General features: G+C 44.0%; 7 protein-coding genes across 10 annotated transcripts; 5 read left to right on the top strand and 2 right to left on the bottom strand.

Annotated features, from left to right (window-relative positions):
- The first annotated feature begins 1,886 nt into the window (after window positions 1–1,886).
- SURF4 (surfeit 4) lies at window positions 1,887–23,093 on the top strand. Its single transcript, XM_084649896.1, has 6 exons — window positions 1,887–2,076; window positions 14,833–15,019; window positions 16,598–16,674; window positions 17,623–17,666; window positions 18,432–18,618; window positions 19,862–23,093. Exons 1-6 carry the CDS (start codon window positions 2,029–2,031, stop codon window positions 20,126–20,128), a joined length of 810 nt encoding a protein of 269 aa, XP_084506022.1. The 5' UTR covers window positions 1,887–2,028; the 3' UTR covers window positions 20,129–23,093.
- Window positions 23,094–23,440: 347 nt separating this feature from the next.
- SURF2 (surfeit 2) lies at window positions 23,441–29,380 on the bottom strand. The gene is made up of 6 exons (XM_084649897.1): window positions 29,248–29,380; window positions 28,419–28,573; window positions 28,087–28,190; window positions 25,666–25,851; window positions 24,542–24,717; window positions 23,441–23,546 (listed from the first exon to the last, which is right to left on the bottom strand). Exons 1-6 carry the CDS (start codon window positions 29,323–29,325, stop codon window positions 23,463–23,465), a joined length of 783 nt encoding a protein of 260 aa, XP_084506023.1. The 5' UTR covers window positions 29,326–29,380; the 3' UTR covers window positions 23,441–23,462.
- Window positions 29,381–29,508: 128 nt separating this feature from the next.
- Window positions 29,509–36,602, top strand: SURF1 (SURF1 cytochrome c oxidase assembly factor). The gene is made up of 9 exons (XM_084649901.1): window positions 29,509–29,625; window positions 31,196–31,277; window positions 31,721–31,848; window positions 32,286–32,368; window positions 33,406–33,597; window positions 33,975–34,047; window positions 34,463–34,625; window positions 35,420–35,501; window positions 35,909–36,602. The coding sequence occupies exons 1-9, from the start codon at window positions 29,578–29,580 to the stop codon at window positions 35,973–35,975; spliced, it is 918 nt and encodes a 305-aa protein (XP_084506027.1). The 5' UTR covers window positions 29,509–29,577; the 3' UTR covers window positions 35,976–36,602.
- A 2,468-nt stretch (window positions 36,603–39,070) lies between these two features.
- On the bottom strand, window positions 39,071–44,793 carry RPL7A (ribosomal protein L7a). The gene is made up of 8 exons (XM_084649902.1): window positions 44,678–44,793; window positions 43,588–43,708; window positions 42,747–42,896; window positions 41,645–41,785; window positions 41,162–41,241; window positions 40,452–40,582; window positions 39,794–39,863; window positions 39,071–39,233 (listed from the first exon to the last, which is right to left on the bottom strand). The coding sequence occupies exons 1-8, from the start codon at window positions 44,678–44,680 to the stop codon at window positions 39,129–39,131; spliced, it is 801 nt and encodes a 266-aa protein (XP_084506028.1). The 5' UTR covers window positions 44,681–44,793; the 3' UTR covers window positions 39,071–39,128.
- A 966-nt stretch (window positions 44,794–45,759) lies between these two features.
- MED22 (mediator complex subunit 22) lies at window positions 45,760–55,411 on the top strand. 3 transcript variants are annotated; one of them, XM_084649900.1, is made up of 5 exons: window positions 45,760–45,945; window positions 46,472–46,614; window positions 48,271–48,351; window positions 48,984–49,192; window positions 54,128–55,411. In XM_084649900.1, exons 2-5 carry the CDS (start codon window positions 46,492–46,494, stop codon window positions 54,318–54,320), a joined length of 606 nt encoding a protein of 201 aa, XP_084506026.1. In that variant the 5' UTR covers window positions 45,760–45,945; window positions 46,472–46,491; the 3' UTR covers window positions 54,321–55,411. The 3 variants fall into 3 exon arrangements, with proteins under 3 accessions (XP_084506026.1, XP_084506024.1, XP_084506025.1); XM_084649898.1 differs by having other exon boundaries at window positions 45,764–45,945; window positions 54,122–55,411; XM_084649899.1 differs by lacking the exon at window positions 45,760–45,945 and adding an exon at window positions 45,956–46,103 and having other exon boundaries at window positions 54,122–55,411.
- Window positions 55,412–57,800: 2,389 nt separating this feature from the next.
- Window positions 57,801–63,607, top strand: SURF6 (surfeit 6). Its single transcript, XM_084649895.1, has 5 exons — window positions 57,801–57,930; window positions 58,435–58,706; window positions 59,460–59,714; window positions 62,026–62,111; window positions 62,826–63,607. Exons 2-5 carry the CDS (start codon window positions 58,613–58,615, stop codon window positions 63,501–63,503), a joined length of 1,113 nt encoding a protein of 370 aa, XP_084506021.1. The 5' UTR covers window positions 57,801–57,930; window positions 58,435–58,612; the 3' UTR covers window positions 63,504–63,607.
- A 9,625-nt stretch (window positions 63,608–73,232) lies between these two features.
- Window positions 73,233–113,798, top strand: CCDC180 (coiled-coil domain containing 180). 2 transcript variants are annotated; one of them, XM_084649891.1, is made up of 38 exons: window positions 73,233–73,326; window positions 75,094–75,215; window positions 75,868–76,061; window positions 78,128–78,207; window positions 79,192–79,301; window positions 79,385–79,513; window positions 79,682–79,792; window positions 82,207–82,302; window positions 83,261–83,424; window positions 83,683–83,802; window positions 84,730–84,809; window positions 85,324–85,412; window positions 87,354–87,476; window positions 88,782–88,955; window positions 90,393–90,508; window positions 91,081–91,207; window positions 91,683–91,707; window positions 91,800–92,170; window positions 93,646–93,863; window positions 94,560–94,735; window positions 96,100–96,280; window positions 97,666–97,812; window positions 98,113–98,257; window positions 98,494–98,610; window positions 99,139–99,237; window positions 101,352–101,438; window positions 102,194–102,384; window positions 103,322–103,392; window positions 104,997–105,174; window positions 106,239–106,313; window positions 106,851–106,917; window positions 107,704–107,845; window positions 108,385–108,545; window positions 109,499–109,636; window positions 110,360–110,471; window positions 111,401–111,506; window positions 111,999–112,137; window positions 113,588–113,798. In XM_084649891.1, exons 2-38 carry the CDS (start codon window positions 75,147–75,149, stop codon window positions 113,717–113,719), a joined length of 4,860 nt encoding a protein of 1,619 aa, XP_084506017.1. In that variant the 5' UTR covers window positions 73,233–73,326; window positions 75,094–75,146; the 3' UTR covers window positions 113,720–113,798. The 2 variants fall into 2 exon arrangements, with proteins under 2 accessions (XP_084506017.1, XP_084506016.1); XM_084649890.1 differs by having other exon boundaries at window positions 101,352–101,465.
- Window positions 113,799–119,432: the final 5,634 nt, after the last annotated feature.

Genomic DNA, 119,432 nt, shown 5'->3' with positions numbered 1-119,432 from the left:
GGACAAGAAAGAAGAATTTTTATGCCGCCGAGGCCCTGATGCTACACACGCTTTTGCACATGCTTCATTTTATGTGTGCCGCGAGTAGTCCAAGTTACTGCAGTTGGACTACTCACAATATGTATAGTCAAGCATGTGCATAAGCCTTTGCAGGATCAAGGTCCTTTTACTGGTCTCCGTCATACATTGCAACAGACTGTGATTCTACTGAAGGGAGAATTTTCATTTGAACAGAATAAGCTCTTGCAAAGAATATCAAAGGACTATAACTTTTCAAGGAGCAGGGTGCTCTGTCTCCTTATTCGCACGGCTCCCTTCACGTCGGTTTGAACTCGATTAAAGTGTGCACTTGTGCCACAGTCACTCCATAACCAAAAGAGATTATGACAATTTACTTTAGAGCACTCTTACTTTATTACACGTTCAGAGCATTATACGAGTTTCTGTGCTTGTGCTTATTGGTTGTGTGAACTTGACTCATCCTGTTTGCTCTGGAGACTTTTTTCCTCTCCAAATCTTTGTTTTGTACTTTGTATTCAATATGTGGTATTAAAAAAAAAACAAAACCCCAACTATTAATGCACCTACAAGATAGAGGAAAATATTTTGGTAAAGGGGAAAAAAGGTTTAGCAAGCCTCAGAAAAATGTTTATAAATAACATGGGAGGGGAGAGATTGTTTAAATGATGGAAATTATCTTCAGAATGCCCTTTTAAACAACATTATCTTCAGGGTAGATGTCAAAACAGTGAGATGAAAAGAATCACCTGGGGAAAGGGCAAGAGCCCCGGGCTCCAGCTGCTTTGGGTAGTTTTCTCATTGCCTTGTGGTTTTTGAGTCTTCAGGGTAATCTTAAGTCATGTTTTCAAGATTTTGTCTAATCCTGAGAGACTAGAAACTTGTTTTTTGTTTTTAATTAAAGCTGTGATTCTCACCTAATCGCATGCCTCCAGAAGCTGGGGATTTAAGAAAAAACACCAAATATTGTAAGGCATACAATAACATCTCAAGAGTTGGCAACATAGTGTTTCATAGTCTGCCATCCCACTTTGTAACTACTACCCCTCCATTTCAAGAGGAGATGGGCTCAAAACCAGTACCTTTTCCCAAAACCAAACAAAACCTCCCCTCTCCCTCCACCTTGAACACTGTAATTAGGCATCTTAGCACCTGAGGCAAGCAAGTATATTTGCGTCCCCTTCCATTTTTGGGCCATTTTTCCACGCTCACAGTTTTGTGCGCTGGTTGGCTGCCCCGCTCTTCCGGCCCTGGTTGCGGCAGTGCTGGGGGGTTGCATAAAAGGAAGAAGTGCTCAGACACCACAGGCGGGGGTGGTGCGCTGGGCAGGGCAGGGCAGGGCAGGGCAGGGCAGGGCAGGGCAGGGCAAGGCAAGGCAAGGCAAGGCAAGGCAAGGCAAGGCAAGGCAAGGCAAGAAGCAGTACGGAATAGCTACGAACCATCAAACAAAATGCAGACAGACTGGGCAGGGGCGGATTTTGCATATTGAAAATCTCCACCAGTTTTGCAGATCCACCCCCTCAGGCTTCGAACTTCGTGTGTTTCCTGGGTTCCCATAAAATGGGCCCTGGATCCAACCCCCCAGCTTTGGTTTGGCAAACAAGATTTCTCCAAAACTCAACCCCAAATCCACCGCGGCGTTGCCCACCTCTGATTGCAGGGGGACCCTGCTCCTCCTCCCTTCCCCGGGCCGCGGACACAGGGCTGCTGAGGGCCCTTTAAGAGCCAGGCACAGGCTGGAGCTAGGCGGGCCGGTATCTCCCGTCAGTCCCAGGCCGCCGACTCCCTCCCTCGCCGGGGAGCCTCCTGCGCCTGGCGCTGTCCCTTTAAGAGCTGGCCGACGTGGCAGAAGCAGGAGGGAGCAGCGGCTTTCGCGGCACTTCCTGTGCAGGCGCTGGCAGGAGAGGCAGGGCTGCGAGCGCCCAGGCAGCAGGCGGACGCCCAGCCGGCAGGAATCCCCCTCGGCAGCACCCACCCAGCCACCCTCCCGGCCGGCCGGCCGCCGAGACCATGGGCCAGAATGACCTAATGAGCACGGCTGAGGACTTTGCGGACCAGGTGGGTGTCTGTCCCTCCCTCTGATCCCTTCCCTAGGCTGGAGGCCTCCTCCACATGGAGGGTGTATCCCTCCCGGGGGCTGTGGGGTTCTCCCACCGACATAAAGGGGGAATCGGCCTGTGATCTGTACCTCTGGCGGGGTGTCCCCACTTCCCCCCCCCCAGAATAAATGGGAATCGGCTAATCTTGCGCATCCCTGAATGAGCCTGCTAGGGGGTCCTGCCCCTCCCAGGATAATGGGGTGGGGGATCAGTCGGTGGTGTGTGTCGCCGGCAGGCCAACACCCTAGAATATTGGGGGGTTAGGGAAACAGTCTGTGGTTTGTACACCGGAGAGACCATGGTGTTTGTCCCTGCCCCCTGAATAAAGGAGGGGATCGCTCAGTGGTGTGTACCCCTGAGGAGCTCTGGGGTCTGCCTCTCTCTGATCTGAGGATTTCATTAACTCAGCCAGAGTTTATGGGCCTCTTGGGTGGCTGAGGGTCTGTGGCCTGCAACATGCAGAAGGTCGGACTAGATGATCATGATGGTCCATTCTGGCTTTACAGTCTATGAGCCGTACCCCCCCCACCTCAAGGATAATGGGGAATCAGTCAGTGATGTATATCCTGGAAGGGACATGAGGCATCACCCTCCTTTATTCTCAGGGTGTGACAGTTGGTGGTAATCCTGCCCCCCACTAACTAAAGAGGTATTTGTCATTTTTGTTACCCATGAAGGAACGGATCTTGCTCCCACCCTGGAGCCTGCATCTTGAGCCTTGTTTGAATGAAACTGTCAGATCAGTGCTGTAACCCTCCTCTCCTGGGAGCCTGGCTTCTTCCTATCTGTTAATAAATGTAAAGAGCCCCATAAGGGGGTGAGGAAAGCCAAGCCATTCTTCCTATCTCTCTCCAAGAAGTGTCCAGGTGGCATGTGGCAATAGGGGATATGCGAAAACAAACGTGCAGTGAAATGATAATGGAAAATCCTAACCCCAGACTGCTCTTAGACCATGTCCAGAATCATTAAGTGGAACAGAGGAGGAGGAACCATCGGTCTCTGTCTAAGCTTTAGGTTCAGAATAAAAGTCAACCCGGATTGTTAAACATTCCTTATAAACTGTCCTTGTAGATGTTGACGCCAACCTAGACGGACCATCTTGTGCTGTTGCGTAATACAGATATCTATGATAAGTCAAAGCTTAGAATCGCTCATCTTGCTGTGAGTGAGCAGAATAGTATGAATGAAGCGTTCAGTCACTCTCTTTGTGACAGTGTCGTAAAGCAAGATCTTTGTTGGCTTGGTGACCAGTATATTTAAAATGAGGTAGTAACATCTGGCTGCCTAGAGCTAAGATCTGAAAAATCGGACTTGATCTGACTCTAGACTTCTAAAGCAGGATGAAGGTTGGATGATGCATATTACAAGATCTAAAATGGATATGTCACCCTTGAATCTCTGTAACTGACCAGCACTGGAAAAACCTGCCATTTGCTGTCTTTTCTAGACAGATGGCTTGTTTAGGGCCAGATTCTGCTGTCTTTATGTTGATTTCAGTGGGACTCCGTATGGTGTTTGGTAGTACTCAGCCTGAATAAGGGTGTCAAAATCAGGCCCAGTTTGTCTTGTTGACCCATCAGAAGTGGGAGGACAAGATAAACAGTTACTGTATTATAAGGACTCCTCATTGGTTTTGCTGATCCAGACTAACACGGCTACCACGCTGAAACCTGGCAGTTGCTGTATTGTGTTCATACCCTTTGCTAAATGTTATGACTCTGGAGTCCTAGCTGCTACTGAGGGTTTTATTGTTTTAATATCTGTGTGTTTATTCCCATGTGACTATTTCTGGGATCTTAAATATTTTGTAAGAACTCCTGAATGCCTTTTTGTCCAGCATGAAACCATGTCTGCCCCCTTCCTGGAATAACTTTCACTGACACAACTTTATTTCTCTTTGACCTCATTTTATTTTAAAGTGACTATTCTTAGCTACAGCCTATTCCTGATGTTTGTGGACACTCAGCCATCAGATTGCAAAACCACGCTTAGGTTTTGCAAGTAAGTAATTCATTTGCTAACTCTAGGTCCAAATAGTTGCCCCCTGCTTATTCTAACCACTACCTATGCTGCTAAAACACAGACCCATACGCATGTGGGAGTGAGTTTACAAAACAATAAGCACTGGGTATATTTTTGCATGGTGGGTATTTTGTATTAGGGAAGTTCTTAGCTCATTTGGAACAAAACATTTGAACTGGGATTAGACTGAAGATTTTTCAGATGGTTGGGGTGGGTACATCAGATTAATACCCTAGACATCCTTATTCCTTCCCATTCCTTGTTATAATAGTTGGGATTAGCTAATATGCTATTGCTTTCTCCCCAGGGGTGTAATGAGCAGGTTATTAGGGAAGCTCGAACCTGTGACCTTCAGCACCCAAAGCACAGGCATCTGCCCCTTGACCTTAAAGAGTAATGCTGCTAACTAGCAGCAGTAATAAGCTTTTAAGCCGTATGTGGACCAGCCACTAGAGGGGAATATGGCACACTTAAGTGTGTTACAAAGCTGACCGTGTTCTGAAGGAGAGATAGATTGGGGTTAGGATTGACCTTGGCTCTGGAAATGGTCTTTCTCTTACAACCAATGTTTGTCCACTTCATGGGTGTGCAATACAAGACACCTGTTCTTGTTTGGTGTTTTTCTTAACTGTGGGCTTTAAGTTGAGCGGGCTTTGCTGGTTGGCAGGTGTGGGTGGCTTAGGGGAAAACCAGCTTCTCTGATTTGATGGGATAGGGAATAATTATTTGTAGTGCCCAGTACAAACAGAAGATGCAGTCCCTTCTCCAAAGAGCTTACAGTCTAACTGTAGGTAATGTGGAATTGTTTCCTGGGTCTAGGCCCACATCTGCCATGAAATGGAAAAAAAATCTCCATAACTGGGAGCAAAACTTCTCAAGGATCAGTGCTGAGAGCTTCTAATTGAATACAAAATGTTCAAGACTGAGCCTTTAACTGTGTTTCTAAATACTGTCTGCATTATCAAAAGCTGAAATAGCTGTAACTAGGTCTTGCGTTGAGTTTGCACTCACTACCTAGATTTGCAGGAGCAGTTGCCTATCTCTGAGGGAGCAGACTTCTGGCTAGTCTTCCATTTGTGCTGATATCACTTGAGAAGGTGGTTGTTTGGCACTCTACTCCATGTAGAGAGGAGTGCGGGGAGACTATGCAACTACTGTAAATGAGTGAAGTGATTCTAGCTGGTGGAAGGAGTGAGTGTGATGCCCAAACCATGTTCCTGTGGCCAAAAATGCAGAGTTTTCTTTAATCTTCCATCCCAAGGGCCTGTGAGTGTGCAGCTGATCAGATCTTCCTTCTGACCTCTAGCTTTCTGAGATAGTTCATATAAAAACAATGGGGTGAAGAAACGTTTTGGTTTTAAACCTGGTCCTTTCATTTTCCAGTGAAGCTAACAGAGCATGGAAGGTCCTTATTTCAGCCTGGCATGTCCAAATAAGTGCACTGATCCTGTTTAGTAATAAGCCAAGCACCCTACTCCTGCCATAATATGGAAGTGTGACATTTGCTCCTATGGAGAGGATGGGCAGCCGAAGACTTGATGTGCCATGAGCCCACCTGGCAACTGGAGTGCTGTGAATTGCACTCAGGAGGCTTGTGTGAAAAAGGGAAAATGGAATGCTATGGGGAAACCTTAAAGCTCAGAACAACAAAGATGAAACCCTCTAAAGAATAAGATGTCCAGAAAGCTTCTGGCCTGCTCTTGTCCTTCCTCTGACCTCTTTTTAAAGTGACAGAGTGAGCCTATAGCAGCGTTTCTTAAATGCGGCCAACGTGGCTACATGCGGCCACCAGTGGCTTTTCTTGTGGCCACAGCGTCCTGGGCTGTGATTGGGAGAGGGGCTAAGCAGCGGCCCCTCCTCCCTGTTGCTCCTGGATGCCCCACCTTGGTGTTGGTTCCTGGCACCACATGCAGGAGTTGGGCCCTGCCCCCCTCTGAAGACATCTGGGGCATGGTGTTTGAGGAGTTCTGGCCCCCTTCCCCCCGCTGGCCCTTGCTGCCTTCCCCGACACCCCATCCAAGGCTTAATTTGTCCCATGTTTGCTGGGGCTGAGTAAATCTGCTGTGAAAAGTGATACTTGTATGCTTGTTGATATCACTTTTCACAACAGACTTACTAGCTAGCAATAAATAAATTGCAATGATTTGGACGCGTATATGCGCACATGTATTTGTTTTTCCGAAAACAAAGTATTTTAGGGAAAAGTGAGAGAGCGGCCACCAGCAAGACTTGGTGGCTGCACTCTGAGGCCACCAACTAATTTATCCTGAGAACCCTTGGCCTATAGTCCCTCTTTCTAAATACTGACTCCTCCTGGGAGGAGGGGAGGTGTCATTATCCCCACTTAATAGACGGGTTGAAACAGAGAGAGAAGAAATGATTCACCCCAGGCTAGAGTGTAGAGTTTGGTGCCAGGCGTGAAATGAGATCTTCAGCATTCCTTGCTCCCAGTCCTGTACTTGGGCCACTGGCTCATGCGTCTCTCCATATGGGAAACAGAGCGGCTCCACATCAGGGTTGCAGGGATGGGTCCTGTATCTTTATCAGAAACACAAGTCTGTAAACAGTATGTTGCAGTCCAAGTGTCTCTGTGCTGTTTGCTTGGCAGCTGCCTTTACCACTTTGATCCTAACGGTCACTAATTCAGGAATAAACAGAGGAGTCTCTTTCCTGGTGAACTTTGGAGCATTCTTCTTGTTCCTGTGTCCCCACCGGCATTGTGGAGATGAGAGCCCCAGGTGAAGCTTGGCGAAATCAGAGCTGCTTATAAAAGAGCAACTGCTTGCAGTGTGCGGTGGTCTTGATTAAAAAATATAATGCGGGGATGGGGAGTTCACTTAAGCACCTAGGTGAAATACAAAGCTAGGTTTGCCCAAGGTAACATGAGACATCTATGTATGTACGTCCCAACCAACCATCATAAGGTATTATCTCCCCCACCTTGTTTCTATAAGAAGTTTTATGTCAGAGCCAGGAATAGAATCCAGATCTTCTGGCTCCCAGTTCTGTGCATCAGTCTTAAACCCATCATATATCTACAGTCTCCCTAGCTGCTGCTTTCATTCTTGCTTATTACTTCGTAAGTGCCATAAATTAGCATTGTGCTTTAGAGGTGTGTATGTATAGAGACAGACCTTGCAACTTAGACCAAAGATGATGGGGTGATAACAAGGGATGGGGTTGGGAAGGAGGATGATTTGATCACTTAAGGAGACCAGGTGGGTGAGAGAATATCTTCTGGCTGGCCAGCTTCTGTTGCTGAAAGAGACAAGCTTTCAACAACAACACTGCAAATCACTTAAGGGAGTAAAGCAGGTGAGTCAAAGATTCGAGTTCTTTATTTGTTGGTTGGATTACGTAGCCTCCTTGAGGAAAGCCATTTGGAGAAGGGACTTGATCCAGAGAATGCTGGATCCTTGCGTGTGTTTATTCCTAAACTAAGAAGAGTATTTAAATCTGTCTGTGTCCTCCACAGGGCTTGGTTTACTGCCCTCATAACCTCATTAGAGGAGAAAATGCCAACACAAAGCCCTTCTGCAGTATGTATTAATGACATGGCTGGGAGTGAAGAACCAATTGTCCTCTCAAATAATATTGTTTAGTTTTTCCAGCTTTGACTGTGCTTGTGTGAGATGCAGTCTTCAGTGTGGTCCATGCAAGGCCCACAGAATAATAGGTCATTTGATATTCAGTGTATAGAAAACCCTAAACTACAGATGTGCCATGAGTTTAACGTAATCTCCTTCCCTCACTTGAATAATTTAGTTTTAGGTTAAGTGTATTGTGTCAGTGAAGCTCAGGTAATTACATTCTGTGTACCTCTAATTCCCGGGTAGTTTCAGATGGATAAGATTTTAACTTTGTCCTAATCTGTTACTATGAACTGTTAAACAGCTGTACCCCAGAGGTGGCTGCATTGCAACAGTGGTTGAAGTGATTCTTACTATAGCTATAGTTTGCATGGTGCTGTAGGGCATTGAAATGAGATTTATAAATCATGACTACTAGAGATGGGCCCAAGCTGTAACATGTGGATCAGCACTTCCATGAAGTTTGATGTCTGGATCTGGCATTCTGGTTTGGTCCTATTGATTCAATCCCACCAGTAGAAGTTGCCCATTCTAGATAAATTCCACTGTACCTAGTTAAATCACTGAGAGAGTTCAGTACATAGGTACTCTGAATCCTAAAATCACTAGACACTTCTGATACGTGTCCCGCGCTATCATAGTTAACTATTGCTTTCTCCTCTCCTCCTAGATCTCCTCCGTTAGTCTTACACTTTTTTGTTGCGCATTCTATTTCTGAATTTGCCTCATTTTCTCTACCTTTGCTATGAGCAGTGGCCTCAATGCTTACATGTGAGTTGCATAAACACAGCTGTATGCATGACTGATGTCAGAAGATGGCTTGCATAGCATTGGTTGCCTAGCATTGCTCCCACCTTCAGTCCATCCTACTTGTCTTCCACTGATTGGATCACAAGCACTCATGTTTACTAGGCAACAAAATTCTTTCCTGTGTGTGCTAAGAAGGGAGGAAGCCTGAGTGAGGGAACAATTTACACTTTCTATCATAGGCTGTTTGGCTTCAGGGAAGGTGACAATGAGACTCGTCCATGTGACTTATTACAACAAAAGATGGCAGGTTCCAAAGCTGATTCTGGGAAGTAGAGCTGCCCCTTGGCAGTTGTGCTTATTTTGCAACCTTTCCACAGTCATGTTCCTGCTGATCTTCAAGACAGCAACCTTCCATTACACTCTCTCACCTGCTTCCGTTCTCTGCAGAAGTTGCCAGGGCAGGCTTCTCTCCACCTTTCCATTTTCCTGCTCCTGCTTTATCAAATCATTTTAACCTCTGCTCTTCCCCTCGCTTTAGGCCTAAATTTAAAAACTCCCTCTTGTAGAACGTATAACTTCCTCCCTCATTGGCTTGTTAGTGTGACCGATTTGTTGTTTAACAGTTGAAAGTTCTCTATTGATCCCTACAATTGTATCTGTTCATCTAGATCAGGGGTAGGCAACCGTATGCCCGCGTGCCGGAGCTGATTTTCAGTGGCAGTCGCACTGCCTGGGTCCCGGCCAACCATCCGGGGGCCTCTGCATTTTAATTTAATTTTAAATGAAGCTTCTTAAACATTTTAAAAACCTTATTTACTTCACATACAACAATAGTTTCATTATATATTAAAGACTTCTAGAAACAGACCTTCTAAAAACGTTAAAATGTATGACTGGCGCACACAACCTTAAATTAGAGTGACTAAATGAAGACTCGGCACACCACTTCTGAAAGGTTGCTGACCCCAATCTAGATACTTTCCAGACAGCCCCCATCAAGGAAAGGAAAGGTTTAGGAAGACTTTTTTTTGTTTTTTTTGTTCTGTTTTTTAAACTGCCTCTCATTCCTCCTAACTCTATTCATAAAATCGCACTCTGAACCACCTTAAATAATTTGTGGCCCTGCCTGTCGCTTTTCAGACGTGTGGACACTTTTTCCTGGGCCTGGACTACACCTAAAAATTAGATTGACCTAGCTATATTGTTCAGGCCTGTGAAAAATGTCACGCCCTGTGCGATTTAGTTAGGTTGACCTATCCCCCATGATAGATGCAGCTCAGTCAGTGGAAGGATTTTTCCATAGACGTAGCTACCACTTCTCGGAGAGGAGGATTAACTGCACTGGCAGAAACCCCCTTCTGTCAACGTAGGAAGAGTCTATACTAGGATGCTGCAATGGCACAGGAGTGTAGACATACCCTTAGTTAAACATCTCTAAAGCTCTTCCCACAACACACAGTCAACCTGGGGAACTCTTTGCCAGAGGATGTTGTGAAGGCCAATACTATAACAGGGTTCAAAAAAGAACTAGATAAATTCATGGAGGTCCATCAATGGCAATTAGCGAGGATGGGCAGGGATGGTGTCCCTAGCCTCTGTTTGCCAGAAGTTGGGAATGAGCGACAGGGGATGGATCACTTGATGATGACCTGTTCTGTTCATTCCCTCTGGGGCACCTGGCATTGGCCATTGTTGGAAGACCAGATACTGGGCCAGATTGACTTTTAGGCTGACCCAGTATGGCCATTCTTATGTTCTCTCCAGCTTCTGATGTAGCTGAAGAACAGGGGAAAGCTGCTGTCAAGGTGGAGAATCCTTTCTCCCTTGTAAAGGCCGAAGTGTACAGAATGCCCAGGGAGAGGCCTCCCTGCTCTGAGAGAGGCCAGGTCAGACCCAGAATTACATGCTCCCATGTGGGGGAGCTGGATTGAGGTCTTTAAGTCAGTGTGCACACACTCTCCCTTCCTCTGAACCCTAGGAAGAGCCAGCTGATTTGGCTTTCTCTGGCAGGTTGGGTTTGCATACACTTTGGGTGGCGAGGAAAGAGACAGCTGTTTGAGAGTCTGTTTCTGACCCCCTCCAGGAATTCACTTGGCATTGGCACAATCTGTTCAAACGCTTGGGATGAAGAGTCTTCATTTCTGTCTTAAATGTAGTTAGTCTGTCACCTGGGAGAGTTTGTCTTAACATCGCAGTGTGGTATATTCTAACAGGACTCAGAGCTGCAAGCAGGGCAGGTGCCATTTGCTCGCTAGAAATCTTTTTTAGCAAGCTGTGGGTCAGTATAAACACAGAACTACTCTAATTCTAGGCCCAGGGTGGATATGGCACTTTGAATGCAAACATTTTTCACACCCCTGAGCGACACAGTTGTGCCGATATAGGTTTGTAGTGTAGACCAGACCTGAGTTAAGGATCTCTAATCAAAACTTGATCCTTGGAAGGTGGATCACAGCCTGCCTCTCTTGCCTTGTGCATTTGGGCCTTTTCTTCCAAATCAGCCACTGTTTTTAGCAGGTCTCTTACACACTTGCTGCATGCTCTGTACGCTCTCTACCTAGTTGATGGTATGAGCCAAATGTAGATCCCGTTCCTCTTGTTCTAGGAAGAAGACAAGGCTGCCCCCTATTTGTGACTTGCTGGTTGTGTATTCTTTTTGCATGGGGATTTCCAGTGCAGTGCACTGATGCTAAAACAGGTGCTTTCAACCCTCCTGATGCCCAGGTGTTGAGCTATTATGCTTTCCTGTCCAACGTGGCTGATTAGGGTGTTGCTGGGTGCTTTGAAAGCTTCTCCGTCGTTAGACTGATGTTGGAAAGTGCTGTTTCCTCCTGATTAAAATTCATCAGATGTCTAGCATGTTGCACAAGCAACACCTCAGATTATTTCCAAACTGAGGAGTAAGACTTGCTATAGAAACCCTCTAGTTCTTTTCTGTAGGCATTCTATACTTTCTATCCAGTACTTTTGGAGCATTTAGTTCTTTTTTCCCCATGTCTCTCTGTGGAAATCCTGCTGGAATTCTGTGCCACTGTACAATGCAGAATTTGCACAGAATTAACGTTCCCCATAGAATTTTAATTTTTCCTGATGAACCTGTGATCTCCCGTGCATGGCAGCCAGAGCCTCGCCATGCGCAGGGCTGACAGTGGGAGCCGCAGCTGGATGCAGAATTTTAAAATATTCACAGAACCTTTAATTTTTTGGTGCAGAATTCCCCCAGGAGTATCTGTTGTTTGTGATAGTTTCTGTCTCTGCTACAGAAAAGGACCCTTCTAAATCAGTCTTGGTATTATCACAAGGGCCATAGAAGCTTGATCTGTAATTCTTCTTTCCCTGTAATCTTATCCTCTTCCATGGAAGTCACATGGTTTGTTTGCTTGTGTTTGTTAGCAAAGTCAACATGATTGCCTAATTGTGAGAATAAGGTTTATTAACTTGTAGAGGCTGAGTCTGGGGCCCCATTTTAAAAAATGGGAACAAAATTACAACAGTTATAATTTAAAAAAATATATAAACAATACACTTACTGGCAGAGGATAACATTTAAAGCATGCCAAATTTTGGGCTTGAACTTTTGGATGAAAGGTATAACTTTGTTATGTACAATAATGATCTGTTTGTTTTGTTTCTCCACTTGGGGTGCATGTAGGAGTTTCTTAGGTAACTCAAATACAGTTTGAAGCTCTCTTAATCTGCTATTCTGGACGAAGAAAAGAGCTCATTTGCAATTTTTTTTTTTAACTTCACATTGGTTAATTTTAGGTCACATCTCCCTTGTATTAATGTGTATTTAATTGTTCGGTTTGTATCTCACTAAATGACAAAGATCATAAGAAATGTATCTCTCCAGATTCACTCATCTAGCTGTTTGAAAAACATTTATATTCAAAAATCCCAAAGTATAACATTCAATCTGTATGTGGTTGAGGTTTGTGTTCAAAGTATGTTTAACTGACTTGAATCTTGACCCTTTAGACTCTAGATGCACATGAGCAAGACTAGTGTAGTTTGCTCTTCTGATATTAACTATTTGGGCATGTCTGTTGTGTTAACATTTCTGCTCTGTTTTTATTCATGCTGACCTTGAATTAGGCAGCAAGGAAGATTTCTAACTTGCACAGAACTTGGAACATCCTTTATTAATTGGTTAATTGTGGTGGTGGGAATAAGCTTTTAGAAGTGCCTTTAATCTCCTGCTGCCCAGCTGTTGTGAAGCCAAATGTTGCCAGAGCTGCAAAATCATACTAACTAAAAGCAGAAAGTGAAACTGATTAGTCTAGTTTCATTGTCCAAACTGAGTAAAATGCAAGAAGTGAACGTCATAAACAATGAGAAGCTAACTTAATTTTTTTTGGTCAACATACATTTTTACTAGTTAGTTTGCTGACTCGATTAGCTAAATTCTCTGCTAGTATAAATTGGTGTACCTCCATTGACGTTAACTGAGTTGCATCAACAGAACATGGTCAGTGCTGGGTGTGACTCTGTACCTTTTTTAAGTTCCTGTTCCCTAATGGTACAAGAAACACTGGTGCAAGGGGACCAACACAAGATATATACACTGTTTTTTTCATTGTGAATTTCCTCTTTGTGGCGTTCCTGATACCTTTTTGAAGAACACCTCTTCAGGTGGGTGGGTTGGTTGGTATTGTGGGGTCCCCCCCGAACATAGTTTAGATTCTAACACTGAGTAAAACGACTTGAATCAAAGTCCCATAAATTGTTTTTAATACATACTGTGTATGAGTTGTAGGAGGTTATAACACATGGTTCCCCTACCGCTAAACCAGGAGTCTCTGCAAAACCTGGCATTTCTGCATCAGGAGTCAGGCTTTTGCATGCATCTGGCTGTGACATTGCTCAGCGGGAACTGCCAATAAAATCGGGAGATAGGCACCTTCTGCTTCTCTTCTTCTGCTGTTTAATTTAGAATTGACCATATCTATCTCACATACAACCTCTGACAGATGTCACTTGAATTACCATTACTTCACTTTGTCAAGGATGTAACTTGGCTGTTCTGCACCTGGTGTTGATGCCCTAAATATGTTTCTTAAATAAACAGTCACCTCACTTTCAGCCAGTAGGCGTTTTCTGTTACCAAATGTCTGCTGGTACTATTACATCACTGCTTTCTATACAAAAAGTGGAATGTGCTATTTGCAGGTTTGTTAAGAAATAAACAACTTTTATTAATACCTTTCTGTACCAAAGGGATGGTTGGTTGGGTCGGAGGAATAACACCGGACACTTTTTAATATTAACCAGGGATCAATGCAATGGTTCTAAATTTTCAATAATGGAGTGCAAGAATCCAACACCCACGTGTATGCCAGCTTGCTCTAAAGGTACATATAATCATGGCAACTGCCTGCACAAACACAATTGCTGATTAAGTCATATGTGTTCTAGGTGCCCGCATGTGGCTCCCTTTGCACACCAAAATTGTGGCCTTTTAGCCTGAGATTTGTGTCAGAGCATTAAATCTACAACCAGTTATTAATCCCCCTCAGGATATGCCTTGGTGCTCTATTACAGTTATTTAAATATGAATGAAGACTCAAACGATATACTAGCTGAGAACTGGAGAGTGAAGAGGTGATCAGATTTTTTTTTTAATATGCAAATATCTTGCATGTGTGTAATTTGCAAAAGAAGCTAGACTCCTCGGGGTGTATGTTTTGGTTCTGCTCAGCAGTAGTTGCTCCTATATAATCTATAATTCTCACAATGGCAGAGTGATCTAATGGTAAATTTTCAGCATTCTGTTCACAGGATCAGACACAACTTTCCTTTCCAAGAAGAGAAGCGGTGTGCTCACTTCCTCGTGCCTCTTGGTGATATTTTTTTTAAATACTAGGTTGCATTGAACTGTAGTTATATATAACTGCCTAGTTCATCTTCCTGAGTAGTGTGTTTTTTGTTATGTGGGTTGTGATTCTTAATGGGACTAGGGGCTGACCTCTGTCTCTGTATGTGTTTATCCTTGAAATCAACTAATATCCTATCCAGGATATCCAGTTTTTCATCTACAGTCAAACCCTTTTAGTATTGTATAGGAGAGTCTTAGGCCTGATGCCACAATGTGTTGATATTTGCAGAGGAAGAAGTCAGTGGAAATTTTGCCCATGAGAACAGGGGAAATGTAAAGGCATAGGTGTGTTAAACCAGCATGATATCGAGAGGGTTTGGCTTTATCTAATTCCCCAGCACATCTGCGTTCAGCGGGATCTTGTGGTGGAGGTGGGTGTATCCATGTGCACACGCCAGTGATATACCTGCAGTCTGCAGAGGGGCATGGCTCTTGGTTGCCTTGGACATTACTCCTCCTGCACTGTCTGCCCATGTAGTTCCTGCGAGTGACGAAGCAGTACCTTCCCCACGTGGCCCGTCTGTGCCTGATCAGCACCTTCCTGGAGGATGGCATCCGCATGTGGTTCCAGTGGAGCGAGCAGAGGGATTACATTGATGCCACGTGGAACTGTGGCTATTTCCTGGCCTCCATCTTTGTGTTCCTAAATCTCTTCGGACAGCTGAGTAAGTGGCTCTTAATGGCCTATTAGGGCAGATGCCAAATCGCCCTAGTGTTTCTGGCTCATGTTAGCATGGGAAGCCTAGTTTATTTTTCTTTACCCATCAAGCATTTTATATTTTGATGATGCTTCATAGGTTGAATAAAGACTTTTCATTGGCCTCCCCATGTTTTGCTCCTTGACTTTTGAGTCCCCATGGTACCTCTTGGTCAATGAAAACTCTCTGAGGAGTCCCTTAGTTGACAGTAGTATTATCTATTTAATTCTGTATGTGTACCCAGATGTTGATAGGTGCATTCTGTAAATAAAATACTTCCTGTATTTAAAGAAGAATTCATCCAATATATCAAGATGATTACAGTGCCATGTTTTTCTTGCCTCAGCCCAGTATTGGCTCTTGTAGAGGTTAATGTCAACTGGAAAAATTATTTTTTGTCTTGTTTTTATACGGGAAGCATTTCAATCCTGCCCTGTTCACAAAAGCAATAGCACTGTGTTAGTTCATGAGGACTAGGAAGTGGAAACAGACTTGACACTTCAAGTCTAGCTTCTGTGTTCATGCTGAGTGAACAGTATCACTGGTGGGAAAGGAACTAAATTCTCCCTGTTTTATATTGCGTGTCCCCCTTTTTAAAATTGTCTCACGCACTCCAATTGCCTAGTCTTTCAAAGTCCTGTGTCCAGGGTTGGTTGGTTGGTTTTTTTTTTTTTATTTTGTCCAGGCAAAAATTTAATTTTGCTAAATCTTTTCCCCTGTAGATTTTTTTTTTTTTTTTAGTCAAGTTCTCAACGTGGAAATCCGCCTGCTGGGAAATGCGATCAGTTTTCTTTTGAATGCAAGATTTACAGGAAAGCTTCTGTTTGTTTGTTTAATATTCTGTACTCTCGAAAGAACTATATCATCCTCCCACCACCACCTCAGGAAAGGCAATATCCAACATCTACATACTTGGCTGTTTTTTGTCTAACGTCTTGTGACCTTAAGCGTATGTCTACATTACCATAGAGCCGGGGTCAATTGACTCGGGTTCAGGCTGCAGGACTAAAAGTAGCAGTATAGACATTCAGGCTTGGGCTGGAGCCCAGGATCTGAGACCCACCCAGCCACCTTGCAGGGTTTGAAACGGCGGGCCCCAGCCTGAGCCCAAATGTCCATATTGAAATTTTATAACCCCCCACTCTGAGCTCCACAAGCTGGAGTCAGCTGACCTGGGCCAGCTATGGCTGTGCTGCAGGTCTTTTATTGCAGAGTAGATGTACCCTTGCATGGCACCTGCCAACTAGTACGATGTGCCAGGGACTAAACAAAGATTATGTTTGATCCCTTGCTCCATCACCTGGTGGAATAATGGAGAGATGTTCTTCAGGAGCCATACGACAATGTCTCACTGTGGAGAATGCAGACTTTAAAGCTGACCCCCCCCCCCCCAAACCAGCAGTGTTTTGATACCAGATATCTCCTAGCAGAGGCTCTCTGTGACTTGGCTACATGAAATCCTTAACCTGCTGAAATTCAAACCAAAACCAACAGTTTCCTGTGTGAGCTGGAGATGTGGTAACGCTGTTTATTTCCCTTCCTCAGGCGGCTGTATCCTGGTGCTGAGTAGGAATTTTGTGCAGTATGCCTGCTTCGGCTTGTTTGGAATTATAGCATTACAGGTAGGAAGCCTCAAGTCTTCCAAAGTACAGTCCCTATCTTTCAGGCCCTCCCCACCAACCCCAATGGGACTGATCTGTCTCAGTTAAAGAAGCAGGAAGGATTGCCCTGCTCAGCCCATTGAGCCCACTGCCCTCCTTCAATTGGCCATGATCTCTTATGGCAACATGGTTACAGCTGTTCTTCCTCCGACATGCACAGCGGCAAGGTATTCTCCTTGGATGCTGATGCAGATCGGATCAGCCAGCTGTTTTTTCCAAGCACTGACAAGTATCGAATCAATCCTGTCCCATATAGTAGGAGGAGGTCCCCTTTGCAACTCACATGAGCTTCAGCAGCCTACTGCATAAGAGACCTATAACTGATTTGGTCTTGACCCCACAGTGATTGCTACAAGAATATCCCAAAGTGGAAGGATCCCCATTGAATGCTGAAAAAACAAAAACAAAAAAAACTTATTTTGGACAGGAAAGGTTTTCGTTAACATTTTGTCTAAAGCAGAAGAGTAGGAGTTATAACTTCTGGGTTCTATTCCCAAATTCGCCACTGACTAGTTGTGTGATCTTGGGCATTTAGTTTAACCTTCCTGCCTCTCTATTTTTCCCCATCTGTACAATGGGATGGATACTTGACTGCCACAGGGGATTGTTGAGGGTTAATTAACTATCTGCAAAAAGCTCAGAGTCACAGATATGCGGGTGATATAAAAAGCACCTGGGCTAATGAGTGAGCCTGACCTTCTGCATCCAAAATAGATTCTCATAAAAGCTCCTTATTGTCATCATGCCAAACTACTTGCTAAACTAAGTAACTTTTTGTAAGATGTTATTGATTCTTACATCCTGCATTTAATCACACTGGCTTTGAACACTCTCTAAAAGCTCTCCCTTTTCAAGGAGGTGGAAATAGCTAAATATTTCAGTATTTCTTTTTTTCTTTTCCCCTCCCAGACCATTGCTTACAGCATTCTATGGGATCTGAAGTTCTTGATGAGGTAGGTCCTAGTTCATTTTACCTCCCTGTACTGTCCTTGCAGACTTGCTTCTGTGCATGTCACTCAGGGACAGGAATGAAGAGGTCTTTATAAAGGTCCCATTTAAGGCCATCTCTACCCGACAAACTTTGGTCAACGCAAATTACGTCGGCACAAAGCTGCTGCAATCAATAGATCGCTTGCGCAGGTGCATACTTGACTCCTTGCATCAACACTGCATATGCTTGCCAGGAGTGCTTCTGTCAATGTGTAGTGTACCATGGATAGATATCCCAGTGTGCAACCCACCACCATCCAGTGCACTGTCTTTTGGGGAAGTTTTGGCAATGCATGGCAGGGCAGAAATGAGTCGCGCGGAGTGATTGGGAGCAAGGAGTCTCCATCCCATAATGTCATCTATGTCCCATGTTGTTTGCACCTTTTTAAAAAAAAATCCCACAAATGCATGTAGTCTTTGATAGACGCTTGGGGCCTGCATAGCTCCACGCTATGGTCATAAGCGTTGCAAGCGCTGGATGCACGATCCTCTTGTATCTGCAGAGCCATAAGAACTACTGAATCAGTGGGGGAACATGATGCAATCTTGGAGGGCAGATTGCTGTGGGACATAATGAAAACCAATCCAAGGTTGTTGGCATTCTCACTCATTCAGGTAGAATGATCTTCATGACACATCCAACAAGCTCTATGATGTGGCTTTTATTTTTCTTGCACTGACCTGTAGATTTTTTTTCCTTCTCTATGCCCCCCTCTCTCTCTCCCCAGGAACCTTGCCCTTGGGGGAGGCTTGCTGCTGCTTTTGGCTGAGTCACGGTCAGAGGGGAAAAGCATGTTTGCCGGGGTCCCCACCATGCGGGAAAGCTCCCCCAAACAGTACATGCAGCTGGGTGGACGTGTGCTGCTGGTCCTCATGTTCATGACACTGCTACATTTTGATGTTAGCTTCTTTTCTGTAAGTATCTGGCACAGAACTGGGAGTCAAGGCATTGGGCTTCACTGCTCTGCTACAGCCTGGGTGGGATCCCAATCCAGCAATTCTTCTCCTTCGAGTCCTCATCTATTTCACTGGGTCTCCTTATATAAGAGTGCCAGATTTGGGTCCTGTCAACTAGAGATACCGTGTTCTGAGTTAATGTCTATAAAGCATGTGATCTGCTTAGCACAAAGTGCTAGAGCAGGATAAAGTATCAGTCTTTTAACTAATTAATAATTGAGCCTTTCTTTAAGCAGTAGGGTAAAAAATATTTCTTCAGGTCTGAGTGACAGCAGAGAAACCTCAATCCAAACTACTCACCTCTTCATAAACAAGATCTTAGCTTAGGAAGCGCCAACTTGAAACTAAATTCCAGGGAATGGTACCCCAAAATCTACACTCAGGGTCCCACACAAGCTGAGGGTTGACCCTTGCAGCCATCAGTCACGCAAGTCCTGCCACTGGATCATTGTAATGAGTGGGACAATTCACATGAATAGAGGTAGCTGGAAAGAGCCCTTTAGTTACTGAAGGAACTTAGAGATGTCAGATAATCTAGTGCTAACCTGCCCTAGCCCATCTGTATCACAGCCAGGATGGGTAAGGATGGTGTCCCTGGCCTCTGTTTGCCAGAAGCTGGGGATGGGCAACGGGGGATGGATCGTTTGACTATCTCTTCTGTCCATTCCCGCTGGGGAATCTGGCTACTGTCGGAAGACAGGATACTGGGCTCGATGGACCTTTGGTCTGATCCAGGAGGGCCATTCTTGTGTTCTTACAGCAGCCTGTTGAATGGCCTTTACCTGAGCAACGCTGCAGCGACTACGCCGCCTCCATGCATGTTTCTTTAAGGCTACGTCTGCACCTACAGGCACTACGTGTGTAGCTACACACCCCAGTGAAAGGCTCTGGCGGTGGGGAAAGACTCCTACAGCTGCCAGATGCTTTCACTGTGGCAAGGAAAGGCTCTGACAGGAGGAGGCAGCAGAACATGACACTGCTAAAATTAGCAGTGCAGACATGGGTGGCATGGCTTGAGTGTGCAGGGTCTATACCCTGAGGTGTGTAGGACACTCTGCCCACCCTAAGCTGTGGCTTGCTGTCTACACTGCTATTCATACCTGTGCAAGCTGGGTATGCAGTGCCTGTGCTCTATAGGATACCATAACATAGCTGTGTATAACCCTGACTCTCCTCTTTCCTCCCCACTCTGCTCCCGCAGATTCTCCAGAACATCGTGGGCACAGCCCTGATTATCTTAGTGGCGATTGGCTTTAAGACCAAGCTGGCTGCCTTGACTCTGGTCATCTGGCTGTTTGCCATCAACATCTACTTTAATGCCTTCTGGACCATCCCGGCCTACAAGCCCATGCATGACTTCCTCAAGTACGACTTCTTCCAGACCATGTCTGTCATTGGAGGGCTTCTTCTGGTGGTGGCGCTGGGTCCTGGTGGTGTCTCCATGGATGAGAAGAAAAAAGAGTGGTAATGGGAGCAATGTAGCTTCTCAGGACACGACAGCTTAGGTCCAGGACGGATTCTCTATGGATTCAACAAAACCTGCCAGCATTTTACATATACCTGCTCCTGCTGTACCTTCCCCTGTTAAAGGCACAGATGTCTTGAGAATTTAATTTACAGTGGCACCAGTAATCTGATGATAGATGAGATATCCTACTACTTCGAGGAACATTGCCTAGGGTTATTTTATTGTTTTGTTTTTAACTTCCTAGAATTGGAACTAACCCAAGGAATCCACATTTCATTGAGTACTTCAGTATTGGCTTTTAAATTTTAAAGTATTGTGAGCAGATACACAGTAGTATCATTCAGTGTGCTGTTTGGTTATTTTTTCTGTTTCCTTTTTAACTCTAACAAGTGAATACCACATTCCCCTCAGAACTAAAACGCCTCTGGGTATATAAAATCCAGCTGCTGGTTAGAGCATTGTTTGTACAATTGGAGAGTTATGCTAAGAAGACATTGGTTTTAAAAATTACAGTATTCTCTACCCAGGTCTGAGCAAGGGGAAGGCCCTTCCACACCCGGAGGGAGGGAGGGGAAAAAGAGAATGTCAGAAGCAGCTGCATCCTTCTCTAGGTGAGGAAAGAGATGGTTTTATTCATCAAATGTCTCATTTCTGTTCCTGAGCGGAACAAGGGGGTAGTGGTGTTTATATTGCTTTAAAGATTTCAGTAAGATGGGGGTGTGGATTAGTGGGAAGGCTCTCAAGACAGATTTCATTTTAAAAGGTGCTGTGCCAAAATCAATCCTTTTCAGCATTTTCCACCCACCAACAAAGGGGAGCAAGCCAGGCAGTGATTCAGAGACAGCTCCTTTCAGCAACCAACCACCATTTATCTAAATGTGGCTCCAGGTTCTTTCAATGTGAGCAGTAACTGTTGGAACCAATATTTGCAGAGCTGTGAAAGACCCTGTTCCTGGCATTGAAAGGCAAAAGCTCAAATGGTTAGCATTTCATAATGCATGCAGGTCCGCATCACCTCACCAGTGGGTTCAGAGCAGTGTCTGATCTTCCAGCCTAGAGCACCCTTTGCTTTCTTGATCCATTGCTGCCAGTCTCTCTTGTACATGCAAACTTTTTTTTTCCCCACTGTGCAACAGCAGGTACAGAACTCTCAAGGGAAAAGCACGTGCTCTAGCATCCCAGTACAGACACTCATGGGCTGGGGGAGAGAATGCTTTCCTGAACAGGCTCCATTGTTCCTGTATTAAACAGTATGCAAAAATCAGCTGTATGATGCCTTACTGCACTGATTCTCAGTCCTGTGTCTCATTTTTGACAGTAGTAGCTAAGACTTCTAGTGAGTAGAACATACTTGACAGTGTCTTAACGGCTAGGGGAGGTACCTTATGCATTTTAACTCTCTGCTGTGCATTTCGCTCAGAGAGGAAATAATCCTTTAGTGTAAGTGGGTTGAAGGGAAACAGAGGTCCTGACTTTGCCCCATCAGCGTAATCTCTTCTTTCACCTCACATTCATCCCTGCTGGGAAGGGGCATTTTAGCCTCTGCTAGTGGCCTAAATTGGTGGGATGGGTTTGCTTGTTTTTTTGGTTGGTCTTATTGACTTGGACTCTGTGAGACACTCGCCCTGTAACCTTAACTAGCAGCTCAGCAGGCTAACTGCCCTGGTTTCCTGCATCAATAGCTCCCTTCACCGTAGCTGCTTACATCTCCACTTTGAAGAGCAGCCCAGCTCATCATCTCCAGCAGGCAGCCAGCTCCTGGGCTTTCCTCCCCAAGGAATGCTGCTAAGCCCATTGACCTGGACAGCGCACTCTTGCCTTTACCCTGGAAAACAGGATTCTCAGTAGCTGGTGATAAATAGAAAAGCCTCCAAGAATGTTCAGCCACTTACACTGCTTGTAAGGGAGAATGGCCTCTGTAGTGATAGAGGGCACTATCACTGGAGAGATTTCTTAAATTAATTTGAGAGCAAGAGGGTTTAATAGTTATCCTGTGCCCCCCCCCACCCCCAGCAGGTTTTGTAGGAAAGGTTTTTGCCTCAGCTGCTCTTGCAGTGCCTGTGTCTTCATTGTGCAGGAAATGAGATCTTTCAGCTTCCTCCTGATGTTCAATACATAAAAGATATGACTGACTTTCACACTGCAGTTACAACAGGCAACTGTTTAGAATACACACATGCTCCTTAGCTGCAGCAATATTCTCTTCCAAACATTCTAGCTGCTGTGGGCAATTCAAGTATTTATAAGTGAACAGGTAGAAACAGCTCTTGTAACTACCCCTTAATTAGCTTCCTTAGGGTTAATCCCCTCATTCTGCCCAGCTAAGGAGCTTGATCACTTCAGAAGAGGGACTGTTTAATATTTCAGACACTAACTGATACAAAAAAAGGAGTACTTGTGGCACCTTAGAGACTAACATTTATTTGGGCACAAGCTGGGTTAAAACAAACCCACAGGAAATTCCTCTCTCCTGGAGAGGCTGCCTGCAGCCCCATAGGAAGTTCAGGCATCACAAAATAGATGTTCCCCTTTAGGAAAGGGGAATGTTACTAGCCATTTGCAGCAGGGATCTTGCAAGTAAAGTACAACATCAGCAGTAAGGAGAGGGCTTGTTTTTAAATACACTGCTCTCTTCCTACCAGTACCCTACCCAAACTGACTTTTTAGCCAACGTGTCCTTTGCAAGAGGGCTAGCTGTTTCTCACATGCGCTGCTGTACCACATATCTCCCAGAACTGATGCAGTGACTTCTCTAACAGTTGGAATGCTCTCTCAAAGGCAGGATGTAATCTACCAATTGGCTTTGCAAAGTGTTCTGAGTTCACTTTTTTTTTTGTTTTGCTTTATGTGGAAAGAGAAATAAGTATAAACTCTCATTTTATGCTGTATTTTGTATCTTAGTTGTGTTTGAAAATGTTTTGATTTTTGGAAACCATCAAAATAAAACTATGGCATCTTTGTTGTATCCAGCTTGAGCGCACAGTTGGTGAGCCTTCAGGGATGGTGTTCCCTGGTTAACACTTGGTATTAATATCCTCTGTGTAGCAGATTCCTGGGTGTTGTGAAGTGGAATAAAAATGACACCCCTTTCAGCAAAAAATAAGGCACCCAATCATTGGTATCTCAGTCAGAGCTTGGGGATGCCTCAAGAATCAACCCTTAACCCATTTGTGCTCCAGCTTACTAAAGCCCCCTCCCCATCAGAAACAGATGGTTGGAATCTGACAATGGGGCAGGCTTTTCAGTAGGACTTGTGCCACCCTGCCCCATTTAGACAACAACACTGCCACATAACTACCTCCAGCCAACTAGTGTTTCATACTTATAGAAAAGTTTATTTTCCATTGGCTGCTTTCCTGAAGCTTTTGGGTTTTCGATGGTGACTCTTAAATTTCTTCTTTAAGGAATTCAACTGTGGCTGTGGAGAGAGAGAAATTGCACTGTCTTTCCAAGAACCTCTGCATGTGTCCAGGGTTAGAATGCTCGCACAAAGCATCACACCAAACTTCTTGTTTTTCAAGTTGAGAGTGTCCATACAATCCCAGTCCTAGTTACTGAGGACACAGGGCCAGTAAGAGACAAGACTTGACTTCCAGCTCCCCTCAGCCCTTGTATAAGATCTACAAACAACATCCCCTCCCTTTCTCCCAACAAATACAGTGTCTGTACCAAATGCTCCTCATAGAACTGAGCCATAAAATACTGCAGATCCTGTTCTTCCCCGGGTAGAGGAAGGGAGACAAGGAGGAAATCTACCTCCTCCCCTCTGAGTTGTCTTCTAGAATCATCCTTTTAATCAGCAATGATGTTCCTGAAACCCAGACCACTTTACACATGCAGGGCCTGAACATGCATTCCTGCTGTTTTCCAAACACACAAGGACTGCAGGATCAGGACTAAAATGTCTGCTCCTGTGAAGAGATTCCACAGGCAGAATCAGGAACACTGAGAAAGGGTAAAGGGGGCAACTTGATAGGGTTTAAATCCTATCAACCTTTTCATTCTAAAGGAGACTGATTAAGGAGGGAGTAGTGGATGTAATTTTAGGACCTAAAGGACACTTCTGTCTCCTTGGCCTAAGATTCCCACTCCTGGGGCAGCAAGCAGTAGGATTCAAACCAGGACTAGACATTTGTATGGGTAATAATATCCCCAGTTACTCTAGCCAGGATACAAGTTCACTAAAGGATAGAAACCCAATACTTCAGGATCTAAGCCAGTCACGAGACTTCCAGGGTCAGGAGGAAACATCCCCTGAAAGGTGAGCCCATCTTGCATCGGCCCCTCTCACAGACAGGAGAGGGGATGGATCATTGGTCTAATCATGCAGTACATCCTCACACACAGAGGCTCACCTCTGATTCTGCAAACACTCTCCCTTGATGTGGCTGTGCATGGCAGCACAGCACTCACCTTTCCCCTTTTGTTGCCAGCTCGTCTGGTCTCGTCCATCTTTTCACTCTCCTCTCCATTCATGCTGCTGTTTTCCTCTGCAGGCTTGGCCCCATCTTCCTCGCTGTCTGTCACAAAGTCATCACCACCTTCCCTGTCTCCTTGCACCACCGGCCTTTTTTCTGGGAAAAGCTCAGCTAAAACACAAAGTAAGGCCCAACTTGGGATCAGATTCCTCTGCCTACTGCTTTGACTTAGCCCTTACTCCAATGGCTTCCCAGGCAACTTTCTTAAAGGTGTTTCATCAGCAAAGGCACTGGAGGTTGCAAAACTGAAGCACCAAATTCCAGTCCTTTTATCAGCAATAGCTGAATATCCCCGACAGCTGGGCAGCACATTACTATCAAGACACCAGGAAGACAAATATAACCCCCGTATTTCAGTAGTAAGTGTCCAGTACCCTTATTAGCCCAGCTACAGGGGATATTTAGCAGACATACTCCAGTAGCCTTACAACCCCACCTCTCCTCCAGTCTTTTTTAGACAGGAACTTAATAGAATTCACCCTACCTGGTAGGAAATCCTCTGCAGGGTGGGTGGGATTGTAGGCTCCAGGACTGTTCTGGGAAAGGCAGAGGAGTGCATGTCGCCTGTGAGCATGCAGGTTCCGGCAGGTCCTGTGCTGACAAGTGCTTCTCCCCTTGTATGATCTCAGTCTTGGTGGCGATTCAGTGAAAATTGGCATTTAATGCTCAGGATCTGGAGATTCCCCACCCACTCTGGATTCTGTGTTTAGGAATCACCACCTTCCCACATACATGTTGTACGTGCCACGTGTTCCTCCTGCTGGCATTACACCAGTAAAATCATTGGCTGGATCCAGTCCTGCTGCTGCCCTCTAATGCTAGCAGGAAGGAAACGCTACATCTCTTTTCCTACAATTTTGTTCTTTTCTGTTAGCAACCAACAATAAATTATCTCCAGGCATCCCTCCCCCATGCTGCTAACGAAGTTTAAATTGACATTAAATTGAGTTGGCTTTGTGGCTTCCCAGCGGGTAGCCAACTAGGAAGAGGAGGAGCCAGGGAATAGAAACTGAGAGCACCCCTTTAAGACAGTCAGAAAACACAAAAGCTCTTGCTCACATGGGTACAGGTCGCTCATGCTATCATCTGTGTCATCTTCTTCCTCTTCACTGGACATAGGCTCCCAAAATTCTCCCTTTCTGCGGGGCTGCCTGCTCCCCTCGGCCTGGTCATCTCGTCGCCGCTGTCTCTTCTGCAGGAGGCAGGCAGGGACGTACTCCACGCCCTCCTTCTGGCACTCCTCATCTAAAAACAAACCAGGCAGGGCTCATTCACAAATAATGCAAATGGTTCAAGAATTTGGTGGTCTCGTTAAGAACAGAATGGACTAGAAGCAGAGCACAGTGCTAGGCAGCACGTCAGAAATGCAAACAGCATCTATGAGCAGATCTAGAGGGACTTTAAGCAGACCTAGGGAGCCTAAGATTTTGTCACGCTGCCCATATTTCGGTTTCTAGCAGCAGCAAAGGGGGTGTGTGTTTACTGTTTGTGAAAGGTGCCCTGCAGACTGGAGTCCACTGAGGAAGTACAGCACGAGCAACACCAATGCCAGCTTCCCACACACACTGCCCCAACTCTCACTGGGAGATCCCTACGAGAGCTGCAGTGTAGTTCAGTCTTCCTGGTCCATTCAAAACTTGGCTTATCTGATGAGAATGCCAATAGTACCTACAGATACTGTAACTGCAGGGGAGATGTTTTATATGAGGTGGCTGCTTGCTCACCAGAACCTGGACTGGGATATGCCAGCTCACTTCATACAGGCCATCAAGCAGCCAACAGATGCTGACATTTAGTCACTGCTGACCTGGGCAGGATCTGAAGACCAGTAATCTGCAACCTCCAGTACCTTTGCTGATGAAACATAACTATGTCAAGAGCCAGACACAGTTAGTCTTGAGAATGACTTGAAGTCTTAACACAATTCCCCACAGATAGGAGCTGTTATGCAGGTTTGCATTAGTGAGGCCCAAGAAGTTCACAAACTGTGGTGTGCAGATAGGTGGCTAGTCACTTGGTACCAGTTCCTCCCCATTTCCAGCTGGTAAGTTGTACTTAAGGGTGTTAGGGGGCTTATTCCTTCACCCACTTACTTCCCTGGTCCTTCTCGCATGAACAGAGAGCAACAATACCCGAAGTCCAAAGGTGCAAACAATTCGATGTTTATTGGGGTGAACTTCCAGCAAGCATGATTCCAGTTTCCTTCCTTAGTATCCTCCTTCCCAGCTCTGACACCACAGAGCCTTACACCTGTATCCCTGTTCCCATTCCTACCCTTAGCCAAACATGATTCCAACTTCCTTACTCCCATTCCCTGTTCCCATTTCCCCCTTTAGCAAAACATGATTCCAATTTTCTTACCCCCATTCCCTGTTCCCATCTCCCCCGCACACCCACCCCTCCCACCCACACCCACTTCCTCATTGACTACAGATTATATAGTAAAACTTGAGTTCCGCTTAGCTATACCTTAATCAATCATTTTCCTGAAATTTAACTAACCAATCCTAACATATTGTAACATGATTATGTAACCAATTATATCCCACCACCTTAATTAGTTTACACCCAGCAAAATTAATTATACAGCAGACAGGAACAATCACAGAACCAGAGAGATTATACAGACAAACAATAGCAAAGTGGGAACTATAATGACAAAACAATACAGAAGTGAGGATTTCACATCCCAGCTATTGATAAGTGAGTTCTTGCCAGACAGGATGCTATCAAACTAAGTTTCCTTTTACATTTTCTAGGCACTTCCCTTTCTCTGGAGGTGATAGGAATACAATCCTGTCCTGATAAGTGCCTAACAGCCCAATAGCACCTTATTTCAATGTGACTAGTTTGGAATGTGAGGATGTGACTGTTCGCTTCCCAGCTTATGGCTGCCTCTGCTGCTTAGCCAAAGGTCTTAGCCTAAGAACAGGGCCTCAGACCATCACAGTAAGAGAAGGCCCTTACACCAGCAGATAGTGATTTTGATTCTTTCTTTTATACCTCTATAATTAGCCAAGTGATAAGAATACACCTAAATTCTTAAAGTACAGGCCTTTGCAGACTGGCCTGAATATCTTTATCCTAACAAAGGGCAGCTAAAAAAATATTAAATAATTTCCTAATTACATTTTTGGTGCAAGTAACAATTGCCACAGGGACATTACAAGATCACAAATGGAAGGAAACATGTCTACAAGGCAATCCCTGAATTAAAGTGTGACCTACGCTATTGGAAAGTTTGAGAATCCCTACTTTAAAGTAGACACTCCAATTTGTTCACTATAGGAAACCATTGCTCTCTACTTTTGAAGTCACCCTTCCTTCCTGGCTGGGGGAAGCATGCAGGAGCACTGCTCTGTATTACTGCCATGCTGCAGAACGATTTCCAAACACTCTACACATGCATAGCAGGAGAGCACGTTAAAAGGTCAGAAAGGGAAGAGAAAAAACACAGCAGAAGACGATAGAGTCACTTACATTTTTTCAGCGCTCTCTGATAGCGCCTTCCTTGGACATGACGCAGCACATGCTCTGGAAGCCTGTTGATGTGCCTGAGAGTGAGCTTGCAAAACAGCTGGTGGCTAGAGAAGAAAAACCAGACATGCAGTTTAGTAAAATTATTATATAAAAGAAATGAAAGTCTCTCACCTCTAAGCGGCCAGTTCAGAGTCAAAAGCTGCTTTATAAATGCTTTTCCAGCCCACTGGATGGATAACTACTTAAACACTCAGGCATCACTCCCCCATTGGCCATACAATTAACAATAGCAAGAGCTCCATATGAACATTAAGGAAGAAAAAGACACGCACGGATTCTTAGTACTGGGCACAATGTGTGGCTCGAATTCGCTGTAGTCAAATGCTCTTGCGGTCTTTATCAGTCTCAGATACTTCTTGCCACTAGTATAAGCTTGCAGCTCTGGCATCCGACATGGCAGCTCGTGACCTGTCAACCTGCATTTTACCTGAGCAGCCAAAAAGGAGAGAAGAAAACAGCCTATTGGAGCACTGCAAGGGCCCCTGTGATACTCTGGCTCTTTCCAGGCTAGGCATAAAGGTCTCTAACTCCTCTTCCCCGGCTCCAGACACCCCCAAGCAACCTTCCCTGCGGTTTACATCATTTTGGTCCCCAAAACCCCACCCCTAACAGAGCAAGGGGCAGGGGTAGCAGACCCCTCCCCTGCCCACCCTGTGGGCCCTGTCTGCTGGGCTGGTATCCAGAGGTGCAGGCAGGGAGATCTGTGCTCCCCTTCATGAGCGCTGCACCACCCTCCCCCTGGCTAACACTTCCTCTGACTTGGAGATCCCCCCACCCCCGGACTGGGGTCCGCCCCTGGGCTGCTCGCCTCAGCCCATCCCCCCTCCATCCCTGGGACTGCCCCCCCTCTGCCCCAGGCCACTCACCTCAGCCCGCTCCCCCTCCATCCCCGGGCCTGCCCCCTCACCCCCCCCGGGCCACTCGCCTCAACCCGCTCCCCCTCCACCCCTGGGACTGCCCCCTCCCCCCCGGGCCACTCGCCTCAGCCCGCCCCCCCTCCACCCCTGGGACTGCCCCCCCCCGGGCCGCTCGCCTCACCCCGCCCCCCCCCGGGTCCCCCGCCTCACCCCGCCCCGGGACTGGCCCCCCCGGGCCACTTGCCTTATTGCCCGGCTCGACGAGGCGCAACACCGGGTGCTGCTGTAGGAAACGCTGAACCTCCGCGGGCACCTCGCACATGATGGCGCTGGAGGGTGGCGGAGCCCGGCCGCCTCCTGCTCCGCCCCGGCCCCCACGTGGGGGCAGCCGGCCAGCCTAGGCCCCGGCCCACGCCGGAAGTCAGGGAACCCCGGAGGCTCCGGGAGCCGGAACCATAGAGAGCAGCGGCCGGCCGGACACCCCCGACTTCCGGTGGGAGCCGGAAGAGGAAGCCGCGGAGGCGGGGCGGAAGAGCCGGGGAGCGGTGCCCTGCTGCTGCTCGCTGGGGCCGCTATGGCCGGCTGGGGCCGGTTGCTGCCGCTGCGCAAGGCCAGCTACCAGGTAGGAGCCCGGGGCCCCCCTTCCCCGGCCGGGGCCCACAACTGCGGTGGGGCCGGGGCTTGCCCGGGCTGCCCGGTGAGGCGCAGGCCACCCCGCGCTCCGCTGCCAGGCTGGGCCAGGGGCCTGAGCGCTGTGTCAGGCCGCCTGCCCCTCGCTCCTGCCGCGAACGGTGTCGGGGAGGGAGGGAGCGCTGGTACCCGGCCAGGCCTCTCCTCGCCCTGTCGCGGGGGCTCGGGGGCAAGGTGGCCATGGGCTTGATCTGTGCTGTTAGGTTGGGTGTATCTAGTCTGTGGGCCCCCAGGGGTGTCAGGCCGGGGGAAGGGGTGTAGGTAGGTGGGGGTGTGGGGGGGTGTTTATTATGAAAGATACGCTGCTTGTTTCCAGCTGGGGTACTCTGAACAGAGAGGTCTCAAAAACGGAGTGAGGCTCGCTAAAATATCCCACTGAAACACAATTGGGGAGGAGGGGTACATTCATCACAAAAGGGAGCGTGTATAACGACTGCTGTAAATGAAATCCCCGTCTGTCTGGTCTCTTAAACAGCACCCAGAACTCTAGTCCCTTCTAAAACCGTCTAAGGATACATTAGGTTATATTAGACGTGTTAAATATTGCATTATTGTCAATAGCACTGTGTGCCTCCAAAGTGCTTAGTTAATGTTCCAGGCTTCATGTAAGCTTAGGCTGAACACATCCTGGTTGGTCTGCTTGCGCCTGCAGTCACTGCACCACTTCTGGAGATTACTCATTTTTGTCAGTTAGACATTGAGCTTGTGAGATGACTGAAGGACATAGATAAATGGGACATCTTGTGTCAGGGATTAAGCCATCCAGTAGTGTCCAAATCCAAATGAAGCTAGTTCTAAAATACTGACCAATAACGACTGACAGCTGTCAATCTGTTATTAACCAACATGATGATGTTGGTAGGGGACAAAGTATCTGAGTCTGGCCATGTCTGTTAGATGGTAATATGCCAACTGATTTAATGAAGCTCAAAAGTTATGAGGTACCAGAACTCTGGTGGCATTTATAGCAAGGAGATGTTCCCAATCATGTTAAGAAACAGCATCCTAATTTGTTCTATCTGATTTCTAATACAGAATAACATGAAGGTAAAGAGCAGTCATAATTGAACTATATTCCTACAATTGAAATTTGATTTTAAATTCTTTGTTTTGTAATCTAAATCAGAATGAGTTAGGGATGATGGTTCAAAGGAGATCTACAATACCTTTTCCCCAGCAAATAAAATCTTATAAGGTCACTGTGACAACGATTATCATGTGGGGCCAATTGCAAAGCAGAGCAGCTACAACAGGGGTTCTCAGACTCGGGGTCGGGACCCCTCAGGGGGTCACAAGGTTATTACATGGGGGGGTCATGAGCTGTCAACCTCCACCCCAAACCACGCTTTGCCTCCACCATTTATAATGGTGTTAAATATATTAAAAAGTGTTTTTAATTTATAAGGGGGGGTCACACTTAGAGACTTGCTATGTGAAAGGGGTCACAAGTAAAAAAAAGTTTAAGAGCCACTGGGCTACAAGATGTCTCTCATTTTGTTTAGATATCAAACTGTTTGGTCAGAAGAAATTTTTTTGGATATTCTCTTATTAAAGCACATTCTGGTCTGGTTCAGCAAAATAAAGGTAAGGGAGAATTTTTTGGGTCCTACTCAGTTTGTCTGATTCCAGAAGGTGTTGTATTTTGAGCAGCCATGTACCTATGCTTCATTGCAACAATATTTGGTATGAGGAGAGTGAAAAGAGGAACAGCTTCTGCTTTGGTAGTGGGTAATTTATTTTATTTTAAATGTATTAGGATTCAATGTAATTAAAAGGCTATTGTCATAAATAGAGTTCTTTCACCCACCTCAAGGAATGCAGGGAAGATTAACTAATTATAAAGCTCTCTGAAGATGAAAATCTCCAAGTGTCCTATTAATAGATACCTCATATAATGTAAATAAAATAGCTGACTAGCATTAAGCCAGTAGAATGGTAGCTTTGGAGCATGTTCACCTTCCATTTCTGATGGGGCAAACCCTGCAGGAATTTAGCTGGGTCCTGTTTCTCATTTTAATGTATTCCAGAGATTTGCTTGAGACCCTGCAGATGTGGAAGTTCCACAGCAGCTTCTGCTAAATCTGAAGAGGATGTCTTATTCAAGTGGGGCCTTTTACTGATCCCCCTCACCACATTTTGTCTTGGTACATGGCAGGTAAATACCACCATTTCATTCTCCTGAGATATCTGAGCACTTAGGAAGGAGTGGAAACTGTTCAGGATGGTGCGTGGCCTAACTCAAAGACATGGCCCTCTTAAGTGGCAACACAGAGGGTGGCCAACCCCCAAATTTGACCCCCCCCCTTTTTTTTTTTCTTTGTGTCTGTTGGCAAATTCCATGCAAGTTTGAGGATGGGAGATTCATTTTCCTTAAACCTATGTTTTAGTACTCTTTTTTTCTCCCTAAAATGTAGTGGTCTCACTTTTCAAATCACAGGCTTTCCTGTAATAGACCAATGTGACCCATGATGGAGGAAAAAATCCTGATGATGATATGGAGTTCCCTCCCCAAATTGCAAGAACTCATTATAAACAGCTCCCATATATATGACACTGCTGTGCACTACTACTTGTGCGTTTGTGCATTCCCAGGTTCAGCGTCGGAAGTGGAAGCTAAAATTGATAGCAGATTTGGAGTCAAGAGTTGCGTCAGAGCCCGTTCCTCTGCCTATAGAGTAAGTGTGAGAGTTGGGATGCTACTGTTTGTTTATGTAGCTCCAACTATGTGCTAGGAACTTTAGACATAATCCTCATCCCCAGGGGCTTACTAGATGACATACAAATGAAGGGATGCCACAAAAAACAATGTGAACAAGAAGGGAAGGAAGGTAAATGTCATGTTAGTTCCATTATTTTAAATAGGGACTGGGAGCACGTCGCTGGGAGAGGCATCATGCAGTGCCATAAATATACGCAGTACTTTTAAAGACTTGCAAAAAGGCAAGGTCTCTGTCTTGTAGAGTTTGCAGTATAATTCAGACAAGTATGATGCACAGGATGACCACTCCGGGGCAGGAAGCTATTGGAGGTATTGCTGGGGATGAGATCCATAGAAGGGACAGTGTTTAGGATTCGATCCAAAGACCACTGAAGTCAATGGAAAGATTCCCATTGATTTCAGAGGGCCTTGGATCATGCCCTCAGTACCTGGGTTCTGGCCGAGCATGGAAACCGTTTGTCAGATGGAGGAAAGCGGTGTGGGAGAAGGGTTCTGTTAGATCACATGGCCATCCAATACTGAGTGTGAAAACACTCCCAGTTTGTGCAAATTCGGGGATTGAGACAGGAAGGGAAATCTCTCCTGTTGATTTGGCATCTATGTGCTGTGTTAGCAGGAAGCAGACCCTCCTCCTCTCTGACTGGTGTTTGCCTAGCTGGGACACATAAAAGTGTTTGGGTGCAAGTGGCATGGAAGAGACTCAACTGATTTATGCATCTGTGAATGCACTCAGAATACTACTGACTGATCTTACTGTGAATTGATGTAACCTTTTCTCTTGTGCTACTAAATTATGAAGCCAGCTGTTTATCTCAAGGGCATTCTCTCCTGCCCCCCCCCCCCCTATTTCCACTGTTGCTGGTGCCTTCTTTGCTTTACTTGCCACCTTGCAAATTCGTCCATGGGGGAATAACAGGAGGAAGGAGATAAATCCTAAATGAAATTATGGAACTCACTGCATCTTTCATCTCCGTGCATCATGTTTCCCTGCAGCCCCATGGAGCTAAAGGAACTGGAGTACAGGTCTGTAAAGGCCCGAGGGTATTTCGACCACTCCAAGGAGCTCTATATTTTGCCACGTTCATTGGTGGATCCTGAACGAGAATCCAGAGAAGCTGGACGGCTGACATCCAACCCAGAGAGTGGAGCAAATGTCATTACTCCCTTCTACTGCACAGATCTAGGGTATGTTCAGATACTAACCAGAGAATCGTGTGTATTACTGCTGTGCTACAGCCAGGCACCTGAAACTCTGAAGCATGTGTTGCTTCCTCCTCCCTTCCAAAGATTGAATTGCAGCAGCTGGACTTGTATAAATCATTCTTTTCCCCTTATAAGAATCTTCCTGATAACCAGTAGGGCCACTGAGCCTTGACTCCGAATTGTTGATTACAGTGGGTTTTAAATACATTTAACAGGCTAAAAAAAAGTGGCCACCAAACGCCTGGCTTGCTAACCTCCTTGGTAGGTAGTTCAGGAAGTAGAGGAAGGTGATGGGAGTTCTGCTTTTGCTTGTGAAGGACTTTTTCTTTTCTTCTCTCTGTTTTTATATGTAACTGTAGGATCACAATTCTAGTCAATCGAGGATTTGTCCCTAAAAAGAAGGTGAAACCAGAGACCAGACTGAAAGGACAGGTAAGAGGAATAGCGTAAAGCCTCACTAGTTAAGAGTTCTGCTGGGACTGTCTGGGAGAAGCTGTTCATATGCCAAGTAAGACCACTAGATGCGTTTGGCACCATAGTAGGTCACATGACTATTCAATATCTTGAAGTGGACGGATACACTGTACTACTCAAAGCAGGTGGAGTTTTTCTCCCCTTTGGCTTGAATGAATGTAGTGCTCTTTAAAATGAGAAACTGATACTGATCTGCCTATTCCTCTGCTACACATCTCTGTCTTAACCTGCGGCACCATCAGTTCTCCCCTCTGTGGGCCTTGGATGGTGCTGGAGTTTTATGACCCAGATAAATATTCACCAGGGCCCAAGGGAATTTTGGAAAGGTATAAGCTGCAAAGAAATCTGCTGTTTTTTTGTTCCCTTCCTTTAGATCCGAGACGAAATAGACCTTGTTGGAGTGGTGAGGCTGTCGGAAACCCGGAAGCCTTTTGTGCCTGAAAACAACATAGAAAAGAACCGCTGGCATTACCGTGACCTGGAGGCTATGGCGAGGGTGACTGGCGCTGAGCCCATCTTTATCGATGCAGATTTCAGTAAGACAAAGGGGAATCTAGCTCTTTGTCTATCTTTTGTCCAATCTACATGGACCTATCTCCTCCTCAGTTTGAGAGTGGCCTAGTGTGTCTCTTGCCCTGAAATCTGTAATACCTGTGGGAGGCAGAGGAGTCCTAGTGCAGTGACTGACAGAAGTACTTTGCTTATTTTTCTTAGTGTAGAAATATTAATTTGCTAACTGGCTTAGACTTTAGTGCATTTCTCTAGAGACTTACCTCAGGCATTTCAAGACAGTAGGCGGGGCAGACAGGTATTGCACCTCTATCTTTGTTTCCTGTATTTTGCCAAGTTTAGTATCTTGAATAAGATTACCAGCACTGCAGAATGACAGCTCAGTATACAAAGGTGCATGAGAATTCTATGTTCTCACCTCCATTCCTATAGCAAGGGGCCAAGCCAGCACCCACAGAGAGATAAGAGCACCTGTTTCATGTGGCTGGGCTCAAGAAGGAAAACAGCACCTGTTATAGAATGCTGCTGCTACAGCAAAAATATGTTTTATATTCACCATTGAGCTCCCAGGGAAGAGTCAACTCTACAGCTGCAGTAGGTTTTGCAAATAACTCAAGAAACTTGTAGGCACAGTGGGTAATAGGATGGGGAGATACTGACTCCACTGTAGTTCTGATTCTAGAACAGTCATGTGCGATGCAGACTATTAATTTATATTACCATAGCCCCAGTCATAGACCAAGACCCCATTGTGCTTGGTGTTGTACAAACACTATTCTTTAAGCCTGTTTTAATCTGTGGCACCATATTGCACTTATAGGGAGCACAGTCCCAGGGGGACCCATTGGAGGCCAGACAAGAGTGACCTTGAGGAATGAACATATGCAGTACATAATTACCTGGTAAGCCTGCATTTACTATTACTTTAAGCTTCCAGAGTTTAAATTGGCTGACTTACTTAAGCTTCCAGAGTTTAAATTGGCTGACTTATGCAACACTGGGAGGACTGAAAGTGAGGGAGTTAACAGCATTGACTCGAAAATATCTGGCTTTCCTACTGCTTCGCTTTATGGCCTGTGACAAGTCACTTAAGGAAATGGAGGCCCAGAAAGGCTATCTGTAAAATGAGTTCTTTTAAGGCCTAATGTATGGAAAATACGTGGAGATCTGTGCATGGTAGATGCTCCAGTAATCCAAGCTGCAGCTACAGAGCAGTATATAATATTGTCTGCCAGCCCTCCCCCTTTAAAATCACCCGCTGAAACTGTCTTGTTCCCTTTCTGACTGACTCTTCCATTCCCATTTGCAGGTATGGCTTATGTGCTGCAACATCCTACATGTGGTACAAAAAGTTCATACAAAAAATACCCCTCTGAGAGAAGGCCCCCTATGGGTCTTTCCTTGATGCAACACATACAAGACCTCAAGCTCTCAGAAGACCCACAGAGAAGAAACTGGCCTGACTGTGAAAGAACCAAATTCACAAATTGCAAGTTTCATTTGAGTCTTCATCCCAAGCTGGCTCTGGCCTATCAAATGCTTGTTGTGGCTATGCTGCTCTGTAAATCAGTGCAGCTAGTGAATGACCATAAAACTGCTGATCAGCTTCTGTAAAAGAAATCTGTAAAGCCAGATGTTCTAGCATCTTGAGTCTGGCCACTCCCTGGAAATTGGTTGTAGCTGCTTCTTGGAAGCATTGAGCCATGGTTGTGTAGGGCTTATGCTATCACTGCCTTGCCTGTTTTTGCATAAGGTGGGGAAGAAATATTTTCAAATTGATTACTACTTTCACCTGGTGTAGGTGATAATTCAGGAAATGGTTTATCAATCACAAGGAGGTATGAGGTACAACTTGAGTACTTCTGTCATGATTGTGGAAACTATTAGAAATACCTCTCAAAGTTCACTCATGATCCAATGAATCAGGTCCTCTGGATTGTTTTATTAAAGAATGCACTTTACAGGGGAAGGTTTGCAGATGAGGAAATAAAGGGCTCTTTGTACATGTGGTCTTTTGCTCTGTGTATATCTGAACCAAGAACTCACCATGTCTTATCAGCTAGGAGATATTAGATCCTCTGCACTTAAGCTTCCTTAACTTAATGGGGTAGGTGCTATAATACTAATAGTTGAGGTAGCCCTGGCATTACCCTGAAAGTGTCTATGCCCCACCAGTGCTGACTAAGGGGTTCTTTCATCTATCTCACCTTTGGGGCCCATTCTGGTAGATATGGTCTGGGCATGCCTAAACCTACACAAGGAGTGGGGGAAGGATGCACCCCTTAACCTTTAGGCTAGTAGCTACAATATCTGTGCAGGATACACAGGTTCAGGCCCCCCCTGTAAAGGCAAAGAGTAACTAACTTCCTTTGAGAGGCGGGGCTTAAGTAACACAAGTTTTGTAGTGGCTAACTTACACATACTGGCTTTTATGAATCCCATTCTTTGGTAGCTAGGCTCCCTCTACAACATTCAGAGTGTTAAGTGCTAAACTCTAGGTTGTGAACAGCAGTTGGCTAGTTCTGCACCTTAGACAGGGCTTCCTTTATATTAACTGATAAAAGCCTAGCTACAAAAAAGTGAGTCAGCATTTATCCAATGACCACCAAAAACAGCTACCTCTGTCTAAGAGCTTGCCCACACAAAGCTATAATGCATACTACAGCAGTGGGATTTCTAAAGCACGCTAACAGTTCCCTAGTGCTAGTTGAAAGAGTACTACACTAAAATGCACAAGTAAAGGTTACTCATTCCAGTAGTACATACTGTACATTCGTTACATGTACAAAGAGCTACTCTTGAGGGCACTCTGCCAAAAACTAAAAATTCTGCACACTTTAAAATTCCGCAAATTTTGTCAAATAAACATGGAGGCTTCAATAGAGCATTGGGGAGCACAGGCCACTGGCTGCATAGAGGGGGGGAAGACCACTGTGCAGCTCCCAAGCATGGAGGGATTGAGGTGTGGGTTGAGAGGGTTCTACATGGGGCAATCTGGGTGCAGGTGGTTCACTGGGGGATTAGGGAGATCTGGATGCAGATGGGCTTGTTAGGGGTTCTAGGTGCAATGGTAATGGGACTCTGCAAGGGGAGGCAAGCTGAAGGTGGTTGGGGCAGGACAGAGCTTAGTGGAGGGTCCAGCTGATAGGAGAGTGGCACTCTGGGGTGGGGATCTGGGTCCAGCTGGTTGAGTTACACTGAGGAAGCAGTTGCCTGTACAAGGATCCCTCCCCCCTGCAGCTGAGAAGCCATAGGTGCAGAAGGTGGTGGGGAGGGTTGTATGACTTCCTTTGCTTACCCCTCAGTCATTTTTCTGCAGAGAAACAAGAAGCTGTGGAGGACAAATTCTGCACAGGCTCAGAACTCCCCAGGAGTTTTCAGCATCTACATAAAACTCAGAAATTGCAAACACTAAACCATGGAAAACAGAAGTGCCCTCTTGACATTTGCTACAGTAAAGCTTGAGCCTGTAAGCAGGCCTTGACAAGGCTTTTAAAAGGCATGATTTTGATTTAGGTATGTCAGCTACATAACTTAAGGCAGTCAAGTGAAAATAGTTTAATATAGCTAGCTTGGTACATGCATAGTTATGTTTATTAGATCAAGCTTAGAAAATTAGAATGAGTTAGATCAGTGGCTCTCAAACTTTTGTACTGGTGACCCCTTTCACATAGCAAGCCTCAAGTGTGACCCCCTAAACACACTAACACCATTACAAATGCTGGAGGCAAAGTTGGGTTTGGGGTGGATGCTGACAGCTAGTGACCCTCAGGTACAACCTTGTGACCCCCTGAGGGGTCACAACCCCCAGTTTGGGAACCCCTAAGCTAGATAAACTAGCTTTTAAATCACAGGCCTGGCCTACAGTCATGTATCATCATAGCTTGTAGACAAACCATACTTGCATCCCCAATAGGGATTATACTGCTTTAGCAATACAGGTCTTGTGAAGAGTATTTCAGACAAATCCACAACAAACGGTTAGGGGAAGGGACTCCTCCAAGAGCCAGAAGTAAAAAGTCTCCTGTTTTACAAGTTGTGTACTGATTAAGTGCGTCACTGCACAGGAGCAGCAGGTTCAGTTCCTAGCTTTGCAATGGGAGTCCTGAGGCCCAGTGCACTGCCATAGCCACAGGTCCATTTAAAGAGAAAAGTGGGCCATACATACATGATGCATTTAAGGTTAAATTTTCTGGTGAATTTCACGAGGTTTTACAGCATATATGTATTAAGGCAGAAGTTATCCAGGACACTACAGAAGACTGGCAGTAAGGGGTAAAGTGGTTTCTAGTTTACTGAGTCTTTGCAGTAGGTTCAGTGGCTTCCTTCTTTTTGTTAACTGGGTTTACACTCCCAGCACTAAGGGATTGATGAACACTCAATGGCTATTCAGTTCTTGTCTTCGCATTTACTTAGGACTCAAGTGCTTTAATACTAGCTTTTTTGAAACATCCCAGATCAGATGCCATGCTGAAACACTGTTTTAGATTTTATTTTTTTATGTACAGAAAAATTTATGTCCAGTACATTTAGCCCAGCTTGGTGGCTAGTTCTTTAGCCTTGGCTTTCTCAAGCTTGGCAATGCGAGCCACTGATTTTGGCCCCAAGACATTACCACCCCAGTGACGACGGATCTAGAGAGGGGGGAAAAAAAAAATAGGTTAGGCACCCTTTCCCAGTAAGTCCAGCATAAGCTATCAGAATGATTAGTTAACCCTTTATCCCACAGTGTGGAACTTTAACAGTTCAGTTCCTGCAAGTCACTGACTTCAGGTTCCAGATGCTTAAAGAATGTCTGTATTTGGCAACTACATCACATCTTCCCCATGATGGATTTACTAAGCAGATTGTGAAAATCACTAAGACTGAGAAAAGAATGGGTTTGAATTCACTGAATTTGTACATAACAGTGAAACATGATCTGAACTGGTATCCTGGGAGCTGTAATTTTAACTCCAGGAAGCCCTGGTTCTGGAAGGCAGACTGCAAAGTTCCTATGAAAGGACCAAAAGGTGCTGTGTGCAGAGGTTTGGGCCTGTCAGACAGTTGGTGTCATTTATTTCTAGCTACTTGCACCTAAATCTGCACTGTTTTCCGCTTCTGTCCAATAAGATTTTTTTTCAAGGAATCTTGAAGTGTATGGGCTCAAGACGGATGTTGACACAAAAAGGGCTAGTGGCACAGAAATTCTTACCTCATCATATCTATCATTATAGTTGGTCTTGACAGCCTCAACCAGCTTGGCTAGGGCTCCTTTATCCTCACTGTAATGAGATACTAGCGTTAGTTCCTTTGGAACACCCACAGAAATAGCAGCCGCATTTTCTGAGGAACCTTTTGTCTCAGGGTTAAAAAGCTCTTAATGCCACATGATTTTTCAGGTGAAGAAATTCTATTTGCATCATTGTCAAAAGGTCCACCATTATTAAAACCACCATTTAGCATGGCCTCTCCATGCAGCAGACTGACAATACTTCACAACTATTCCCCCTCCCAAACGGAGTCGGGGCCCAGGCTCCAGCCCAGATGTCTACAATGCAATTCTAAAACCCCACAGCCCAAACCTGAATCAACTGTCCTGGGCCAGCTACAGCCATGCCATAGGTTGTACTACTGTGTAGACATATCCAGATTTACACCTGTATTAACAGTGGTTTTATCAGGCCCTATGTACTGTTCAGTTTTTTAAGTCTGTTGGTACTTAGTCTAGAATAGAAATCTGGTGTAGCTTTTTCTTTGGAAGATGGTCTTCCCCTCCCACCCCCCAATCTTTAACTAGGAGGATGGCTGTCTGCTCTCTGCTTCTGAGCTAATCAAATTTAGATTCTTAGAAAGCATGAGAACAAACTTACGGGTTAACCTGTGTGAAGGCAACACTGGTGCAGGTCTTTCTGTGGACCAGCCGCCCCAGTCTGGCCTTGCCCTTGATGATACAGTACGGAACTCCCATTTTGCGGCACAAGGCAGGCAGGAAGACCACCAACTAGGAAGAGATTAAGGATGTGTAGGGTCAGAGGCCCAAGAATGAAGACTACCCTCTTGGCTTTGCAACATGCAAATAAAAGGGTGGGCTTTGGCAATTGCTCAGGGTTAAAAAGCTCTTATATAGTTTACTCTTCATGGTTGAGTTTCAGGTGAAGAAATTCATACATCATTGCAATGGCCAAGCCTCACTATGTAAAAGCCAAGAACTCTACCACGAAGACCATTCAGTACAAATTTGGTTTATTACATGTTGTACAGAACATGCATACAAAGTAACAGTAACAAATTTCTCAGATTCTTTCAAGGTTAGTTTTGCTACTTCATAATGAAATAATGAATAATAATGTTTTCTATAATGAAAAATGTCTTACTATGCCTTTGCCTGAGCTAGGCTCCAAACCTGGCATAGCAAATTAATGCCAATTATGGCTTTACCCTTTCCTAGCTCAATCCAGTTAGAGAGTTGTGTTACTGAATTACTGATATTGCTCCAGACACCCCTAGAAGTCCATATAATAGAGGGATCTGATCAGGACTATTTTAGAACAGAGTACTTACAAAAGAATAAGCCACTTACCTCAATGGGATCCACATCATGGGCAATCACTACCAGCTGAGCTTTCTTGTTCTCTACTAGAGTAGTGACCGTGTTGACACCTGCAAAGAAAAATCAATGAAGTAAGGTCTTTGCTATGGCCAAGTTTTTGAAAAAGCCAACAGAAGGCCTTTGAGTATTACATGGCTTGTATACAGATCTACGATTCAAGGGACAGTTGTGTGTGGCCACCAGCTCCTACCGATCAAGATTTGCAAGAGAAATATTATATGGACAATCTGCTATAGCTCAGGGTTAAAAAGCTCGTTTTGTTTGCTCTTCAGTTTGCATTTCAGGTGAAGAAATTCATACATCATTGCAATAGCTTGTCCAAGTCATTGATCAATGTGGAGAAGGAAGAACACAAAAGAAAACAAACTAGCCTACTCTTGTCAGTTGTAGAATAAGGCCTTGTCTCTCTAGACACCAAGGCAAGTTAAACACAAAACAAATGTAGACAGTTACCAGCTCTGAGGACAGGTGGTCTCTTAGTAGGAACATCCCCCTTTCCTGCAGCTTTCTGCTCAGCACGAGCCAGCAGCCTCTGTTTCTTCTCTTGCTTGGTCTCGGGTCTGTATTTGTGAGCCAATTTCAGAAGTTGAGTAGCTGAAACATAATCCAGATTCCATTAGTTGCCTTAAAGACAGGTTATCCCCCCCCCTCCCCACCCCCCAAAAAAAGATACTTTTGTGCATCAGCGATCTTGGTGGTGAGTAGTCATCATTAATGCTCAGATAGCAAATATTAATCATCATCATCTGCACAGTGTTATCTTATTCTTGCACTACGCAGCTCTAGTGCCAATTTTAGGCTCTGCTGCTGTGCATGTACCTTCTCATCTGCATGTCACAAGTTAGATCTCTTCCTGGCACCCCTGCTTCATTCATACCAACATAGATATCTGCTCATAGTATCAGCCAACTAAACCCCTCTTTCTACAGGATCTATGGTTAAAGTGTGGGCAACTTATCCCTTGTTGTCCCCCTCCTTGTAATAGAGGAGCACATTTTATATCAGCCTCCCAGATAACTAGTTACTCTGTATTACTTAGGCTGAAAATTCTTCTATACTTATTGCTCTTTTACAAACCATTTCCGTGCGTTGGCAGTTGTATCTTTCTGACCTCCAGCCCCAATTTTCCCCTTATTCTAGCTCAACTTATCTGACTGCTGTTCCCTCCACAAGCCTGCACCCCAATCCAACTCTACTCAGGAGACTATTTACAGTGATGCAACTGGGCCCCATACTTTCCATGTACACTTAAGGTACATACTAAGGTCCAAATTCAAGATCAGGGCTCTTGTATTTTTGGGAGAACATGGAGAGTGGGAATGATCTAACATTTCCCCAGACAGATAGTGAACCCTGATGATGCACAGGTGTGTTCAGATAGCTCTTGAATGGAACTACAAATTCCCCCTCCCCCACACAGATCAGTATCAGAACCCACACAAAAAACCTTTCAAATTGAATGTAGATTTTTACATGTTAAGTCAAAATTTTGTTTTCTCAGACCCTCATTATAAGCAACTAGAACCAAGAAAGGTTTTTCAGATCTTGATCTTACCTGTTTGGCGGTCCAAAGCCTGGGTGAACTGGTTAATTGCAGGGGGCACCTTCAAACGTTTGTAAAGAATGGATCTCTGCCGCTGGAGTCTGATGTAGCGTGGCCATTTCACAAAACGTGTCAGATCACGCTTGGGCTGGATATCCTGTCCTGAAACACAGACCACCATTCAGATGCTCCAAAGCCATTTGAGTACACTATGGAGCACAGATAGGAGTGCATCAGCGATCTTGGTGGATATACATGTCAGCACTATCACTCAGATAGCAAATATTCTTTTGCATCATCTGCACACAGTATGAAAAGCTGCTGTTCAACTATTTTAGCAAACTATGCAGGGGGGGGGCGCACAGGTGGTGTCAGGTCTGGTCTCTGTTAAAACCAGAATTTGAGAATGTTTTCTACTACCATATTCAATCCCTGGTCTCCCTCCCCACCACTCCTAAACCCAAGATTTCTGTCCACAGCCTATTAGAAATGGCATTTCTATGAAAGGCGCCCATTTACACCACAATTAGATACTCATCTTATTTCAGACAACCATAATATATCCCTATCACACGATGAACTCTGCTAATTGCTTAACAATGCTTTACCACCAAAACATAAGACACATCTACATTAGATTTTCATTTAGCATGTCGTGTCTGTGCAGCCAGTAAGCCTAAACAGTTAACTTCACTATCAGTTGCAGGGGTAGAGGAAGTCCACACTACAACTTTAATCAAATGCAACAAAAATGTTGGTTATGCCTGAGACAAACACCATTACCTATTCAGAGCATTATCTCTTGAACAGCAGCTGAAACAGTCCAAAGCACCCCAAATGCCCATTTACTCACCAATGCCAAAGTTCTTGGGCCTCTTCTCGAAGAGAGGATTTACAACCTTCTTGGCCTCCTGCTTCTTGACTACAGCAGGGGCAGGTGCCACCTTCTTGCCCTTAGCCTTCTTTCCTTTTGGCTGCAAATGAAAGAAATGCTAAATTCCCTCCATTCAAGCCATGCCCGCTTGGAGAGGCTTATGTTTGTTAAAAATGGAGCATATTAGTGTGCAGGTCTAGACCCTGCCCTTGCAGGGGGAGCCATGATGCCTCAACCCCCTCCTCTTGATTATTGAGGCTCTTTTAAAGAGCCTCTTGTAAGAGATTTTGCTTGTGCAGATCAATGAGCCATTTTTCATCTCACTCAAACGCCCTTAGTCACAGAAAAACTCCGCCCAGTGCACAGCAATGTCCCAGCAGAGAGCTGCACCTAGTCTCCTCCAAATGGTGGTGTTGATGCTTTGCGATGGGAGCAAGAGCCCCCTCTCCCCCGCCCCAGTAGAGAGGAACTGGCTCCTCACACCGTCCTGCAGTACTGAAACCAGAAGTGATTATCTGCTCCGCGAGGAGACCATTCAGCAGGCAGACCCAGGGGCTTGGTTTGGACGCGGGTCCCAATCGCCTGGGTCTGCCGCATTTGAGCCGCGGCATACCAGGTGGTGCGAAGGCCCTTTGCTGGTTGGGGGCGGCTTGAACCTCAGCCCGAGGGGGGGAAAAAAGAGACCGCGCAAGGGCCGGGAGAGGAAACACGCCCGCCGGGCCGGGAGTCTCCTCTGCGGGTGCGAGTCCCCCCGGCCCGACACCAGAGGCACCGGCCTGCCCTTGTCCCCGGGGCCCCAACCCATCTCTGGGAAAGGCGCCCGAGAGCCCAGAGACGCGGCTCCCCACGGGCTACCCTCAGCCCCGCGGGGCCCTGCTGCAGGCGGCGGAGGCCCCGGCCGGCCCCGACTCCCGCAGACCTCGAAAGACAGCCCGGCCGGGCCCCTCCCGGGGGCCGCGCGTCCGCCCCGCCCGGTAGCGCCCGGCTACGACCCCGACGAAGGGGCGGATGGCGGCGGATTCACGCTCCCCCCCCCGACCCGGGCCCAGCAGCAACCGCCGACACTCACCATTTTGGATTGAGGTGGAAAAAGAGAGAGCGGGGCATACTGGGTAATATATGTATGGAGCTGGAAATCCCGCGAGAGCGAGGCAACGCTCGAGAGAGGCAGGGAGCAAGCAAGCCGGAGAGGATTTAAAGGGGCCGTGGTCTACTTCCTCTTAAAGGGGAAGTTGCCGACATTACCCTCTCGTGACCCCCTAACCTAGGGGGTGGTGGGGCTGAAACGAACAAAGGACGGAGCTTGTGGACGTAGAGACTGGACTCAGGAGATGTTCTTGTGGTGACCCCTATATTGGATGCAAATAAAGAACCATGGTCTATTTAATTAGGGGCATTTTAGGGAAACCCTGTTTCCCTGAGCAAAGCAGGTATTTCTCTCTCAAAGGTGTATTTCTTCTACTCCGTTTACTATTTAAAATGGTCAGGCGAGGTCCCTTAAAATAAGGGGCAAGTGGTCACGCTGTGTTGTTCCTTGTCTGGTGGAAGTGAATGGGGACGTTGCTATTAATGCATTACATTCCACAGCATGAACCAGACACGAATGGAAAGCTTAAGAAAGTTTTGCACCAGTTTCCCCCACCCCTGCTCAACTAGGGTTGGGCCATGCATTTACTTTGGAATGGGGCCTGTTTATGCCCAGACAGGAGCTGGTACTTTGTGTCGGTGGCTCTGCCTTGTGCTCAAGACAAGCTTTAATAATAATAAATACAGTCTCACTAGCTCTTCTGGCTAGAAATTCTTCGAGAAGTGACAAATGGAGGGATATCTGCCGGACCCTTCAGACAGCCCAGCTTAAATGCTATAGGCCGATGCTTTCAAGGCTGCTTAAGGGGGGGCGGGGGGGGAAGAAGAGAGAGAAAGGGTCCTTCCAAGTGATAAAGGTTTGGAGCAATTCTGCAGCTTCCCCCTTGCATGCACGTCCTTAAAGCATGTGAGGGGTGCCTTTTTAAAGAGCAGGGACTGCAGACATTCTAGTGTCTGACCAAGCCGCAAGTCAGGGACGGGGAGATAGACAGACAGAGACAGACAGACACCCACACCCCTACTGCGGCTTTAAAAAATGTGCTCGCTCAACTCTACTTGAAACAGGTCCTAAGCCGGGGCAAAGGACTGGCGTCTGCAGCAGCCAACCACCGGCGAAGAGGCGGCCAATCTAGGGGAGGCGGGCGTGCGGACGGCCAGCGGGGCTTGCTCGCCGCGAAGCCCGGGCTGAGAGCAGCCGTGCTCGGGGCAGGTGGCGGCCGGGAGCGGGCAATGCCCTGCGTCGCTCGCTGGGTGAGTGAGGCAGAGCCTGCAGCACGCACTGCCGGCCGTGGCTGCTTCGAGGGAGGGTGCCGATGGATGGATCCCTGCTAGAGACGGATCCCTGCAAGTTCATGCACAGCCCTGCCTGCAGGGCGAACGCTCACTCCAGCAATCAGGGAGGCTACTAGGTACCAGAGGGCTTGGCTAGGGGGACCTTCTTTCCCGTCCCCAGGGAGCTGGTTTGCCGGGGATGCTGCCTGGAAATAGCTGTGGTGGACCCCTATAACGTCCCCCTGCGGCCCCTGAGAGTAACTATTCGCCTAGGCGGATCTTTTGTTTAAATTGTTGTGTAGATTTAAGACTGCAGAGCGGCCCAGTCCTGCTCTTGTTGGTCAGTGGGAGTAGAATTGCAGCCCTTACTGGTTAGGGTAGGGAGAAGAGATGGGCTTAGTGGGGTTTTGACGCCTAGTAAAATTAGGAGTTTCACAGGAAGTATTTAGATATGCTAGTGTAATGTTGGGCTGGCTCTAACAGGCTCTCTCTTCCTGCCTTTCAGTTACAATCTAATTTAACACAATGTCACAACAACGAGTCCTGCCTCAAAGTAAAGAGACCCTCCTACAGTCCTACAACAAGAGGCTGAAAGATGACATCAAGTCAATCATGGATAACTTCACAGAGATCATCAAGACTGCTAAGGTGGGTATTTGAAAGAAGGTCAATGAAGTCAATACCTATTTAGTAGCAGTCAGAGCAAGGCATGGGTATAGAAGTCTATCCCAGAGCCCATTCAAGTTTTATTTCCATTAGTTAGAAGAACCCTCTAATCCTAGACAAGGGAACAAGTGTCTGTACATAACAGACACAAAAGTGTTAAGTCTTATGTAAAGATGGATTTTTTTAAAACATTCTCTCCCTTTCCATAGTTAGATTTTAGGCAAGCTATCTGAGAAGAGTCAGTTTTCTGTACTACTTAAAGGAACAAATTTCCTCTACTAACATCACATTTAACAACTATATATCAAAACACTCTTACCCCAGATGTATACATCCTGGAGATGACTCCTAATAACCTTCAGCTTGGAGCACCTTCACAGTTGTGGGGTCCCTAAATCTTGGTCAACTTGCTTTGTCACTACAAAATCAGTGTATCTATATTTCTTCCTCCTTTTTACTTAGACTTGTTAACCACTCTCCCAGCCTATAATATATAGAACAATCCTCGGACCTGTGACCAACTAGAATAGTCCCCACCTTCTTACACCAGCTTCCTCATGTAAAACACCTGTGGGTGAGGCAAAGGCCAATTAGCTACTCTGGAAAAGGCAACACATTGCAGATGGGGATTTTCTGACAGCACTAAACAAAAGAATAGATCTGTTCATCCTGAAAATAGCTGTAGATAATCAGCAAACTTCTGATCGGACTCCTTGTTTTCTAACGAACTAATAGAGACTAATTAGCTCTCTCACTGAAATCTAGAGCAGAGGTGGCTCAGTTTGAGTGCTGGGGAAAAGTGATCCTTGTCTATAATTTTTTGAGGTGCTTTGGGATCCCTTTGGATGAAAGGCACCATAAAAATGGAAGATTATAATTTAGGCCCTGATCTTCCAGTCAGTGGGACTATCTGCATCCTAATTATGCATTTGTAGGACTAGATCCTAAGGTAACATGGATTGAAATATAAACATAGATCCAATAATTTTGTTCAGAATGATCGTTACACTGATCTGAAGGCTAGAAATACCCATCCAGCTCACAGGAAAAGGCTGCATTTGAAAATTAACCAGTGAGATGTAGGTGGCTCATAGAGATTCAGCAGCTGAAGCTTTCACTTCCTGGAGTCAAATTCTGCATTTATGCATCTATTCTGCATGTACACCAAGCTTAGCCTTATTCTTCAATGAGGCTTTAATAGCTTTGCAAGGGATGAGGGGAGGTTGATGCCAAATTTGGACTCCTGAGTTTTCAACAGTTATTTTTAGCAGGTTACTAGTGAACAGCTGCAAATTATGCTACTCAGTTTTCAAACAAACAGTCCAATCAAACAAGCTGGAAGTGCTGGAAAATCAATGGTGGGAAGAATCCAAGAAGACAGTCCAAGGAAAACAGAGAGGCGAACATTGTTCTGCACAGCAATTGATTAACATGAGGGAAGAGATGGGAGCTCAACAAATGGTGCACTCTTAACTCTGATCCTACCAAAAGCATCTGCTAGATGGGATCAGGGACATAAGCCCCTTTTATATGTGGTTTGAACTGAAACAAGATATTCTTTTAAGTAATAACCTCTTCTGGGATGCAGGAATATTGGGTGAGCTGAAGACACATGGCTTTTTTTAAATTGATTTTTAGATTGAAGATGAAACCCAAGTCTCTCGAGCAACCCAGAGTGAGCAGGACAACTATGAGATGCACGTCAGAGCTGCCAATATAGTAAGTACAGCTTGTGTGCCAAGCCGGCGTGCTGCCTAGCGGATCTTGTGTGTTCTGTGCTCTGTTACAGCATCCATGAGGAGCACTCAGAATACTAATGTCAATTACTGCCAGAGGTGTAATCGTCACTGGGTGGCTTTCCCAGTGCAAAGGAAGGGAGTGATTTTTCTGTTTCCTCTGGATTTCTCTTTCAGTCCCAACCCAAAGCTACCAACTTTCACTTTTAGAGCTGCCCAGTTTTAACTGGTGAGGCCCCTGACTAAAATCCTACTCCTGGCTTGCAATGTTAATACCTTCTTTTGCCTTTGGTTGGTGACAAAACATACAGTTCTGGGTTTATACTACTGAAGGCTGTGCTTGCCTGTGAAACAAAAGAACATCATTGTTTGTGCATAGAGTGCCAGAAGGCTGCACAGTACCCAGGGTGTGCATGGACAACTGTATTGTGCTAATGCATTCTTCTCTGGTACTGCAGGCTTTTGGCTAGCATTTTAGCCAAGTTGCTCCCATGTTGCAAAGTCTGGTATCAGGAGGCTGAGGGAGCAGCCCAGCAGACCATGTTGCAGAGCCATGGTAAAGGACCCCAAAGTCACTTTGTGTCCGTTTGCTTAATATTTTATCCACCTTGCAAGGTCCGAGCTGGCGAATCCCTGATGAAGCTTGTGTCTGACCTGAAGCAGTTCTTGATTCTCAATGACTTCCCCTCCGTGAACGAAGCCATTAACCAGCGTAACCAGCAGCTGCGGAGCGTGCAGGAAGAGTGTGACAAGAAGCTGATCTCGCTGAGGGATGAGATTTCCATTGACCTGTATGAACTAGAAGAAGAATATTACTCTTCCAGGTACAAATAGGGCCATGGACTCCCATGTACTAACAAGCCTCCTCTTGTCTCCAGCCCTTTCTGAGAAACAGGATAGGAGAGCAGATTGTCCTTAAGACACAAGCCTAAATGGATATTTCCCCTTAAAATTCACACCTGTTTTTAATTAGATCAAACTTGTCTTCTGCAACCTAAAACAAGCTATCGAGATGCTAAGCAGTCAGGCTGATATGGGGCAGAGCCTCTTTGTGTGCTCTTTCACAAGTGTCTTAAACTACATAACATGCCTATTCCTTGTAGCTCACCCCCACCAACTGTCTGAAATCTGTTTAAAATGAACTAAAGGGACATCATCAAGTAGCTTAGAATCGACATTTTTCTATCTCTAGCAGGGTGAGAGGGTTGGTGGTTTTTTGTAAAAACTTACCACTAATGTATCTTTTGTGAAATCTTTTTAAAGACTTCCAATAGAACATAGGTTCTGGTGGATACAACTTTTTTTCCCTCCTAATATTATTGCAACCCCCAACATCGCTAGTTAATGAGGTCCAGTAAATGAAAGTGACCAGAATCCGATCTGAAAGGGACTGGTTTGGTTGCACTGTCCAAGCTCAGTGAAATGCAACAAATTCTAATAATTACAAGCCACATCTAAACACCACAGACAAATTAATCAACAGCATAAATGGTAAAAAGCAAACTAGCTCTTTAAACTTCTTTCACTTTTAATAAGCTTTGATAAGATGATTTTTTTTTAAATTTTATTATTTTTTAATTCCCTAAAATGTTTAGTGGTAGCTACAGATGCTCAATTCAACTGGAATTTAGAAAATCAGGCCGCCATTTACTGGTAATTCAGGTATTTTAGAAATAAAAGTTAGCCCAACAGTGTCCCTTTAAAATTGATGCATTATTTTAAGAAAATTTACCTTTCATAGCTGCGAAAAGGAGAGCAACAATTATAAAAAGATGTCTTAGGACAGTGAGAGGCCCACTAAATATTTTGGAGATGAGTGGAAAGGAAGTTGAGTAGGGTTACACAATGCTGACTGATCTAAGCAAAAATTCTGGTCTTAACTGGGGTCAGGACTTTATTATTTCATAACTTGATTGGACAGCAAAGCAGTCAATGTTGTCTAACAGGGGTGTGTGCAGTTATGGTGACCCAAATGTGAGCCTGTGATGTGTGTTTGTGGTATTGTAACCAGACACTCTGGCATGTACACTTGTGGTTCTAAAATGGTTATTTTAATCTTTGGACCAATGGGTTCTGACCATGCTAGTGTGGTCTTTTATCTACCTAGCTCTGAAACTGCACTAAGCAATCATTCCTAGCAGAACTACTGTCTAAGCAGGAGTGGGGGGGAGGGGAGGTTGTCCCTTCCCTCCCCCCGTTGTACCAAATCAATCCATTCTTCTGTTTCTAATATGAAGTGCTCGTTTGGTGAGAAATCTTGCCTAGAATATAGAGCTATGCTCTCTTTAATGACCCCTCATGTCCTGTAGCTGCACCTAGTGTTTTATCCACTGGTCCTTGAGCACTTATTTCCTTTTCCTTCATGTGCCATCGGCTACAGGTTTTAACCAATCTTTATTTCTGCACCAAAGAAACATGTGAGTGTTTAAATAGAAACAACAAGTGGCTTATTCAAAGTACTTTTATAAATGGTCATAAGGATTTTTTTTAACAGAATTTTACTGTCTGATGTGGAGAAAGGGGTTTCTATTTTGTATTAAAGCACACATGGCTGTAGGATGTTAATTGTGTTTAAACGGCTGTAAAGACTCAGTGTGTACCTGGAGAGGGCGACATGAAACTCATTCTGAGAGCTCAGCTGGGGGTCAGTAGCTGGCAGCTCCTTGTGCCGCCTAGGATCAAGCATATCATTTTGTGCTATAGTGGCCTGATCCTGCTCTCACTTAAATTGATGGGAGCTTTGCAGTTGACTTCAGTGGGAGCAGGACAGTAGGATTCCACACAACCACCATTCCAAATTGCTCTCTCAATCTCTGGTTTCCATTGGTGGATTTTCACCATCCCCAATAGTTAGAGCTTTAGAGTTTAACACTTGAAACACTGTTGTTTCCTGGCATCCCTTTGGGTGAAGCTGCAGAGCACTGCGTTCTCTGCACCCAGTCTGTTAGCCTCCGGCTGGTCCCTATGTATTGGTAGGGCCCAAAAGTCCTTGTGCAGACAAAACTCCTGTTGACTTTACTGCTTGTCTGTGAGAGGACTATAGAATTAGACTCTGTGCTTTTGGGTAGGTGTCACCTGGAAGGGCATGTTCTCACTCCCATCACGGTAGCAGGGGTTTGGGAGACACTCTTGCCCAATATACTGGTAAATACTGCGTGTCCGTAGGGTTTTTGCTAGTAAATATTGACTTCGTGAGGAAACTTGCGAGCCAAGAATCTTTCAAAGCAACTCATGTGCTTTTGTGTTCTAGGCAGGTGCCTTCCCACACAGTCCCAATAGTGTGCCCTGGGAGAGCATTTAACATCTCCTTTGGGTTCACATCCAGCCAAGCCTCAGGGTTCTCTCCACTGGGAGGCTGGATGGTGCCTTGCAGAGCCCCATAGCAACTATGAACTTTGGGTTACTGACTGGAGAACTGTAGTGTAAATTTTGAGGTCTCTATAATTTGGAGGGAAGGGGGGGGGGGTCAGGGAGGGAGAAGAAGGAGAGATGCCCACTTCCTTTCCAGAGCTGCATTCTACCCGGATGCTAGGCTGAAGAGTTCTTAGTAGTCCTCCAGTGTGAGGTGTGCTGGACACCAGACCCTAGTGCTCTGGGATCCGGTCCTGAGGGGCTGAGATCCAGGAGTAAGGGAGAGAAATGGTTAGTGGATTCAGGACTAGTGGCAGCTTTGTTTTGCATAGTCACTGCAGGATGTGATGCTAAGCCTTCATACCCCAATGAAGGGACCTCACTTGGTAATAGTGCAAAAGCTCCAGATGCTAAGCCCCCACCCCTCTTCTCTAGCAAGCCCAGCGGGGCAACTGCTGGGAAAGAGATGACTTGGCATTGAGTGAATTCTCTGTAACCGCCAAAAACCAAGTGTCTAAAATCAGTGACCTCCTCATGTGCTTATTCCCCGAAGATGTAGCTCCGTGCACTCCAGCTTGCCTTCTCCAGCCACTTGTGGCTGGAGCTCTGAATTCCTGGTCCACCATTCCCGTCTCTTTGAGAGCATGGCTTGATGACTGGAGGGTGGGTTTGGAGTTCAACCTGTTAGACACATCTCTTCAGTTCAGAGTGTTTAGTCTCATATATATATATTTTGCTCTTAAAATATTTCCCAAAAATCTCTATTTGAGTCTATTAATGGTAAAACAAACCCAAGGGGTCCAGTGGTTTTCTTGGTTCTGTTTTATTTATTTTGAACACAAGCTACTTCCTGTTCCAGCACTCACTTCGGTCTCTGGGTGTCTCTTGCATGGGCAGCTCCTTCCTCTCTTTCAGCATTTTTTCCTCTATTTTTATTTTGGTTTATAGCCCTGCCACTGTGCATCCGCCTCAAACTTCAGAGTAGGAGCTAGGGCAACAAAGGGACAAGAGATAGCCACTGACTTAGGAACACAGGATTTGCCATAACTGTTCACCTTACTGGTCCACCTAATCTTATACCCTGCAGTGGTCAACCACTGTCGCCTGCTTTTTCAGAGGAGCTAAGCACACACAATTCCTGTTGAAGTTAATGGGAGCTGCAGGTGATCAACACCTTTGAAAGTCTGGCCAAAGATGCTGCAGGAGAAGGCATAAATCTCCCATAAATCTTTGCCAATCTTGTAATGCTGGAGATGGGGGAGGGGAGGTTTCCTGACCCCTGCAGTGATCCTACAGCATGAGACTCAATTGTCCTTTTCTTAGCACATAACTTTTGTAGCTATTAGTCATAACACTAGAGTAGGGGAGAAGGGGGTAGAGACTTTGGGGTTTTTTGGTTCTTAACAAAAAGAATGGAGTGATGATCTTACAAATACAGACCTTCAAACAATTCAGTGACAATCTAGTAATGCTCCTTGAAAGAACTTAAAGTACATTTTTTGGTGGGGTGGGGGGAGGTTGTTTGTTTTTTGCCCCATGGTAGATCAAGAATAACCCTGATTCTAAACACTTACAGCCCAAACTTTTAAAAACTTTTAGACCTGGGTTTGAGAGGTGTAGAGTATTCACAGCTCCAAGCACCTGGAGTTGTGAGCACACTCTGCTTTTCTAAAAACTCAGGATCAGATGTCTTAAGTTGGGCACCCAAAATCACTAATGAAATTAGGGCCGAAGGGTCTGATTCTCCTCTTGGTTGGTTCCTGATCCAACTCTCAGTGAAATTGTTAGGGATGAAACCCTGGCCCTGCTTACGTGAATGGGAGTTTTGCCATTGACTTTAAGGAGGCTGGGATTTTGCCTCAGGTGTCTTTCCTTTGACTTGAATGGGAATTAGAGTGGGAGCACACGCCAGTTTCAGACTGGAGTAACCCCACTGGCTTCAATGAAAGGACTCCTGACCCTTCCCAGGGCAGTGAGATCACACACCAGCCTGAGTCCTGTTAGGGAACATCAGTGTCATGAGACTCGTGATAAAATTATGATCCACAAACATGATGTCCATGTATCAGGGGGTAGCCGTTTTAGTCTGTATCCACAAAAACAACGAGGAGTCCGATGGCACCTTAAAGACTAACAGATTTATTTGGGCATAAGCTTTCGTGGGTAGAAAATTCATCTGAAGAAGTGGGGATTTTTAACCACGAAAGCTTATGCCCAAATGAATATGTTAGTCTTTAAGGCGTCACCGGACTCCTCATTGTTATTATGTCCACGGATGCTTTTGCCATTTTCTTAACACTTTGCTTCTGTCTTGCTTTCTCTCCCCGCCTCTTTTTTTCCCCCCCTCCGCTCTCTGATTGCACCTCCTGTCTCTCCTTACTGGGGTGGCTTGTTCTGGAAAGCTACAGTCTATGTGACACCAATGATCTTCCTCTGTGCGAAGCCTACTGGAGAGAAGACCCTGCCGTGCTTTCCCCCGAAGGCCTCTCCATGCCTCTGGCAGCTGCCACGGCAGAGCAGAGCACTACAGCCCCTCAGAGCTCAACCCCATCGCACCCTCACGTGAACGGGCACGGGGCAGGTCCAATGGAGCACTCCTGAAGAGGATGCCGTGCCCGCTGAGCACACTCAAACCAGTGGTGCTGAGCTGCTGGAGTCTTCCCAGCTGCTGAATTGGGCCAACTTTCTCCCACTGCTGGAATAGCATACTGTAGCTGTGTTTGCAGGTCAGCTGCTGCCGTTCACTGGATATCAGCAGTGTCTTCTTCACCTCTTGAGCCGCGCCCGTGAAAGTGTTCCCATAGGGGTATGGTAGAAGTAATAGGCCAACAGGAAATTGACTGCGGTAGCAACTTTGAGCTAGGATTTGTCTGATGTTACCACATGATGGCTACATGTAGAGACCATTAGGAGCATGGAGTTTGTTTCCATGTGAATCCCGGGTTGGGAACATGTTGTTGCGCTGTGCAGGAATCTAGTGTATTCTGGTTCTGAATAGGAAATTTGGGTCAAGGTTTGGGGTGGGTTTTTTTAGTATTTATTTCTTCCTAAGACTCAAGTTAACCAACATTGGGGTGCTTCCTATATCAGTATTCTCAGCCTCTTCCTCTTCTGGGGTGGCACTAAAATGACTTCTGCTGTAGTTTACAAGAATAATAACCTCCTCAGTACTTGTATATAACACTCTTCACCCTCAAGGTGCTCTGCAAACTTGAATCCTTGTGCTCAGAAACTACTGAGATGGGAGAGCTAAAACTACCTGGACTCCCCAGAACACCGCTGCCACAGACATAAATACTATTCCCATTGAAGTGCAAGGGAAACTGAGGCAGCAGTGCAGTGACTTGCCCAAGGCTATAGTTGGAGGCAGTGTCAGCGCCAGGATTAGAATTAAGGACTCTCTGGCTCCCAAGTGGGTGTTCTCTCATAGCCTGAGACCACTGCAAACTGCTTCCTCCTTTCAGTCATTTAAGCTAATTCTACTTGTATAATTGAAAGAAAGTATTTGAAATGGGATGTAACCATTAGATCAATGTCCAATCATTGTTGAACTACTGGTGTACCCAGAATGCAATTAAGTCCCTGGTCAGTATTCTACTGTAGCTTCACACGTCTCTGTGGGGTTGTTTTTCCCCCCACTCCATTTGTTTTGTAAGTAGATGGCTGAATAAAACTAACTTTGTTTTGTATAATTTTTAAAGTGTGTGTTTTCAGCTGCAAGGGGCGGATGACGTGAGCATCTTGTGTGTGTATGTAGTGGGAAGAGCATTTCCCAAAATGTTCAAAGCAAATATGAACCACTCCAGCTCCTCTTCCTGCTGATACTGAAGTTGGGCTATGTAGAAGAGTTGATTATTGCTGAGCTGAAACGTACAAGGTGAAACAGGAGGTCCATGGGGCTTGTCTGGGGAGCTGCCTAGGGGCTTTCTCAAACGTTGCTATGCTTTCTCACCTACATCACAGGCCAGTGCTTTGACTCAGTCTGGATGTTACATCTCGGGGTCACAGGTGTAAAATCTTTGTTGCGAAAGCCTGGCAACATGCAGAACATTAGCATCTAATTTGTCACCTCTCAGATAGACCCTACGGACACTTCACGCACCTCACATCTTGCTATGAAAAACTAAGGGTGAGATTTCCAAGAAGAGTTAGGCACCCTGCTCCCACTGAAAGGCACCTATGAATCCTAACCCACTGAGGCCCCACTAAAAATCCCAACCGAAAAGATCACTGTCCAAAATAATTCCTGGGGAGGATTCCCTGTACCAACCTCATGTAGTGCTCTTAATATGAACACTGCTTTAGTGCCATGAATCCAACTAAAATGTCAAATAAGGCTACTGTGGTCTTTGCTAACTGGGAGAGTAACTTCTATTCTAACACGATTTTTATTTTACTTCTAAAGACCAGTAAAGCTGCATTGCGAGTGCTACCCTAACAAGTCCTTACCAGAAAGTCCTTTCCGCTCTCCCTTCGTCACAAGGAAAAATACTGTTAGGGATGCAATTTTGCAATCCTTACTCAAGCTAATGTTCCACGAACGTTAACCTGGGTTGAGTGTGAATATGTGGACTAGAGGAGCAGGACTTACAGCTTGGGGACTCAAAACCATATAGAAATACTCTTGCACAGTGATTAATCAACTGTGCCCACTGCAGTGTTTACAGTACTTTATTAATAAAAGATAAACATGGTATGTTATCTTGTACACAATGCATTAGGTCATCTGTAAACTACAGGTGCACTTCCTGGACGGATACAGCAGGATTCTCTACTGCCGCATTGTACAAAGAGTTAATATTAGTTACATATTTGCTCTATGCTTATTTATTGTTGCTAACTCTCATGATTTTAGCACAGGTTCCATGATAGTTGGTGTTTTTTTTCTCAAAGCCCAAGTTCCTGGAGTCATGTGATTTTATGAGCATCTGAGCTTCCACTAAAAAGAAAAAGTTTCTACTGTGAAAACGTGATCCCGTTCAGTCAACCCTAAAGACTCAGAAACACAAAAGCAACTACAAAACACCTGAAGTATATTATTTTTTAAAATCTCATGATTTTTGTACATTTCAGGTTGTCGGTATTGTGTTAAGTACATTAAAATCAGGATGTGTGTGTTCTGTTTAAAATATTTCAGAATAAATAACACCCAGGGCAGTTTAAACAAGATTAAGGGCAAGGTTGTTTCCACAATCCCCACCTATCTTAGTCAATTTACATTTGCATAATTGCATCCTGCCTCCCTAAAATTCCTTGTGTGGTTTCAATTCACTGCCTGGCCTAACTGAAGGATGACCAGATAGCCAATGTGAAAAATCGGGACACCTTTTTTTCAGGGGACCGATATAATTGCGTATATAAGACAAAGTTCCTACTATTGGGATGGTCCCGATAACACTGGGACGTCTGTTCGCCTTACCTAACAGCTATGTTGTGTTGTAAACTGTTCAGCGTCAGCTGTTCCATCCTAGAAGTGGCTGAATTTTGGTAGCTGGGCAATGAACTTGTAAGTTAGTTAGCCTCTAAGGCGCCACAAGTCCTCCTTTTCTTTTTGCGGACACAGACCAACACGGCTGCTCCTCTGAAGCCAGAAATAAAGCAGGAGCTCCTGGTGTGGACACAAGTCTGGAATAAAAATTACTTTATTCGGGAATAATTCACTCACCAAGCAGAATAATGATGATGGGATAAAAGTGGCTTTATTCTGGCATACTGTCGGCACCGGAGGAGCTACGCCAGCGAGTGGCAGTTTGTAGACAAGGGGACAGAGAAATCTCTGGGACACGTACAAAGAGTCTCTCCCTCTCACACACACACGCGCAGAACTGGTTTAATTTGGACGCAGCTGCAACAGAAGGGAGCCGGCAGAGGGGTTTACAAATTCAGCTTTAAGGCGGGCACGGCAGTGCCGAGGGAGCAAGGCGGAGGCGGGGGCGGGGGATCGCTGGGGAGCTGCGTGCGACCGGCTGTAGGCACAGCCTGGCCCAGCGGCCTGCAACCCCCCCCCCACGCTGCGGCGATACAACAGAGCGCGCGCCGCAGGACCCCGGGGCAGGCCAGGCGGCCCCACCCCGAGCCCGGCTTCCCCCGCGGGCCCCGCCCCTCGCCGCCTCCGCCAATGGGAAGCGAGGGTGCGCTCTGCGTTCGGCTAGCGCTGCCTGCCCGGCCATGTGGGGCCCTGGCTCGGCTGGCAGGCGGAGGTGGCGCGCGGGTGAGGCTGCTGGGGTCCCTCCACGGTCAGGGGGCGCCTAGGACCCTCCCGCCCCCATTGCCCTCTCCCCCTGTGTCCCCCATTGCCCCCTCCCCCAGGAACCCCCTTCCCCCATCACCCCTCCCCCTGTGCCCCCCATTGCCCCCTCCCCCAGGAACCCCCTTCCCCCATCACCCTTCCCCCTGTGCCCCCTCCCTCCCCGCTGACCCCCGCCCACCCCCGTAGCCCCCTCTACTGTCCCGACCCCCGCCCACTCCCCGTGTCCCCTTCTACTGTCTGCACCCCACCCCTGTAGCCCCCTCTATTGCCCCTCCCTTCCTCCCCGCCGTCCCCCCTTTCTCCTGCAGCTCTCTCCCCCAGTTCTCCCTCCCTCCCTCCTCTTCTGTGTTGCCCCGTGCAGTTATAAAGTTGCTACCCAAGTCTACGTTATTTAATGCAAAAAGAGAAATGTAACAACGCCCCTTGTCATTCTCTCATTAACCAGCTTTTTTTTTCAACATCTAGGGCAAGGAGATGGATGTTGCAGCCCTCTGGACTTCATTCGGTGCTGGTGGCCCTGCTCCAAGGAAGGACACGTGTGTGGAGCGCATCATCGCTTGAATTGAGCTGCTCTTAGTTCTGGGGCACTACTGTGTAGATTCTCCTGTATTTTATTGCTGTTGCTGGGTGACCTGGATTAGACATGGCTAGTCTGGCCACCAAAGACTCATACCTGCAGAGTTTAGCTAAGAAAATTTGTGTGCAGCAGGTCCAGGAGCCACGGAAAAGAACGTTTGGTATTATTTCTATTTGCCCTGTGCAATGAGACTCCATTTCTTGATGCTAATTTCTGATCTCTAGAAACCCTGTCTTGTAGCATGGTTTTCTTAGTAGGGTTATTAGGCCGTTTGATCTGGTGTGTAAGACTTGGTAGGTAAAAATCAAACCATACTATAATGTGGGCCCTGATCCTGCAAACATTTAAGCACATGTGTATCTACTCATTATACTCCACACCTGAACATCGCCATTATATGAACAACATATCCCCATATCTCAATGTCTGTACTTTGACCCGTTAACCTTTTACCCCAATCGGGGATATTACAGATTATGTATTCCTTACGCCACCTGATCCTAAACCGAATTTTGCACTCCTTGATAATCTGCACCTTATTCCCTGATAACCAGAAACTTCTATGCTTAAACTCTGTACTGTTTTATTTTAATATCATCTTAATACAGTTACTCACATGATTAGCTCCCTTGACTGCTATGCAGCTGTTTATGTGCATAAAATTATACACATTTAAATAGTTGCTGGACCAGGGATGTAGGATACAACTGGGCTGTAGCTGGGTTCTCCTAATGTCTGTCATTTTAACATAGATAAAATCTAAATCCCATAACTAAAGAGAGGTTTATGTCTGCATTAAAATTAGATGCAGAATGTTGCTGGGTGCCTAATTTTCAGTAATATGTGGTTGGTGAGGGGGACAGTGAAGAAATAGCTGTCCTATTACTTTCTAAACCTTTCCTGTGCCTTTCAGCTTCCAAGCGAGCTGGGTCTGGAGATGCTAGCAGCGAGCCGAAGAAAAAGAAGAGAAAGAAACCCAGAAAGCAAACTGAGAAGGCAAATTCCCCTCCAGCTAAGCAGGCAGCACCCAGTACCAGCAAATCTTCTCCAGCTAAGCAGGCAGTACCTAATCTTAACACATCTACTCCAGCCAAACTGACAGCACCCAATGAGAGCAGATCCACTCCAACTGGAACAGCAGTGAGCAAAACTGAGAACGGAACCACAGGTGAGAGGGCTCAAATGGCGGATTCACAGGCTAAATATGTCTGAGCCAAGCCATGTCTTTCTTCCTTCCCCATGCCAACAAACTGGGACTGGGAAGACTGTTCAGAGTCTCCAAGCACAAGTACTGAGTTTGTCCTTTGCTAAGATCAGACTGCAAACTGGCTCTGAAACTGAGGTTCAAGACAAGCAAGTTGTAATGTTGCAGCTGGGTACACTTACTGGAGATGTGCAAAGGAGAGTTGTCTGTAACTGCAGGGGGGAAAAAAGAGACTCTGTTGGTTCAGATCTAATCTAATTTTGTTGAAGCTTTTTGTAAATCCTAAAATTGACAAATATTTCCATGAATATTTAAAAATCTAAATTCCAACACAAACCGTTGTTCTTAAACTAATAAACACTCAATTGTAGGGCTTGCCGCCTAACTGTCCCAGCACCTGTAGGGCTCTAGACAAAATGGAAACTGATTAACTGATTTTTCATTGTCCCAGTTGGGAGAAATGAAATATGGATCATGTGTTGTACAGCAGGTTGGTTTAATGGACTGAACCACTACTGGGGAATAACTAGATTCCTTGCAGCAGGGGTGGCCATCCTGAGTCTGAGAAGGAGCCAGAATATACCAATGTACATTGACAAAGAGTCACAGTAATACGTCAGCAGCCCCACTGATCAGCGCCTCCCCCTCCCTCCCTGATCAGCTGTTTTGTGGCATGCTGGATGGGGGGAGGAGCGAGGGGACCGGGTGGAAAGGGGTGGAGTGGGGGCTGGGCCTGTGGCAGAGCCAGGGGTTGAGCCGGGAGCACCCCCCGGCACATTGAAATGTTGGCGCCTGTAGCTCCAGCCCTGGAGTCGGTGCCTAGACAAGGAGCCGCATATTAACTTCTGAAGAGCCGCATGCGGCTCTGGAGCCACAGGTTGGCCACCACTGCCCTGGAGCCATGGTTTTGATCTTAATAGGGTAGAACTCAGCCCTTGTTCTTTGCAGCTATGTCATTTTGAGTTCTGTGTTTGGGGATCTTCTGGAAGAGATCTTTTAAGGGAAAAAAAAAACTCATAAAATTCTTTCTGCGTGGAGCAGATATTTAGCTTAAATTTTCCTTTTCTGCAGTCCTTTGTAGCATGTAGTATAGTTGCCTTTCCCTGGTACACTGAATATATTTAGTCTGCAAAACCCTTAGAAATCCTTCAGCAGAATATACAATATTTTTCTCATTAAATGTTCTTATAGAAGTGAAGATTGTGTGTGCGCACGTGCACATGTGAGACCCAGCTTCACAAGGTGGTTAGTAGGGGGTTTTCTGGAAACATAAATCCCTTAAATCACCGCTTCTCAATCTCTTCATATTGTGGATCGCTTCGTCAACTAGCAATTGTCACGTGGCCGACACCCCTGCCAGTCCCCACTTACTCTGCAGCAACTAGAGTGCTTGGTCACCTGAAAAAGTAATTTTTCACACATTGCTAAGGAGAGAGGCTGAAAATAAACTCACTCTAATTTGATCGCTATGGCTGCTTGGTTCTTTGTTTCCACTGCCTGGGAGTATGACTTCTCCTTTACAGGCACCCTGGAATCTCCCCAAGCAGCAAGAGCTGTAAGCAGCTCTGATCTCCCTAGGTCACTCTGCAGCTGCTTCACCAATGTTAAAGAGGCAACTTCCTGAACCACAGTTGGAAATGCCACCCTAATGTATTGAGGAGTTGGGGTATGTCTGCACTACAGCTGCACAGCTATGGTGCCGCAACTATGCCACTGTGAAGCTGTAGTGTAGATGATGTAGTTAATCAACCTGTCCGAGAGGTGGTGCCTAGATCAAGGGCAGAATTCTTCTGTTGACCTAGCTGTATCTATAGTGAGGGTTAATATAAAGTTTTTCACAGCCCTGAGCAGTGTAGCTAGGTCAATCAAATTTTTAGGCATAAAGCAGGCCTGTGTTTGAAAAGGTGTGTTTCATATGAATAGAGAGGAGAGTCTTTGTAATTCTCCCCCCCTTTCAGTCTTCAGTGAAAAGGCTTTTGTCTGGATTTAGACATTCCCCCTTAGTGTTTGCAAGTGTGATAGCTCAGAGCTGCACTAAAGGCATGAGAGAGAAACTGACCAGCTGCTGGATGGTGCTAAAACATTCTTCTGGGCTCAACCACCTTGAATAGTGTTAGGGATGGAGGGGAGGAAATTCTAAAGAAATGTTCCTTTCTAAGGAAAGTGCGTCTTGCATTTCCTTCCTGTGTCCCACTGGAAACTGTCAAAGATCTTTCCAGTGTGACTAGTGCCTTATTCTAAGTGAATTACTTCATTCTCCCACTCTTTTTACCAGGTGGAAAAAGTGATCCCGGTTCGTTTTCTGCTGTGAATATCTTGCGTCAGAGGTTACATGAGAAAATGCAAGAAGTCTCTGGTCAGGTAAGGGCGTTAGCCACACATTGGATAGGTTTGTTGGTCACTTTTTTCTCCCCCCTGCAGTGCAGCTTGTTGCTGGGAGACTGGGACTGAGTGGCCACCCTGCAATATCCAGAGCTTGCTAAGTGACCTGTGAAGGGAATTCATTCTCATTGAAGATGATGTGTTTGGGGCTGTCTCCTGGGGGACACTCCTATTGATGTCACTCAGGGTTCTGTGCATGAGTTGAAGGTAGTGTATGGCCCAGAGTGACTAGGAAAACTAGATAGACCTCTTTGACAGCCAGTTCATACACGCCAGTCTTGGAGAACATCTACCCGACCAGAGGAAGGGCACTGTGGTGGGAATCTCATGAGAGGTGAAACTGCTCCAGAATCAAGAGCTAAGGAAACCCCAAGGTCTGTGGACTCCACATAGTCTGAAGTCAGGGACAGTAAGGGAGAAGCTCATTCACAAATGTGTGAAGGATGGAGGTTAGGAGAGTCCCGGAAGGCTGAGATCTAGCAAGATTTGGGATGCACAGCTGGAGTTGGGAGTTCTGGGCACCCAGCACCTCTGAAAGTCAGCCCCATAACTTGGATTGTCCTGTGATAGATGGTAAATGTTTAAGGTGTTTGAGAAATGTAAATCAAGGGAGTTGTGGTCATCTCTGCTGTAATATCTAAATTCTGTACAACCCCTTTACAGCCTCTCTTTCTCTTCTGGCCTGTCCTTTAGGGTGGCACTAAAGAGCTATCACCAGCTGTGCTGGAGAAGAGGCGCCGAAGGAAGTATGAGAAGGAGAGAAAGAGGCGCCGGAGAAAGGAGCGGAAGATGAAGGAGAAAATGGAGAAGAAGGGAGCCCAGGAGGCAGCTGCAGCTGTGGAGCCGCAGCAAGCAAAGGAGGAGAACAAGGTTGGGATCATCTTCAACCAGGTCAAAGTCTGTGAGGAGGAGGAGCTGAGCAAGACAGAGAAGAAGAGAGAGAAGAGGAAGAGAGTGAAGGGAAACCTCACTCCTCTGACAGGCAAGAACTACAAGCAGCTGCTGAGCAGGCTGGAAGCCCGGAAGAGCAAACTGGAGGAGCTGAAGGACAAGGACCAAAAGAAAGCCATGGAGCTGGAAAATAAGATGAAATGGACCAACGTCCTTTACAAGGCAGAAGGCGTCAAGATCCGCGATGACGAGGAGCGTCTGAAGGCTGCCCTGAAGCGCAAGGAGAAGCGCAAGGCCCAGCGCCAGAAGCAGTGGGAGAAGAGGACGGAGCACGTGGTAGAGAAGATGCAGCAGCGGCAGGACAAGCGGCGTAAGAACATCCAGAAGAAGAAGGTGGCCAAGGTGGAGCACAGGAAGGACAAGGCCCGGAAGAAGGGTCGTATCCTGCCAGAGGACTTGGAGAAAGCTGGTGTGAAATGAGACTAGGGCTTCCAGTGTTGGTGGCCTGGAAATGGACACTCAGCCTGTGTTCATGGAGCTTGTTGTGGGATCTCTTAATAAACTGTTTTACAAAACTGCTCTGATACCTGCGCCTGGTGCCATTTATCCTGTAGCCACCCAAACGCATATTTAGGCACCTATGGATGTGGCCTGATTTTTTCAGGGGTGCTGAGTGTTGGGCCTGGGTTTGGTTTACTTGGCTGCTTAATGTTAAGTTTGGAAGATGCGGGCCCTACTTCTTCTAACTTCATGATGCCCAAAATGGAATGTTTGTATTCCAGGTATCCGCTGACTAGCTCTCATTTCTCTCAGATTGCAACGGTTTATCCCTGTGGGGGAAAATCCGTGGCATCTCTCGTTCATTATCACTTCGTCTGTAGCATGTTAGCGCATCTAAAATTGCATAGAATCTGATACAGGCTTTTGAGGTTTGGCTCGGCCCCCTTAATGCCTTCCATGGGGGGCATGGATCAGCGTTCACTTCACGCTCCCCATCAGTTCGCAGCCTGGAGAAGCTAATGATCCAACCAGCAGACCAATTTTGATGATGGTGCCTGGCCCCCTGCCAGCTGAGGCACATTGCACATATGCAAAGATGATGCCTTACACACCCAACCCGGTCTTTCTAACTTTATTCATCAGCTGCAGGTCTCCACGCACACCCCCTTCCCCTATTTCCAGTTTTGAGCTCAGGGTGAAGTTCATTTTTGATTCCGCCCTTCAGTGCCAAAAGGGGCTCTTACAAAGTGTGAACTAAATGGCAAGGAAGGAAAGAGCTGTGTGTAGCGCCATGCTCTTAAAGAGCACCGCAACATGCTCCCTGGTAGCCACTCTCTGGCCACAGACACCAGAGCTGGAGCACAGGGTTTCCATATGGCAATGCAGAGACAGAGTTCTGTTTTCTGTTGTACCAGCGCAAATCTATTTTCTGTAAACAACAGGAGTGGAACTTCCATGATCATTCAAATTGCCAAGTTTGGGGGGGGGCGTCCTGTTAACCTGATCTTTATGGGCTGATTTATTATAGGCTTGCAAATAATCTGACCGGAAAATACTTAGGTTCTTGTCCTGAAATCAGGTTACAGAATTAGAGAACGTGGAGAGTTCAGTACTTTGTCCAGCTCCTTGGGATGTGTGGCAAAAGACATTCACACTGAGGACAAAGCCAGGCTCTAGAGATTTTTATTAAAATAAAGGAATTATCAACACTCCAAACCATCCAGCCACAAAGCACTAGTACAGTTCTGTAGACTCTTGTGGTGTCATCCTGTTACCAAGCTACTTAAGCTAGCATACACACATCCTTCCTTGGGGACCTGGGAGTGGGAGACAAAGGACCAGCCTCATCTCTGGCATGCCTGATAAATTCAGTGGTCCAGGTTCCTCAAGCCTGAGATGGTGGAGATCAGGGTCAGGTGTTAAGTAGCTGAGCTATATTGCAAAAGGTGAGTTGAAACCCAAAACAAAAGATGCCTTAGGCCAAAGAGAAGGAAAATGATCTAACCCCCACATGGGGGCTTGCCCTGGCACTATCCTGAATATTCACATCATTGCCCAGCCTTCCATCCCCAAATCGTATTTCCTCACCCAGATAAATCTCAGGGTACTCTTACACTATTTGTTACAATATTCTCAAAACCGTAACCTTTGGCCTGAGCTGTTACTTCCATGTTCTTGCAGTGTACCTGGAGGTTATCGGTGTGTTCCAGAATTCTGGTAAACACATTCAGTTCCCCCAAGTTAAAACGGGTAACAGGTAGGACATTTCTCTATGCCAAAGGTTATAGATACTTCTGGTAACTTGCTCTATCTAATCATAGAGGGTACAGGCCTGTAGATTCTTTGCATTACAGCCAAATATAATGAAATAATGTTTACTGAAATTACTCAGTACAAAAACATAAAACAATATCATCAAACCAATAAAGAAAAACATATAATCTAGCAGGCTAGCCCCATAGGCTACGCAACCACTGCCCCTAAACAATCTGGAGGTAGTCCATGTGTAGATCCCCCTACTGCTCCTTGAGCATATGTGGTCTAGGTACAATATTGTTCCCTGCATACACTACAAACAGCATGCTCTGAGAAACCGGGGTAGGGGGGTGTTTCCAGTTAGTGGGAGCTCCTTAAACTGAGTGCCTGTGATTTGATAGTAACATAGATCACTATGAGCTTTATTGCGGTCTGTGCTGCATAGACATCTACACAGCATTCATTAAACTGCCAGAGTCCAATCCCACTGTACATGGGACTCACTTCAAAAACCTGGGATGGATTCTTGGGGGCCAATCTGTTGTTTTGTTCCAAGAGTGAGACTGGGCATGTGGCAGGGATGTTCCCAGGATACCATATTGGGCTCTAATCAGAGGATGGCAAAGGAGGGGAGATCATGAATTCATCGGCCAATTTTCATTGACTCTAAATAGGGGATGGAGGATGATAATTAAAGGGGAAGGAGGGAGGGAGGGGTGTGCTAGATCTCTCATAATGTCTTCCAAGTGTTTAATTGAGCATTTACATAAGTTTTAATATAAGAAAATGTTCTTTAACATCTGATCTTTTGGTTATTCCACTGTCCTCCATAGCAGCTTCTGGGTACATGTGAAAAAAATAACTAAAACTTGCAAACCCATCAAATGAGATGTGGGCAAAGGTCAGTGCAAAAGCTCGTCTGCATTTCTAAGGTGTCCATCACCATGGCATCTAGGCACCAATACATCATTTTAGAAGTAACCAACAGTCCTCCCTCGCTCCCTCTCAATTATAGTTTGAGCTGCTCATGTATGAGGCATTGAATCTAGATGGCTTACTCGAGGAATAAAATGTCATCTGATAGTATCCCTTTAACTCAAAGTGTCATCTCTAGAGATGGAAAAAAATTTCCTAGCACTGCCCACGTTGGCACTGTGCCTGTGAGAGAGGGTGCCTTGCTCAGAGCAGGTTTGCTCCAAAGGGCATGATCACCTATGGGCTCCTGGAAGCAATTTGGTGGGTGAATGCATGGTATGGTGCAGGCACATTAGGGGCACCACGTAGTTAGGACAATGTTCTAGTGCGGACAATGACTGAAAGTGGCTCCCTGAGGCATACGATACAGCAGGGGTCAGCAACCTATGGCACGCATGCCAAACATGGCATGCGAGCCAATTTTTAATGGCATGCTGCTGTCTGCCGGACCCGCAAAACCTTAAATTAAAGTGAATAAATGAAGACTCGGCACACCACTTCTAAAAGGTTGCCAACCCCTGTGATACAGTCATTTAAAATCAGTACAGCAGATCCTGTCCTGGTTTGTGCAAGTGCTTTGGTGGAAAGGAGCCATTAGTGTCACATCCCAGCAGCATCTGAGCCAGATTCCCCCCCGAGGGCTTGAGGGAGCACCAGGAGGGCACACTGACCACCACAGCTGCTGGCACGTAAGGTCCAAAAGAAGCAGGGTCTGCAAACTAGGGCATTTACCCAGGTCCCCAGCCAGGTAGCTCCTGAGGGGATGAATGCTGTAAGCAGCCATAAGGCTCACCTAGTAGTATACCCTCGCTCCCCTCGCTTTGCCTTCCACAGTCAGGGTGGCTCTAGGCCAGGGGTCGGCAACCTTTCAGAAGTGGTGAGCCAAGTCTTCATTTATTCCCTCTAATTTAAGGTTTCACAAGCCAGTCATACATTTTAAAGTTTTTTAGAAGGTCTCTCTCTATAAGTCTATATATTATATAACTAAACTATTGTTGTATGTAAACAAGGTTTTCAAAATGTTTAAGAAGCTTCATTTAAAATTAAATTAAAATGCTGATCTTAGGCCACCGCCCCACTCAGCCCATTGCTGGCCTGGGGTTCCATTCACCTAGGCTGGCAGCGGGCTGAGCGGGGCCTGCGGCCGGGACCCCGGCTGGCAAGGGGCAGGCAGGCAGCCAGAACCCCAGACCGGCAGTGGGCTGAGCGGGGCCTGCGGCCGGGACTCCAGCTGGCAAGGGGCAGGCAGCCAGAACCCCAGACCAGCAGTGGGCTGAGCAGGGCCTGCGGCCGGGACCCCGGCTGGCAAAGGGCCAGCAGCCAGAACCCCAGACCGGCAGTGGACTGAGCGGGGCCTGCAGCCGGGACCCCGCTAGCAAGGGGCCGGCAGCCAGAACCCCAAACCGGCAGTGGGCTGAGCGGGGCCGGTGGCCGGGACCCCAGACCGGCAGTGGGCTGAGCTGCTCAGCGTGCTGCCGCTCAGCTGCCATTCTGTCCGCCGTCTCCTGCCAGCCAGGGTCCCGGCTGCTGGCCCCGCTCAGCCCGCTGTCGGTCTGGAGTCCTGGCCCTGTCCACATAGAGTGGGTACCTACCTTCTCCCTGGTTCTAGCCATTCTCTTCCTCTCTCTACACTGAGATGAGGGTGGGAGTGCGCTGAGAACAGGGCTGTGGGTGAAGGAGCAGGCTGGGACTTGGGGTTCAGGGTCTGGCCAGGAGCTAGAATGAGGGAGGGGGCTCAGGGTTCGGGCAGGAGGTTTGGGTGTGGAGCACTTATCTGGGCTGCTCCCATTTGGTGTGAGGGGTGGAGGTGGGAATGTCGGGGTGTGTGTGTGCAGGAGCTCCTGTTTGATGCTCAGGGTGGGAATGGGTATGTGGGGGGTGCAAGAGTCAGGGCATGGGGTGGGAGGGTCTGGGTATGTGGGGGGGGTGCAGGAGTCAGGGCAGAGGGCTGGGAGTGTGTGAGGGGGGTGCAAGGGTCAGGGCAGAGAGCCGGGGGTGTGTGAGGGGGTGCAGGGGTCAGGGCAGAGGGCTGGGGGGTGTGTGAGGGGGATGCAGGGTCCGGGCAGAGGGCTGGGGGGTGCAGGGTCAGGGCAGAGGGCTAGAAGTGCGTGAGGTGGGTGCAGGGTCAGGGCAGAGGGCTGGGGGGGTGTGAGGGAGTGCAGGGGTCAGGGCAGAGGGCTGGGTGTGGGGGGGTGCAGGGATCAAGGCAGAGGGCTAGAGGTGTGTGAGGGGGTGCAGGGGTCAGGGCAGAGGGCTGGGGGGGTGTGAGGGGGTGCAGGGGTCAGGGCAGAGGGCTGGGGGTGTGTGAGGGGGTGCAGGGTCCGGGCAGAGGGCTGGGGGGTGCAGGGTCAGGGCAGAGGGCTAGAAGTGCGTGAGGTGGGTGCAGGGTCAGGGCAGAGGGCTGGGGGGGTGTGAGGGAGTGCAGGGGTCAGGGCAGAGGGCTGGGTGTGGGGGGGTGCAGGGATCAAGGCAGAGGGCTAGAGGTGTGTGAGGGGGTGCAGGGGTCAGGGCAGAGGGCTGGGGGGGTGTGAGGGGGTGCAGGGGTCAGGGCAGAGGGCTGGGTGTGTGTGTGGGGGGGTGCAGGGTCAGGGCAGAGGGCTGGGGGGGTGTGTGGGGGGGTGCAGGGTCAAGGTAGAGGGCTGGGGGTGTGGGGGGGGCAAGGTCAGGGCAGAGGGCTGGGGGGGGGTGGGGGGGGTGCAGGGTCCGGGTAGAGGGCTGGGTGTGTGTGAGGGGGGTGCAGGGTCCGGGTAGAGGGCTGGGGGTGTGTGAGGGGGGTGCAGGGTCCAGGTAGAGGGCTGGGGGTGTGTGGGGGGGTCAGGGTCAGAGCAGAGGGCTGGGAGTGTGTGAGGGGGTGTAGGGTCAAGGTAGAGGGCTGGGTGTGTGTGGGGGAGCAGGGTCAGGGCAGAGGGTTGGGGAGGCAGGGGCAGGGCAGAGGTCTGGGGGTGTGTTAGGGGGGTGCAGGGGTCAGGGCAGAGGGCTGGGGGGGTGTGAGGGGGTGCAGGGGTCAGGGCAGAGGGCTGGGGGGGGTGTGGGGGGGGTGCAGGGTCCGGATAGAGGGCTGGGGGTGTGTGGAGGGATTAGGGATCAGGGCAGAGGGCTGGGGGTCTGTGAGGGGGGTGCATGGGTCAGGGCAGAGGGCTGGGTGTGTGTGTGAGGGGGTGCAGGGTCCAGGTGGAGGGCTCGGGGTGTGTGTGGGGGGTCAGGGGTCAGGGCAGAGGGCTGGGGGTGTGTGGAATGCAGTCCTGCATATTAACCTCAGTAAAGTCACACCAGTGTAATGTGGGAGAGAATTTGTTCCTCTGCATTTTACCTGCACACATTTATGTATATATTAAATATAGGACTCAATCCTGACCCACTAAAGACAATGGAAGTTCAGTCGGTGCAGGATAGGGCCCATACTTTTTGATCTATTTGGGGAATATGGATCATTGTCAATAAGAATATTAAATGAAATACTGCACTGGCTTTCTATCAGATGTAAAAAGCACTTTTATTTTGCTGTCCCCATTGTCTGAGTTGGTCTGTATATTTACAAATAATTTTTGGGGAAAATCTAATACCCAAAAATCCCAGGCTCTGAGCTGGATTTGTAGCTTTCTTTGCATTCGTCTAGCATGTGGCAGAAACCCACCATTTGTGAATGTAATTATATGGCAGTGACAGTCTAAATCTCCAGCTTGATTGTGCAATTCCTTGTAAGTAGCCCTAGTCAAGTCAGTGGAACAGCTTGCATTAGGACTACTTGCATGAGTAAGGATTTCTAGACATTCCATATCTCCCTTTCTTTCCTCTGTAAACTATAGATTTCATAACCCTTTCTTCAGGGAAATGTCAGTAACCAACCGGTTTTCCTGAAGCTGGGTTCACTCTGGAGAAAAAGAGCAATTTGTGTTTAAGAACTAACCCCTACCCCTAAAACGTTTCAATCTTTTGATTTTTGATCATTTATGTGATCCAAATCTGCACGGTCCAGAATCTTTAGTAAGACAGAATACTCTCTCCATGTTTCTCTTGCCCACCTTTTGAAGGTTTAAATTACTATGGAAAATTTCATGGAGATTACCTTAGAATTGCCTCAGGGATTGTTCCCTGAAATCACATGCATCGCAGAAAGGAAATGGAATGCTTTATAGCCATTTTTTAATTTTTTATCCCCAACTTTTTACTGTACAGTCCTGGCTCCAAACCCTGCAGTCATTAGTAGATGTGTGGGGTCTGGCACCTGCTAATCAGAGAGTAAACACCTCCCCTTGGCATTCAGTTTATATCAAGCAGGTTTCTTTCTTTAAAAGAACAGGACATTGTCCAGATATATCTATAATATCAGACTGCATGATCTGAATCAAGTTGCCTAAAAATGTTGAAGAACTGGTGGTAGCTGCTTCCATTGTTGTTGCTGAAAAAGCATTGGACTATGATTTATTTTGCCTTCTGGAGTACTCTGGGCACAGGGCAGTATTTTCAGGGGATGTGTCAGGGACAGTTGTAGAGCTGCATATGATGTGGCCTTTACAGATTTTTAGATGCAAATTGGAGCTAGCCAAAGAAGGGTGTTTCCTAGCAGCTGATCCCTTCTATTGCAGCATTAGATCCACTGGCAGTGTTGGTGGATCCAGTCCTGTCCAACGAATGCTGCTCAGTTAACCAGCCTGTATGGGTTACCAGTGAGTGCTGGCTTTTGAGCAGCCCCATTATCCATTGGCTTGGATGTGGTGAGTTAATTTCAAAGGAATAAATGGGCCCAGAGGGCCAAGGGTGTTAACAGGACACTGTCACTGTACAAGCACTAAACAGTTGAACATGGTTTGGGGTTTTTGAATACAGAGCCCTTGGCCTGTTTAGCCCCATGGCAACCAATGCCATTAAAAATTGTTATTATCTTTTATTAAAGATACAGTAAAAAGGGAAATCAGTTGAAGCATTTAAAATGTAATGCATTTATTAAAGCTTTCATTTAACGAATTTCCCTTCTTCCCTTTCCCTTTAGCTGGGGTTTTTATAAGGAAAACCTTCTCTTTGATAGTCTTTTAGATGATATTAATAATCATAATAACTGCCATTTTTTGGAGAAAAGAGCAAACCTTAGTTCAGAGGGGCTAGAGCTGCTGTTATTGTTAATGTCTGATCCAGTTTCTTTAAACACAAAACAAGATAAACACAAACAAAAGAGAAGAAAAAAGATTAGCAAAAATAGAAAATGCTGCTTCTGTCTCCACTGGGAGGTAATTTTTGGACATGTAGCCACTAACTCACAGGAAGTTTGGTTTTCTAGATCAATCATCACAGCCAAACAGCTTATTGCTTAGATAGAAAAGCAAATTGCTTCTGGGGATAGAAGCTTGGCACAGTAATATGTGGACTTGGAACCAAAAAAAAGATAATGTTTTGGAGAAGAGGGACCTCGGACAAGTTTGAAAAGATTTGGTCTAATTTTTTGAAACCTGTGATTAATTCCTAGTGAATGGAAACCAAGATGTCGCTCTTCTTTCCTCTCCCTGCCCCATTTCCTTCTCCTTTCTCTCTGCCCATTCCTTTACTTTTCTGTTTTCTGCCTCCCCTTAGTTAGCAGTGGGAGGGAATAGATATTTTTCAATAAAATATAAATTAAAATACTTCTAAATTTTACTCCTGGCTCTGACATTTTTCACTGCGCCTCAGTTTTCCCACAACAAAATGGGAATAATAATAGTCACTGTAAAGTGCTAGGTAACTACTGTCATTATTTATTAGTCTAGCAAAAGTTTTATGCAGACTGTGAATGGCAAAAAAAATCTGCTCATTTTTTTCTCAACAAGCAGAACTTTTTATAAGTGAATTTCATACTGGTGGAAGCTGCTGCCGTGGCAGCCTTGAAAACTGCAGACTCCTTCCTATTCACACAAGTACTTACAGAGGTGGCAGCAGTACAAGCTTCTACCAAATTGCTTCACGTATCAGAGTGGTAGCCGTGTGAATCTGAATGTTATAATTCTTGACACTATCAGATGCTTGTTCACCTGCACATCTACCAATGTGATATATGCCATCATGTGCCAGCAATGCCCCTCTGTCATGTACACTGGCCAAACCGCACGGTCTCTATGTAAAAGAATAAATGGACACAAATCAGACGTCAAGAATTATAACATTAAAAAACCAGTCGGAGAACACTTCAATCTCCCTGGTTACTCGATTACAGACCTAAGTCGCAATACTACAACAACAAAAACTTCAAAAACAGACTCCAACGAGAGACTGCTGAGTTGGAATTCATTTGCAAACTGGGCACCATTAACTTAGGCTTGAATAAAGACTGGGAGTGGATGGGTCATTACGCAACGAAAAACTATTTCCCCATGCTTATTTTCCCCCCTGCTGTTACTCACACCTCCTTGTCAACTGTTGAAAATGGACCACCCTGATTATGACTGCCAAAGGTTTTTTTTCTCCCGCTGATAACAACTCACCTATTATTACTATTAGGCTTGTTCTAGTTGGTATGGCAACACCCATTTTTTCATGTTCTCGGCGTATATATATCTTCCCACCGTATTTTCCACCGCACGCATCGGATGAAGTGGGTTTTAACCCCCAGAAGCTTATGCTCAGGTAAATGTGTTAGTCTCGAAGGTGCCACAAGTCCTCCTTGTTCTGTTTTGCTTCACGTCTGTGACTCAGAGCCAGATTCACGGAGTCCATGCGGCGTAACTGTGGTTCAGACTCAGTGGATCACTCGCTTCTGGGCCTCTGCTGGGACCCGTTGGTGCCACAGGTAACACCGGTCCGCTGGCACTGAGACCAGCACCGCCCTCCCCGGAGGCCGCTGAGCAACCAGCAAATGGCATCAGCGGGGCGGGGGGCGGGAGGCAGGGCCCCCGTGCAGCAGGCCCCAGAGGGATGACGCAAGCCTCGGCCCGCCTCCCTGCGTTGCCCTGGCAACAGGCAGCCGCTCGGAGAAGGCGTGCCGGAGTTGACAGGTTCTCGCGGGAAGATGAGCTCTCGCGCTCTCTCTGTCTCCGGCGCCTGGGGTTACCATGGCGACTAGGAGACTCTGGGCCTAGCCGGGAAGCCGCGCTGCGAGGCTGTTCAGGTAGTAGGGCGCTTGAGAGATTAACCGCCCCCGTCCTGCTGTGGGCAGGGGTGCTGGGGAGAGTGACCCCCTATCTCTGCTGGGGCGAACCGGTAGCCTGCGCCCCGCTCTGGTCCTGCCGGGGGGGGTGGTAGAATTCCCTCCCTGTCGCCATCTCACCGCATCGGAACCTCGCTGCTTCTCATTGCTCTGATCCACGCGCCCCGTTCATTTCACGCGAGCGCTAGCGGCCTCCCCCCATTTCATAGAACCAGAGTATCAGGGTTGGAAGGGACCTCAGGAGGTCATCTCGTCCAACCCCCTGCTCAGAGCAGGACCGATCCGCAACTAAATCCTAGGGACAGACTTGTCTCACATGAAAACAAAAAAAATCTCACTTTGGGGGGGAGGGATAGCTCAGTGGTTTGAGCATTGGCCTGCTAAACCCAGGGTTGTGAGTTCAATCCTTGAGGGGGCCATTTAGGGATCTGGGGAAAAAATGGGGGATTGGTCCTGCTTTGAGCAGGGGGTTGGAGTAGATGACCTCCTGAGGTCCCTTCCAACTCTGATATTCTATGATTCTATGATCCCAGCCAGGGCTTGGTCAAGCCTGACCTGAAAAACTTCTCAGCCAAGGTGCAAGAGCTGAGGCGGGAGGTGCCTTGCTTGGGGCTCAGGGGCCAGGCTCTGCTGTCCAGAATCTAGGTTATGGAATCACGTATCAGAGGGGTAGCCGTGTTAGTCTGGATCTGTAAAAGCGGCAGAGTCCTGTGGCACCTTACAGACTAACAGACGTATTGGAGCACGAGCTGTTGTGGGTGAATACATCCGACGAAGTGGGCATTCACCCACGAAAGCTTATGCTCCAATACGTCTGTTAGTCTATAAGGTGCCACAGGACTCTTCGTAGGTTATGGCAGAAACACACTGCCAAATCACAGCTGTGGTCTTCATTAATAGCTTTTTGGATGGTCATCATCATTGTTTTTTGAGTTTCTGTGGGTAGAAGCTTTGCATAACTTTTCTCTTACAGCCCTGCTCTTGCAGATCCTTGTGCCTGTGTGGATCCCAATCATTTCAGTGAGACTGTGCAGCAGGCACAGGGATCCACTCTCATGAAGTGATCTTGCAGGATCAGGGCCTATGTAATTTTTTTTTTTTAAAGCTTTCAGTAAGGAACAATATTTCTCTGCAGCGGGGTGATGGCAACTCAATTTTTTTTTAATTTCACTGACTTCAAAATATGTCTGTATCTTAGTGGGCTTTTAATAGTTTGTCTTGAGTTTTTAAAAAAGAATTTAAAATGTATAAGCTTTTCTGTTCCCCTGTTTATTAAGGGTCTTTCAGAGACAAAACTGCCTACAACCAGAAACCCAAATCCATCCCTGTGCCAATGCTGGGCTTAAATTTAGGGACTGGAAGAGGCAATGAGGACAAGGTGCTTTTCCTATCCTGGGGGCTGCCTGGGATTGCCTTGATGCCTGGCACAGATTAGAGAACCATGAAAGTTACCCCAATTTGCTTGCCTGCTGGAATAACTGTTGTGGGGTGTTGCAGAATAGCTAGATGGTAGACAAGTCCCCACCCCACCCAGGGCAGTCCTGTCAAATGCACAAAGTAAAGAAACCACCAATGTTTTTACATCTTTAAGTTATAATAATTGTAGTGTATATTTATAATGATATAGAGGTGCAAAATTTTCAGATCGATGTCTAATTCTAAAGTTGATGGTGTCCTTTAAAGATTTAATTCTCATGCCTCCCTCTCTCTTGTGCCCTCTCCCCCAAGTTGGTACAAGGAAATTGTTCTGCAAACAAGCCAAGAATTGAGGACTTTGCAATATGGTGCTGGTGGGAGCAGTACGTGTTGTCCCCAGTGGGAAAATCTACAGGCAGATCTTCGACGATGAGGTACAGGAACATCAGAGTCTAAGCCAAATTTACTGTTTTGTTCCTGCTGTTGTGAATTCAGTAGTTAGACCAGAGATGAATTTGAACCTTTTGGATTTTTGGTTTGTTTTAGCAGAAAATAATTTTAATATTGTCAGGGTGCCCTCTCCATCAAACCCTTTAAGATCCTACTATGTGTCTTTTGAACCTCAGAATGTATTTGCCAAGCCAAAATTTGCTATGTTAATGACATGGCAATGATGGCTAAATTCAGAGGTTTAGTTTGCCAGACTCAGAAGGATTTGGCTAGTGTACACAGCTCGTTTACTTTTTAAAAGGAAAATCAGCATGGCTTAGCGGTTGGAGCATGGGACTTGAAGTCAGGGTTACATAATTTCTGTTCCTGACTCTGCCACTGACTTGCTGTGTGACCTTACGCAAGTCATATAACCTTTCTTTGCCTCGGTTTCCCCATCTGTTAAAAGGGGGATGTTCTTGCTCATTTTGTAAAGAACCTTGGATGAAAGATGTTATGTAAGTGCAAAGAATTGTTTATTACTTTATCTCCTATTCAGCCACTTTTACCCCATTGTTTTCAGTGCAGCTTCTTTGATCTTCTCTGCCTTCAGTGGATTACTGAGAATTTTAACACCTTGATTATGTTTCTATGAAGGTGCAGTTAGTACGCTCTCTGAAGGAAGTGAGAAACAAGGCAGAGCAACACAAGTTTCCTATGAACAGTGGAAGGATTCCTGTGGTTAGGGACTTGGAAATGTGTGCTGGTAAAGGATTGTTATCTCATCGCCAGCAGAAATGGGTTGAGGGAATGCCCAATGATGACTTCACTGAAAACCCAGTGTTGTACAGGTATAGATTGGAAGTATACATTTATAATTATATCTGGTTACTGGTTGGGTTAAACCTCTTTGAAACTAGTGGGTATCACAGCCAACCTTCATTATTGATAAATGTAAGAAACAGTTAAGCTCCTTTATGGAACCAGCTGAAACAATAGCAGCTTCCACCCAGAACAAAGGCACATGTCACCACCCAAAGTAAAGGCACATGTGGGTGGAGGGCTGACACTAGGTATTGTTTGGTGGAAGTGTGTGTCTCTGTCTTTGTGAGAGGGGAAAAAAAGAAACAGAGAAGCTGGGAGAGAAACCGCAGAAAGCCAAAGATGCAGCCAGAGCAAGCACTGGGAATGTGGCCCTGAGAAAGGCCGAGAGAGATAACTTTTGGTCTAAGTGCTAACTGGAAAGGGGCTTGGAACTGTGAGTAAAGAAACTGTCACCTGCTGTGTTGAGGGAAACAGGACTTGGTACATTCTTTGTAAACAAACAGGGTTGCATCAAAGAAAGACCTGACTCCAACATCCATTTCTCCTCCTAACCAAAACAACCCACTAGATACCAAATTTTGGCCCTAGCTACTTGGGTCAAAAAGGGGTAACAATATGTATTATGACTAAGGGCAGTGAGGTTTGGGCATTGAACTGGAAGCTAGGAACTCCCTGAATTTTAATTGTGCTTCTGGCAATAACTCCCTCTGTAGCATTGGGAAAATTACTCAACCTCCATGTGACTCAGTTTTCCTAGCTATGAAGAGGGGTAATATTGGCCTACTGCACATGGATTTGCGAGGATTAATTAGCCAGTGTTTGTAGAGGGCTGCATATTATGGTTTTCATTTTTAAAAGGTATTGTACTTCTTTTTTGTTTAAAATGGTCTAGAACTATGCACAGTTTTCATTGGTCTTTAAATTGCATTTATTTTTAGAAAAGTGACTATGTAAAAAGGGTCCCTTGCTAAATAGATTAGCATCTTGTATGCCTTTAAGTCTGATGCACCTATTAATTACGAACGAAATTCTACTCCTGTTAGACCATAGGTGTAGATCAGCTTTGGAAGAATGAAAATAGTCTGTTCTGCTTCATGCATCCTCAACAAAGTGTCTGCTAAGTTCTAATTGCAGAATCTCTATTAACAGTCAAGATATAAGAGGGAGAGAAATCATAGTTGGATTTGCAGATCCTAGGTGGACTTTGCAATGAATAAAATAGTCTTTGAACGTGTAAAGTAAGAATATTGTATCTGGAATATCACTGAACGAGAACAAATATGCTGTTCAGTGTGTAACCATAGCCATGACCAGAAGTGGAAGTAAAATTGAAATCCAAGTTATACAAAGGTGATACCTGCGTTAACAGAACTGACACATTTTAAACCCCCCATGAAAAGTTTCTGTCTCCAATGCATTTGTAAAACATGTGAGAGATGTTCCTGCTGGCAAATATCTTGTTATCTGTGAGGAAAGTCAGGTCTGTCCTAATTGAGAATTGGTCATTGCTCTCATAGCAGAACATGAGAAGACTATAGTTTTAGAAGTGACACAAACGGTCTATCCAACTAGTGTTTTCTTTTTGTCTCATTTTGCTGTAGAGTCCCTCTAGTATTCTAGTATTAGTATAGTAGAGTCCCTCTAGTATTCTAGTAATTCTGAGAACAACCACATAGAGAAATACATTGTGCCCCACTGACTGGAAGAGTCAGAGGGCAGAAAAATGTACTTTTGTATTGTAATGTATTTCAAGTACTTTTGCCTAAAGCTTGCCTTATATTTTGCAGATTGCCTCTATAGTTAGTATGTATTTAATTCTGGGATTTGTTGCTATTATGCCATTATATTCTGGGTTATTTTCACCAAATGAGCTATGATAAAGAATTTGGCCCACTTCATCTGTGAAAATAGTAACATTCATTCTGTGAAACACTAGCCCCTCCAAATTCACTACAATTATGATGATGCTTATGGTCATTTAGATTTTTTACAAATGAAGCTAATTTACAAAATGTGAAGCAATGCCTTTTGGAGATCCCTACTTTTTCTCGTATGGCATAGGTCAAGGCTTTCATCTCTGTTTCTATTTCAGGAAAATTACATTTAGAAAAGCTCAAGAAAGTGAAGATGTGATTGCAGCCCGGGAAGTCAGAGGCCTCAGTGATTTCATTAGTAAATTTTACTTACTTCATCTTACGTTATTTTTTATGATTTTTTAGGAATTCTCCAGATGGAAGGGAGGGAATAATCACAGAAACATTTATTGTATTTTTGTACTTGTTTGATTACTTAGAATGAATAGATGTGGAGTCAAATTCAGCCCTAGTATAAGCAGACCAAAATCCTTTGATGTCAGTGGAGTTTCACCTGTTTATACCAGATGTGAATTTAATAGCTGGTGTGTTTTTGTCCATTACAGAAACAAAGCTTAATAACAAACACTAAAAATCAATATTTGGCTTTCAGAGAACCATTCTTTACAATACAGTATGGATTAACCTTTACCCTTGTAGACTTTCTGTGATAGGAAAAGCATTTTAGCACTGTTTTGCAAAAATGTAATGGGCAAATATTTATTGTAGAGCTCCCATATCTCACTTAGTGCATCACCTATTAAAATCCATATCTTTCCAGTGTATACCAAGGGGCTCTGCCCTTTCTCCACTGCAAATATATTCTCCAAATAATTATGTGATACTGAATTAATATTGTATCACAAGGTTCCCTCTGAGTTTTTCGCTCAATAACTTGTTCATGTGTGAAAATTAAAGACAAAGTTTTCTAGAGGCTGGAGCAGGGGAATGGGAGTCAATATTTCCTGGGTTCTATTCTGTGTCTTTACTATTTGGCAAGTCACTTAACATCTCTTTGGCATAATTTTCCCTATCTGTGAAAATGGAGATAATATTCGCCTACCTTACAGAGGGAATGTGAGACTTAATAAATGTATTCAAAGTGTTTTGGCATGATAGGATAAAAAGTGCTGCATAATTGCAGGGTGCTATAATCTGTGCCCTTTTCTATTTTGTAAGGCTTTGGATCTTTTCTGCTGCACAAAGCCCAGAGATCTTAGTGTTGATAGTGCATTGGTGTCTACATTAGACATTCTGCAGCAACACATCCAGTCTGCATCATCTTTATTTTCTTCCTTGGCAGTTCCTGAGAAGACAAACAGCAATATCATTGAACGCCTCTCAGAGCGCAGACGAGGCCGTCACAATGAAGCAGTGGCTGTGTTACACCAGGAGTTAGCCTGCATTGGGAGGGTGAGACTCTAGGTAGTCTGGACTGTTATATTAGGGTCAAGGCCTAGTACCCAATATCTCACTCACATATCTGCCTGTTTTAGGAAGTGGAACCGTTCATTTTGGAGTCTGGAAAATTGCTTTTGACAAAACTGTCAGAATCTGATAGAGCCATTGAACTTCTGTTCAAAAAGATTGAGAGTGACACTGATCTGGAAACCTTTTCAATCAAAGTAAGGGAGTGTATTTGATTCGATCTAGTTCTCTAGCTCAAGCCCTTGTCTCTCATTTTTTCTTTGCTTGCCACGTGTATATATAATGTCTATTTCTACCTCCTGCTGCAGTCATATTTTTTCATTTTTAGTTTTCCAATGGGACTGACATTACATTTCTTCTTGCAGAGTTTTGAGGAGTTATGGGATGCCATCTCCCAGGAGTCCTTGTATAGAAGAGAGTGGATTAAAGAAATGGATGAAACGTTAATAAAGCTTGAAGTGGCTCGAGCTGAGAAAGTGAGCTAAAGTTTGAATGGTTATTAATTAATTGCTGGATTAAGAATTTGTTCCTAACCCTGGGTAAGGAGCAGGAAGCAACTTGCTCCCTATGGGTTGTATTCTGCTACAGGCCCTGACTAATAGCAGGTTACTGCCTTCCTTTACTGGATTATCCTGTCATTCTTTACCTACCTGCACAGGTGGGGAGAGATGTGTACCATGTTCACAGCCTCTGCTTCCTCCCTCCTCCATCCCGGCACCTGCAACAGACACATGAAGAGGCCATGCAGGTGTATGTGAGGTGTCTGAGTCTTCCTTCTGCCGCTGCTTGGTTGCTTTAGAGCAAAGCCATGATCAGACCCTAAAGTGTTTGTCAGTATGCAAATCAAACACCACCACTAGTAACTTCTATGTACTATCTGATTATCCATTGTGACTACCATTGTAACATTTCCAGCCTTTTAAGCAACCAAAACCTCTTTAGAAGGAAGGGTTGCTTATCATTTATTTATTTGGATTTATAAAATGCTTCACTTTAGGCACATATGCAAACGGTTGCATACAAAAACACATGCTAGTATTACAGTGTGAACCAATGTCCACAACAGAATCGTCTCAACTCATCAGGACTGCTATTTTTCTTTCACCCATGCTATATCTTTCTCAACTTATTCTTGAGGAACCTGGGAAAAGAAAGACGCCTGGCTGTAATGAGTCATTCGCTGAATAATTGTAAACATGATGGAAACAAGTAAACAAACAAAATCATCCTTGGCCCTTGAGTACCCATTTTCTGAAGTATATTTGATCTCCTGTAGCATTGATAATGAACAGTTTTACTTCAAGCTCCAATATTTGGTTATCACTTAACCTATTCTTTGTTATAATATGATAGTATACAACTCTGTTTTGCCAGTCTTTCATACAAACTGTAATAAAATATGAAATACAATACGGTTCATAATAAAAAGTCATTGCATGTATCAGGATCAGGCATATAGCTCCTTACATATGAGCCATGAAACTTCTCTGTGCCTCAATTTTCCCATCTGTAAAATGGAGATAATGATATTGCCCATCTTTTCAAAGCTTTTTAAAAGATAAAATAGTATCTTTTACAGATGAAAAGTATGATATAAGTGTTTAGAGAGAAAACACTCATTGGTTCATTGGGTAGGGTGCAAGCCAGGGGTTTGGGAGGTCTAGTTTCAGTTTCTTGCTTTGCAGAAGACTTTCTGTTCGCTCTTGAGCGAGTCACTTATTCTCTCTGGGCCTGAGGTCTATCTGTAAAGTGAAGATACTAGTATTTCCCTACCTCACAGAGTGGGTTGTGAGGATAAATACATTAAAGCTTCTGAGGTGCTCAGATGCTATACTAATGGGACAAATAAGTGCCTTATTTTCTTATCCTTATTTAAGGATCTCCTCACAACGCCTCTGTGATGTATGAGGAATAATATTTCTATTTTACAAATGGGTAAATTGAGGGTCAGAGAGTTAGATGAGTTGTCCAAAGCCACACAGGAGGTTGTGACAGTGCCAGAAATAGAGCTCAGATTGTCTGACTTCCAGTCCTGTGCCTTAGCGACACATATACAGCAGCAAGAGGCTTGTGTGCTTAGTGCTGTTGTTTAAACGGGGCCTGGGATTTGGCTGTAAATATCTAAGAGGAAGTTGATTCAAATGTTTCACTTCGTTTGCAACCTGTCTATGGTGATCTACAGCAGTGGCTCTCAACCTTTCCAGACTACTGTACCCCTTTCAGAAGTCTGATTTGTCTTATGTACCCCAAGTCCACATCACTTAAAAACTACTTGCTTACAAAATCAGACGTAAAAATACAGAAGTGACACAGCACACTATTACTAAAAAATTGCGTACTTTCTCATTTTTACCATATAATTATAAAGTAAATCAATTGGAATATAAATATTGTACTTCCAGTTACGTGTATAGTATATAGCGCAGTATAAACAAGTCATTGTATGACATTTTAGTTTGTACTGACTTCATTAGTGCTTTTTATGTAGCCTCTTGTAAAACTAGGCAAATGTCTAGATGAGTTGATGTACCCACCCTGGAAGACCTCTGTGTACCTGTAGGGGTACACATACCCCAGTTGAGAACCACCAATCTAAAGGGTGAGGTATATTAAGTAGCAGTTGATTTTAGTAATGGTTGTATCAAATATTTTAGTAACTATGTTTTTATTATGTCTTTATTTATTAAAGGTGTCAAATTTTAGAAGAAAAATACAATAGTTTGTCTTAAGTCATACATCCAGCTTTAAATCTGTGCTATGACTATGTATTTCAGTCAGCTGAATTTTTTTTTAAGGAAACAAAACATCTATGTCTTATTTCAGATCTCTTGTCTTAAGAAATACTGATTTTTTGGGCTCTTTCTTTTTTCTCTTTCCTTTCATTTCCCAGATAAAAGATTTACTGAAGAAACATACCAAGATTCTGGAGGATATTTCTTATCTCTTACCCTCTGATGTTCACAGGTTCATACATACTGAAGCCATGGTAAATCTCTCATATTGATATGCAGTCATTCATTTGTCTCAGAGGCTATATTGAAAGTAGCAAGATGGAATACTTCCTGTGTACTATAAGGAGTGATTAATTTTCTTCCTCTTTCAGTCGGGAAGTGTTAGTCACTCTTCTACCTCTCTTTCAAACTTATCACCTTCTTAACAATGAAAAGATAAAAGAGCTGAATCATCATTTCTCATAACGTTTTTCAGCTGCAGTTCCCTCCATCCAGGTGCTGTCTTATCTCTCTGACATACATCAGTATTTTCCAGTACTCAACAAATCATTCCATTCTGAAACATATAGGTCCATTTTCCATACCTTTTTACTGTCCATTAAGGAAAGAAAATATCCTTCATTTTTAATATGTACAATTCCCTCAAGCTAGGCGCTGACAGCGATATGATCAAAATCAGAGTGTTTGCTCACTCGTGTAATTCAGCTGGGCATACTGTGTGAAGGCTTTTCTTTCAACATATTTTTATATTTATAGCATTTACCTCACTGGATCATACAGCTGGGCCATTATGTCTAGTATTCTGCCTCTAAGGCTGTGCCTAAGCTGGCAGTTTTCAGGAAATCTCCCACTGTTGCAGCTCTACAGCTATGGGAGATTTCCTGACTGTAGACAAGGTCATCACTGTCTAATACCTTGTGCTTCAGAGAAAGTCTAAAACCCTCCCAAATTGCATATGGCTATTGTGCTATGTCTGAATCAGTGACTTCTTGATTTGTTCAGTGCTGTTGTTCAAACATATCGTCATCCCAGTGCAGGAGGAGTGTTCTCTATTGTACAAAATACTCCCCATTTATGCTCCCTATTTTCCCACTGTCTCTCTAACAGTCTCTTCTAGTTCAGTGCATTGCGCTGGATTAAAAAACTATAGCTGTCAAATTTTTGTATGCTTTATGCTGCCCTTTATTCCTCTTTGTATCTTCCAATACACAGATGATAAACCAAGCCCTACTAGCCAATCAGAGGGCAATAGCCAAGTTGTTTGTTAATCTGATGGAGGCAGACCTGAAGAGGGAGCTGTCTCAATGGTTCAAGTGGCAAGAGAGGCTGAAGGACTGGAAAATCATACAGAAGGACTTTGTGGTTCGCAGTTTCAGGTCTGTAATTCTGCAACAGATTTATATTTTTAGTGGGATTGAAACTAAATGACCAGACCCCATTTGTGTTTCTGTTACAGAATAATCTTTGATTCTGTTCTCTTTGTAAAGTTAACAGTGTTCTGGCAATTATGCTGGCATTTATACTCCTTTTTAGTGACTGGGGTTAAATCTATGTGGTTCAAAATAACTTTTAGATGTCAAGATACAGATTGTCCCAAACATACCTTTATTTAAATGGTTACTTGTGTCCTGCAGAGAATTTATGGCAAGGAAGGAGGTACAGGAACCCACATCTGTAAAAAGAGACTTGGAGAACATGATAAAGGACCAGATTTCACTTAGTAGAAGGAGAATGGAGCTTCTGCAAGTTCTTTGGTATGAAGTGAGAGACAGAAAAAATAGTGTTTCTTGCTATAGTGAACAATGCACCTGATTTGACACTGTAAAATGGACCAACACAGTACTAAATGAGCCCCCAAACTTCTTTTTATCTTTCACTGGTGAGGTGATGCTCATGGTTTTCAGTGGGCAGATTGTGTTGAATGAAAGTGTCATTAAATGTTTCATTATTAGCAATGTCAAGTAGCTGGAAGTAGTGATGTACAGGGATGATAAGAAGGAGAGAAAGGGGAGACAATTGGCCCGGGGCTAGAGCTCAGGGCCCCCCAAAATGTCTGTAACATCCATGAAAAGTGAAATGGAAGGGGGTGGAGACCCAGCGAATATGATATACCAGACCGCAAATTTCTCTGAATAGGCCTGATGTAAAAACTCTAAAGAGTAGAAATCAGTGGCTCTGGAAGTACAATATAAATAGTGGCAAGTCAGGATGAATGGGAAGGTAAAAATCCCACAACCCTAACTTGGCCTGACTGAAAAGTTTGAGTGCCTCTCTTGGGTATGGTGTGAGATTTTAGTATATATAGTAAATAATCAGCAGAGGAGACAAAGGAAATCTCATACAATATATCTGGGACACCCTCCATTCTAAACCAGAAAAGTTGCTATGTGTATAACCTATTAAAATATTCTAATTTTAAAATAATGATTCCTTTTCATTTTAAAACTAACATAGCAACTAAACAGAAAACAATTCATCTGTTTTCCAGAAGGCAGCTTTTTTGCACAAATTGCAGCCATCTTTATGGTTTTGCCTTGCTGATTTGGCTGAAAATCTGTCTTCTAACAAACAGAATGTGGAAAAACAGTAGTGCTATTATACTACTTCACAGTTTTAACCCATTGAGAACTGGAATGGATTATGTATGAAATGTATGTGTCTCTTGTTTCTTATTTTGGTAGTGATTTGTTGCCTCCGACACATTCAAAAGCGGAGATAAATGAATGGTACGAATCTCTTGTGGCTTTAAACAAATATATAGGTAAGTGAGGAATTCATGAAAAGGAATTGGGATTTAAGCAATCATTTTCTTTCTAAGGCCATGATTGAACTGTACCATGTGTCTATACATACATCTGCTGCCCTGATCTTGGTCTCTCCATTTTTTTTTTCTCTTTAGAATGAGGGGGGGAAAATGATCTGAAGTGATTCTTTCCTCTACGTTTTGCAGTATGCCTTGTCTTTCTATATGTGTGTCTTCTAGACTAAACTTTCCAGGCAGGAACTGTCTTGATAGTTGTAGCCTGTTTAGTAGCGCAAACAGTGTTGGACTGTAATAAAAATAACAGTTCACCATTACTAAGCATAATGGCAAAAAGATTTGGGTAGAGGCAGCCGAGTGATGTTGGCTGGTAATGCCCATATACGAGAGTCAAGTATGCCAGTAGGGTAAAGTGAGGTTAGACACAACTGTTCAGTCATATTCACATGTGTTACAATGTGAAATGGTGAAGTCTTCACACTGGACTCTTAGTTACTTTCCTTCTTTTCTAAAGACACCCATAATGTGCAGCATATGATGATCATTCGCATCCAGTATGAGAGAGTTTGCCAGGAATGTTTGGCCAATGTACAGCTATGCAAGGTCAGTGTCATGAGAATGAAAGTTGCTGAATTTGGAGACCCAATGAAGGATTTTGGTAGCAGCGGATCATCCAGTATAACGTCTGGTTTGAGACCCACTATTTCAGCGTGGCAACCCAAATTACTCACGAAGTTCTCTTTTATTCTGTTAGTCAAAAGTATGTTGTGTACTTTACTTCACAATAACATGGTATTTGTATTTGGAACGTGTAGAATAGCAGTAACAAATACTAATTTAGTAGAGGGAAGATGTTATGCTTATAAGAAGCACACAGAATCTTTTTAAAGGGGATAAGGCAATAAGCTGCATTTATTGAGAGTACAATTTAAGCATTAAAAATCAGCATATGCTTCCATTCCCTCACCCCCAAAAGAAAAAAATTTAAAAATGGGTTCTTCAGCTGGATCTTATAGTTACCAGTCCTTAGTGTTGCTTGGTCAGTTCCAGTGGCCAGTTGAAACTGCACAGGAGGGAGGGGAGCTTGGTCTCTGTCAAACACATTCAAAGCTCCAATGTTGCTGCAGAACAAACCCGAAGTCCCATGGCAATACACCCTTCTTTTATAGTAATAAGTTCCCATACAAGTCTATGGCCCTTGCTGTGTCACACTGGAGCTGTCAATCATGATTTATTCAGGGTTGCTCTTAATTAGCATTATTTTGAGTTGTTACCGGGAAGATCCGCAGCTGTTTCTTATCTCATAGCTCTGGCTTAACTACTTATTTTGTGCCTGGGTGTATGCCTGTGCTTTAGTGTCATCAATCTGTCATCCAGGTGATTCTGATAATAAAGTTTGTACCTCTCCACTCCCCTTTTGACCATCCGGCCCAGCTGTCTCTTCTCAGTTAATCAGTATACCATACATTTTTCATTCACACAGCAAACAGTAAATAAGACAATAATTACAGCCATAAAACTTTTGTCCTTCTAAGAACAATCATTAACACAATCAGCAAAGAATAAACTCAGAGCAGTTTCTTCTTACTAATTCAAGGCTACAATTTGTTCTTACTAATTCAAAGCTAGCAAAATGGAGTATAAAGCAAAATAAGCAAAATGAGTACAATTTACTCAAGACAATTTCTCCCCATTAGGCTTTTGGCCTACAAAGAGAGTCCACTACTTAAGCTAGGAGATTGAGAGTCAGGACTCCAGCATAGCCATGGTTCGCTCTGTGGCCTTGGGAAAATCATTTAACCTCTATACCTCAATTTCTCCATATATAAAATGGGGATAATACTACTGACCTGCGGCATAAGGGGGTTTTGAGGCTTAAATCCACATTTGTAAAGGGATTTGAGAGTTTTGGATGACAAAGACTATGTGTAAATACAAAGCATTAATTATTTACAGTTTTCTAGTATTTGCAATTCAATCACAGGACTCAAATATCACAGGCATTCATTTTCTGAAACTATTACTGATTGTTATAAACAGTATGTCATCAAAGACTTAGTGCTCTTCCTGTTGGAAGGGTACACAACTCCTCACCTTGCACACCCACTGTCTATTCCCAGCTTAATTTTTCCTCCATTTAAAGTTTCCTCAGGAAAAGATACTGAAGTTGGATATTTATTTCTGAAACTATCAGTTCAAAAGAAAAGAATGCATGTTGAGGTTAAACAAACTCTGTTGAACCATGCAATATGTTAACTGGGATGCCAGGTACATTAGAGAGATAAGGTGGGTGAGGTAGTATCTTTTATTGGACCACCTTGTGTTGGTAAGAGAGACAAGTGTTGAGCTTACAGTGAGCTTCTGGTCCAGACCTGAAAAAGAGCTCTGTGTAGTTCGAAAGCTTGTCTCTCTTACCAACAGAAGTTGGTCCAATACAAGATAATACCTCATCTACCTTGTCTTTCTAATATCCTGAGACCAGCACGGCTACAACAACACTGCATGCCAGGTACATGTCAGTAATGTAATATTCCTTTCCTTTAGGATAAACTGTTGAGTTTAAAAGTTTGCACAGAGAAAGAGGCTGAAAAGGTTGTGAATCCTGACTTCTTCAAGATGGTTGGAAGGCTGCAGCGTCGGTTTGAACAGGAGCTGGAGCAGATGGATGTACGTTTACTAAGGCCATTCTTTTTATTGCATCCTGGGAATAGTCAAATCCAACATCTATCCTGCAGTCTATGCTGGTTTAAATTTTCACATTTCATTTCATTATTCTACTGATGCTCTGTTAGAGAGTGTGCAATGATATCGACTACTTATCCTGTAAATAGAGACGCTTGAGGCGATTCAATGATAGTTCATAACTTCTGGTTTTACTTTTACCATGACTATATATGAAAACAACTGGCCTGTTTTGCTCAAGGTTCTAGATGGCTAAATAATTCAGGGCTCATGCAGAGCTTAACTCTGTGGTTGCTACTCTTGTGGGGGATGGATGGTCTTTTAGCTGAAGTACTAGCTGTGAATTTTTATTCCTGACTCTGTCGCTGACTTGTTGCGTGTTCTTTGAGATCATAAGATGGAACGTGATGTATAAGTGCAAAATATTATTATTTTGTTGGCCTCTTCTATTTGTTTACGCTAGCTATTGTTTTTAACTTGTGCTAATTCTGTGCTAATTTATATGGGAAAGGAGGTGGGTTTCCGGTATTATCCACCAACAAAAGAGGACATGAATATTTTTTTGAGTGGTAAATGAGCTGAGCTTTAGCCATATGTATATGTTTTATTTTGATGTATTTACACATGACTATTAGATGTCAGAAAGCTATTTTTCCATCCATTGTCTTCGACTAATAAAGCATTATAGTACATATACTGATATCAGTTATAAATATCATAATCTGCAAAGTCATCTGTGAGGTTCATCCACTTTGGCACTTTGTTTTAGATTTTATCAGTGGTGAGAAAAATGTTCACTGAATTTACAGGACTGGAAAGGAAAAAAGAGTAGTCCAAAATCAGAGGCTGTGCAGTTGTTCTTTCACACTCTGTGTTCTAAATATCTTTCCAGGTTCTCATACCTTGCTCTTTGTCATGGTACCTCAGGGCTTCCAATTTCTGAAAAGTGGACTACTACCCCACTCCAACACCCCCACCCAAACAGCATTGTGGTGCTATCTTCTAATCGTATGATATGTCATTGAAAGTGGTAATGCTAGAAATTATATTGTTGATGGTAATATAATTCCCATTAGCACAGTTGCAAGAACAGATTGGATGGTAGTGACATGAAAAAAGATGGTGTTCTCTGATTCTTGCTGTACTTTCTGCTTTATCAGGTACCTGTAGGATTCCTCCAGGCAGCCTTGGCAAGTCAGCTATCCCCCTACTACTCATGCATCTCTACTCCCAGATATCAGTCTAATAATAATTTAATGATAATTTGTTCTATCCGTTTGATTGTTTTAGAGAGACTTTGAGGATCTGGCTAAACATATTGAACAGGGTTGCAAAGACTTGTACAAATATTTCCAGCAAGCTATTGTCCTTTGGGATGAACATCAGCTCAAACTGTCCCAGCAAGAAAACGAACTTCAGGTGAAACTGAGTGAGTGCCGGCGGAAACATGAAAACCTAAATCAGGTACAATCAAAAGTCTAAAATGTTGGTGTGGTGTAAAGAAACCACTTCCTAGCAAAAAGATGCTATTGATATCCAAAGAATCCTTTATAGCAAGTATAACTTAAAATGGGAGTGTTTCTCATGGTTTCTGCGTTTGGAAGGTGGCTGCATACTGCTAAGTGTATTAGTCTAATATCTGATACATCCTCTGAGGGAGACTATATCTTATTATTGACAGGGGAATGACCTCATTTATCTAAATTGGTATTTTCCAGCTCTAGCAACTAGAACCTTATTATTACTCATATGCGGTTGCATGCACATTCACAAGGAAAGTCTTATGCAGTTACAGAACCATGCATGTATATTGAGTTATCACATCATATTTGTGTTCTGTGGCTTGATAAAAGGATATTTTCAGGGCATTGTTCAGAATCTTTAAATGATTTTCGTACCTGTCAACTTTTGGAAAGAAAGCAGCATGGTCTCCCCTCTCTATGTAAGATCACTTTGCCCCTTCTGGAATGTCTTGTGCAGTCTCCCTGATCTCCCTGTACCTTTGGCAGAGGAAGCAGTAAGTGCCAATGGTGACTGAATTACTGGATATAGAAGCCTAGTCTGGATGTCTGTTGTTCATCAATCAAGATCTCATTTCTACCAGGCTTGATAGAGCCCCAAAGAAGTGGATGAGGTAGTGCTGCTTGATGATGAATTTACCAGGCCAAACATCCCAGATGGGAACTGAGACAGAGGTGTTCTCACATGTTATCTAGTCTTCACTGTTCTTTTGCTTGGGCAAATTCTATCCATTAGAATCTTCAGTAACTACTTTGGTCCTGAAATGATGGGCCACCATGACTAGTCCAGGTGTCAGTGAGACTCTGGAGGTAGCTGAGGAATCCATTTTCTCCAGAAGCAGAGGTGAGTCTTTGACTCTTCCTGTGGTTCACTGGAGTGCCTGACTGCAGTGAGTAGTTTTGGTGAGCTGAGATTCACATCACTTGCCTTGGCCAGTGACAAATGTTGTGTTTGCAAAAGAGCAATAGCCTTGGAGTAAATGCATGTAACACTCACAAGGCATGTGCTAGCTCTTTACAATAAGTTCTTGATAGCTTAAAACTGAAATTCTCTTGCCTTATATATATTCTTTCTCTCCATTATTCTCTTTCTTACATGCATGGGCAAATACACATAGTGCTGTGATCACTTATTCTTTTTTAACGGGCACTTGATGCCTCTGATTTGGGGGAAAACATACTGTCCATAAATAGACATAAGGAGTTCGAGACAAGTTAGATCAAATTTTGAGCCTCAATAATGCCCCTTTAAAGTATTATCTAATGTATAATTAAAATACAGACGTGTACATGAAACTAATTACTTGAATCCTAAATAGATATGAAATATTTGGGCTTCTTACAGCTTTATGCTTATTGTTTGTTTTTCATATGGGCCCAGATAAGGGAAGCTAATCTGGATATAATTTTGGACAAACTGAGAACACAAAGCTCTGAGGGAAAGCTGAAGAATCTTTTAGGAAAGGCCTTTGCTTCTCTGGATGACATTAGAGCTGGGTATGTATTCTGGATTGTAGAAAATGTGACAAACATTCCGAGTGAGGGATGTCCAAATCTTGATAAGACCATTTCAATCACATTTGTGTTGTATTTTGAATGCATTTGTAGAAAAGCCAAAATTGCACTAGCTACTTCACCTTCAGGAAGACTAATGTCAAATAATGTACTCTCCTGTCTTATTGCATTTGCTCAGAGTGGGCAAAAAACTGTTGGCGCAGAACTCTGCTTTTTTAAAGAGTTGGGGGGAAACAAACAAATAAATAAATACGTGATTTTTAAAAAATGTCTTTCATTTGAATTTCTTGGGTTGACCTCATTAGTGTTCTGTATTATGCTAAGCTAGTCCAGGATATGCTAGCATAAAAATTAATGATTTAATCACAAGAACATTGCAGTAGCCCTGGAAAGTAAAGATCTTAGATAATGGACTGCATAGGTCAGGAAATTGATTTATGCCAACAACTTCACTTCTAGATCACATATTAGATGCAGATGTATATTATGTTCACATTTAATTTTTATTATATTATGTAATGAATTCTCTTAAATAGCAACCTGGTATTTGACAGGTATGAGGCCTTTCACCAAGACATTGTGAAGATGGTAGCATCCTACCCAGAAGCTATACTGAAGGAATTGATTTCTTATAGTGCATCCATTGGCCAGTATTTTGGCGTAAAGGAAGTCTATAAACAGGTATAAAGAAAACAAACTTCTTATGATTTGAAATCTGGCTGATGCATTGTTGTTTCATTGTTGGGGATCTTGCATTCAAATCCATTTAGATTTGATCAATCAAAGATTAGATCAAATGAAGAAGAGTTTTGGCCACCATAGGACTGAGGTTCATTGGCAGAGCTGAGTGAGGGAGACTTTTTGCATCATCTGCCCACACTGTGCTTACCTCCATCCTAGTCTCAAATCTGTCATTTTCATGGCCTACGTTTCAACAACTTCACCTACATTTTAAAACAGAAAAATTAGAATTAAAAAATCATTCAAATCTGGATTACATTTTAGAAATGAGTTCCTTTTAATGATAAATTATTACTTTGAACTTTCAAATGCTGATGGAGTACATTAATTTTGGAAAGTGAAGTGAATTTGATGTTATTCTAAACAAGTAACTTGTCACCTTTGTTTCTTTTTCTTCTCACTCTTATCCGGGGAGATGGGCTCTGCATATGAAGAGCAAGGTAATGTTTCAAGAGTACAAATCTTTATTTTTTTAATCTGTGCTTCTTTGGAATGTGACTGATGACATTTCTGTCTTATTTTAATTGGGAAGTATTTGTTGAAGACTCAGAAGTTGAAAATATGGCAGAGGCGACAGGGGATAGCCTTCTACAAGAAACTGAAGAAACAGAGCAACAGGCTGAGAGTTTTCCACAAGGAAGAACAGAAGCAGAGCAGCAGGCTGAGAGCCTCACAAACAAAACTGAAGAAACAACGACAGTCGAGAATGAGGAGAGCATTGTACAAGAAACTGAGGAAACAGAGAAACCAGGGGATGAGGAGAGCACAGCTCCAGAAAGTGAAGAAACTGAACACTTAGAGGACAGTGAAGAAAGTGAAGCAAATTCATTTGAGGATGGAGATAGTCCTGCACAAGTGTCTGAAGAAATGGATTATTTGAAAGATATTCTTCCTGAGTCTGAGGTAGGTCTAATTTCTTCATAAAAATAAATCAGCTTCAGCACAAATGCAAATCTTTTTGATGTTTATACAACCAAATCACATATGGGTCTTTCCTGTATTAGTTTAGTGACGTTCTGTAATATGTACCATTAGGTATTTAGAGCAGCTGAAGATTCTGTATTGAGATGGTGAAGCCCATACATTAGTGCATGACCATTCCCTCTTGCACTTTTCCTGTCCTTTTTCCAAGAAACAGCCAAAAAGAGACTTTTCTGACGTGGGTCTGTTTCCTTCCTTCATTTAGTATTGTCAGCCCAAGGTGATGATATAACAGTATCTCTATTGTTCAATGTTTTCTTTTCAGGTCTGTACTTAGTGGAGAACCTAAATGGTCAGTGCCGCAATGTAACAGAGCCTTTTATGTGAGTGGCGTGCCTCTGAATAGTTGGGAGTTGGTGGCAAGACATTAAAACAAAGTTAACTAATTAGTGTAGTACTAGTCCCTCACCGTATGTCTGGCCTTGCCACGTGTGTGTTCTGCACATTTCAGCAGCACGATCCTGAACTGGAATTCTTCTCATCCCCTGACATTAATGGTCCTATTAGGTCAACCCAACTGGGAACCAGTAAGCATTTTGCAAAGAGAAAAGGAGTACTTGTGGCTGTAGCTCACGAAAGCTCATGCTCAAATAAATTGGTTAGTCTCTAAGGTGCCACAAGTACTCCTTTTCTTTTTGCGAATACAGACTAACACGGCTGCTACTCTGAAACCTGTCATTTTGCAAAGGTTGTCTCAGCTGAAAATCACTCTTTGCTTTGTGTATTTTACAGCTGACAGAAAGAAAAACTAGTTCCTAATTGTAATATTGCTTTGGGGACATAGGGAGAGCTGAGGAAACTCTCTCTAAATTACAAAAGAGCATTTCAACAAAAAACTACAAAGGCAATTACAAAATCTATAGTGAAACTAGACAACCTTTCAGCCCATATATCCGAGCATTTGCAGCTCATGTTTCAAAGGGATTGAAATAATAATAAAACTCAGCAAAGAGGATATATCTGTATCCAGATCTTAATAAGGTTCTTTAAAAAAAATCCAAATCATGCAGACCTTTTGCTGGCTATGCTGTAAAGTTTCATTTGTATTATTTCTGGAGACACTGACAGAGGTACTGGTGACCTGAAGCTAGTGACCACCCTGAAGTACTAGGATATTCTTAATTTCTCTGTAGATTGAAAAAAATTGAATGACTACCTTCTACTTTTTGCCTTGCACAAACACTGCTAGGCTAACAGCAAAGTATCAGCATGCTGAGATGCACAAACTTGCGTGCTCATTATAGCTTTGTTTTCCAAATTAGGAATCAGAACATGGCTCATGATTCTTGAAATCTATAGGTTCTCAACATTAACCTGTGTATGGCCCATGTTAGTAGGTCTTTAAAAACTTGTCAGTAGCAAAGATAACAAATGATGATTTCCTGTTACCTTCCTAGGTTCTGTTCCATGATTACAGTGAGGCTGAAAGCTGTGAAGTAATAGCAGAAGTCTTCACCACCTCTAGTGGGAACACTTACTCAGTCCTTGGGCATGAGGAGACAGGCAAGACCAAGACCTCCGAGATCTATTATGCTGCATTTGCAGAAAAAACACTTCCTGTGTACCTGGAGAATGTGCTTGTACCAGACAGCTTGTTTACAGAGCTTAAGAAAGAGTTAGTAGAGTTTAGTTTGTCCTTTTTTCTTTCCCCTAAGTAATTGACACACCTCAGAAGGTTTGGAGGTAAAGTTTGAATGAGCATCCAAAAGTTATCTTAATGCTACCCCTTGTTATTATTATTTCCAAAAGAATAATAAGAAACATTTTATATTGCATTCCATCAAACGTTTAAGTCTTACTGCACCTCTGTGAGGAAGACGTTATCCTTATTTTAAAGACTGAGGCACTGAGAGGTTACTGCCTTGTCCAGTCACACAACAAAGCACTGGCAGAGCCATGAACTCAAAGCATCTAGCCTCCAATTCCTTGCTCAAAATTCTGAACCCTATCCCTCCAAGTCCCTTTTCTTATCCTTCGTTTTGACAAAGCACCAGCTCTTCTGCAGTTGTATTTTAGCAGTTGTATTTCGATTGAAAGCAGTGGATTAACTATATCAAAGAAATCCAGGGCAGGATGAGTGAACTGAGATGCTGTAAAGAGAATAACAAGTTGGGCAGGCTAACATTATTTATGTTTGATTGTTGTGCGATTGGTGAGAAACCTTATCTCAGTGGAGTCAGACTCCTCAGAGCTTGTTGTTTTTTTTTACTGAGATCTTTGAAGAGTTTTTCTCCAAAATGAAATCCTTTGTCTCTCACACACATGCATGCACTCTGTCTCCCAAAGCAATGTGTTTGCTTTTCAATCGTAGGATCCGCCTCTGCTTTTTTGAGCACCTCGAGAAGTGGTTTCCCCAATCCTTGTCCAACTCCTGGATCATTGTAACAGCCAAGAAAGAGGAGCTGAATTCGGAACTGCAACTGCGTCTTCACATGCATCAGCCAAGGCGCGCGCACATAGAAAAGGATATCCATAATGTCAGAGCTGGTACATATATTCACTTTGGGCATCACATCTCTTTTTTAGAGCTCTCTGGGTGTGACTCATAACGTGGCACAACAGTGGCTAGTGTTAATTGATTCAATATTGGGGAATAATGTGGGTTCAAGGGACCTTTTCCAGCTCCTACCCTAAACTTGCTAGTTTCTTACATATTGTGGGGGGGTTTTAACTTTCCTTTTTCATAGCTCACATTTGTTTTCTCCTGGTTCACACTAAGAAGAGATTCATGAATGACCCTCTGAGCTGATCGTTAACAATGCAGAGCATCCACAGGTCCCATTGAAGTCAAAAGGAGCAGTGGATGCTCAGTACCTTTGAAATTCAGCTAATAATGTTTTGTTGTGGCAGACAAAAGAAAAAGGGGGGATTTTAGAATAGTTTTAGAGAAAGAAGTGACAAAGTTTAACAAGAGCCTGGATGTAGGAGAAGGATTGAGGTGTTGAAGGTATCACTGAGGTTTAAAGCTGGCCAGAAAATGAAATTTCTATCCTGTGGAAAATGTTAAAGTGTAGGAAAAAATTACATCTCCATTTGGGATGAAAAATAGAAACCTCTATATTTTTCGCAGGACAGACATTCTAAAAATTTCATTTTAGGTCAGCTTGCTATCTGGCTGCCTGGAAGGCTCTTGTCAATGTCTCTTTCCCTCTTATATCCAGCACTCCAGCTCTCTGCCTCCCTGTCTTTCAGTCTCCCTGCTTCCCGTCCGGAGAGGGCAGGTGGACAGCCAAGACGTTCAGTCTCCCTGCTTCCCCACAAGCTTGGCTGCAGCTCCCCTTCAGGCAGAGAACTGGGAAGCTATCATTTTGATTTTCCTAATGGAAAATCAAATTTTTTTTTTCAAAATTGAAATTTTCCCACAGAAAAATTTGGCTTTGCAAAAGGAGCATCATCCATTGGACAATCATTCAGACAAGAAATTTCCCAACCAGCTCTACTGAGGTTGCAAGTCTGGGTGATGGGAAGGATAGTGGAGATGTCAGCAATGACTGAGAAGGGAGGGAGAGGAGAAAGCATAGGAGCAGAGGGGAGAAATTCACATTTTAACATATTGAGTTTGAAATAAATCCAGGAGAAGTCAGAGAGGCATTCAGAGATGGAAGAAAAGTCAGGGATACAAAGGCAAATTTTCCTCTTCTCGGTGCTAATTTCATGGCTGATGTGAGATTTGCCTGGTTTGTTTTCACCCCTCTTTTCACACCACCAGCCATCTTCTACTGAGCATAGTGGCTAGTTGTTGGGGTAAGGCAGAGTCACCTGTGTTGGAAGTCAGGAGCGGTCATGTCATGCTTGGGCTCAATCCAAGCTTGAGGCGATGGCCATCTGAGAGTATTTTCCTTTCCTCTCAGCGGAGTTGCTTCTTCACCAAGACCGTTTGGAGTGTCACTGTGCAGGGGTGGTGGAAGCTTTGACCAAGGAGAAAAATGAGTTTATGAAACTGAGAGAGGACCAAAATAACATCAGCAAGAACTTCGGCAGAAGGATCCAGGACATGGAGGCCATCTTCCTCAGTTCCACTAAGGCTGAACAGTAAGCACATCATGAGTCTCATGATTTGTGAGGTTTCCCACTCCTGGACTGCATCCTGAGTCTGCCTTATCCCAGATTTCCTGAACAGCAGCATGTATCATCATTCTTTGAAGCATTTATCATACTGTTTGATTGCCAGACAGCTCATTTGACTGAGGTAGGATCATTTGATCTAATTATTGTTCTGTCCACCTTCAGCTGGACAATAACTCAGAGTGGGACAATCTTTACCAGGTTCTTTTGTATAATGTACAGTCACATGACTCTGTGATCTAAAACAGAAAAGCTTCGGCATAGAGGAACAGATACTTGTACACGCTGAGATCAAAAAGCTCATGTATCTGAGACATTTATCATTATCCAGCCTTCGTACAGTATTTATTGCTCTTCTGCTACTTTTAGGCTTCTCACCCATGTTTTACGGCAATTATAATAATGAGGGAACAATGGTGTGAAAAATAAAACTAAATACAAACACACTTTATCATTCCCAGGATACAAGAAGGCATGTCCAATAATGTTTGGGCAAAAATGAAATAACAAATGGAAATGACAATGTGTAAATAAATAAGAGGAAAATTCCATTTACATTCATTTATTTGTGTGCGTGTGTGCCCGTCTGCGTATATGTACTAACTTAGCTCACACAACTATTTCTCACAACAGTGATGGTGTCCAAACTATGGAATAAACATAAAGATTGGACCACGCTGAGTTCTTTTTTTCCATAATATCCTTTGCAAGGGAGACACGTGGAATGCTTTTCTCACTTTAATCTCCATTCCTTTGAGTGATAGTCTTCATTACAAAGAAATCCTTTGGTTAACTCAGTTAGACTCTCTGTTTCCTCTCTCAGTGCACTGTAAAACCTAGAAACCCCAGGTACTGTGAAGTCAGTTACTCCAGGTCTCTTTGGCAGAAGTAGAAGTTAATATCTCAAGACCAACACCTTCTGTGCCATTACTCTTTAATGTGTTACCTCATAAATATGAATAGGAAAAGTAAAGCCTCTTCCGGGTTTATCTCCCTGCTAAGAAACTAAAGTCATTGGTGAATTTTATAATAATTTTAGAATAAAGTAGAAAAAGCTTGTTTCATGTATCCAGATTTTATCCAGGCTACCTATCCTGTATACTAGCAGCAATTGGCAAGTTAGGTTATGATAGCACATGTATGAGATTCCTCTTTCATACCACTGACTGTTTGCTAGTAGTGTGTCTGCTGTATGCTGCCACATCAAAACATTCACAATGGAAGGGAAACAGAAGCGCACTGATTAAACTCTCATTCTTCTGGTACCTCTAAGACACAGCAGCCTTTAAAAAGGAATGTCTAGTCTTCCATAGATTTCCCTGAAAAGGCTGTCTTTTGTTATTTGCTCTTAGGTTGGTTGCTCTAAGCAACTCTCTGCACTCAGAGCTGCTTAATCATGTAGAAGTTATCCAAATATCCCTGCGGAGTTACCGGAACTATTTAGAAGAAGCCTTGGGGAAACTACGAGATTCAAATGTGGACTTTCTTAAAGCTTGCAGGTATAAGGGGGAGGTGCGAGTGTGTTTATTTCTATATCAATCTCTGTTTGCCTGGCTTGTATGGTTTTATTTCTCTCTCTCTCTCTCTCCTTGTGTCCTTACCTAAATTCTGTAATTTATTGTCAAGTCAGCAAAATAAAATTCAAGTTCATCCTTTAAAAAAGTGTATTGCTAATATTATAATAGTGTTTTCATCCCATGAAAAAATATATATAATAGGGATTGTTCAGCTAAGGATTCTTTTGAGGAGGTGGCAGAACCCTAAGACAATTACTTTCCTTTCTCACCTATTGTTTTCAGATTGTTTTCAGAAGGAGGTAACTTTTCTCCAGAAGAGGTGGAGTTCTTCTGTAAGCGTCTGGAGAAAGAAACGGGACGCATTGACTTCATTGAAGGCTTAATCATGATTGATATGGAGAAAATGGAGTCAAACTACTTAGAGCAAGTGGGCAGATCTTCATTCCCTTCTAGTGTTCAAATTCCTGGCTGCTGCTCATGTAACCATTGTAATCCCCTGTGTTCCTAGATTTTGGTTGTGAGACTTTCTTAGATTTAGTTAATATTTGTGTGACATGATAATAATGGAAAATGATTATATAAATGCTAAGTGTTATTATTAAAGGCTAAGAAAGACAGGTTTAAGACTGATTTATCTCCTGATTTTTGGCTTTTGTTTTCAAGGCTACTGAGGTTATCAACAAGTTTGAAACAAAATTCCATAATCTTGCAGTGGACCGTCTCTTCATGGAGAAAATCCAGAGGTTTCTAACAAACCTACAAGTGAAAATCAAATCAGAGGTACAAATACAAATTCCAGAACTTTAGTTTGGTTCAATCTCAATCATTTATATATTTCACTTATTCTATCCAAAGGGGTTTTGGCTGGGTTTGGAGAGACAAATGCACAGATGGGACATAGGTACAATGTTTTTATCTATTATTTAAGGACTGTGTTTTCCTCTGTCATTGCCAGCCTTGAATCTGGGGATTTAGGACCCAATCCTGCTCCTATTGCAGTCAAGTAGGATCGCACCCTAGGTTTGCAGCACTTCACTCTAACCACCTACAACTAAATAGACCAGCCATCTGGTTGATGCAATATAGGCCATGAAAAAAGAGTTACTGTTGTAAATCACTGAATTTGGCTTCCATTTTGGGTACCAGTGAGTCAATGTTTTTGTTCTTTGAAAATAAATAGTATGCTCTTTCATGAGGATCTCTGTGCTTGCTCTCTCCTGGAGAAATCTTTTGATAGTTCTATAAATGTTTGAGTGTTCATTTATCTCAACTGGGTTTTCATTTCACTAACATCTGCTTCTGTTCTAGGTGGCAAACTCCAATTTCCAGGCACAGACATTAAACTCTTCTTTGGAGAAATTCCTTAAGAAAATAGATGCTTGTGCTCATCCTACTGTGGATAAAGAAGTAAGTTCCAAAGAGACATCATGTAGCTGTATGATGTGCATGTTTGTGTGTGTCTGTTAGTATCCACCATAGTTCATTGTAGTCAAACTGGCATGACATATTGTATTGAACTATAGAGGGAAAAGGAGGATATTGCCAAACCAGCAATAGGAAAAGTGCGCACACATAAATATATAGATTTTTTTTAAAAAAAAAAAGTCAAGAAAAATACCCAAGAATATAAATAAAGCTTTTGAGAAACATGAATTTTGGTAATGAGGCTGCAAAACTGGCAGTGCCAATCAATCCTCTTTAAATTATCAGAAAGTCTTTTTACCTGCTTTTGGAACAGTGAACTATCAGATTCGTGCAGCTGCCTACTGTTTAACAAAGGAAAAATTCGTAATACATAATAAAAAATCAGCTACATCCAGGGTCATGTGGCACAGTAGGTTAATGCATAGGCAATTTACTTGAGGAGCACTGAGTTCAAATTCTAAATTTTGACCTTGTTCATAAGTGGAAAATTAGTTCACCCTGAAATGAGTCTCCATTTGTGCACATCAAAAAAATCACCAAACAAGTTGACGTGGCATTCTTCGCTCAAGAAGCTGTTGTGGAGAGGCTTACTCTAAGGTGTCCAAGGTAACAAAGAGCCAACTCAGCCTGTCACACAAAATTGTTTATAAAAATGAGCAAAACTTGAAGCAAGACTGGAAGAAACAAAAGTTTACTACCACTACTCAAGGACTATGTTAAGATCCTGACTGGTGAACAAAAGAGAATGGAATCGGAAATTAATTAACTAAAATTGATGTGTTGGAAGGTTGTCTTACTTGGTCCTTTTGAGGTCCTTAAAAAGAGACAGGGGAGGGAATCAAGATGCCAGGATGAAGGAAAAGTAGACTGAAAGGAATTAACTTTATCATTATGGTTCACACTCCTATCATCTCTTATGACACGGGGTCCACCATGATACCATTGGGCCTTCGTCAACCTGATCCTGAGAGATGTCCTGGCCAGACTAGGCCAGAAATAGGGATCCACACATCAACACCTGGAATGTGTCATGTGTCTTTTACCTTCCCAACCTTATTTCTTCTCTTTCCTATCGCTCTCTTTTTTGCCTTCTGTTTAATAAGAGTCTGGCTTAACTGACCAAGACTATCTCTATCGCAACAGTGCCATGAGCCCTTGACCAATGAGGCAGCTAAAACCAGTGCCCTAAACAACAAGTTTGCCAGGTTTTGGAGTGGCTGATGAGGCCATGTGTTTCTGTAGCAGTGAGGTTGCAGGTGAAAGTCATCACCAGAGACAGATGCTGCATTTTCTGCCTTTGCTATTCTTTGCTCTCCCCTTCTGTGTGTATTTGTTTTGTGTAGTCTTAAAGGAAGCAGGACTGGATTTCAGCAACAACAACATCAATTCCAGACCATCTTAGCTTGTTTTTTTTCTTTTCCCCAAAAAGGACAGTTATTACCATCTAAAAGGCTGTCAAACAGGAGGTTCTCACTACAAAAACTCTCTACAGCTAAAAAAAGAATAAGGGATATTTTTAAAATGTAAGCTTTTCTTAATACTCTACATTTTAAATGATTTAATTGTTTTTTCTTCCTTTTTCTATATCTTTAATAAAAAGTTATAAAGATTTTTAATGACATTTGTTGCCCTGGGCTAAGCAGGCTGAGGTCTCTGTACTCAAAACCCTCAATCATGTTAAGCTGTTTAGTGTTTTTTCAGTGATAGGGTCAGGTTAACGCCTTTGACTCTCGGGGGTCCATTTATTCCATTGATATTAACACAACAAAGTTCCTTCTCCATGCTTCCTCGCCCTACTATATCACAGCTGATAAGAGTCATGAGAAGTTGCATTGGTAGAGACACTAAAACCACTAGTCCTTCATTTTCCTGACCAGCATATTCACACTCAAAATTATTTTCAAAAAAGAAAAACATCAGCTTCTATAGGCAGTGAATTGATCCCTTGGTTTCCACGAATGCCTAGATACAAGTGATAGAACAGATTAGAAACATCTTCGACAGACAGATGTGATATGTCAACATGTTTGGTACATTCTAAATTTTCTACCATATTGAGCAAAATGCTATCCACATTATCCTTTCCTTTTAACTAGGCTGTGACTTCGGAAGAACTGTATGACTTTGCCAAAACTGTGATGAAAGAACTGAAAAAAAGGAGCAAGTATCTCAATTGCCTACTGGTAACAACAATCATCCCCTTCTGTACTGTAAGATAACAGGAGCCGGAATTGCTATATTTTGTGTAATCTTCGGGTGAATTTTACTATTCAAATGCAAACTATTTTGATTACTCCTGTATTTTAAAAGGTTTTCAGAATGCATATTTTGAATTTTCAGGTAAAGCGTACGTATGCCATTGAATTTCAAATGATCACAAGCTGCCCAAGAGGTGGTGATATAGGGCCCAATCTTGCAAGGTACTGAGTGCCTTCAACCACCAATGAGGCTATCAAGTGTTGAGGGTGCTCAGGACTACTCAGGAGATGCTCAGCACTTTGTAGAAGGTGATCCTTAATGAGAGGTTGTGCTTGTGCATGCATGTGTGTTTGAGTGTGTTTTTAAAGGTTTCTTTAAGGAATTCAGATGCACTTGCTGAAGGCTTTGATGGGATAGCAGATTTTGTATCAGGTGATTAATCTTCCTTATTGGTTGGTACATCTTCTTTATAGAGTGTTTTATTTTGTAAACTAGAAGGCATCATTATTATTAATTATATTTATTTGAAGATTGCTTGTAATAATTATAGTTATACTTAACTCTTAACCTCTCATAGCTGCAGAAAGGGGAAAAATCAATTGGAAATGTTTCTAAGTTATAAAACGTTTTCATCTAGCCTGTGGGGCAGCACAGATGGTAGCCGGCACCTCCATGGAATAGTATAACTAACTTCCTGTTCTCTTTAGTAATATCTAATTTTGTTTTCCTTCACTTCCAGGACCCCATCCCAGCTCAGACAGAGTTTGCATTACGAGGTTCCATTGCAGCTGCAATCCGATCAGAGAGTCTCAAAGAGGAGAGTAGGATGATGGTTATGGAGGCAGATAATGTTCCACTGTTGAATTCAAGCAGAATTGGAAAGTCAGTAATTGATGATGTAGCAGTAAGCGTTATCAAAAATTTACTCCAGTAAGTAAATGCTCTCTGTGCCTAAAGCTGTTAGTCCTTTAACTTACTTAATTTTTTGCTCACTGTCATGTTGTGCACAGGAGGCAGTGTAAGCAATTCAAATACATATTTATTACTTTTGCCCAACAATTTATGTTCCTTTGTGTGTCTTGACAATTTTATTCTTAACTATTGTTTCAACTAATTTGCCCAGTACTGATGTTAGACTTACTGGTCTGTATTTGCCGGGATCACCTCTAGAGCCCTTTTTAAATATTGGCGTTACATTAGCTATCTTCCAGTCATTGGGTATAGAAGCTGATTTAAAGGACAGGTTACAAACCATAGTTAATAGTTCCGAAATTTTGCATTTGAGTTCTTTCAGAACTCTTGGGTGAATGCCATCTGGTCCCGGTGACTTGTTACTGTTAAGTTTATCAATTAATTCCAAAACCTCCTCTAATGGCACTTTAATCTGTGACAATTAATCAGATTTGTCGCCTACAAAGGATGGCTCAGGTTTTACTAGTTCTATTAAATTTCACTAGTTCAACTAAAGTGCTGTAAAAATAGATGTTAACTGGCTACTAGTTTTCTGGCTTCAAGGGCATTGTTTGAATTAAAGGGAGATAAAATGTTACGTAAAGGTAAAAGTATGAGGAAAATGTATAAACGTTAATGAATAATTAGACAGTGGATGGTGTGAAATGGCAAGCTCCAGACCTTTTCAATAGCATGCTTGAGTGTACAATTGTGCTTGCAGAAACTTCTAATTTACAATTATGCTAGCTCATTTGAATTGTTCTCACGCAAATTATTGCAGTTAGACGTGCATTTGTAAATTTAGCCCTAACATTAGGCAGTATCTCAGAGATTAAAGTGCTCTCAGACCATGACAACAATAGAGAACTGGTAGCTGGGTATTTAGAAGCCACATAGCTCTTAATTTTTGTTGCAGAATTCAGCAACCAAAGAAATCTCCAGAACTGCGGCATGAGAGAGATGATCGCTCACAGTCAGTAGCAGGAGGTATGCAAGCAGTCTTTTTACTGCTGAAGTTTTCTTTCTTATGGATTGACAGAAAGAAATATATATTTTAACTGGAAACTCTTAATATGTGACTATATATTTATACCTCTGAGCAGGAATAAAGTACATATCAGCCTACTACAGGCCATGTTTTTTCTTGCTTGCATCATACATGCCAGTTGACTGGGTATGTGTGCACCAGACATCCTTTGGGATATGGCGTGCAGGGAAACATACTGGATAGCCATATCTCCTAGTACTGTCTTGAGAGGTTTGGATGAATCCTGTCCTGCTGCTTATGAGAAGGAAAGAGGCCCCCTACACACTCTTTGTCCCCAACCATATGTGTCAGTATACAGGGGACAAGACTTATCCCTATATCTTTATGTGAGTGCATATATACTCCCATTAGGAGAAGGCAATGATATTCTCTCTCTCTCTTTTTTGTTTTTGTTTTGTTTTAAATGAAGGATTATGTTGGTTTAGGTAAAGTGTTTGTGGCAGCTGTTCATGTAATTCCATTGAGGTTTTGAAAGTGGCAGCTCTCCATATAACTCCCATGGAGGTTAATAGGAGTTTTAGAGCTAAACCCCATGCAGCACTTCGAAAATGTAACCGTGATGGAGATCCAGTAATAGAGTAAGCCCTCTTCCCACATCCTTGCCTTGGTCCTAGACATGATACAATGTGAGCTTTCTCAGGCTGCCTAATCAATAACCTCCCTCTGACATGGAGAGTCCACTCTGGGCTAGCCATACCTGCTCATTTCTGAGCCTCCCTTAAGCAGACACTGCCATTTGTGTCAAACATGTGGTAGTTTTATGAGGACACACATTCACCAGAGGCTGAGTTGAGGCCATCAAACTCAGGTCACTTAGTACTTCAAGTTGGACTTAAATTCTGGTGTGAAAAATGAAAGCGGAGAGCTGTAGCCAGAAAAGAACCCAACTTCTTATGAAAGAAGTATCTAATCAGGCAGGGACAAATTGGTTTGGATGAGATAAAAATATGCTCATATCTTCATCCAAACCTTTCTGAGGTTCAGAAACTGTTTGCTTAACTTCTCTGTATGTTTTCCACTTGCTTTTGTTTCTAATTTAGTTCAGGACCTGAAGTGGAAATACCAAAACACAATGAAGCAGACTGTTCTTTTGTGGCTGGATTTTACCCTTGTCTTAAATGGCACTGCAAGGGAATAAGACCCCTGAGCCCTTTCTTACCTTTGTGAGATATACCTGGATCTTGGGCCTGCATCTGGTGCAGAGGGCAGCTCCTAGTTTCTAGATTCTCTTCCCATGAGCATATACATGGAATGGGGCTGGAGGGAAGCCAGGAGTGGCAGAGGCTCATACCTCTTCCCTACCCAAAGGTGATGCAAGGAGCCCTTCCCTGGGTAACTGCTGGGGCAGCATACCTACATCTTGCATAGAGTAGCACCTAGACTTCTGGGTGCTGAATCCAATTTAGAAACATCTTGATGTTTTCTCTTCACTTGTGTCAATTAATGTGAGGAGTACTCAGCATGGAAGTGAAAACACATGCTGTATAAATGTATAGAAATGACTTCAAATTTGACTTACAGAATTTACTTCTTTCCTTATAAGGGATTTATCAACCCATTTATCAGCCGATTTATCAAGCAACTTATCAGGCTCCCACAGCACAGAGAGGTTCTGTTTCAAATCTGCAGGCTGAAAATCCCCAGAACGCTGTTCTTTATAGCAATTTATCTGTAGGACCCAAGATGTCTACCTCTGTAAGCAAAAAGTTGTCAGTGGGGAGGTAAGGACTATGGAAAGAGAAACTCCAGCATCTTGTGTATGTGGGTTTTTTTTTGTCTACTTCTCTTTCTTGTCTAACACTAGCCTGCTTTCCATCCTCCCACACATTCTCACTACTGTTGGTGTGAGCCTTTTCCCCAGCGGTGCCTACCATCTGGAACAGCTGCGCTGTGTATTTGTGCCTTATCTGCTCGCTCTCATTTCAAATCGCGTCTCAAACCTCACCTCTACCTATTAATTTCTCTCTCCCTCTCCTATTTCAGTTAATACAAAGGGTTTGGGGATGCAGGTTGATGCTAAGTTGTGTGTATGTAATATAAAAACACACAGTAATTTCCAAATATATGGATGTGTGTGTATATTATTGATAGCACAGACAACACAGGTATTCGCAAAAAGAAAAGGAGTACTTGTGGCACCTTAGAGACTAACCAATTTATTTGAGCATAAGCTTTCGTGAGCTACAGCTCACTTCATCGGATGAATGCGATCCGATGAAGTGAGCTGTAGCTCACGAAAGCTTATGCTCAAATAAATTGGTTAGTCTCTAAGGTGCCACAAGTACTCCTTTTCTTTTTGCGAATACAGACTAACACGGCTGTTACTCTGAAACACAGGTATTATAATTTTCAAATGTGGGTGCCTAAACTGGATGTCCTATTTTGGAAACTCAAGTTGGCTCTTAGACACATTAAATGGGCATTTATGTGGCTAGATGCTAATCTGTATGCAGTGTAGTTGTAGTGATATTGATCGCGGGATATTAGAGAGACAAGGTGCGTGAGGTAATACCTTGTAGTGGATCATCTGTTCTAAAGGAAGGTCAGGAAATAGAGGATCTGGAGGGCCCATAGGAAGCAGAATCCTGAGAACGTCTCTATCAGATGATAATTTTCATGTAATATAAATGTGGGGCATGAAAATCTTCCCAGCTTTTTTTTTTTTAATTTGATAACGCTCATATGACCATAGTATCATAAACAACTGGTGAGAGGGGGTGGAGAGAGACTATGTATTAAAAGTCTGAATTCTTTTGAATAAAGTAGAAAATCTTTGCCTTTTCAGCATACAAAAATACTCCAGAACAGGTCGAATTGACAAGAAGTTCCACATCTTTGGAGAGAAGCCTAAAGAATCTGAGTAAGTTTGCTCTGTATTTCGTAAAGTATTGATCCAATACACCATTAAATTGCTATTTTTGAAAAGCTAGATTAGACAATTGTACAGTCTTAATGTGAAGTGTTAATTATAGGTGTGGTTGTTTTATATTATTTGATGCATTGGACAAAAAGGGGTGGGACACAAAAGGAGAAGGGGTGGAAACCTGTCAAAAAGCATAATGTTGGAAGCTATGGAGCTATATTATATATGCTCTTTAGTGTAGAAATTTAGCTGGTTTTGCCTTTTTTGTTATGCTACACCTAATATTTTCTGCATGGGCTTTTGTATGTGCATTTTACTCTTGTCTTTGCTTGCCTTGAAGAGGAGCTGTACCCAGAGGGATGGGGTCATCTTAGGCATTCTTACAGCAACGTACAAATATATGTTATTTACATTGTATTTATGATTATTTTAATATATGTACCTCTCATATTCAATGAGATAAAATGTTTTTAAAAGTCAGAAATATTCCTAGTACCAAGTACTTTTTGGATTGTCATTGTGTTTTGGTTTCAGTCATTTTAAGGGGATTATCACCTGTATTCTCTGGGAGGGTAATGATACCTTGCTGTATCTTGCTGAGGTAAGAAAACTTCATTTTCTGCAGTAAATTTCTACGATTGTGGATTTACTCCGGTAGTAGCTTAGCAATTTGGTTCTACTATATTGCATTGGAGCTCCACAATAATTTGTCTTACTCTATTAGTGCATCCAGTGTATAATAATAATAATAATAATACTTAATACATGCATTGGCTTTTATATCTTAAAGTTCTGTACAAACAATAACTAAACTTTATACCATCCCTGTTTGGCAGAATAGCAGGTGTGGATGAATATACATACCTCTGCCATAGTTATGTGATAGAAAGGCTTCATTACCAACACAACTCAAACCCTGTTAGTTGTAACGGGGTCAGACGGTAGGCGCAGATTAAGACAAAATGGAGGTGAAGAAGTCTTGGTCTCAGTTTTTCACAGATAAGGTATAAATATACCAAAATGCCCTGCTTTTAATGGCCATAACCACACCTCAGTGTCATGAATTCAGAGACTAGAACATCACCTTAATAACAAGATGATTAGGAAAGCTGAGATCAGAGACTGGATGTGATCTAGTTACAAGGGAAAGAGATTTGACAATACGCCTGATATCTGGTAAGGAATCTGCATTCTCAGCAAACATTCCCTCTCTGAGCTCAGGTCAAAGCTGCTGGTAAAGTTCAAGTCGGGGAGGATAAAGGTGGCACAGAATGAAGGGGAGGTTGAAAGCCCTAAAGATCCACTGTACTGATATATTTGCAATGGTTACTCTTAGACTGGACACTTTGTCAAGTCCTTTTCTTTACCACATCTTTACCTTCCAAAGGAGTTTTACCGAAAGGATAAGCATCAAATCACGAGGCCTGAATATCTGCAAGAGACGTTTGACCATTGTGCAGAATTGTTTGGGCAAAAGCTCCTGTCTTATCAGAGCCAGACGGATGATTACCATAATTCCTGCCTAATAGGTAAAATCCTAGGGCTTAATACGTTGTCATATATATCAATTGGAATTGAAAACTGAAATGATCAGAAGTCCAGAGTTTTCTTAAATCAGTCTTGGGCCAATGCCAATGGAAGAAGAAGGAACCAGAGTAGCCTTAGTATAAATGTAAGGTCCTGTTATCATTGAAAAGGCTGGAATCTCCGCTTTCAAATTATGCAGTTTTAAAGCCTAGTTATGTTTCCACTCCAGTCAGTGGCAATGCTCTTATTAACTTCTGTGGGACCAGAATTGGGCTAATTACCTGTAACTGGAGTGCTGTCAGTTACTAAAATTATGTGAGAAAGACCACTGGAAAAATATTTAATTGAAAGACCTGTACAAATGCTTCATGACCTGTGTGTGTCTCCAACCACTGGTCCTGTGAAAAAATTATCCCTGTGAAAGAAAATTCCAGTCACTTTTGGCACTTATACTATACATTAGTTTGATTGGTTTCTGGTTCCGTGACGTCAATGTCTGTATGTGACACAAACCTTCCTCTGGTTGTACCTTTTCCACCAGAGTTCTGGGATCAGTTGAAGTTGTTTGAAGAACATCTCCCTCAGATCTCCCATCTGGTTATCGACAGCCTTCTCAAAGAGCATGAGCAGCAGCTCAGACACTTCACTGATCAGATCCGGCAACTCTTCAAAGAACAGCTGGAAGAATGGGACAATGCAAAGGTATAGTTTATGGGCATGCTGGAATACCCTTCCACATAAGGTATCCACAGTGTGACAGAACATGTTATTGTCATTTACATTAAACTCATTTGCTTGCTTATGCCACTGACTCCTAAACTACCCGCTGATTTAATTTCCTAGTTTCAGTCTCATGTTTTTAACTAGAATAGTTAAACTTGGAGGTAAGTTCAGGCTTTCAAAAGCATGTTAGGATTTTGTTTTGTTTCCAGTATTTTTATTTGCTGTCATATGAATCTCTGTTCTTTGATTAAAAAAAAATCTCTAAGTGCTGTGTGTTAAGTGGAATGGTGATCCTTAGTTGACACTAGTAAGCTTGTGTGCACTATCCCTTTGGGAGCAGAGAATCTGGAAGTTCGGTGAGTATTCAGTGGATCAGGGCTGGGCACTCCAGAGGAATGCTCGGAGTTCTCAGGTGCTATGTGCTTCTCGCTAACCTATACGGAGAGAGCGAAGCCTGCAAAAGCCTGCAGGACAGTGTTAGTGCTGCCAGAGGCTGGTGGAATCAAGGGTCTGACCCACAGTAGCTACAACAAGACTTCCTTGTGCTAAGGGCAGGTGATAGAGAGGTGCCTCACAACACAGGGGACCCTTGAGAAGCATCACAATATCACTGATATCTCAGGGTTCTCTGCTGAAGCCTATCTGCTTCCCTAACCCTCTGTCATCTCTCTGTCCCCACTCTGATCTACCTGGGGATTCTCTCTGTGCAGCTTGTGGCTGTTCTTTATAGGGGAATCAGCTGATCCCTGCTCAGGTGTATCTCCTTAGTAACTAGGGTTGGCTGGCCCCAGGCCTTTAGCCATTAAAGGGCATGCCACCCTGTTACAACCGATACACAAAAGGGTTGTGTTTCTACTTATCCCTCTTTCTCTCTAGGACCTAGTCACACATTCTTTACAAAAAATGCTAGTGATGTATTTGTTTGATTAAAGGCTGAGAACAAGAACAAACTGCGTCCAGCTCTGGGGCACCCGGACAACTTACTCCAGCTGGAGGCTTTGTGCCAGAAGGAGTTAAAAAGACAAAAAGACCAAGCTGATGGGATACTCCTTAACGCCCAGAAACTGCAGGTATGAATGACATACTAGACTGTGGCTTGTTAGAACCTATTTGATTTCTTGCTCAAGGTCAGAGGTTGGAGTTTAGGGTGCATTTTACCTCCCCATTAAAAGTGAACTGGAAAAGATTTTTAGTTTTAGGCAGCCCCATTAAAGACAATATCATATGACTCTTAATTCTGTGCTGTCACCACTAGACCATGCTTTCTTCCTAAGATTGTAGTCAATCTGTTGTTCCCATGGGGTATTTAGTCACAGTGCAAACTGAGGAAAGGGATGAACTTGCATTTGTCTGCTCCCATAATGACAATATTCTGGGTTCTGAAGCTAGTGTTGTAGTGATGGCATGTGAGAATGGAGTAATGGTGACATCTCCTGGTTAGCTATCTTAATTGCAGCAGGTGATGAGTGTTTTCCCTGTGGATGTTTCAGTTTTCTGTTTAATCATTTTGTGCAACTCTTCGGGCAGATTCTGTCTAACTACACAGATCTTCTTGTGCCATTTTATAATTTACATCAATCTGATCAGTGACGTGTTTGCATTCGGAGCATTCCAGAGAGGCCACTCTGTGAGCTTTTCATAAAGTGCTGCTCTGTAGCTGTTGCACAAAAGCAAAGTTGGAGAGTTGTGTAACTCCTCAGAGCTGCTCTGAAAGGAGATGAGATTCTTTGGAGGGAGAACTTTTCCCATCTGCACTCATACTTGAGTCCTAAATGATAACTGTGTCCCCATAGGCCTGTGCTGCTGAGTGTGCCCAGAAATTTGTTTCTGCGCTAGCGAGCCTCACAGAAAAACTGCTTCTGGAGTTGGATGAAAGTATCACCATTGATGATATACAAGTAGCAAGTAAGTCAACTGAATGGAACACTTACCCAGTTCTCCACTTCCTTCTTGATGCTTTCAGTAAAATGTTGTTAAAAGGAGAAATAGAGTTCCTTCTGTAATCTTCTGCACTATTTCTTCTAGAATTGCATATGCCTATTGCTTTTCATAGCTATATTTCATTATACTGAATAACTTGTAATACCAAACGCTGTCATCCATTGCTTTTTTCTATAGTGTTCCTTGTCTAAAGATTTCAAGGGAAGTTTTATGCAATTTAAGTTTTGTAAAAAGTACCCAGAGATTTGGATGGGTGCTATTCTGGTTGCTTTTCAGACTAACTACAAGTACAAATTTAGAGTTTGTGATTTCAGATCAAGTTCTCGAGAGCGACATATTTGCATCTCCCTTCTTCCCTGACTGACACTGTAGGTGAGGTTCTGTGCTGTGCCCCTTGGAGATGCAGCATAGACAGCACAGACGGGAGGAAGTGGTGAGGGTCCAATGATAGTTTGTGCACGCAAATTCAAAGTTGTCATGGAGGCTAATGCAGCCCCCGGATGCTCTAATTACAGCTGCCTCCCAGGGCTGCCTGTTAACTAGTTTGTAGCCCAGAACCTTACCCCTGCCACCCCCTACTCTGGGTCTTATGATCAAACCAGAATTGGCCCTGAGGATGTTCCAGCACCTCAGTCCCACCACATGGCAGTTCAGGATGCTACTAACAGGGTTCTAGGGCCAATTAGAAAACTATTTCTGTGCTCTGGTGATGGGGTTTAGGAATAGGAGACCCTTGAGTACTGTGAAAGGAAAGAATTTGGATGATCCACTGACTTTTGCAAAGTTACCTCTTGAAAACTGAAAGTATCCAGCTTTGTACAGTTGCTTTGGAGCAATGATATGTAGCTGATCTTGTTTTGCTGTTACTAAGTCTGTCCTTTGCTATGTCCCAGAAATTGAAATGCCAAAAGAGAAGATCTCCACCTTAATCCGTCGTAAACAAGCTGGGCTTTCTTTAGAGATCCATGACATTAAGCCATTAACTGAACGTGGCAGCAGGTATCACTAGTATATATTGAATGCTTCTCTGTACATTCTGTCAAAAATGCTTCTGGGTACTGTCCACACAGTTTTCTACTATACTTGTTGATGTCACTACACTTGTTGAACTTCCTAAGTTCTACCCACAACAGTTACGATGTTGTTTCTCTAGTAACTAATGTACTTCAGAGAGGGGGGAAATGCCTACCTCAGGACAAACCCTACCTGTTTTGATCATGTGACCACATATTAATCAATGGGATTCACACATAACAAAAAACAAAGCATTTTTTTGTTCTAGTTTTTTTTAAATAACTAAATTCCCCACTCCTAGGCTAAGAATATGAAAGACAAGTATTAATCTAAATTCTGCTTTTGTGGAGATTTCTTTCTGGAAAAAAAAATCTGTATTTCCTCTTTAGGTATAACTAGCAGTAGAATCGTTCTACTCCCTTACTCCTCCTCCTCCACCAAAAAGTTTTTAAAAAATTTCTTGTTTGTGGTTTTAAGGACTTGGCCAGGAATACCCAAGACCACGCTCACAGACGGTCCAGACCATATTCTCTGCAGAGAAACTGCCTCTGTAACAACAGCCAAAACTACTCTGGGTCATGTTTCAGCAAAAGAAGCAAGAGATGCAGCCTATGTGGTTTGTGCAGGGGAGAGGTGTAATTTCAAGGGGCTATAAGAGAAGAAAATGTATCTGCTCATAAAACCAAGGCACACTGCGAGTCTTTTCAAAGATTATAGTCAGAATCAATGTGACTAGAAATCCCCTCTCATTTCCATTTCTTTATGATGGTGACAAAAGTAGAAAGTGCTTGAGTGATTTCTGCTGAGAGCCTTTTCCATCAGGCCCTTCCCCACTTTTCAATAGGACAAAACAATGAGTGTTGCCAGAACAAATGATCACTATTGTATGTAATGTTGATGATGATGTAGAGTTGCAGTTTGGAGAGTAACAGTGTTGTCAGGATTTCCCCCTCGTGCTGTTTCAATACAGCACTCATTTCTCTTCCCAAAGTCTGCAATTTCAGTCTTGGATCACAAGGCTAGTTCTCCCTTGGAGTGGAATGGGTAGTAAGAGCCATTCCCATTTCCATCCTAAATCCTGAGTCATCTCAGATTTCTCTGCCACTAGCAGGGTCACTCTCTCGTCACTTTGGTCATTAGGAAAAATGAACAGATTCCATTCCAGACTCCTTCAAAGCCCTCCAACTCACATTGCGAATAGCTCAAAGAACAGCAAAATCAGCAGCTGGGGAGAGGTGCTTTGTTAAGTCCTCATGGGAATAAAAGATCAATGCTGCTGGGCCAGTTCTGGAAGTGACTTTATTTCAACAATCATTTTGTATGGACAGTAAAAAATATATATATTATGGCAGAGGTAGCAAGACCATAAAACCGTGTCAGTTTTATATGTGTAGTAATGATGATGAAGCACTTGCCTCAAAACACTCCTGTGAAGTAGGAGTGGTGTATGCGTAGATGTATGTAAGTAATATTAATCAATGGTATATATCATATAGTACATACATGCTGCACAATAAAATATATTTTGGTAAGGCAAAATGAAACAATGTAGGTTCAAGAAAACCATTTTCATTTTTAGAATAAGAAATCATTTGTTTGGTCTGGAGGTTTTAATGATGGTAAAAGGTTCACAACTTCCCCATCCTGTCTAGGTGATGTACCTCAGAGCAGCTTCATCACACAGTTTAGCTCGTCTCTTTGCCTTACTGAGTTGTAGGACAAAAGTAGATTTGAGACTTAAAGCCCTTCCCCCTTCTAGAACAGGTAGATCTTTAGTCACATGAACTCACTGAGGTGAGATAGAGAATCTTACATTTTAACCCAATGTATACTTAAAAGCAAAACTTAAATATTTATTTTGTTTATTTCAGTACCCATTAAATAAAGGAAAGGAAAGAAGGCAATGAATAATTAAATACCTGTGTAGCACTATTGTCAAATATGGAAAACAAGTGGCCAGTACACAATCATTTGACACAGCAGAGCAGGGCATGGAGTTAGAAACTAAAAGAAATGGCAGGTATATCTGATCTTAACCAGTTTCTTCTTTTTGGTTATTTGTTCAGAAATATAAGCATAAGCTGGAAGAGGAGTTTGCCAAGATTAAGGAGGAAAACACAGCCCAGCTAATGAAGGCTCAGCGCTGGGAGGGTTGGTGGAAACAATCTGTTCAGAAGATAAAGCAGCTGTATGCTTGAACCTCTTGTTACATGTAAATCTGTGTTGATAATATATCAGTATCTTTGTTCTACAAATAAAACTTTATACTTTACTTTATTAGAGGAAAAAGTATGAACATCCTGCAACTTTCCTAGAATAATTGGTGAGTGTCTGTAACTGGTCCATGGACAGTCCGTCTTTGCTGACTGGTCTGTGTCCAAAGCTGATTCTGTCATGAGAATAATTAGTTGTTCTTGTGTCTCTTTATAACAGCCACTAACTGATGGAGGTTAGGAAGAAATTTCTCCTCTAGACTAGTTATTTTATAATTGTCCACTGTTGGATTACTTGAACCTTACAGGATGCTGCATTAGCTGCACCACAGCTCTGATCCAATCTGGCAATTCCTGTAACTAATGTACTTGATACCAAAAGGCTGATTGGTCTGTAATTAGAATAATCTGTAACACCTTTTTAACATTGCTGCCCCCTGGAATAATAGCTGATTATATGGAGAGACGGGCTATTTTTGTTAATAACTCAGACACTTCAGTCTTAAATTTCTTGAGAATTCTCGGATTTATCCCATCCCTTGTACTTGTATCCAGACTGAAAATGCCTTGTTCTTCCCTCCTAGAGCTTATTTTCTAAACCTTGAATCATGTACATTGTTTTCTTCTGAGCTCTTTCTTTCTCTTATTTCAGTGAACTTTAAGGACTCTAGTCTTAAGGGGTCAAAAGTGTACATGCTTTAGCTCATCTTCTGGCCATTTAAAAAATTATGTTATTACATGCAGATAAATTCAAGCCTCTTCGGTAGAATTTTTTAACAATCCTCCAATCATTCAAGCTAGGGCATAATTAACATACTAATTGCATGAATTTTTTGAGAGACGGGTTTGAACTGAGGGCAGGGAGTTGCTGTTAAGTTGTTCGTTTGTTTGGAACCCCATGAACTGTTTTATTTTATTGTACTCCAGCAGCTCTACTCTGAAAAGAGACTCTTTGGGCCAGAACCTTAGCTGGTGTAAATCAATATAGGTCTGTTAAAGTCAATGGAGCTACATCAGTTTACTCCGGTGCTGTAAAAGTGACCGTGTGAGGTTTAATGGTTATTGTCTTGACAATTTCTATGTCAGATGCACTCAGTTTGCCACCCCTCAAGCTTCAAGATCAACCTGGTCTCTAAGCATCAGAATGGTTTCTTTCCTTCTCATGCATCATCATCAGAAGTAAACTTCTGCAGGCCCCTATTAACTCTTGGTGGCAGCTCCATTGAACCAAATGATGCCTTCAGTGACAAGGATACATTTTGCACTATTGTTTCTTGATTCTGATACCTTTATGTGGAGTCCTTTCATGCTTACTGTCACGTTGTCTGGAGTGGCTCATAACCGTGAGTGCATGCCTCAGGGCAGACTGTCAAGAAGCAGGGCAGAGACTCCAGATAGGTTGTGTGTTCTATAATTAGACTTCACCAACCCAGTAACAAGTATGAACTCCTAAGTGCTATAATAATCTTACCGTGGAGTCACAGACCATCCCTTGGGGCATTCCAGTCTATTTTGCAGCCAGGCAAGCTGAACTTAGTGACAGTTGGTTGCTATACACCAGTGGTCTCCAAACTTTTTACACACAAGATCACTTTTTGAATTTAAGTGCAACCCAGGATCTACCCTGCGCCTTCCCCGAGGCCCCTCCGTGCTCACTTCATCCCCCTTCCCTCCGTTGCTTGCTATCCCCCACCCTCACTCACTTTCACAAGGCTGGGGCAGGGGGTTGGGGTGCGGGAGGGGGTGCGGGCTCTGGGCTGGGGCCAAGGCATTTGGAGTGTGGGAGGGGGTGAGGGTGCAAGCTCTGGGAGGGGGTTCAGGGCTGGGGCAAGGGGTTGGGGTGCTGGAGGGGGTATGTGATTCTGGCTCTGGAAGGGGGCTCCGGGAGGGGCTGGGGGTTGGTGTGCAGGAGGGGTGCGTGCTCCCGCTCGGCGGCACTTACCTCGGGCGGCTCCTGGTCAGTGGTACAGTGGGGCTAAGGCAGGCTCCCTGCCTGCCCCGGCCCCATGCCACTCCTGGAGTACATCCCTGTAGCCCGGAGTGGGGGGTGAGCATTTGGCTCTGTGCGCTGCCCCTCCTTGTAGGCACCGTCCCCACAGCTCCCATTGGCCGCAGTTCCCCATTCCCAGTGCTTGCAGGCAGGAGCAGCACACAGAAACCCCTTCCCTCCCACCCAGGGGCATGCTTGTTGCTTCCAGGAGCGGCACAGCGCCAAGGCAGGCAGGGAGCCTGCCTTAGCCCCACTGTGCCACTGGACTTTTAGCAGCTGGAGATCGCACTGACTGTTAGAGGCTCCAGGGTCAACCAGTCGATCGCGATCTACTGGTTGGTGACCACTGCTATACACCAAAGATTGCAAAATATTCAGGTTGCTCCCAGTTCCCAAGAGACCAGTCACTTACCCCACTTACGTTGATCTCACACCAAAGACAACGCCTGTAGCCAATCCTATAGTAAATTACCTAAGGGTTTATTAATTAAGAAAAAAATGAGAGCATTATTACAAGGTTAAAGCAGGCAAGCATATTATACACAAATGGGTTACAGTGTATGGTTTCAAAAGGTGACAGAGTTGTAGTAATCTGTCAGCTCTGAATAACCTTTTGGTCTAACCCAGGTTGACACTGGGGATCTCTGCTTCTGTTTCGTAGCTCCAGCCCTGTGAGCGTCCAAATAGCAAAAGACATGCAAAAATGTCTTGTCAGCTATTTTAATTTCCTTCTTCCAGAAGTCAAGATGATGGGACGAGCCTTTTTGCAGGGAGCCTCTTCATGGACTGAAGGAGCAATTAGCAAAATCTTTGCATGGTGATGTCCCACAATGGTCCATTCAGTTTTGATAGGTCTGCTTGATGGGCAGGAAAGGATCCCTCCTGACTGAGTTTGCAGTTTCACAGCAAATATTTTTACAGTTACAAATCAAAACCTTAAATATTACCTTATAGCATGTGATAAAGAAATTATAAGATTAATGCATGCAGCAACTTACAAGCATTTCATAAAGCCTACACACTAAACATATTGTTAGGCTACATTTTTGTCATGGGTATTTTTTGTAAAAGTCAAACAAAAATTAACAGCCCCTGACCTGTCCATGACTTTTACTAAAAATATCTGTGACTAAAACTTGAGCAGGGGGCTGTGGGTGCTGGGGGAGGTGGCCCAGGACCCTGCTGGTGCTGGGTAGGTGGAGTGTTAACGGGCCTGGCAGGGGCTCCCTACCTGGTTCCATGTCCCTGCAACTCCTAGGTGGCGGAGGGGCACAAGCGCTGGCTGCCACAGTTCCCATTGACCCCCCGACCCCTCCGCCGCTTAGGAGCTGCAGGACCATGCCAGTGGGAGCCTCCCACCCCGAGGTAAGCACCCCCCTGCATGCTCCAATCCCCTGCCCCTAGTCTTAAGCCCCCTCCCATACACCCAAACTGCTGGCCCAGGGGCTGCCCTGCTCAGGCAGCCCCTAAGCCAGGACCAGCTGCTGCAGAAGTCATGGAAAGTCATGGAATCTGTGACCTCTGTGACAGACTCGCAGCCTTCGTAAAAAGTCCAATACCCATTTTACTCATGTTAACACAAGTGAAACAGACTGGTTTCCAGCAATGAATTTGTCAGTGCTCTGCTGAGGCCGAAAGCCTTGGCAAGAGCTGGCGTCACACTCACTGTAAATGCTGGTTGCTATAAAGCAGGCAAATGAGTTTTGGCCTGTGTTTTGCAGTACTCTCTCTCCTTAGATTTTATAGGTATTCCCTATGGCAATTTTCTGCCACTTGATCCAAGACTTAGGAGGCTGCCATTGTTAGCACTGATGTGGTTATGAAATGGGCTCCCCGGCAGTGGCAGATGCTGTTGATTCTCTCATCCTCAGGGGACATTCGGCACATCACATGTAATATCGAGTGTTTGTTTGTTCATGCACGCCCAGGCTAATGGAGAGCTTTGAATTGCAGACCCTTTTTGCGTGGCCAGTCAATGCCAGGTATGTTTTCGAAGGGACCTATCCTGGAAAACGATCCCTTACTCTCCCAGATCTTGGGAGACAGGCCAGTCCTCGCTTACAGACAGCCCTCCAACCTGAAGCAAATACTCACCAGCAACTACACACCACACCCCAGAAACACTAACCCAGGAACCTATCCCTGTAGCAAACCTCGTTGCCTACTCTGTCCCCAAATCTACTCTAGCGACACCGTCAGAGGACCCAACTGCATCGGCCACACCATCAGGGGCTCACTCACCTGCACACCTACTAATGTGATATACGCCATCATGTGCCAGCAATGCCCGTCTGCCATGTACATTGGCCAAACCGGACAGTCCCTATGTAAAAGAATAAATGGACGCAAATTGGACATCAGGAATGGTAACATACAAAAGCCAGTAGGAGAACACTTCAATCTTCCTGGACATTCTAGAACAGATTTGAAAGTAGCTGTACTTGAACAAAAAAACTTCAGAAACAGACTTCAAAGAGAAAAACAGCAGAACTAAAATTAATTTGCAAATTTAACACCATTAATTTGGGCTTGAATAGGGACTGGGAGTGTCTGGCTCATTACAGAAGCAGCTTTGCCTGTCCTGGAATTGACACCTCCTCATCTATTATTGGGAGTGGACTACATCCCCCCTGACTGAATTGGCCCTGTCAACACTGGTTCTCCACTTGTGAGGTAACTCCCTTCTCTTCATGTGTCAGTATATTTATGTCTGCAGCTGTACTTGTCATGCCATGCATCTGAAGAAGTGGGGTTTTTACCCACGAAAGCTTATGCTCAAATAAACCTGTTAATCTTTAAGGTGCCACTGAACTCTTTGTTCTTATTTGGGGGGAGGGTCACCTTTTTGGTTAGCAGACTTTGTCTAACGTAAAGCACCATGTGCCTTAGAGCTCATCATAAGGCTTTGGAGTGGATGGGCAGGAAGGCCTCTCTGGTCCAGCCAGTGCTATGTGTTATGATAATTATACACAGCGCTCAGAGAGTCGGAAGGACGTTTTCATCAGAGGCACGCCAATAAATGCAAGTCGTCTCTGTTAGTATGAAACATGGTTGTTTCAGTCAAGTCAAAAATTACTTAGACAAGTTAGATGTCTTCAAATCACCAGGGCCTGACAAAATGCATCCTAGAATACTTAAGGAGCTGACTGAGGAGATATCTGAGCCATTAGCAATTACCTTTGAAAAGTCATGGAAGACGGGAGACATTCCAGAAGACTGGAAAAGGGAAAATATAGTGCCATCTATAAAAAGGGAAATAAGGACAACCTGGGGAATTACAGACCAGTCAGCTTAACTTCTGTACCCCGAAAGATAATGGAGCAAATAATTAAGCAATCAATTTGGAAACACCTAGAAGATAATGAGGTTATAAGTAACAGTCAGCATAGATTTGTCAAGAACAAATCGTGTCAAACCAACCTGATAGCTTTCTTTGACAGGGTAACAAGACTTGTGGATAGAGGGGAAGCAGAAGATGTGGTATATCTCGACTTTAGTAAGGTTTTTGATACTGTCTCGCATGACCATCTCATAAACAAACTAGGGAAATACAACCTAGATGGAGCTACTATAAGGTGGGTGCATAATTGGTTGGAAAATTGTTCTAAGAGAGTAGTTATCAGTGGTTCACAGTTGTGCTAAATGAAGGGGTTGGGGGGTAGCTCTCTTTTATGGACACCCAGCCAGCCAGTTAGCTATAAAGTCCCT

The sequence above is a fragment of the Lepidochelys olivacea genome (genome assembly GCF_965140295.1).
Source record: "Lepidochelys olivacea isolate rLepOli2 genome assembly, chromosome: 16".
Lineage (NCBI taxonomy): Eukaryota > Metazoa > Chordata > Testudines > Cheloniidae > Lepidochelys > Lepidochelys olivacea.
The sequence above is the reverse complement of the archived record's forward strand: the minus strand, read 5'-3'. Positions and strand labels throughout refer to the sequence as shown.

Coding starts and splice junctions, on each gene's coding strand:
- RPL7A (XM_084649902.1), bottom strand. Junction 40,583..41,161: donor ATGATGTGGATCCCATTGAG/GTAAGTGGCTTA, acceptor ATCTCTTCCTAG/TTGGTGGTCTTCCTGCCTGC. Junction 39,864..40,451: donor GCCTTCACACAGGTTAACCC/GTAAGTTTGTTC, acceptor ATCTCATTACAG/TGAGGATAAAGGAGCCCTAG.
- CCDC180 (XM_084649890.1), top strand. CDS start 75,147: ATGGTGCTGGTGGGAGCAGTACGTGTTGTCCCCAGTGGGAAAATCTAC. Junction 83,803..84,729: donor GAGCTTCTGCAAGTTCTTTG/GTATGAAGTGAG, acceptor TTATTTTGGTAG/TGATTTGTTGCCTCCGACAC. Junction 105,175..106,238: donor AAAAAGTTGTCAGTGGGGAG/GTAAGGACTATG, acceptor TTGCCTTTTCAG/CATACAAAAATACTCCAGAA.
- SURF6 (XM_084649895.1), top strand. CDS start 58,613: ATGGCTAGTCTGGCCACCAAAGACTCATACCTGCAGAGTTTAGCTAAG. Junction 58,707..59,459: donor GCCACGGAAAAGAACGTTTG/GTATTATTTCTA, acceptor TGTGCCTTTCAG/CTTCCAAGCGAGCTGGGTCT. Junction 59,715..62,025: donor AACTGAGAACGGAACCACAG/GTGAGAGGGCTC, acceptor TCTTTTTACCAG/GTGGAAAAAGTGATCCCGGT.
- MED22 (XM_084649898.1), top strand. CDS start 46,492: ATGTCACAACAACGAGTCCTGCCTCAAAGTAAAGAGACCCTCCTACAG. Junction 46,615..48,270: donor AGATCATCAAGACTGCTAAG/GTGGGTATTTGA, acceptor ATTGATTTTTAG/ATTGAAGATGAAACCCAAGT. Junction 49,193..54,121: donor GAAGAATATTACTCTTCCAG/GTACAAATAGGG, acceptor TGTTCTGGAAAG/CTACAGTCTATGTGACACCA.
- SURF4 (XM_084649896.1), top strand. CDS start 2,029: ATGGGCCAGAATGACCTAATGAGCACGGCTGAGGACTTTGCGGACCAG. Junction 2,077..14,832: donor CTGAGGACTTTGCGGACCAG/GTGGGTGTCTGT, acceptor CTGCCCATGTAG/TTCCTGCGAGTGACGAAGCA. Junction 15,020..16,597: donor AAATCTCTTCGGACAGCTGA/GTAAGTGGCTCT, acceptor TCCCTTCCTCAG/GCGGCTGTATCCTGGTGCTG.
- SURF1 (XM_084649901.1), top strand. CDS start 29,578: ATGGCCGGCTGGGGCCGGTTGCTGCCGCTGCGCAAGGCCAGCTACCAG. Junction 33,598..33,974: donor TTCTACTGCACAGATCTAGG/GTATGTTCAGAT, acceptor ATGTAACTGTAG/GATCACAATTCTAGTCAATC. Junction 35,502..35,908: donor ATGCAGTACATAATTACCTG/GTAAGCCTGCAT, acceptor TCCCATTTGCAG/GTATGGCTTATGTGCTGCAA.
- SURF2 (XM_084649897.1), bottom strand. CDS start 29,325: ATGTGCGAGGTGCCCGCGGAGGTTCAGCGTTTCCTACAGCAGCACCCG. Junction 25,852..28,086: donor TCAGAGAGCGCTGAAAAAAT/GTAAGTGACTCT, acceptor GTTTGTTTTTAG/ATGAGGAGTGCCAGAAGGAG. Junction 23,547..24,541: donor CTGGCAACAAAAGGGGAAAG/GTGAGTGCTGTG, acceptor CTCTCTCCACAG/CCACAGTTGAATTCCTTAAA.